This window comes from Cydia fagiglandana, chromosome 13 (genome assembly GCF_963556715.1).
Source record: "Cydia fagiglandana chromosome 13, ilCydFagi1.1, whole genome shotgun sequence".
Taxonomy (NCBI): domain Eukaryota; kingdom Metazoa; phylum Arthropoda; class Insecta; order Lepidoptera; family Tortricidae; genus Cydia; species Cydia fagiglandana.
The window spans coordinates 19,654,306-19,773,051 of NC_085944.1; the positions used below are offsets into that span (position 1 = coordinate 19,654,306).

The 118,746-nt window shown below is 40.2% G+C and overlaps 2 protein-coding genes across 4 annotated transcripts; one reads left to right on the plus strand and one right to left on the minus strand.

Annotated features, from left to right (window-relative positions):
- Positions 1-2,527: 2,527 nt before the first annotated feature.
- On the minus strand, positions 2,528-115,780 carry LOC134669924 (E3 ubiquitin-protein ligase Ubr3). Its single transcript, XM_063527540.1, has 39 exons — positions 115,246-115,780; positions 79,423-79,636; positions 73,577-73,702; positions 71,613-71,763; positions 69,765-69,889; positions 69,310-69,451; positions 68,283-68,691; positions 67,803-68,035; positions 67,254-67,409; positions 37,468-37,649; positions 37,134-37,258; positions 36,550-36,692; positions 35,996-36,159; positions 35,573-35,709; positions 35,014-35,177; positions 34,600-34,786; positions 34,080-34,189; positions 33,898-33,981; positions 33,448-33,595; positions 33,098-33,198; positions 32,654-32,798; positions 32,360-32,495; positions 31,763-32,023; positions 31,449-31,573; positions 31,121-31,304; positions 30,747-31,085; positions 30,373-30,711; positions 29,999-30,337; positions 29,625-29,963; positions 29,197-29,296; positions 28,816-28,942; positions 28,405-28,530; positions 9,539-9,796; positions 9,203-9,435; positions 8,566-8,774; positions 7,983-8,235; positions 5,555-5,694; positions 4,901-5,019; positions 2,528-4,714 (listed from the first exon to the last, which is right to left on the minus strand). Exons 1-38 carry the CDS (start codon positions 115,460-115,462, stop codon positions 4,902-4,904), a joined length of 7,089 nt encoding a protein of 2,362 aa, XP_063383610.1. The 5' UTR covers positions 115,463-115,780; the 3' UTR covers positions 2,528-4,714; position 4,901.
- On the plus strand, positions 49,922-66,755 carry LOC134670393 (uncharacterized). Of its 3 annotated transcripts, none has more exons than XM_063528228.1 (10): positions 49,922-50,508; positions 59,842-59,983; positions 60,547-60,684; positions 60,878-61,095; positions 61,507-61,599; positions 62,088-62,215; positions 63,911-64,147; positions 64,432-64,563; positions 65,086-65,255; positions 65,734-66,755. In XM_063528228.1, exons 1-10 carry the CDS (start codon positions 49,945-49,947, stop codon positions 65,895-65,897), a joined length of 1,986 nt encoding a protein of 661 aa, XP_063384298.1. In that variant the 5' UTR covers positions 49,922-49,944; the 3' UTR covers positions 65,898-66,755. The 3 variants fall into 3 exon arrangements, with proteins under 3 accessions (XP_063384298.1, XP_063384297.1, XP_063384299.1); XM_063528227.1 differs by lacking the exon at positions 62,088-62,215 and adding an exon at positions 62,812-62,939; XM_063528229.1 differs by lacking the exons at positions 49,922-50,508; positions 62,088-62,215 and adding exons at positions 57,635-58,150; positions 62,812-62,939.
- Positions 115,781-118,746: the final 2,966 nt, after the last annotated feature.

Below are 118,746 nucleotides of genomic sequence, written 5' to 3' on the forward strand. Positions count from 1 at the left end.
CTTTGCTTGAACTTGGCTTGACACGCTGCCGCGTGTCTAGATATTTGTAATTGTAATTTTCAAGTCATAATGTTTTTACTAAAATTAATGACCGAAGAGTATATTTCTGCCGCGGTCGAAATGGTAAGATTGGTTTATAAATTATTTTATATGTAATAACGATCACAAATATAAGAGCCAGTGTATCCAGTGTTAAGTAGGTTGGCTGTTTGTACAAGCTATACATACGGTCGAGCTCACAAACATCTTTACAGGCCAACGTTCCAACTATATATACACGACCTTATTGTCAGTGAGCCGTTTAAGAAGAACTGACGAACTAATGTGAATTGAAGCCCGAAGCCGAAGGCGAGGGCTTAGTTAAAACGAGTTTGTAATTCCTGTATCGCCCGTGGCACAATGTTTTTCATCACACTTGTGAGGAAAAAACGGAAATAAATAAAGTTCTGCCTAATTTCGTGCGTACATTACAGCCCTAGGTTGAAATTTAGGATTTATATACCGCATCGCCTACATGTAGTAATAATAACACCATTTATGAGCAAGTGTGATGAAACAATGTTTCTGGAATGTTAGTTTGCAAGTAAAGATGTTTGTGAGCTCGACTGTACTTGGTTAGCGAACATGTTACTTTAAGTCTAATGTCGCTCTAAGCTAAAACTTATTGGTTTTTACTTTGAAATTACATTCCGTATTTATCGTTTATATTTTAAATATCAAATATTTTAATATTATTTTTTTACTATCCGTACAGAACATTATATTTATCTATATTATTTAGATTAATAACTAATTGTAATCATTTGAGCTAAGGCGTATTTTGTTTGGTGCATATATTTGAGTTGCCATCTATTGTTTGATAGTATTAATTATTTTCTGTGATAAAACTTTTTTTTTATGAAAAACTAAATATGGTTCTGTGAAGAAAAATATTTGATTAAACATCACGATCCTATATTACGAGTGATATACAATTCATGAAGGAAAACAAGATAAATATATGCTTTATTTTCACTCATATCTAAATGTTTAATTATATTTGGGTCGTGAAGCAACTTTAGTTTGGCACATCTCACTATAATACTCTATGTATCGCGTGCAATTATTCTATAACACTGCACGGACTTAGCAAATGACAGAGTCTGAAAGTGCCATAAACGTCAAATTCCTATGAAAATATGACTTCGAAGCACCATGTAACCAGTATGACCACCCAAGTATAGTTATAGTCCAGTACTACAACTATGGTTCACAATTTCAACATATCAATAGCGATCTTAGTATGAAAATATTTTACCTCGAGAACTGCGACATTCAAATAATATTCACACTTGAATTAAAGCCCCCTCCAGACTATGCGCGTGAATCGCGGGCGAAGCCGCGAACGTGAGTGTGGAGTCGATTTCGCTGTCTGCGAAAATCGACGCCACACTCACGTTCGCGGCTTCGCGCCGCGATTCGCGCACGAGTGTGGAGGAGGCTTAAGACATTCAAATAGTTAGCGTTGGATCATAGTTGGGATCTCTTGGACTATAGTTGGGTAATTTAACGGTAGCACTATCAGTTATCATACTTAGTCCAAGGTTACCTGCGGAATTAACTCATACAGACATCATCCAGGTCACTCGTAGTAAAGGCTCGTGCATGTGTCGGATAATTGTAGTTTGGATATTTGTCGATCAACTCCGCCTATGTGACTCGGCGCCGTTACTACCGTACCCGTAGCCGTTACTTTAAGCGTAGGATGTTCTACCTCTAAACAAATCATAGTTGATGTACAATATAATATAAACTTTTAACAATTATGAGTTTCTTTTTCAAACAACCTTCCCCAAATCCAAACACAATTAGGTTGCATTGTTTTATCGCAGGTTTCCTATTATTTTATACCACATTGGTGGCAATGGCAAACAAGCATACTAATATATATGTACAGTAACTAATATATATGTACCCACTTCCTGTGTCCATCATCAGATAATCTCGATAATACCATAATATTGCATTGTCAGATTGTGACCCAACTTACATAGGGGTTTTGCACAAATCACGCGAGTTATTTTCGGCTTCTTTTTGACCCTCCCCCTTGGTGATATTTGGTGAGGTTTTTGGCTACCCCTCTCCCCCACATAACTTCCGGTGTATTTTTATGATTTTTTTCCATCCGACCGGTCATGGCTCCGCGCTATTTTGAAGTGCGGAGTGAAGATTTATGTTTAACGAAACCGAGAAAAAGTGTACTCATGTGGTAGGTATTTTTTCTTAGTTTCGTTAACTGTAGAAAAATACACGTGAGGTTTTCTTATACCCCCCTCCCCCAACGTGATCTGTCGTGATTTTTTGTGACCCCCCCCCCCCTATCGTACCGTGCGTGATTTGTGCACAAGCCCATATGTACGTGAACTGTTCAACATACATACATACATTGCAAGTTAAATAAAAGCTTGTGAAAACCAGACCGTCGGGGAAAAAGGGGTTTAAGGTATTTAAATAAATCAGGTTACACTGCGGTTAAATAAAACAGTACTGAAATATCAACAACTTTAATTATTGAATATATACATGAACAATATACATACAAGAGTTAACAATCATTGATTTAGTCGCTGGTGCTAGCACTCTGGTGAGAAACGGACTTTGTCGCTATAGACGTAGGGTTCAACTTAGCAAGTGTTCTAACAATGCCTATGGCTAAGTAACCTCAAGTAGGCGTATATTAAGGAGACTTTTTTCATACCGAAACTGAAGGACATAGGCAGTCAAAAATAAAACATCAACTAAACGTAATTGAAAATAATTTTGAAGATATTCCATACTGTTTACATTAACGCAGTCTTTGACTGTCTACGTCCTATTTTATATGCATGCTAGCTTTTACTAAAATCTATTCAAAGTTCGTAGGATCAGCAATTCGTTGATTACAAAAATACATTAAATTTCTACATAATTGAAACATTAATTAAAATTTCTAAATTATTTATCGCATAAACACGCTTCAGTAACAACATAACGTTTTGACTCCGAACGGTCCGTAACCTATAAATATATAATAATGCCAAAATCCGGATTGCACGAGATATATCAGATCCTAAACACTATTGAATAAAAAATACAGTAACAAATATTAAGATAAGTAACACAATTACGCTGCGCCTCCAGCGATTATTATTTTATACGTGGCACTTGATCGATCGCAGGTACTAGTGTCGAAATAGACAGCATAAACGGCTTTTAAATGCCTATATTGACGTCAAATTCAAAATTGTCTAATTAAAGATGTTACACATCACCAACCGATCCTTGCAAGCACAAAACATTAACTAGTTCCAGAGGCAATGGTTACACTATTTGCATTAACTCTGTATGTAAAACTATTATACAAACTTAATTAACACCAACATGATTAGGTTAGAAGCGATCATAATAATAAACTCGGTACTTTTGTAAAACTGGCGTTGAATATAAATAAGTAAATAATGGTATGAATGGTCTATAATATTATAAGAAACCTTGTCTACTCCAGCGGGTTAAGTTATTTATGTAACAATTTTGAGATATTTAACCAAGCATTTTTAATCAAGAATTGCACAAAACAATGCGATGTGGTCATACCACAGCAAAATGACACGAAGGTGTGGGACATATGAAACCCAGTAAGAATAAAGAACAATAATTTAACATGTTACATCTAAGTTGTCGGAAACCGAGTCAACAGTAATTACATTCACAGCCAGCGAATTGACGGCGGATATACAACAAACAATTGCTGTCATGTCGCCATTTTGTTCGCAAGATACGTCGCCGGACCTAACACACCTCCTTGCGGTACTCCGTCGTGGCCGGGATAAAACGAAATTGATATAATTATAAGAAGGAACGGCAACTTTTGATCAAGAGGATTAAAAAGTAAGTGACATAACAGTCCTATAGATAAAGATGATGCCCGGGTGAGACAACAAAAGGGCAAACAACAAAAACTTTTATAGAGCGCTATAGAGTCTCAGTTTCATTTGCTCGGTTTTATCGAGTATAGAAAGGCCGCCGATTTTAGCGGCCAGAGAAAAAACAGATCTAATCTGACATAATTTATGTCGTTCGTCGAAATCGGGTAAAATATAATATAAAAATCACAAATCAACTCCATCAGCCGTTGACAGTAGGCTATCTAATATATACACCCTAGCTTCATCTAGAAATAAACATTAATCTAACAAAGATGTCGTTGAAGCAATACTCAATGTATAGCGAGCGGCGTGGTTCTAACAATGATAGAATATGCCATTTCACTGGCCCTATATTACAGGGTTCTATGTTACATTTCCAAGATAGTTGAAATTCAACTTAATGTCACTATGACAATGTTCAAAATTCAGTTGGATAAAAGTGAAACATAGAACCTTGTAATGTTGGGCCATCTATTTGTATATTTTATGTTAAATATGACCGATATTTAGATCAGTTTAGTTAGTATTGGCGTAGTTTGCAGGAAGTACAGTTAATTTCTGTGGCACTTCGTACATTGTCACAATGGCAATCAACATAAAATCCGCTAGGATCAAAGCTTGTCATAGTGACAATAATATAATATCTAAATACGAAGTGATAATGAAATCAAATTCCTTGCATGTACGGCTTCCTGCAGGTTCGTTTGGTCGCTAACAAGTGGCGCGGGAGAGATCGGGTCGTCGCGAAGCCGGGCAGCTTCAGAGGGGCTCTGGAACATAACATTTAACATTATACATTTTCTTAACTTCAAGAAAGACTCAAACTACTTCCATAAATGTGGTACTCCTTCAAGCAAAAACGATTGAACCTATATCCTTGAACAGCACCGAAACCCTAGGGTTTGTGGGTTATAAACTGTCTGTGTGTTTCCCACTAGTGTGTGCACGACACGTACCTCACAGCGAGTCGCGGTGCCACACCCAGGTGCGCTTGGTGTGGTCGAAGCGGTGCGCCAGCCACTGCGCCTGCAGTAGCTCCGCGCGGTCGTTGGACAGGTAGAGCGGCTTGCCGCGTCTGGAACAAATACCATTTATTTAATGTGATGTATATGTTGACCGCTGAAGGCCACGGACGGACGAGCGGGCGTACAAGGTCGTTTATACATTGAATTGAACTCGATCAAATATATGAGCTGCTTGGCGTCTAGTCCGAAACTTAAGAAACTACTACTAGTATGCAAGCAGCTGTTTCCCTCGTTAACACCCAACTTTACATGGCGACCCTGCCAAAGCGAAACGGAAATCAGTTCTTAAACATTTTAACTGATAATCTATAAACCAAAGGCATAATATGGTTTACCGATGAAGAAAAAAAGGGAGGAATACTTTTACACGGGGTCGCGGTGATGCACGTGGAAGTCACCATGATCCTCGTCATGTTCAAGAATTTTTTAAGGAACTTCAATATTCTGCCCAATATTCTCAATTAATAACACTTGTTCCTAATCGGGCACGAAACACAAAATAAAGTGTTATTTGTTGAGAACATTGGACATGGACAGTGTGAAATGAGCACTAGATCGTATGTATGAAACTAGAGCTGTTCTCACTTGAGATCGCGGTCCTCCTCGTCGTAGTCGTCCAAGTACAGGGAGCCCCAGAGGCAGGCGCGGCGGCCGCGGATCACGATGATGTACGTGGAGGTCACCACGAGGAAGATGCCCGTGCCGCCTCCGCACTCCATGGCGTGCTGCAATATAATACATGTTATTTACTATCCTACTCCATTTAGAAACCATCACTGAACCAAACGATTTTTTATTTATACAAAATGATATTTTCATATCTTTTGCAAAGTAGAGTTGATTTGGGAAATTGTTCCTATAACCACAGAACAATAATCGAGATAGAAGGAAAGAGTTCGTCGATTTATATCGAAACCAAGCGTGCCGACTTTTTACCACCTACTGTGACGTCACAGCCGCAATTTAGTGATGGGAAGTCCTAACCGATCTAAGACACCGATGCCCCTCTGCCCCGCTACGATTCAACTGTCTTGCTCATACTCATAGATTTTATATCTGCGGTCCCGCTCGCTAAAAATCATCGATTAACGCGAATGTCATCGATTTTCTGACGGACGAATGATAAAGACAGACGAATGATACAGACAGACGAATGATAAAAACAGCCGAATGATATTTAACGGAATCACTAGATTCCTAAAGAATATTTGAATTGAATTTTTAAAATAAATCTTATTACTTATTCTAAAAAAAGATTGTATCTAATACTTTTTTATATGTACATGTATAGGTATAAAATTTAGACAATTTTCAATTTTTTGGATATAACTCACTAAGTATATATGTTGTTGTAGGCTATGGAAACATCAAAATCGCGAAATAAAACCAAGGAAGAAATTTTAGAAGCCAAAAGAAGAGCTAGCCGAATACGTCATGAAAAAATAAAAAAAAGATTCGAAACTAACAAGGAAGAGTACCTAACTGCCCGACTCCGAATTGATTTATTTTGATATATGTTATAGAGTAGTCTAAAATAACGGACACGTATTTTTTTTAGCTGCCCAAACTCAACCTCAACTCAAATATATTTATTTATTTTACATATATAATTTTTTTTATATAAAAAATCGAGTTTGTGGTGAAATGACAAAACACGTCCCCATTCTTTATTCATGTTCTCCAACATATAACGAAACCAATAATTAATTATCATTTTTTTTAACAAATCTCTTCTCAGAAATTAGAAGGTTTGGTCAATGTTCAGTACTTTGAAGGCCATTTTCTCCTAACAGGTTGAGTTTGGGTAGCTACAAAAAAATTCGTGTCCGTTATTTTAGACTACTCTATAACATATATCAAAATAAATCACATCGGAGTCGGACAGTTGGGTACCCTTCCTTGTAAGTGCACTTAGAAAAGAACAACAAATAGAAATCTATGCAAAAAGAAAGAGAGAGAAGCGTGTCGTATTTATAAAAGATAACAGTACAGATTTCATTTTGACTACTACTTTATCACACGGCTACATAAATAGTAGGTTGAAAAAATAATTATCATTTTTTCTGTATTCAAAATCAAAATCAATTAAAAAAAAAATCAAATCAATCGATTAAGAATTCGGCATTGAAAATCGTAGGGTACAACACTATATCTTACTTTTGACAGACGAATGAGAAATCAACCTTGAACGCGTCTCGACAAGTTTGGATTGTTTTATTTTCGTTGCTGGTTTTCAATGCTTGCCAAGTCTGGCGCGTCAAATTAAAGCCGCAATGGAAAAGTAGCATTAGACACAGAGTCGCCTGCTACTGTTTATATGAAATTAATACTGAGCATCAAAATAAATTGTTTTTTTAAATAATAACAGATATTTTAGGGCAAATAGTACTTACCAATGAAAGGAAATGTCTTGATTAATAGCTCCTACATTTTTGGTGGTGTTTGAACAGTTTATTATCGAGCAAGGGGCAATTTTGTTATCACATCCGAACGTCACACACGGAAAGCGGTCGAGAGCGGACTGAGCATCGCGGCAAGCAACGACGATTTATAATCGTCGTTTCGGCACGCGAGGTACATACACTTTTTCCGTCTACTCGATATAGGTCTGTGCCTATAACCAATTAACCATCGTGACGGTTATTCTCTTATTCCTAGCTGTCCCAGTTAACAGTTTTACCGCCATTAAAAGGCTTGTTACTTTGTTCTAGATTGAAACTAGGAGGGCATCTCTCGAATGTATTGTTTACGTCAATAAGAGTAAGCTGTGTATGTTTTTACAGTAATATATTAAATCAAAATGTGCATTAGAAGTAAATTTTACAATTATATAGCAGCGATCCTACCGACTGCGCCAACGATGTATGTTGTGTGTAGTGCAACGATAAGCAAAGTTATTGCTGCTATTTGGAAATGATACTTGATGTAAAGCATATTTTTGAAAAACAGTGCAATGAGCGAGTAATGCTCATCCCGGCGGTATTTGTGTCTCGGTAGCCTTATATGGTCTCACCTGCACGGCCTCGGCCACCTGGTGCTGGCGGCAGCAGGGCTGCTTGAGGCACACCAGGGTCCCGCACAGCAGGCAGACGGAGGCCTCCTTGGGCACGGCTCCGCACTGGAGGCAGACGCGCTCGTGGTAGTAGGAGAAGAGGCGGTCGTAGTCGCGCGGCAGGGCGAGCAGCGCCGGCGGCAGCCACGACACGTGCAAGGAGCGGAGGATGCGACGCACGGCGAGACGACCGCCGCGGGCCGCTTGGCTAAGCCTGCAACATAAAAAATATGTAATTTAGTTTTTTTTAAAGGGAAAATGTTTCTGAAGAAAATGGGAAAATTAAAATATAACAAATTCAAATTTTGCTTCGGTTGCGGAGTCGCGTAATGTGTAACCTCACAGGGTCACACTACCGCCGGCTACGGAACTGCCGAAACTTGCCACCTTATGGAAAAACTTTTCTTTGAAGAACTCCAGACTAAAGGTCCTCCTCGTAGTGACCGCGCGGAGCGGCAACTCGGCGGGTGGAACATCTTCAACGGCCTCGATGTACAGTTGGAGGTAGGGCAGGGGCGGGATCGACCTCGAGCCCGGGACGTACCTCCTGGCGGCCGCCCGCGCCAGCACGGGCGCGTGCTGGGGCAGCGCGGCGGCGGCGACGTCCTCCGCGGCCGCCGTGCACAGCTCCAGGTAGTGCAGCAGCGCCGGGAACTCCGCCTCGGCCGAAGGCACGGCGGGCAGCGCGCCGCCGTACAGGTGGTGCCGCAGCAGCGCCGACACGCGCAGGAACGGCAGCAGCAGCTCCTGGAGCTGGCCGAACAAACGAATGATTTAAATCAGATCGTAATAAAAAATATTTTATGGCCGTCATCGATAGTTTCAAATGGTGTTTACCGAAAGTCCTTGAATATTTAAAAGACGTATCTATCTTAATTATTTGAAGAATTCCTTCCCTTCTCTAAAGTTTCAGATTTTGTCATAATAACAACAAGACCAACTGTGAACCCCATCCCGTCCCCAAATCGGACCTATTGTCATCGAGAAATCAGGGTACTATCGGGAGCATCGACGGTGATCCATCTTAAATTTTTCGAAAGCGAAACACCGGCAATGCTCTCGATAATAAAATGTGCAATTTTCTTTCTAAAGTCAATCAAAGTTTTCTTTGTTTATTTCTGTCTGGCGAGGGGCCATCAGGAGAAAAGATTTCCGTATCGGTTTTGAAATAGAGCATGCACCTGTCGCTCCATGTGCGCGACGTCGACGTCCTCGCTGGCGCCGGGCTCGTCCTCGGTGAAGAGCTCGGAGCCGGCCAGCGCCTGCAGCAGCAGCCGCGCCGCCGCCGCCAGCCCGCCCGCCGCCGCGCCGCCCAGCGCCACGCGCCCCGCCGCCGACGCGCACGCCAGGAACTGGCACACGATCTGGTAGTAGCTCAGCGCGTACAGCGCCCGCACTATGCACGTGAAGTGCTCTGTCGACAGAATAATGCCGGACCGTGTAGTACTGTACTACCGACGTGACACGATAGGTCGGGAGGGGGAGGGGGAGGGGGAGGGTCGGGGCGGGGTACTCACGCGGAGGCATGTAGGGCGGGTCCCTCGGCGCCAGCAGCAGGAAGTGCATGAGCAGCGCCAGCGGGTCGCGCAGCAGCAGCGGCACGGGGCGCTGCGGCGGCGCGGGCGCGGGCACGGGCGGCGCGGCGGGGCCGGCGGGCGCGGGGGGGGCGGGCGCGGGGGGGGCGGGCCACAGCTCCTGCCACGCGGCCGCCGCGCCCGCCCCGCCGCCCGAGCGGAGCATGCGCGCGTGCGCGCCCGCCACCACCATCAGCGGGACTGCACACGAGTGAACACATTCATCGAATAGACTGTTGTGAGAGATACTAACGTTGACGAGTGAGAGACGTACCGTAAAATTATTCAACCGATACTGTTTATACGTTACATGATCATCATCATCTCGGCCATAAGACGTCCACTGCTGGACATAGGCCTCCCGTTTGGACCTTGGACCCGCATCCGGCGTCTTATTTTATTTATTTAGAAACAAACAATCTCGTGTTGATACATTGGATACAATTGCATTTAGTAATATTATGAACTTAGTTTCCCTAATCATATATATAAAACTGAAAAACCAGAACGGGATAAAAAACGAGGGAAGAAGCGAGATGGCGCCTTACAAATTTCTAAAAAAATTTTTGACACGTTTCTCAAATACGACGCACGTATGATAAGAAAAACTATTCCAATCTATTATCTAAGTATGAGAATATAAGTAAAGCATAAAAACTATCGCTTTCGATGCGTATTTAATCTATCTATCTATCTATATATATAAATGCAAGTGTCCTGACTGACTGACTGATTCATCAACACAGAGCCGAAACTACAATAGCCAGAAAGTTGAAATTTGCACACCAGATTGCATTTATAAAGTGTACAAGAGATAAGAAGCGATTTTGAGAAATTCAACCCCTAAAGGGGTTAAAAAGAGGATGAAAGTTTGTATGGGGTTAAAGTTTTCTTTTAAGCTAGGAATTTGAAACTTCGTTAAAAGATATATTATTAAAATACAAGAAAACTAATTTCAGCGTTTTAGAAAATTCATCCCCTAAAGTGGTGAAAAAGGGGTTGAAAGTTTGTATGGATATCAAAAATTTTTTCGAGTGTGGGACTTGAATCTTTGTATTTAGGGATATTATTAGAAGACAAGAAAAGTAATTTCAGCGTTTTGTAAAATTCATCCCCTAACAGGGTTAAAAAGGGGTTGAAAGTTTGAATCCATTACAAAGGCTTTGAATATTCTTAGAAAAACATAATAGCCGATTTCAAAAAAAAGTAATTGCAACGTTCTTAAAAATTCAACCCCTAAGGGGGTTAAAAAGGGGATGAAAGTTCGTCTTGGGGTGTAAATTTAATTTTAAGCTAGGAACTTGAACTTTTTTGCAAAAAAAAAGGTATTAAATTAAAAAACATAAAAACTAATTCAAGCATTTTTGAAAATAATCCCCCAAAGTGATGAGAAAAGGGTTGCAAGTTTGTATGGAGATCAGATATTTTGTGAGTGCGGAACTTGAATCTTTGTATAAGGGCCTATTATGAGAATACAAGAAAAGTAATTTCAGCGACCAACATCAAAATCCACTAAACTTAAAACTTCATACAACTTGCTAAAAAAGAAAAGTACTTAATTTCAACATTGCTTGGATATGAAAATTATAGGTACTAAAGATGTAAAATGTTGAAGATAAGATTCCACGCGGACGAAGTCGCGGGCAACAGCTAGTTTACAATAAGCAAAAGAAATTTTCATAACATTCTTCATTTTACTACTATCGGCTATTTTCGGAAACTCTCGGTTGGTTTCGTTTCGAACTTCAAGTAACCAAAATTATGTTTGTTATGTTGGTATACAGTTAGTTCTACGTGTTTTTATACGAAGTAAAATAAAAAGTGATGTCAACCTCAACCTTAGTCTAGCTAGCCCATACGAGTGAGTGATTTATGCCATATATGACTTATCAATCAAAGTAATATTATCATATTATTAATAATTTGTATTTTGTTGATTTAAATTTCTTTTTGAGTTATATTATTCAGATTGACTTTCACGGCTTCGGCAAACATTGCCATTCGTCCGGGGAACGGGCTGAGAATGCTGAGATGGGCCAAAAATACAAAGTTGATAGTAAGTTATGTAGGTAGATTAAAGTGCATGTACAGATATTATTGAGCGACCTAATGAAAATAAGCAAATGTACAGTCAGCCAAATATCGTAATATAATTTTGTTACCATAGAAATAAGGATGTGGTCCGATATAGTGGCGAAATATTGAGAGACAAAAGCGGCTAAATTCAGTGGTGTCTTGGACACTTAGAGAGAATGGGAGAGGATCGTGCCGTGAAGAGAGCGTACTTGGGACAACAACATGGGAGACGCCTTTTGCAACTAGGCTTATAAGAATAAATAATAATTTTATGTTGAAACAAGTTTAAAAAAATACCTACGTAGATGAAAAAATACAATCTTGCCTTTTATCAAATCACATAATTTTTAGGGTTCCGTACCCAAAGGGTAAAACGGGACCCTATTACTAAGACTTCGCTGTCCGTCCGTCCGTCTGTCTGCCACCAGGCTGTATCTCACGAACCGTGATAGCTAGACAGTTGAAATTTTCACAGATGATGTATTTCTGTTGCCGCTATAACAACAAATACTAAAAACAGAATAAAATTAAGATTTAAGTGGGGCTCCCATACAGCAAACGTGATTTTTGACCAAAGTTAAGCAACGTCGAGCGTGGTCAGTACTTGGATGGGTGACCGTTTTGTTTTTGCATTTTTTTTCGTTTTTTTTTTGCTTTATGGTACGGAACCCTTCGTGCGCGAGTCCAACTCGCACTTGCCCGGTTTTTGAGAAATTTGCGAATTCAGTTATCCAAATAACGGCTACAAATAAGAAATCCTTATTACAGTTTATAAACCCTGGCAGGGTTGAATATACAATGGTCAATTTTGCAACCAGAATTCAAGGTGAGTCTAAAACTTGCCTAGATCATGTGTACAGTGATATTCCTAGGGATTTAATTTCGACTTATCCACTGGACACGGGCCTAAGTGATCACTGTGCCGTTTGCTTTAAAATGTCGATAGTGTCATCATATAACCAGACTAGGCATGTAACTAAGAGAATAACTAATGAAACGCACTTAGCGCGGTTTTTTGAAAATGTAAGGAACACTGACTGGTCTAGTTTCTCGCAACATAATACAGGCGGCTTCGATGCAATGTTTATAGACCGGGAGATAGCGACACATTTTACTGGGTCATTTGTACCAGTATGGCGGTTCGTCAGGGGTCTAAGCACGTAACGAAGGAAAGAAAAATGATGGTCATAGCGCTGGTACCGGCGGCCCAATCGCGTGGGCGTTAGTCGAACGTGTCGGATAAAATACGAGTGTCGAACGATTTGTTCCACAAAAATCCTCGTATTTTCCGATAGTCCATAAAAAAGAAGTAGGCGGTAGCGTAATGCCATACTTCTCCGGTGTGACTTACAGAACGCCATACTGAGGCGAACACATTAATTAAAAAAAAAACAATTCAACCATTTGTGCCAAGCTAATTTTTGCACAGGTGATCATCGTCGAGCAGCCATTCATGGACATCACCATGCCATACTCTTCGGACGGTTCCAAATGGCCGCCATACCGCCGCAAGGGAGTTAATTTTTTTTTTTGGTAAACGATTTGTACCAGTATTGCATTTAAATTTTTGGAAAGTATTTGATAAAATGTGACCGTTATTATAATTGCCATACTTATAGTAGGGGGAAAAAGTGCTGCCATACTTGAAAAACTTAATTAATCGACACGTTTCAAAAATACGACTATGTATACGTAAAATAATTTTTTACAGCATGGCATCATCATATTCTGTTTGTTTGGATACAATTATACCTAAAAAAAAAATATTTCAGATTATAACTAAGGGGCGGACGACTGTGAGACTTAAGCCAAGACTTAAAACAAAAAACAATTTTTTGACGATTTGTACCAGTATGGCATTTGGATTTTTGGAAATTATATGATGCAATGTGACCATTATTATATTTGCCATACTTCTAATAGGGGGAAAAAGGGGCACCATACTTGAAAAAAAAAAAATTTGTACACATTTGCCACCTCCTACAGGTATGGCATTATGAGATTTCCATTTATGATCACACAGAAAGTCTTGAAAAAAAATTACAAGATGGTACAAATCGTTTAGCAATAAAAAAAAAATTAACTCCTTTGCGGCGGTATGGCGGCCATTTGGAACCATCCGAAAAGTATGGCATGGTGATGTCCATGAATGGCTGCTCGACGATGATCACCTGTGCAAAAATTAGCTTGGCACAAATGATTGAATTGTTTATTTTTAATTAATGTGTTCGCCTCAGTATGGCGGGCTGTAAGTCACACCGGAGAAGTATGGCATTACGCTACCGTCTACTTCTTTTTTATGGACTATCGAAAAATACAAGGATTTTTGTGGAACAAATCGTTCGACACTCGTATTTTATCCGACACGTTCGACTAACGACCACGCGATTGGGCCGCCGGTACCAGCGCTATGACCATCATTTTTATTTCGTTCATTACGTACTTAGACCCCTGACGAACCGCCATACTGGTACAAATGACCCAGTAAAATGTGTCACTATCTCCCGGTCTATTACAGGTTTACTTAGTAAATTTGAGATGTTTTGCCCAGTTAAAAAGGTACCCATTAGACCGAAGGATAGGATGTGGTCGAATCCGGAAACTACTAAAAGCAAGGAATTCCTTCTATTATTAGGTATGCTAGTTAGACACTACCCAGATAATCAAAATCTTATACAGTTTACTAAATGCTATACATGCAAACATAATGCTTTATTAAATAGAACAAGAAAAACGTTCATAAATAATAAAATTGAGTGTAGCTCTAATAAGACTCGTGCCCTTTGGGACGTCATTAAGGCTGAGACCAACAAAGGCCGAGTTACTAGGGACGAGTTCTGCGTGCTGCGTCGAGCGGTGTGCGGCGAACATGGCAACCAACATTACCTAAGCGTGGTGCACGACACCCTTCTGCGCCCGTGCATACAGGAAGCGCTTCGCCTACTCCGCGCTACCTACTCATCCACAATGTTCATGGCTCCTTTCACAACGCAGGAAATATTGACAATCATAAAGTCGGTCAAAGCGAAAGGAACTAAGGATATATATGGCTTCCCGACAGCTATACTTCACAGTTTACCGCACAATTTTCTTCACCAACTATGTGAACATTTTAATGACGCAATACTCAGTGGTAATTATCCCGAATCCCTTAAAAAAATCAGAGTAACCCCAGTTTACAAGGGAAAAGGTAGTAGGGATACAATGAAAAATTATCGTCCAATATCACTTGTTCCAGCACTGTCCAAGATATTTGAATCAGGCTTATGCAATAGCCTTGCACATTTTTTCAATACCAAAGGTGTACTCTGCGGTGACCAGTATGCATATCGCGCGGGCCGATCAACCCTAGGCGCGGTGCGCATGCTACTGGAAACCGTATTAGACCATCTAGAGGCAAAAAATTACGTTGCTGCTATATTTTTCGACTTGTCTCGTGCATTCGACCTAGTAGACCATGAGTTAATAGCGGCGAAGCTTGAACATTACGGTGTCCGGGGTAAGGCCCTGGATATATTATTATATTCTTTGGATCAAGTGGACTTATACAGACAAAATGACTTTGTAATATTGAAATTAGTAAAATGCATACCACGCGCAATAATCCTACATGTCAGGAAGAGAACGCCGACATGGCAACATGCCCAACCTGCTCCAAAACGTTCAAAAGCAAAGGTCTACAACGCCACATACGCTCCGCTCACGGCTCTCAAAACTCACCTCAGCCACAACATTCGTCTCAAGTGCCTCCACTACAACAACAGTTACCAAGATCTCCACTTGAAGAAGCCTTTGACTCCCCGTACTTCAATGACAGGGGCGCGAAAAACGGCATCTGGCAAACACGTTGGGACAAAGTATGTACTCTCCGCGGCAAGCTTTACGATCTCCCTTCCTCTAGTACCGTTAGCAGGAAATTTATTCACACTCTTGCCGACGAAATAGAACTGCTAACCAACTCCGTATACCCATCAGAACGGGTACTAATTTTTATAGCAGTCATGTTACAAAGAGACAAGAATGTTAAACAAACGAAAGACATAAACCGGTTGCTTGAGCGCCGCTTAAAGTTATGGACAGATGAACACTACGAGATCTTACTAGCCGAATCAACAAAATCTGACAACTCTCTTCGCAATTCATACAACCGAAAGAAACATAATGACGATGTAACACAAATGTTTACACGCTTAATTTTAAGAGGCAAAATACGCGAAGCCGTAAACTGGTTATTAACGAAAGACTCCAGCAAAATCCTTAACACCGACGATGAAATAGACAACACAGGAAAAACCGTCGGCGATGTCTTGAAAGACAAACACCCACCCTCCATAACGCCCGATCCTCATTTATTTACTCTTCCAGAGGACCTCAAGGAAATGCCGCCACTACTCGAAGTCGACATAACTAACTATCACGTGGAACAAGTTGCCAGAAAGCTACATGGTGGCGGAGGCCCAACCGGTACAACCTCTGAAAACTGGAAGGATTTCCTCCTAAGATTTGGAGAAGCAAGTTTACATCTCAGAAATTCTGTAGCACACTTAACCATGAAACTGAATAACGAATACATTCCTTGGAATCAAATACAAGCACTAATGTCAAGTCGTCTCGTAGCCCTAGATAAATCCCCAGGAGTGAGACCCATCGGCATCGGCGAATGTTTGCGTCGAATCTTATCAAAATGTATGATCTTAGCTACCGGCTCCGAAGTAACGGAAGCATGTGGCCAGTCACAACTCTGTAGTGGCCTCAGTAGCGGCATTGAAGGTGCAATACACGCAATGAATGACATCTTTCAAAATAATTGTCAACCTAACTCAAACTGGGGAATGCTTCTTGTTGATGCAAATAATGCATTTAATGCTGTCAATAGACAACTGGCTCTTTGGCAAGCAAGAATATATTGGCCACACTGCGCCCGGTTTCTGTATAATACATACAATGGTCACGCGGAACTGGTTATTCGCGATTCCGACATGAGACTATACAGCAGAGAAGGGGTAACTCAAGGAGACCCACTGGCCATGCCTCTGTATGCCCTTGCAACTCTGCCCATCATAAACAAAATGAAAGATGAAAATACCATACAATCTTGGTATGCAGACGATTCCTCAGCACAGGGTAGCCTAAAAAATCTACGAAATTGGTGGAACAATATAAATATGACAGGACCATCCTTTGGCTACTTTCCGCAAGCCAAAAAGACATTGCTCATAGTATCTGAATCTGACAAACAAATAGCTCATCAGATCTTCAAGGGTACTAATCTAACTATTGTCACCGGATCTCGCTTCCTGGGAAGCTACATTGGTGAAGGAAAAGAGGATTTCATAAAAAATAATGTAAATAAATTCGTCTCCACCGTTGAAAAAATATCTCTTATCTGCAAGGATTCTCCGCAAGCTGCCTACACTGCCCTCACCAAAGCAATTCAATTCAAATGGTCATACTTACTACGTGTCCTGAAAAACTCCCACGAATTCTTTGAACCACTAACACATGCCCTACGCACTATCTTCCTCCCAACGCTCTTTGGAAGTGACGTCTCCCCTATTGAAGCCGACCTATTCTCCCTACCTATAAATAAAGGCGGTTTGGCTATTAGCGACCCTTTTAATGCTACTAATTTAAATTATGAAATTTCGAAAAAAAGCTGCACAGCTCTCACGGAAGCCCTTATCGAAAATAAAGAGATTGTTCTTTCAGATCACTATACATTCATAAAAGATGCTCGCAAAGATGGCCGCAAAGAAAAAGAAGACCTTGATAATAAACTTCTAGAATCTACCCTAGCAAAATTTACACCTAACAAAAAACGAGCAATCGAGAGATCCATCGCAGCCAAGATGAAAACGAAGGCCTCAAATTGGCTCTCGGTTATTCCAACAAAAAAAGATCACTTCGATCTATCCCCATACGAATTCAGAGATGCGCTGTCAATACGCTACCATAGAACACCAAACGCCATGCCGCAATCATGCGACGGCTGTGGCAACGGCAGCTTCAACATCGACCACGCGCTCTGCTGTAAAACTGGAGGCCTAATCACAAGGCTGCTCCACATTAACGACATGCTGCAACCCAGCATTGTAGGTTATGCAGATGCTGTCATCTGCATAACGGTTGTTGAGAGATATTTGGCTAGTGCAGGGGACAGCAGGGAGGATATACGTTCACAGAGAGAGGCCATGGTTGAGCGAATGAACTTGACCCTTAGTCTCGTTTCCCAGTGGGGTGATGACAATCTGGTCACGTTCAATGCCTCCAAAACGCAGGCGTGTCTATTTTCCGCAAAACGGAGTCCATTCGACCTGACTCCTTCTTTCCGGGGTGCATCTGTACCTATTACCGACAGCCTGGAACTCCTCGGCATGGAGCTGAGTTCAGTCCTCGGCTTCGGCAGCTTCATTGAGTCTAAAGCACAAACTGCGGCCAGAAAGCTGGGCGTCCTAAATAAGGTGAAGCGATACTTCACACCTGGACAGCTTCTAACACTTTACAAAGCTCAAGTCCGGTCGTGTATGGAGTATTGCAGCCACCTGTGGGATGGCTCAGCTAAATACCAACTCGCCGCTTTGGACTCAGTGGAGCGCAGAGCCAGGAGGATGATTGGCGACAAGAAGCTAACGGCTAAGCTTCAGACTTTGGCCCATCGGCGGAAAGTCGCCAGCCTGTCGGTATTCTACAGGTTGCACTTCGGGGAGTGTGCCCAAGAGCTACACGAGCTCATTCCACCGTCCCCATTTTACCATCGGACTTTTAGACGCACGGCCGGTTTCCATCCTTACTTGGTAGATATTCCGCCAATTCGCACGAAGCGCTTTGCTTCTACTTTCCTTATGCGCACTGCCAAGGAGTGGAATTCCTTGCCGGCGTCTATATTTCCGTGCTCTTATAACCCGGCAACCTTCAAATCAAGAGTGAACAGGCACCTTCTGGGCGAGCTCGCTCCATCGTAGGCCACGTCTACGCCTCGGCTAGTCTGTGGCCATGAGTAAACCCATGCATAATAAAAAAAAAAAAGGCGGCACAATGAGATTAGAGATTTATTCTGTGAACTTTGTCAACACGCGTGGGGCAACGTAACAAAAGAACCAATAATCTCGGAAAATGACTGCGGCCTACGTGCAGATCTATCTTGTCGTGGCGTTTGGGATGCGCAGAGGGAGGCGTTGTTTGATATCCGTGTCGTCGACACTGACGCTCCTTCTTACCTCTCACGACCCGTCACATCTGTACTAAAATCAGCTGAAGACGAAAAGCAGAGAAAATATTCCACGGCCTGTGAAATGCGACATGCAACGTTCACCCCACTTGTAACATCTGTTGACAGCGTCTATGCACCCCAAATGTCCTCCTTTATAAAACATATGGCAGAAACCATATCTCAACGGTGGAACCGTTCTCTAAGCACCATACTGGGCTGGCTGAGATGTAGGATCAGTATCGCCGTTATACGCGCCACCAGCATGTGTATCCGAGGCACACGCCACCGTTTTAAGTCGACCGCCAGGTGGCTTGGGTTCGACGACGGTGCTGCCCTTCCACACATCGATTGAAACCACTTTTCTACCCTACCCACATATGTATTACCTAACCCTTTGCCTATGTACTGATGATTGTTTTAATGTAATAAATTTTTGTTGCTATAGTAAGGTCGTTCCTAGCCCACCGCGTTCAAGTCACTGATGTCAACGGGGAGAATTCTGTGTGTGGCTCAGTCGGAGATAGGTCTGTCCCCCAGGGCTCAAATGTCGGAAATAGTATATTCGCGTTACGACTTGCCGTTCCCAAGTCCTATTGCAAAATTCATCATGTATGCGGATGACATATGTGCAATAATCCACGGTCGTAGCCAAGAGGAACTGCAGTCGAATGCTAGGGACATAATTCTAAAATTACTGCACTGGTTTCAAGCTAACGGCATGCAGTTAAATATTGAGAAAACTAATCTTCTCCAATTCTCACTCATAATATGGTACAGTTACGGCTAGATTTGACCGCTAACGGGGTGCAAATAGAACCCGTAGACTATGCTCGTTATGTTGGCTTTTGTTTCGATAGCGGTTTGCAATGGAGCCAACAGATAGACGCGATCTGTAAAAAATTGAATTCTGCCTTCTACGCTATCGGACGTCTAAAGCATACGTTATCGGAACAAGGCCTGCTGACAGCATATTATGTGAGGGGGCAGGTAGAGGAGCCTCACAGGGATGATGGGAATGAAAAGGCAGGATCCAGAGCGATGAGGGGTATTTATTATTTAAATAAAAAGGCACAATATGTGCCTTGGTGATGATGTAGATATATATCTGGAAGGTGTGCAGGGCCACAAAACGAGCACTATACTGAACTGCACGCACTTATGAATTATTACGTTTACTAATAAAAATCACACTTAAACGGTCGTGTTTAGAAACTTGGGAAGTACAGTCCGTTAGATAAAATGGTGTTTATCGATCAAAGTATGTGATCGAACTGAAAATAAAAATCATTGAATGGAATTTGGAATAGGATTTGAATTTCAAAAAGGAATTTAGAATTTGTATGGTGCCAGAAATAGTATGAAGGTCGATAGTGTAACGCTTCGTTACACGCACCGTTACACTACCGGGGTCGCCCTGGAAGGGAAAATCCTGGGGCTTATGGCCAAAGGATTTTTCCGTAATGTAAATATAATGTAATGAATATGGGTATGAGTGATAAATTTAGAAGGTGGGGATGTTATATACAATGTTTATCATACAAGAGAGGCGATTTAAACATGCATACCAAAGGTCATTCATACATCATCTTATAAAATTTTGGTTAATTGTTTAACCAAAATAAGTTTCAATAGAGTACTCCTTTAAGTAGAGGACGTACTCATTAAATCGCTCTCCATTAGTATTAAGGCTTATTAATCAGTAACCACCCGCTGAATATTAATGAATCTAAATATAATATCTACAATAATGTGTACCTACAAAGAGTACGATTGTTGAAATTTATTCAACAAAGTAATGCCGTATGGAATGTAGGATTACTACAAAATATCATAAGATAATTCCTTAATGGAATTAATAAATGTACTGTACGGTACGTATGTACCTAAGTACGTAAATATGAACGTTATGTCAAGGGAAGAAATATATAAACAAGTATTGTTCTAACTCTGGTAGAGTTAGCTTTGAATAACGTTATATGAATGTAATATAACGTTATATAAATTAAATAGTATAAATGAACGTATAAATTCGTACTAAGTAGGTATGTACGAAATGTAATGAGTCCGAAATGTATAATGGGGATGAGATATAATTATAAATGTATAACATTATATACAATATTTTACAAGTTAGGAGCTTAGGAGAAAAGTAGCTAAGTTTGAGCCAAATAAGAATCTAATTAAGGAAAAACAGTATATTATTTATTTTAGAATTTTGGGGAGAGGTTTAAGGTCTCTAATATGCCATCGTCCGAGCATTTTGCCGGACATGTCTTGTAGGACATATACTAAGGGTGATATTTTTTTTAGGATAGAACATTTAATAAACTTGGGTGCAAGTTTAGCAGAATAGTGTTTAGGAGAATTACTAATTGCGTAATTTCGTTTCCAGACGATGTCATTTTCGTTGAATTCGAAATGTTGGTGATGTTTATTATACGATGAAGAATTGGTTTGGTGTGCTCTCCAAAGACGGGCTTGTACTTCGGAGAAGACAGGCTGGAGAAGACCAAGATTATCAGCGTATTCGTCTCTGGGCGCGAATATAATATCATCTGTGAGATCAGATTTATCGTATGCTGATCCACATGTGACTAATTCGCGACCAAATACAAGGAAAGAAGGAGTATAATTTGTTGTTTCATTTACGGAAGTATTAATAGCAAATTGTATCTTATGTAGGTTGATATCCCAATTCCTGTGGTCATCCTGTATGAATGAGGATATTGCTGTGGTAACAACTTTATTATATCTCTCCACGGGATTTGGTTGGGCGCATTTAATTGCGCAATAGTGTATTTTTGGGATCTGATAGGAGTGGAATAAATCCGTTGTCTCTTGACTAACGAATTGAGGACCATGGTCAAGAATTATGGTCTGTGGAATTCCGTACACTAGGAAAACTAGGTTTTCTAGAATATGAACGATTACTGATGACGTAGCACGTTTAATCGCAAAGAGGAGGCAGTATTTTGAAAAACAGCAAGTAACGACAAAGATGAATCTGTTGTGTTTTAGTGTAGTAGGCAAGGGGCCGATCAAATCTATTGAAATGCATTGAAAGGGTCGAGAGCATTGCTTAGGTTTACCCATTAGGCCAAGTTTTAGTTGGGTTTGGTGTTTGCAAGCTAAGCAAGTCTCGCATTTGGCAATAAAATTTGAAATATCTTTGTACATTCCTGGCCAAAAATATTTCAATTTAACTTTATTGTATGTTTTAAATGTTCCGAAATGAGCGCAAGTTGGGGTGGAATGATTTTCTGTGATAATGGGTATTCTGTACTCTAGTGGGATAACTTCTTTCCAATTATACTCAGATTGGAGTAACGAAGGGGTTTTTGAGTATCGGTATAATTTATTATTATGTATTATGTAATCTGGAGTGGTGTTGGGGTTAGAACTGCATTTAGCGTAGATATTATTATACCAGTCGTCATTGGTATTAGAACTATTGTAGTTAATAACGTCTACTGAAGGTAAGCGTGATAAAGCGTCAGGGATTAGATGATCTTTACCACGTTTATGTTTAATTTCGAAGTTAAATGTAGATAGACGAATACTCCAGCGGGCTAGACGTCCGGTTGGATTATCTAGATGGAGAAACCATTGTAATGCGGAATGGTCTGTGTAGATTGTGAACTTTAAGCCGTTGTCAAGATAGCAACGCCAATGTTCTAGGGCTAGTAAGACACTTAAGAGTTCTCTTTCTGTAATTGAGTAATTTCTTTGGGGACCAGTTAGGGATTTGCTCATATAAGCAATGGGTTTCTCAACGCCATCAAATTCTTGGGTCAGCATGGCACCGATGCCGAAGCTGGATGCATCACAGTGGACTGCGAAGGGTTTTGAGAAGTCTGGGCAAGCAAGAACAGGGGTAGAGACTAGAGCTTCTTTAATGGATTTAAAGGCATTGTCTTCTAGTGATGTCCATTTAAATGGTGGTGCTTTTTTGGAAGTGGAGGTAAGTTTAGTTAGTGGTGCAACCTTTGTGCTGAAATCGGGGATAAAGCGTCTATACCAACTTGCTGTACCTAGGAACTTTTTAACTTCTCGAGGAGTTGTGGGAGGTGGGATGTTAAGTATTGCCTTAACCTTGTCGGGATCTGTTTGAAAGCCGTGTTCATTAACTATGTAACCAAGATATTTAAGTTCTTTTTTGAAAAATGAACACTTGGGGAAGTTTATAGTAATGTTGGCTTGTACTAGCCTTTGGTAAACTTTATTAAGTAAAGTGATGTGTTCATCGAAAGTATTACTTATGATGATAATATCATCTAAGTAGGTAAATACTGAGTTATCAAGGTTTTCAGAAGGGAATAACGCATCCATAAAGCGTTGTTGGGTAGCAGGGGCATTAGTCAATCCAAAAGGCATTACGCGAAACATGTACATGCCTTTTGAGGGTACATGGAAACTAGTTTTAGGTCTATCAGAAGGGCGTAGGGGTATTTCCCAAAATGCTTTTGCTATGTCTATCGATGATAGATATTTAGCATTTTTTAGATTGTCTAGAATGTCAGAAATGAGTGGGAGTTTGTAGGCATCTTTGCGCGTAATCGAATTTAGTTTACGGCTGTCGATGCAAAAACGCCACGTTCCATCTTTTTTAGGAGTTATTATGACAGGGTTTAGCCATGGGCTTTCACAGGGTTCGATAACATTAAGCTTTAGCATTTCATCAACTTCTTTGCATAAAGCTTTTTGTTTCTCTGGAGAAAGCCTATAGCATCGCTGTTTGATTGGTGGATGGTCACCGGTATCTATGTGATGTTCAATGAGGTGGGTTCGTCCTAAGGGTTTGGTTTCTGTTGAAATATTTTTAAATTTTTCAATAATAGTATCTGAAATTAACTGTTGAGTTTCAGAAAGGTTGTCATAATTAGTGATGTGTTGGTCGCAGGTGGAAATAACTAGGGTATCTATATGTTTATCAGAATATGACGTTATGTCAGGTAATATGTGGGGAGCTATATTGAATTTTCTCCAAAAATTTGTGCCTAGAATCAAGGGTTGCTTTACAGTAGGGATAACATGAGCGGTAATAATAGCCACAATATTTTTGTACGAAATTGGTAGTTGAATTGTACCAATAGAGTATATAGGGTAGCCGTCGGCTACAGAGCCTACGACTTTATGGTCGTAATTTATGGTAAAATTGTGGGATAAGAGAATTTTATGGGAATTATTTCCGAAAATAGTTAAAGCACTGCCACTGTCTAAGAGGCCACATAAAGTTAAATTATTTGTCTGGATGTTGACATAAGGTCGTTCATCGTATGGATCTTGAGTGAAAAGTGCTGATGTAGTATTGTATGATGACATAAATAATTTAATGGTATCTAACCATTGGTTCCATTCTGTAGCAGTAGTTTTATTTAAGTTACTTTTCTCCTTTATGCGTTTTTTGGAAATTTATGGCAAACTGTACATTTTGCAAAAGTGACATTTTGTTTGCCACAGCGGAAGCATACTATATTTTTACTTGTACAAATATCTAAAGAATGATCGTTTGTTCTGCAACGCGGACAGGAGTAACGTAACGTAGAAGGTGGTGCTGTTACAGTATGGACCGGTTTATTAAATGGGAATGGTGGTATGTACGGTTGGGAAGGGGGGGTATGGTTAGAATCTTGTTGAATGTTGGTATAGTTGCTAGAGCTATAAGTAGAGGTAGTATTACAGCTTTCGTACCATTTGCACGATTGGAATAATGTGTCTATAGACGTAACATCTGTAGGAACTAATCTGGAACTGTAATAAGGGCTCATGTTTCTACGGAGGATATCTATTTTTTGTTTTTCAGAAAGGGGTTCATGTAATTTGGAAAAAAGGGCTTCCATGGCTGAAAAATACATTATTATTCGTTCATGTTGTTTTTGTTTACGGGAATGTATATTTTGTAGTAAGTTGTGGTCATGGTCATGCAATTCGAAATCTTTTAAGAAGTGGGTTTTAAATGATTTCCAATCTGTAAGGGTTGTTTTCTTTGACCTATACCAATCTAAAGGAGTGCCTGATAAAAAATCGTATATGTATTTGTGTAAGCGTTTGTCGTCAATGTTACGCGCAATTGCAAACTCTTCGATGTTTCGAATAAAATCATAAGGGCAACTATCGCCTTTATAGTTGAATTTTTTAAAATCGCTTGGTTTTGCTTCAGAGAGGTTGGTTAATTTTCGAGCAAGTAGGTCTAAATTTGTGGAATCATCTATCAAAGAGGTTGCTGACGCGTAAGTTGACGTTGTTGTTGACGGTTGTGACATGTTAAATTTTGTTTGACATTTTGACAAAAATTCGCATATTTTCGAATAGTTGTCAATAATTTCTGGAGATAATTCAGTGGTAATATGGAGACGTTCTATTCTGTTATATAAATGAAATAAGAAAACCGCTATTCTATCGTGCTTCGCTTGGTTGGTGGTCGCAAGCTGTAGCTGAGAAGAAACTATTGTGAGGCATCTGCTAATTTCGGTGATATCCTGTTCAAGATCATATGGGCTGGAGAGATTCGAACACGGGTCCGCGAATAAATTTGGAGTGAGGAGCTGTCTTAAATCATCAGCCTGCGCGGTGGCTGGGAACTGAATGTTCCTGAGTTTGAGCTCATAGATGAGTTCAGGTTTATTTAATAGTGCTGGATTCATTGTTTATTAAAGTGGATACCTATCACGAAGAGAATAATTGATGTTATCAATATAAATAAAATATGTAGTTATTAAATTTTATTTTTTATTGAATCGAAAGGAGAAGTTTATTGTGATATTAGGCTTAGTTGTGTATATTTATTTAATCGGGTGAAGGATAAGCTATCGGATTATCTCCAACAGTACTGCCGTAAGTCAGGATTGGTTCGCACTTCAGTGACTCCAAGGAGTTTTAAAAACACTTAGGATTGAAACCAATTTGTGAGATTTCAGTGGAAATCTTGGATTGTGTAATTGTATGTGATAGATGTTTTGTGTAATCACTATGTTAAGAGTTTTGTTACGTGGCGCGACAAAAAGCGTAGGACGTTGGCATAATAGGGATTAGAAAATAGATATAGATAAATTGGTATAAGATGATGAATGATGATAGATGTATATGTAATTGGTTATTTAAGGGGGGAATTTTGGTTAAACGGTTGAGGATTAGATAAAAGGTTGGTTGTAAAATAGAAAATTAAATAAAATGATGTTAGGCCGAGAGATATTGCGAAAATTTGAGTTGGGTCGACTATAACCTTTTAGAATTTTGAAAAGATCTTAAAGCTAGCAATTACAAACAATATAAAAAAAAAAATTGTTAGAGAAAGTAAAAATGTAGGACTGGAACAGCTGGTTGCGGTTGTTGGGTAGGAGCAGGTGCTGGCACGGAGGTACTGGAACGGGCTGCTCAGCGTCGTAGGGCGGGTGGGTGTCTTGTCAGGTCCGGGTTTGAGCACGTTGATGGCGCCAGTGTGAGGGGGCAGGTAGAGGAGCCTCACAGGGATGATGGGAATGAAAAGGCAGGATCCAGAGCGATGAGGGGTATTTATTATTTAAATAAAAAGGCACAATATGTGCCTTGGTGATGATGTAGATATATATCTGGAAGGTGTGCAGGGCCACAAAACGAGCACTATACTGAACTGCACGCACTTATGAATTATTACGTTTACTAATAAAAATCACACTTAAACGGTCGTGTTTAGAAACTTGGGAAGTACAGTCCGTTAGATAAAATGGTGTTTATCGATCAAAGTATGTGATCGAACTGAAAATAAAAATCATTGAATGGAATTTGGAATAGGATTTGAATTTCAAAAAGGAATTTAGAATTTGTATGGTGCCAGAAATAGTATGAAGGTCGATAGTGTAACGCTTCGTTACACGCACCGTTACATATTATGCATATTTCCATGCACACCTAACGAGAGGAATTGACCTTTGGGGCCTGGCGGCTGATAGAGACCGACCATTCATCCTACAAAAAAAGGTAATTAGACTGATATCACGAGTCCCTCAGGACGAACCTGCACGGCAGCTATTTGTTAACCTTAAGGTAATGACTGTACCTTCGCTCTTTATATTTGAGATAGGTAAATACGTGAGAAATAACCCTGATGAGTTTCCTATAAGCAAGACCTACTCTGCGAGAAGAAAACCTGCACTGTCCGTACCCACGCATAGACTCCAGAAGTCAGGGAAGTCCTTAAAGGTAGTAGGTGCCAAAATATATAATAAATTACCTGAGGTAATAAAAGACTTGAGTACTGAACGACGCTTCACACGTGAACTCAAAACGTTTTGCACAACAAAAGCATACTACTCGGTGAAAGAATTTTTGGATGAATGACTAAATATGTCGAAAGTCGAAACCATGAATGAATATGTATAGGTATAATTATAACTTTCATGACATGTCATCTTTATTCAATGAAATTGTGTTAAAATTATGTTTAGTATAATTAATTAATCATTATATTTAATCTAACTTGCATTGAAGCGTAATTGACTTGTATACAGGGTGATTCAGGAGACGTGAGCAGGACTAACACTGCGCATTTCGTAAATTATAACCAACTGTTTCGTATCAGTATTAGTGAGTTTAACGTTAATTTTGTAGTCGTGTTGAAAAAAAAAGTTATTAATTTATTTACGACATAGCGATATTCTGTGTCAAATTGAATGTCATCACTGTCATCACGGTCTGGTTACTTTTGAAAACTCGTATCTCACCAAGTTTGACAGTTCATTTTCTTCGTAATCAAAATGCTGTCATTACGGTAAAAGAGGTTTTATGTTTATTAATTAGGTTTTGTAGGGTGACCAAGATTGTAGAGAATTAAATTTGCCCTCACCAAAAAGTTAAAAATTGGGAAAAAGTGTGGTTCTTTCACCTAAATACTACGGTGATCGATCAATTATCAGTAACTGAGTGTGTAGGATTAGTCCTGCTCACGTCTCATGAATCACCCTGTATAAATGTAACATTCATTTAATATTATAATAATATGTTTGTTCCCCTAATTGTAAATAATTTATGAATATGACGATGTACAATTAATACAAATAAAATATATTCTATTCTACACTTAAGAATGTATTTCGGTATTTAACTAAATATTAAGACACACTCTTTATTTCATTTACGCGAGCGGAGCTGCGGGCCCGTCTAGTTTAATTATGTAAACCTAAACATTATAATATGTCACTGGCACTGAAGTATGTCGAACGAAAAGACATGACATAGTTTCCCGAACGCTGCCCAACCGAGTTGGATTCGGTGGTTTATACGTTTGCATTCCCAAAAATCAAAGCTTTCATATACAATACGATATATCGGTATGGCTCATTTCCCTTTACAAAACAAAAGAATAGTCCCGTCCAGAAGAAAACATGAAAACTAGCACGCATATACCTAGCTTACGCGAGTAAAACAGGTTTTTTTTTCTCTAGTAAAAAACTCTGAAAGACAACCACCATTCCTAGTGGACAAGCCAACCACCAACTTCGTTGCTTATGCTAAATTGTTTATGTTATAACTTATATTTCAAACTGACCTATGCAGTCGTTCCGGGGCTTGTACCGCGGCCTCGGTTCCGCCGTGGAAGAAGAAGCCGGCTCGGGCTCCGGTGTCACCAGGGAGCCCCCGCGCTGGACCAACTCGCATTCTAAATTCGTGCGCACTGACAAACAATCACAAAAACTTCAATATCTTAACACTTAAAAAGATAAAAACAACAATAACAGTAAACAGTAAAATAACAGTTAGCTCCTATTCTGCCATATAACGCCCATAACTCCACTTTGAGGGGAAACAATAATATAGATAATCTATGATCGAAATAAATGAATTATTTAATTAAGTAGAAGCGGCAACCATTTAAAATCTTATTAATTAATAACGCATATTTTTCACGAGCGTGTAACATCTTTCGAATAGAAAGCCTTCTTTTGATTTAATAACTTACCCAGTGAAGTGACGAAGGTAAAGATGGCAGCCGGCGAGGAGCCGTACCGTTGCCGCAGCTTCGTGCTGGCGGTGGCCGTCATGTCCTCCATCGCCTTGTTCATCGCGTCCGTCAGCGCGCTAGGAGCCTGCACACACAACAACATGGATAATCTGGATATGGATGAGATCTGCACAGACGTTTTCTCTTGTAACAATAAGGTCGTGTTCAGATCATTTTGGATTCTTCTTCAGCTTAGCAGCTTTAGCTAGGTAGGTAATACACAAATTGTATTTATAATGTGTGTTGCTACTTGTGAATCGCAGGAGCCAATACCTTACACACACTATGACACACACAGAGTGTGTTCATCCAGAGTGGACAACATGTATAGATACTGACGGGTTGTGGGTGCGTGCGCAGCAGCATCTCGCGCACGGCCTCGTGCGGCGGCGCGGCCGGCGCCGGCGGGATGGCAGCGCGCGGCGGCAGCGGCAGCACGCTACAATAAACACAACGTTTCAGCGAATGATAAAACATTAACCCCCTTATTCATAAACGTTTACTAAAGTTGACGAGCCGATAATAATCGTTTGTCCCTTTCCATCACACCGATACGTCGGAAAAGGACAAACGATTATTATAGGCTCGTTAACTTTAGTAAACGTTTATGTTATGAATAAAAGGGTTAACTACACTAATAAGAGTTTGATTAATTTAATAATTATTAATGATTTGTATTAGCCTTTGCAATGTCGAAGTGTCAACATAAACATGAAATTATAATTCGCCCCGCTTCTGCTTGTGCTTCGGTCCACCTTTAGTAATACCTGTTGGCGAGCTGGCGGCAGACGGGGCAGAGGAACTCGCCGCCGGCCACGTGCAGGTTGTGCGGGCGCGCGGGCGCCGCCAGCGAGCGCAGGTAGGCGGCGAGGCAGCGCACGTGCAGGTGGTGCCCGCACGACGCCACGTGCACGCCGCCCTCCAGCCCCACCGACACCGTTAAAGCTGTAATACCTGTTGGCGAGCTGGCGGCAGACGGGGCAGAGGAACTCGCCGCCGGCCACGTGCAGGTTGTGCGGGCGCGCGGGCGCCGCCAGCGAGCGCAGGTAGGCGGCGAGGCAGCGCACGTGCAGGTGGTGCCCGCACGACGCCACGTGCACGCCGCCCTCCAGCCCCACCGACACCGTTAAAGCTGTAATACCTGTTGGCGAGCTGGCGGCAGACGGGGCAGAGGAACTCGCCGCCGGCCACGTGCAGGTTGTGCGGGCGCGCGGGCGCCGCCAGCGAGCGCAGGTAGGCGGCGAGGCAGCGCACGTGCAGGTGGTGCCCGCACGACGCCACGTGCACGCCGCCCTCCAGCCCCACCGACACCGTTAAAGCTGTAATACCTGTTGGCGAGCTGGCGGCAGACGGGGCAGAGGAACTCGCCGCCGGCCACGTGCAGGTTGTGCGGGCGCGCGGGCGCCGCCAGCGAGCGCAGGTAGGCGGCGAGGCAGCGCACGTGCAGGTGGTGCCCGCACGACGCCACGTGCACGCCGCCCTCCAGCCCCACCGACACCGTTAAAGCTGTAATACCTGTTGGCGAGCTGGCGGCAGACGGGGCAGAGGAACTCGCCGCCGGCCACGTGCAGGTTGTGCGGGCGCGCGGGCGCCGCCAGCGAGCGCAGGTAGGCGGCGAGGCAGCGCACGTGCAGGTGGTGCCCGCACGACGCCACGTGCACGCCGCCCTCCAGCCCCACCGACACCGTTAAAGCTGTAATACCTGTTGGCGAGCTGGCGGCAGACGGGGCAGAGGAACTCGCCGCCGGCCACGTGCAGGTTGTGCGGGCGCGCGGGCGCCGCCAGCGAGCGCAGGTAGGCGGCGAGGCAGCGCACGTGCAGGTGGTGCCCGCACGACGCCACGTGCACGCCGCCCTCCAGCCCCACCGACACCGTTAAAGCTGTAATACCTGTTGGCGAGCTGGCGGCAGACGGGGCAGAGGAACTCGCCGCCGGCCACGTGCAGGTTGTGCGGGCGCGCGGGCGCCGCCAGCGAGCGCAGGTAGGCGGCGAGGCAGCGCACGTGCAGGTGGTGCCCGCACGACGCCACGTGCACGCCGCCCTCCAGCCCCACCGACACCGTTAAAGCTGTAATACCTGTTGGCGAGCTGGCGGCAGACGGGGCAGAGGAACTCGCCGCCGGCCACGTGCAGGTTGTGCGGGCGCGCGGGCGCCGCCAGCGAGCGCAGGTAGGCGGCGAGGCAGCGCACGTGCAGGTGGTGCCCGCACGACGCCACGTGCACGCCGCCCTCCAGCCCCACCGACACCGTTAAAGCTGTAATACCTGTTGGCGAGCTGGCGGCAGACGGGGCAGAGGAACTCGCCGCCGGCCACGTGCAGGTTGTGCGGGCGCGCGGGCGCCGCCAGCGAGCGCAGGTAGGCGGCGAGGCAGCGCACGTGCAGGTGGTGCCCGCACGACGCCACGTGCACGCCGCCCTCCAGCCCCACCGACACCGACAGCAGCCACGCTAAAATATCACATACCATCATGTGTCTACACTACTTTTTAAGAGCAACACTGATAACTAATCATCGATGAACTTTATGTCTATTCAATAAGGTTTATGAATAATCAGTTAATATGTAGTGTGACCGGCGGGTCGTTATCCTACCTTCCTGGTCGAAGTGTTGCTGCAGTTCGTCGTGCAGTCGGTAGTGGTGTGCCGCCGCCGTCGTGTCTCGTTGTTCCGCCAGTCTTGCTCGCTCGCGCTCCGATAATGCTAGACGTGCGCCGCCACTGCTCAACAAAAAAAAGAAGTTTAATTTTAATTACCACATTTAAGTTACCAAAATACATTCGACTAAAACGAGTTACAAAAAGAAAACAAAAACAGGTCGGTAGAATGATGTTTATTCGTTCATAGTCGACGTGTGGAGGCCCATGGGTACTGCGGGGTGTTGCAGGTCCAGGTCCACGGTGGCATACCTGTCCTGGCGGCGGCGGTGGCCCAGCACGGAGGTGGACTGCAGCAGCACCACCCTGCCGATGGGGTGCTGCGGGGTGGAGACGGAGCTGGTGTTGCAGATGACGCAGTCGTAGTCGGAGTCGGCGTCCAGGTCCATGGGCTCGGGCTCCATCCGCTGCATGGCGCTGAGGAACTGCTGCTGGCGACGTTGGAACTCCTTCATCATCTGCTGTTGTCGTTCGCGCGCGCGCCGGGAACGTTCTTCTTTTTCGCGTCGTTCCCTGGAGAAAGAGGATCATATAAACCCTGCCCGCACGATTCAAATAGATAAAAATGGTTTAATGGTGGCGATGGTTGAAGTCCAGCAAAAAGGTAATATGTAGTTTGGCAACATGGGTACGCCGTTGACTACTCCATAGTTTGCTGTTACTCTTATAATTTACACCAAAGTAACAATTTTATTACAATATTACTAGATAATAAAAATGGTCCTTCGAGCCGGATCAAGTAATAAAAACAATGAAGAAGAACTGCAAAATCGTCATCAAAACGTGCATCAGTAATCGATCAAAACGCCAAGTTTAATATGTTCTAGAAATGGGGGTTAATCATGTTACCTGGCCCGTTGCTCAGCCTGCCGCTCGCGCTGGTGCGGCCACAGCGAGTGGCGCACGTGAGCGATGGCGCCCGCGCAGCGCGCATCTAGTCGCGCTAACTTTCGCAATACTTGGCCGATGAAGTGCGGCCCGTCACCTGCAATATGATTCACATCAAATACTGTGCTCTTGCGAACCAACAATAACAGTTGACCTATGACTTGGAAGCAATAATTACAAGTGGAGAGTCGATAACGCATTTATGGCCCTAAACGAGGTTATCTAAAGCTGCTAAGTGGTAAACGAGCAGGTTACCGATGGGCTCGTCGACGGGCGGCTCCGGCTCCTCCAGCGAGAAGGAGTCGAGCCGCCCCGACAGCTGCGAGTGCAGCTTCAGCAGCAGCGAGATGATGGACTCGTTCACCGGGATCGACTCATCCGCGCCCAAGTGTACTTGCACCTGCAACATTATACAGTTATTAATTGTTCAAATAATCCTTCTTATTTTATACGATCACAATTGAATTCTATTGATGGTCATAAAAACATGTTTGATCTATGTATATCGCCGTAACTTTGATTTAATTTTAATGACCGATATATGCAACATCACTAGTTATGCTAGTTAAAGTAAATGCGAGAGTAGTGGTCTAACGTAGAATTCTACACTTTTGTGACTGGTGCATAAAACAATACTATCTGCAGAAAACAACAGTATTATACTATACGGGAGCGAGGGTCCCGTGAGTCCACCGTTACCTGTGTGTTGGTGGAGGGCTGCGGGTCGGTGCAGGGCAGCGCGTGGGACAGCGGCGGGGAATCTTCTCGCAGGCTCACGCTCCATTCGGGGGTCGACACGTCTGTAATGTTACCACAGTGTATACTGGTTTAAAAACTATACACTGAAATAGATGTCATGTACTGAAGAAAAAGTGACCAAACCCTTCAGTGCCCGAGGTCGAATTCAAATTGGCGACTAGGCTGGTATGGTAACACCTCGTCTCGATTTCTTGAAAATAATTTGAGTTTTCCCTTACTGCCAAGTAGGTATGTGTGAACAAAAAACCGGAAACTATCGATTATTATGCAATTATTAAAGAATTGAGTACCGTATTCGATGGGTATCGAGGCAGGTGGTGAGGGTTCCCGGTCGTTGAGCGCCAGCGACATGTCGTCCATGTCGGCGTCGGCGCCCGGCAGCGGCATCGGCAGCGCGAGGGCCCGACTGCCCTCCGCGGCCGAGCTGATGCTGCCACTCTGCGCAATACACTGTAACTTAGCAATGTTAGCAAAACATTATCAATCAACTCAAACGTAAAGATTTTCAACAATTCATAACTATGAAAATAAAAGGTTACTAGCTTACGTAAAACCGCAAATTGTCGGACCATGGCCTGCCTACATCGCATTAATCAGGCCACTACTTATTTAAAAACCTTTTCACCCAGGCTTCCTCAAAACAGTCACACCGCAACACATGTATAATCAATGGTGGTGGAGGCAAGGTTTTTGAGGAGCGTCGGCGAAGCCTGCCACCTGGTTGAGAAACGAGTGGTTACCTCTAAGGCTCTGATCTGCGTGGCGTCGCCGCCGCCGTCCGACTGGTCGTCGGTGTCCACTGGCTCCGCTGAGTTTGGCACCATCTACCATCACAACAGTGTGTTTTGTAAATACATATATCCGATTATATTATAGTATTTTACGTTTATACTTAGGCTTTCTCTTATTAAATTCCTCTTACATCTAAATTCGGTGGCACAGCCAACGCGGTGCTCATTGCCGAAAGCAGCGCAGACTTCATCGGTGATATTCGTGCTGATTCCGTTTCTGTCGGCTCCCACTCCGTGTCACCTGCCACGAAAGTTAAAAACGGTTTAAGCATGGGTAGTTATATTTTATTTTATTTAAAAATTTATTAGGTAACATGTCGCAATTCCATATTATACATATAAGCAAGCTCGTATGCGTGTGGTTGCAATCCAAATGGTCATCCCCTTAGCATACGAGTATGTGTTAACACTGTTTTGATGTCAGGAAGTCAAAGGATACGAGCAAATCGGTTTTAGGCTTTGCGATAAGCCGTGCAGAAAGTCTGGGTAGCAAAGAGAGGCACGAAACGCGCCGTGTTCGGCATTAAACTTCAATTGTTAAGTTAGCTCGCCGGGTGGACGCCATTCGATCGCAGGGTATTACTGGACGGCACTAGGTCCCGGAGTCGCGGTGTAGACTACTCGTAGGCTGAAATGGTCTCGGGTACTGACTGTCGGAGTGGCAGTGGTGCGGGTAGACGGGGCCGGGCTGGGGCCGGGTTGGGCGCGGCGGCGGCAGGCGGGCGACCACGGTGCGCGCGTTGTCGGGGAGGGAGCCCGCCAGCGCGGCCAGCAGCGGCCGCCCCGACACCACCGCGCCGCGCGACCCGCCCTCGCCGCCCGCCACCATCACGTCCAGCTGAAACGACGACGACGATACGATCCCCTGTACTACATATACATTTTTAGACTTGTTTTAAACTATATTTTAGAATCGTCTCGATTTTCAAGGACTGAATTTGATCAGGTCTCGAAATTTGGAAAATTACATTTTGGATTAAATATTGTACCGAAGCGATTATTTTCAATATACATCGTAAAATAATAACGAAATAAAGACATAATGTTAGAGGAATAGATACTGACGTCGTGGTCGGTGGCGCGCTCGGCGGCGAGCTGCGCGGCCACGTCGAGCAGGTACACGGCCAGCGCCAGCACGTGGTCGGGCGGCGCGTGCGGCGCGCTCGCGTCCGGCGCGCGCCGGTGCACGCCGCGGTGCAGCACGGCCAGCAGCGCGCCGTGCAGCACCCCTGCACACACACACACACCACACGATCAGATATACAACCAGGGGACTAGAAGCCCGGCGGTCGACCAAAACAAACAACCCTCTAAACATATTTACATAATATTCACATTGAGATAAGAAAACAGAAATAGAACAGTAAATATGAACTGGTTACATTAACTAATGCCTTTGTACTTCTTGCTAATTGTATGTTATTTTTAATATGTCTTTTTGTACAATAAAGAGTTTACTACTACTAATTATCGAAGAAAAGATTTACGAAAAAAGACCACCCGGTCTTGATTCTATGTGTATCTAATACAATACAATCCCCGTAGCCCTTATGATAACCTTCCTCTGATACTAGATGACACTGGAAGAAGAAGATTGCAATAGGAAACAAGTTCCAAAAACTACCTGAGGCGCAGATGACCCTGGGGTCGCCGGCCTCGGGAGGCGGCGCGGCGGCGGGTCGTAGCGGCGGCCACAACGCTGCCCCCTCGCCAGGCTTGCTGGCGCCCGGCTGGCCAGATGCTTTTTGCTTCTCGCGTACACTAAAACAAAAAGGCAATTAGTTAAAATGCTTCACACTTTCATATCTTAAGTCTTCACCATTACAGGTATATTCCACTACTGGGCATATAATATACACAAGGATCAATTACCAGTTTGACGTAGCTCCCATATAACGGTTCCTTACGATCTTGACCAAAACCATCAACTTTTAAAAGCATTCTTTAGCTGCGTACCCGAAATTTCCACTCAAGAACTTTAGCTCCGAGTATGACGATTTGAAGAATCCGTTTCAGGATCTGAACTGTATGTTGACAATAAACTTACTAGGCGGTGAACCTCTCCATGGAGGCGTGGAAGTCCCTCCTGTGGACCGCGCGGCGCAGCACGTGCAGCGGGTCGTAGTACTTCTGCCACACGAGGGGGGTGGGCACGAAGAGACCTTGCTCGAGGTTCTCGGAGCCGCGAGGTGGCGGCCGGTATGTCGATAGCTGCAACAACACACAAGTGAGAACGGAGCGGGAACACCATAATAGGCAGGTCCAGGAGGTTCACTACTGATTACTTTCTTTTGCAACGAGCTGTTTTTCATTAAGGCGGAATTAAGACTTTACATAAAGGATTACCTACATCTGGACAGCTTTACCCTGAATTCTGCCATAACTAGATATGTCCAGCTATTGACTGTTTAGTCTATCCAGTTCAAAATAAGATTTTTAATAGAAAACTAACCAATTACTAAAAACGAACGTATGACCAGCTGGTTTTTCAAAATATGCGGCCCTTTGTAACGCTAAGTTCAGATTTTAAAGGTTAAAACCTGAAACCCTAGCCACAACAAGAATACAGTAGCTAATGGTAATTTGTGAGGCCCGACATACCTCTTTGAGGACAACTTCGAAGTTCCTTGTGTGCGCGTTGCCAGACCGCTCCGGCATCAGCTCGAGCAGCTGCGAGTGTGTCTTGTCGCCGGCGGCCAGCAGGGTGCTCACCTCCAGTCGGGACTGCGTCAGCTCGTCGTTGCCTGCACAAACAAATTGGGGTAAGTGGGAAGACAAAAGCTCAAGGGTTATTTAAATACAGCAGCAAGTTTTATGAAGTGGTAAAGAGCACAAAATGGAGTTGATAGAATTCAAATAATCATGATCTTCTAACATGAATGACCAGAGAAAGAAGTAATTAGGTTCCTGAGTTTATCCTCGTGGATCCAAGTAATATTGTGCCATTGAACTCATACTGGTAGAAACTTGTTTTTACTTATTAAAATGAGTAGGAGTGAGACAGCTTGTAAGCTCAAGGAGTTTAGCCCAAAAACTAGTTCTGAGGTATGGCTAAAAATGATATTAAAGCTAGCATACGAAATGTCGTCTTATTGGAATGGCTCTCTCTTGATTTTGAACTTTAATGGGACTGTCAACCTGATCTTTCCTGGAAAGTTAAGCAAGGTTTTAATTTGTTAGATTACCTAGGTTGGTCCGCGAAGAGACCAGGATGGCGAGGAACGTCAGCAGGCCCTCCACCATGGCGTCCTGCTCAGCCGCCTGGACGGGCGGCATTGGCACCATGCTCAGCCACTCGCGGACGCCAAACCTGCAAATATTCGCACAGTATTAGTTATCATCAAAAGAAGTCCGGTCAGCTACACTTTTTCTCAAAATTACCCAACATGTGCTGCATCGGTCATCTAAACAGCTCTAAGCTCAGCGTATATTTGCAGCCAGTAGATGTCCACGTCTACATGGAGTTGCAGTCTGCCTGGATGTATCCCGGTGACTGCACACGGTCGAGTCGGTACTCACATGTCGATACACATGTCGAGGAACTGGTCGGCGGGGAGGTGCGCGGCGCAGATCTGCAGCCAGTAGATGTCCATGTCCACCATGGAGTTGCAGAAGTTGGCCTGGATGTACGTCATGGCCTGCCCCTTGATCTGCAGCCCGTTGCGCACCCAGATGCCGGCCAGGATCTCGTAGAACAAGCTCTGTCGACAAAATGTGCTTATGAGTTTTGGGCTTTCATGAAATCTTAGTTCAGATCAACATCATCATATTCAAAGAAGGTACTGAAACATTTTGGCAAAATGTAAGTGTTCATAATTCTATGTAGAGGCTTCCCCAAATACGCCTGCGGTAAATATAGGGTAGAATAGACATAGGCAGAGTTACTGCTACAGTAACATTTTTGGTTATACATACTTGATTACACGGTGATTTTACGATGCGGGTCGGAAGCTCGGACCCTCGCATGAAGGGGACATTTACGTGCGTCTTGCATTGTCACGATCGTTCCTGCGTGCTGTGAGGGTAAGTGATGTTTCCTCTTCGCTTAATATACCTAATTCGATTGCCGTCTGCCCTCCATTCGCTGCTCTCCCGAATTTATGATTGTTATTATAATATTGCAAACGACAGGGGCGAGTGGAGGAAACGAGGGGAGGCAAAGGCCCAGCAGTGGGACACTAAATCGGTCGGATGATCGAAGACTGTGTTCGTTTAGGGTGAGAAGCTTTTTAAGTACCTATACAGATATATAGTTCGTTTTTTTTAGCATTAGAAAGAACTTCGCAGAAGTAAGCTTGTGGTTCCAAATCCGGCACTTTTAGCGGTAATAATTTGAAGTAAATTATATGTATTGACCGTGCTTCATTAGATAATTCGATAATTATTAAATTTATTAACAATTAAAGAGCCTGATAAAAACTGTATGCTTACTTCTGTGGAGTTCTTTCTAATGCTAAAAGAAACGAACTATAGTCGATATTTAACGTAAAAGAACTGTGTTTGAAATTTTTAATTATTTAAAAATTAATAATAAAATAAAATTCATTTATTTCGAAAAACAAAATAAATAACATTAACATACATACACTATTCTAAATACTCAACACAACAAAAACTATTTTAATTAAAATATTATAAAAATCTATACTTTACCTAAGTAACTTTACATAGCAGAATTTTCAAATCTAAAATACTTTGGAGGTAGTTTTCTCATGCCTAGTCCGCTACACAATTTACGTGCAGTCTAACGCTTTCACAAAGTGTTTATTCTTTCGCTATAGCGTGTGACAAAGTCGGTATTGAACTATTGAATTTACACAACAGCAATACAAGAAATCGAAGGCCTTAATTTAGCATTTCTGCCAGTAAGGTGAGAAATAAGTGATCTTTCTCCCAAGCGTCCTCTTTAAATTGAGACTACTGCCAAATTGGCCTAATCAAGACATATAATTATACTCGTAGATGTGGTTAACTATATTGCTCAGTTAAAGTTCATCTCGACGTGATAAAATCGAAAACTTAATAGCGATATTTGTTGTAACCAGAGGGATTCCAAGATACTTTTTTTCGTTGTCATTTCTCCCAAACGGAATTATAATGCGCGGTCAGCCCTCTAGTCAATATACTTTTCAGACTTATACTAATTTTGTAAAAACAACAACATAAACAAGAAAGTTTATTTAAATTGCGGCAAGCATTATTTTATTTACCTAGTAGGTACCCATTTTGCAGGATCCATTATCTTAAGCAAATAACTGTAATGAGTGGTCAATTACTCATAAATACGAGGAACATTACGTGTTATATGAATGTGATCAAGGTGTTTTATTATTTGCAATTTTATTAGTCATCTATTGTGGGACAAAGCATGAAATTCTTCCTCTGATCATTTAAATCGAAAGAGACTGGATTATAGCAGTTTTATTTCAAACACCATTCGTTTGGATGCCACTAGCTATTGCAACTAAGCATTCTTGTTATCAATGTTATCTATATAAATAATCGTGAACCGGTTTGACGGTAGACCTAAATGAAATTATGCTCAATCGAAAGAGCTTGAAAAAATATCACTTTTGAATCGAGAACATGTATCCGCAAAATTCGTATTGTCGAGTATTTTGCATTTAAAAGTGAAAAAATTTCGACAAAGAATGCAAATGTTCAATTTGTTGATTGTCATTTGACAGCGTTTGTTGCGTTTAGAAACTGCAAACATGCTTACAAGTTAGGTTGGTCGTTTTTTTTCTTAAATAAAAACCAAGACGAATATTACTGTTTATTTGATGACTCCGGTATGTATAATGGTTATTATTTGCATTAAGTTTCGTTTCATATGGATATGTATACCGGTATAATTATTACATATTTTTTTTTAAGCCAGAACGTGCGATAGTCTGTTACGGCTTTTAAGACGATTGCAACACTGCCTAGACGTCAAACCATTCTTTGGCTTTGGGGTGTTTTGAATTACTAATTTATTCGAAAATACGTGATAAAAACCTGTTAAATAGTGTATTGTGTGTGTTAACAATAAAAAATAGTCACCGAACATAGTGCAAAGTGCAAACGCCATCGTAACGTAACGAGATTTGAACTTCAAAGCGTTCCATGGGAGTATTGTGTTTAGTATTCAAAAATTCGACCTATGCCGCCGTGGCCCGGTGGCAGAATGGCACAGGCACCTGCTGCGATAGCAGAGGACGCTGCTTTGATTCCAGCCTGGGGCACTGGAGGCCTTGGTCACTTTTTAGGGTTCCATACCCAAAGGGTAAAAACGGGACCCTATTAAATACTAAGACTCTGCTGTCCGTCTGTCTATCACCAGGCTGTATCTCAAGATCTCATGAACCATGATAACTAGATTAACTAGACAGTTTAAATTTTCACAAATGATGTATTTCTGTTGCCGCTATAACAACAAAGACTAAAAACAAATTAAAGAAATATTTAAGCGGGGCCAATGCAATGCTAGGCTGGATATGACCGATGAAATGAGTAAATTTTTATTAATATGTTTTAATATGACATGTTGGTGGCAAACAAGCATACAAGCCGATGGTAAGTGGGAGTTTAGACTAGACCTCTGCTTCTCCAAGGGACTCGCATTGCTGACCGGTTACAAATCTATTACACTCTTAAAACATTTAAGCGGGGCCACTGCAATGCTAGGCTGGATATGACCGATGAAATTAGTAAATTTTTATTAATATGTTTTAATATGACATGTTGGTGGCAAACAAGCATGCAAGGCTGTTAATGCCGATGGTAAGTGGGAGTTTAGACTAGACCTCTGCTTCTCCAAGGGACTCACATTGCTGACCGGTTACAAATCTATTACACTCTTAAAATATTTAAGCGGGGCCAATTCAATGGTAGGCTGGATATGACCGATGAAATGAGTAAATTTTTATTAATATGTTTTTATATGACATGTTGGTGGTAAACAAGCATACAAGGCTGTTAATGCCGATGGTAAGTGGGAGTTTAGACGAGACCTCTGCTTCTCCAAGGGACTCACATTGCTGACCGAGTAAATTTTTATTAATATGTTTTAATATGACATGTTGGTGGCAAATAAGCATACAAGGCTGTTAATGCCGATGGTAAGTGGGAGTTTAGACTAGACCTCTGCTTCTCCAAGGGACTCACGTTGCTGACCGGTTACAAATCTATTACACTCTTAAAATATTTAAGCGGGGCCAATGCAATGCTAGGCTGGATATGACCCTATGAACCTATTAGCGAGTCCAACTCGCACTTGGCCGGTTTTTCTTAGTAGGTATATGACATTTATTTCAGATGTACTTCATTGTCCGTCTGTCTGTCTCATGAACCGTGATAGGCCTAGGCAGTTGAAATTTTCACAGATGATGTATTTCTGTTGCCGCTATAACAACAAATACTAAAAAGTATGGAACCCTTCGTGCGCGAGTCCGAACCGCACTTGGCCGGTTTTTCTTACAATAGTAGGTATATGACATTTAAGGCTCCGTCACACAGGCGCGTTTGGCGTCGAGCGTGTAGAAAGCCTATTTAAAAAAAAACGACTATGTTGATGAAGATGACAGATGCATTATTGATGGGAATTAAAACTTTTTTTCAGTTTAAATGTTTGTGACTACAATACTAACGATGACACGGCACCAACGCGTAAAACAAATATATAAACCTATGCCGAAAATCGTGAGTATCTTCAAACCACATAATTGTTTCAACTTTCATTATTGTTTTGTTGTTGATACATAATTTCTCACATAATTTTGTTACTTGGACAAACCTTGCCACAATTGTTGGTTTATGACAATAGTTCCCATTGTATTCCATATGTGAGACCCATTACATGTTACAAAGTTCATAGCTGATAGCGCTGAACGTCTCTTTGGAAGTACTTAAATACATAGAAAACATCCATGACTCGGTAACAAATATCTCGGCTCATCACACAAATAAATGCCCTTACCAGGATTCAAACCCAAGACCTTTGGCTTTATAGGTAAGGTCACCACCCACTAGACCAGACGGGACACAAATTTTATATACAGTATACTCAGTTGTATTTATACATTTCAGAATGGAAGGAAGAACCTTGAAGGAATGTGCTTGACAAACTAAAGCGAGATGAAAGTGAAGTTAAGTCACAAAAGTAATTCAAAGAAACTCTTGAGTTTAAGAACCAGTTGACTCCACTCTGATTATATGATCCAGTGTGAACCAGTGCGAACAACTACAGTGTATGGTGGACATATTTGATATTTGTGTTTTAGACTAACTTCAAAGAATCAAACTTGAGGCTTATCAGTGAATTGAATGAAGCTAATTTTTTAATAATAAGTGATCTGAGTGATGTGAGTGGATGCCGAAGACTGGGCAAAGTGGAGAAGACTGAGCAGGAAAGCAGACCCCGGTGCTAGGCCGGGAAAACACAAGGTTTAAGAAGAAGTAATCTCTGGAGTCAATGTAAGTTGAATATAGGATTAATATATATATATATATATATATATTTATATATATATATATATATATAGTATATATAAAAAGATATATTTTATGCTGATTCAAATAAAAGTGTAAAATAATAACTTCAGAGTTTGACTTAAATAAATCGTCAGGTGACAACTAAAACAAAATTAATTACTGCTACAATTTCAGAGTCATAGTGAAGCTTAGTACATAGTACAAAACAAGGTTGATTTTTAGATTCTGCACCCAAAGGCTAAAAACGGGACCCCTATTACCACATTACTAAGGGTTTAGTCTCATTTCTACAGATTCCTATCACAGATTACCAATTCTACAGATTTTCAATTTTACAGATTCCCAAATCTACATAATTTCAATTTTACAGAAGCTTAATTCTACATAATCCCAATTCTACATAATTTCAATTTTACCTTAGGGGTGGCCAGGTGGAACGCTGGGCCTTCAGTAAGAAGTGCATATACTTGGAAAAATTCGACCTATGCCGCTGGGGTCCGGTGGCCAAATGGCACAGGCACCAGCGGCTATAGCAGAGGATGCTGTTTCGATTCCAGCCTGGGGCACTGGAGCTCTTGGTCACTTTTTAGGGTTCCATACCCAAAGGGTAAAAACGGGACCCTATTACTAAGACTCCGCTGTCCGTCTGTCCGTCCGTCTGTCTGTATTTCATGATCTTATGAACCGTGATAACTAGACAGTTGAAATTTTCACAAATGATGTATTTCTGTTGCCACTATACATACTAAAAAATTAAATAAAAAAAATATTTCAGACCCAATATATATTAAAGCCAATACTAGGCTGTATATGACCGATGAAATGAGTAAGTTTTTATTAATATGTTTTAAATGCCATGTTGGTGGCAAACAAGCATACAAGGCTATTAGTCACTAGAAAGACTAGATCTCTGCTGTGTTACAAATCTATACACTTTATTAGGGTTCCGTACCCGAAGGGTAAAAACAAGACCCTACTATTACTAAGACTCCTCTATCCGTCTGTCTGTAGGTTGTATCTCATGAACCGTGATAGCTAGACAGTTATAACAACAAATAAGTACTAAAAACGGAATAAAATAAATAAAGTGGGGCTCCCATGCAACAAACGTATTTTTTTGCCGTTTTGTGCGTAATGGCACGAAACCTTTCGTGCGCGAGTCCGACTCGCACTTGCCCGGTTTTTTATTACATACATATTTGTTTTAAGATATATCGGAATAGTACGTTTAGAGTTAAACTGGTGTACTGCCATCTCGCCGAAATATTTTTCGCCTAATTTCACTTCCCAACCAACTTATTGCAGTACTTTTAGTTGGCAAACCAATGCTTAGCATATTATTATTTAGCATAATTTTTATTTGACCACAATTTTATTTAGCAGATGTTCATTTTACCACGATTTATTTAGAAAAATAGTCACTAAGCAAATGTTTTATTATACCTAACTATTTATTGTTACATAACGTTTGCCAAAATTGAAACTTCGCATACTTTTTATTTGATCACAATTTTATTTAGTAGATGTTCATTTTACCAAAATTCATTAAGACAAATAGTCACTGAGCAAATGTTTCAACTTAGCTAACTCTTAATTGTCAAAAAACGTTTGCTTTATTTATACTTACTTTTCATAATATATTTTGATGGCTATTTGACCTGTTGGTGGCTTTTTTTTTAACAAACGTATCTACATATTTCCATGGACGGGTGCCACTACGCTCATAGATTTGATGACTGTACCAACATGTTTTAGGTTAGATGACTGCAATCCCCAAGAAATCGAACTGTTGCCAGAAAAGTGGGTTAGGTTAGGTTAGAACTGCGACCCCACGAAAACAAACTGTTGCCTCAAAGGTGGGTTAGGTTAGAACTGCGACCCCCGAGAAAACGAACTGTTGCCAGAAAAGTGGGTTAGGTTACGTTAGAACTGCGATCCCACGAAAACAAACTGTTGCCAGAAAAGTGGGTTAGGTTAGGTTAGAACTGCGACCCCACGAAAACAAACTGTTACCTGAAAGGTGGGTTAGGTTAGGTTAGAACTGCGACCCCCGAGAAAACGAACTGTTGCCAGAAAAGTGGGTTAGGTTAGGTTAGAACTGCGACCCCACGAAAACAAACTGTTGCCTGAAAGGTGGGTTAGGTTAGAACTGCGACCCCCAAGAAAACGAACTGTTGCCAGAAAAGTGGGTTAGGTTAGGTTAGAACTGCAACCCCGAAGAAAACGAACTGTTGCCAGAAAAGTGGCTTAGGTTAGGTTAGAACTGCGTCCCCACGAAAACAAACTGTTGCCTGAAAGGTAGGTTAGGTTAGATTAGAACTGCGACCCCCAAGAAAACGAACTGTTGGCAGAAAAGTGGGTTAGATTAGGTTAGAACTGCGACCCTACGAAAACAAACTGTTGCCTGAAAGGTGGGTTAGGTTAGGTTAGAACTGCCACCCCCAAGAAAACGAACTGTTGCCAGAAAAGTGGGTTAGGTTAGATTAGAACTGCAACCCCCAAGAAAACGAACTGTTGCCAGAAAAGTGGGTTAGGTTAGGTAAGAATTGCGACCCCACGAAAACAAACTGTTGCCAGAAATGTAGTAAACAAAATTACTACCTCCATCATTGAACTGCACATCTCGAAAAAACTACCTACGTAACGAAATAAAATGCTACTGTAATTTGTACCATGAGTAGTTGAGTACTATATTATTAGGGTATTTAGTAGTATGCATCACAATATTAGGCGAAAAATAATGTATGCCTATCAATACATTCGACATAACAATAAAAGACATTTTGAAACATGACCAACTAAATATTTTGCCATACAATAATATTGTAAATAATCATTTGCGACATGTTATATATGCGAAACGCGATATATGTTATATTTGCCAAATGATACTATGGGAAAAATAGTTTGGGAAGTGATAATTTGCCATACAATTTTCGGCCACATATTAGTAAACCAGTTAAACTGTATGTTATGGATTTAAAGTTATCGGAGATGAGATAGGTATGTAACTGCCTTGATGAAGGTTTGAAGTCTTAAAGTAATAATAATAATAATAATGTTTATAATTTTCTTTTTTATTGTTTTGTAAGTGTTTTTATATTTTACTTTTATATGCATATTATAATTAACCTAACTTAAGAAGGAAAATAAATAAAGAAAATAATAATAATATGCCCGCAGGGCAGCTTGTGGCGAGCTGTTGGGGAGTAACGACCCCACGGACCCGAGTGCTCCCGAGAGTCGGTCAGGGTCTCCGTCTCCGGCGTGTCTTCGTCGGTCGGAGTGGACCCAAAGGGGACCCGTAGTACTCTCAGCTCTGGCTTGCCTTCGTTGGCCGTCCAGAGAGGAGTCGCTAGAGCTATATGCTCCAGGGGTGGAAGTGTTAAAGGGCATAACGCCGCGAGTAACTTCGGAGAAAGCGCAGCACCACCTCTCGACACCCCTGAGCCGCTCACGCCGGTGTTGCGCCTGGCCGTCTTTACGATGGCGCATCAGGTGCCCATCTAACGAGTGGCGAGTCACCGCCTGCCTCGATAACACTGTATAACACAATGTTATGGCAGGTGTCCGAAACTTAGCAATAGCCCAGACTTATTTTCCACCCAAATTTAAACCATAGACCAGGACTCTTTCCATTTTTCTATAATAGCTCCCAATGCCTGCTGAAACCGGTTTACGGGTATCTATTTATGCACCCGTGAATGGGTTCCAGCAGGCGTTCTACATGACATCAAAGCTCTCCAAACGGCCTCTACGTGTTGGATCTATATCCCCACGCACGCCTTATAAATGACCGGGCTTAAAAACCCGAGAGTTTGTAACGGAGATACAAATAATAATATAGCCTTTATTTCTCTTTTGAGTTACATATTTACATTAAAAATATATTTAATAATTTTAATTTCGTTTTATTTTTAATGAGGTGCCCAGTGTCGGGCAAAGGCCTCCTCCAGCTCCTTCCAGACTGTCCTGTCCTTAGCTTTGCGGGTCCAAGCATGTTCGGCCACTTTGACAATATCATCGACCCACCTTTGCTTCGGGCGGTGAGCTGCTCGCTTGTTTTCAAGTGGGTACCAATGTAAAATCTTCTCACTCCATCTATTATCGGTTGTTCTTACTATATGGCCAGCCCATCTCCATTTTAGCCTACATGCAAGTTCGGCAGCATCTGTAACTTTTGTTATTTTTCTAATATCACAGTTTCTTTTTCTGTCACGTTTTTTAATATTAAGCATACTTCTCTCTGTTGCTCTCTGGAAAACATTTATTTTTTGTATGATGTCTTTGGTAAGTGTCCAAGTTTGGCATCTATATAGTAATGTTGGGAGTACTATAGAGTCCATGGCTTTCCTTTTTAGGTGTATGGGGAGTTTTGACTTAAATATTGTTTTTAAGGACCAGTACTTGCTCCATGCTAGTTTTATCCTTCGGTCAACTTCATTTGATGTTAGCTGAGTAAATGATATTATTTTTCCTAAATATATATATTGGTCCACATACTCTATTTGGCTCGATTCTGTTATAATAGGTATTTTTGCGCTGTTTGTCATGGCAAAGGTTTTTTGTCTATTCATCTGCAATCCACACAATTTGCTTTCTTTTTCCAATGTATTAAGCATGTAAACCAAATCTTCATGGCTATTTGCAGTCAGAACTATATCATCAGCAAATCGGAGATTGCTTAGGTATTCGCCGTTGATTATCACCCCTTTTGTGTCCCAGTCTAACTTGCGAAATATTGACTCCAGAAGGGCTGTAAATAAATTTGGTGATATAGGGTCTCCCTGTTTTACTCCTCTGTGGATATGAAATGGTTCTCCTTTTTTTTCCAGTTTGACAGCCGCCTTGCTATTTCTATAGATTTCTTTTAATATATTTATGTATGTTGTTTGTACTCCCTGCTCTTCTAGCGCTTCCCATAACGGCTTGTGGTGTATAGAGTCAAACGCCTTGGAATAATCAATGAATGCTATATATAATGGTTTTCTATATTCGATATGCTTTTCAATGAGTTGGGTAAGGGTAAAGATGTGGTCAATAGTGGAGTAGTTTCGCCGAAATCCTGCTTGTTCTCTTGGTTGGTGGCTATCAAGCACTTGTGATATTCTTTTCAGTAATACTGTAGCAAATACCTTGTAAACAGTCTGTTGCAAGCTTATGGGTCTGTAATTTTCTATAGCAGTAGGGTCACCTTTTTTGTAGAGTAGAGTTATAATTGATGTTTCCCATTCTTTAGGAATTCTTTTCTGTGTCATAATTTGATTAAAGAGTTTGGTCAAGACTGGTGTGAGTGGATCTACAATTGCTTTTAGAATATCGTTTGTGATCCCATCGTCTCCGGGGCTTTTGGTGCTTTTAAGTAGCTGTATGACATGTTTTATTTCAGTCTCAAGGAAGAGTGGTATGTTTTCATCGCTATGATGGTCCAAATTTTGATGGCTTAATTCATTATTCTGGTACAGTTTTCTAAAAAACTCTGTTGCCGTATTGATAAGCTCTTCACGGTTTGATATATTTTTGTTATTATGATGTAAAGTCATGAGCCAAGGTTTGGAAGTATTTAATTTGCGTTTTGCTCTTTTTGTTGATGCTCTCTTTTCCAATTCCTCTTCTATTATTTTATAGCGGTGATTTTTCTGATTGCGCTTAATTTGTTTTTTGACAAGTTTATAAAGGGCTTTCAGTTGATTCCTTTCGGAGCGTGTTCTGTTTTCTTTGTTTTTTAGTCTATTTCTCTCATTAATAAGTTTTTCAATATATGGTGTGATTATAGATTCCTCTGATTTTTTGCGCATGGGTAATTTATTCATTGCCTTTTTTATGTTCTCTGTCAATTTCTGATAAGCTAAATCAATATCATCAAACTCCACATCGTTTATGTATTCCTCAATGATGTTTTTTAAAGATTCTTTCTCCAGTGGATTTAAATTTTTGATTGGGTTTCGGTATCCAATTCGCGATTTTCTTTCCACTAGATCCTGATTGATACATGCTCGAACAAGTCGATGGTCTGTGGGAAATGTAGTATTAATTATTTGCACATCATAAATATCTTTAGTATTTTTAGCGAGGATAAAATCAATTTCGTTTTTAACATTTCCTGCTGGCGAGACCCAAGTCCATTTGTATTTAGGCTTCTTTTTAAAAAGTGAGTTGGTGACAAAAAATTGGTTTTCAAAGCAGAACTGTAAAAGTGTGTTTCCTCTTTCATTTCTCTCACCATAGCCCCATGGGCCCATGACTTTTTTGTCTTCTGCTGTTGGTATACCAATCTTAGAGTTGAAGTCTCCCATTACTATTGTATTTTTTGTTGTATTTTCTAAAGCAACTTGAAGTTGTTCATAGAATGCCTCTAGGTCTTCCTCGCTTGAATTTTCTGTCGGGGCATAACATTGTATTAAGTGGTATGTTTTTTGATGTAGGCTTATATCTAGGCGTATAACACGATCTGATATAGTTTTTATATCTATTATATTGGGTTTGAGATGTTTTTTAATGAGGAATCCCACTCCGTTTCTTCCACTTGTCTTGCCATGATAAATCATTATGTAGTCTTCTCTTAAAGTAAATAATTACTCAATTCAAAATTAGTACCTATTATTATAATTTATTTTACCCGAGCGAAGCCGGGTTTTCATCTAGTCATATTATAATTTTAAGTGCCTTAGTTTGTTTCAAAAACATCTTTCGGGGACTCCCACTATTCCTGGAGATGGAGCAATATTTTAACTGTATCATACGCTTATGATACAGTTAAAATGTGCAAATCAACTGATTAATTTATATTCGACTAATGTTCTCCCTAACTTATACCTTTTGATGGATAAAGCTATTGGGTACGTAAAGAGACGTTAAAAATAAACAAATTACAAATACCTCCGTGTGCATGTCAGACTACATCAACAATAGGTACACGTATAGTACACGGAACATTGCACAAGTCCAATCAAACCTATTATTACTACATACATCCCGATCTATCAGATCTAGGTGTATCATTGTCATGGCAGGTAGAACCACATTAGCATATCCCTCATAATTTTTAAGAAAAAAAGCAGCAAAAAAGCGGGTGCGGTTTGGATACAATGTCTTTGTTGACATAAGTGGCGGGAGGGATCCTACTCTGTGTTGCTAGAATCAACGTTTTATATTTTCGAGGTTTAAAAAATCGTGAACAATTTTTTTTCGAGTAAAAATTCTTCCTTCTTCTACATGAGGTAAAACGTAATCTGAAGGATCTTATTGGATGTTTAAATATTACATCGAGAGAAACGATCACGCGTAACGTATTTGAAAGTGAGAAAAACATTTAATCTGTTCTCGTCAAACAAGAACTTGACAGAACGACCTACAAGTGCCGCGCTAACCGTCCGCAGTTATACGGAATCATAACGTAACCGGTTGAACTCCACTAGCGAAAGATAGAAAATTGATATATAGTATTTTAGGTGTCTGCGCTGGCCACCCCACGGCCTCGATCGTCATTCGTCTCGGGCCAGTGCGCTCGCGTTCTCCGCCATGGCCACACTCTCGCGCACGCTTATAGCGCTGCTCGCGCTCGGCGCGTGCGCCGCGCTCATAGACGACGCGCTGGACGTCATACGATTAGGAAAAGAAATCGGCGAAGAAGTGCTAAACTCATGGGATATAGTCGGGAAGTCGTTTAACGCGTCAGGTGGTGTCGAGTTGCCGATAATTAAGAGGAAAGAGAGGGTTATTTTATCGAAGTTAGCTCAGGTTTCGCGCGCGATACAGAGGTTAGAATTGGGGGTGGAGAAGACGGCTGCTGTCGCTGAGCTGTTAGCTAAGAGCGGTGGCAGAGGGGCACGATTAGAACTCCGCTTGCACGAGATGGCAGACCTGTTAAGTAGAGTATCATCAGCTAATAGACAGATGAGGGAGTACGTGAGCATTCAACAGGAGTTGGAGCCGAGTACGCTGCAGGACTTCGCGGAGTGGTGCGTGTCGCACGACCCCGGGGCGCTGCCGGGGTTGCTGGAGCGAGTGCACTCGCTGGTCGTGCCGCCGCACACGCACCTGCTCGGCCGGGGGATCATGCAGCTCGTCTTGGATGATATACAGGTTTGTCATTAAAACATTGTCGATACAATCAACTGGTAAGTAGTAAAAGCTAAATAAGAGATCATGTTAAGATATCAATCGTAGTATTAAAAACGACAATCGAAAAGGAAAAATGTATTGGGATGATATAGATGCTACAAAAAGTTACGTGATCATGTCCATATTTATTAAGTTTAGTTTCACGTTTTCTATCAACAATTGTCGATTGGCCCCTAAGGCCCTAGGTTCGTAAATACGTAATCAAGGCGTCGAGTAAAGTAGCGTTAAAATAAGTGGTGAAATAGATAGGGAGACAATAGAAACCGGTAGGCCGGTGACAGTTAAAGTGTGATAACCTGATAACGTATAATAAATTCAAATTAACGGCTAATGATATTGGAATGCTTCGTGCTATTTATTTATAACTGAGTTTACATAAACTGCTCGTGTTGACATGGCGATCGGATGGTAGGTAAATAGTTATTATTAATTTACATGTCAAGAAATTTAACAGGAATAAATAGTTGTGCATAATGTCCATGTCAATGTAATTTATTTAAAGTCTTTCTATATATATCAATGTTTTTACCAATATGTTGTTTTCGGTGCAAGCACGACATTCCTCGCATTGTGGCGCGACGCCGGATGGCGCGCGACAAACTTCCATTTGTAGGGTAAACAAACAAAATCTCTGCGAAGACAATGCAATGCAAGGTTTTACTTGCATTCCTTTGCACTCGAGAGCAATGCAAGCGGGAAACTTTGTTATTGAGTGAAGTGAGTTTAGTGAACATGGGGTAAACCGTTATCTTGCCATGAATGTACCTTACGCTTAATTAATATGTACAGTCAAAGATATTAATTTCCTACCCACTTTGTACTTTGTCACAGTGACAATAGTATGAGGTTTCTCGCGACTTTCATATTGATTGTCACTGTGACACCTAAACCTCACGTAGAATGAAGTCTAAAAATAGCATGTTCATTCAGGTCTTGAATTTGATATGCTGATATTCTGGTGCAATTATACTAAACATACATTAATTTATTACGGAGTTGAATAATTGTGAGAGGGATTTGCCTACACTCATACACTGTAGGCCTCATGTTATAACTGTCAGGATTTGGAGCGGATTCTTGGAATAAATACACATTGCCCTTTTTGCTTTCAATGTGCAACGTATCAAGACTATCAAGTTATCATACTGTCATTCTTCAAAACATTACAAAAGGTCTTTGTTTGTTACAAGATTTTATCTAAAACAAACTTTAGTTCCCGAGGTGCATTCGGGTTATAACAGGAAATATACGTTGGAAAGGAATATCTTTGAAATGGCAAGAACAATTTAACCGGATACTTAGTATTTAAGTAAGTACTCTCAGTGCGGCGGTTGGCTGCACCGACACGACACCAGATTACATAAGAAAATGTCGCAAACGAAACCAATAACTTGTTCAAGACCTTGACTACCATTCGAACTTAAACAATCACAACTTGATTTGATATTACACGCAAAAATATATTAATGATCGAAACGCACTGCGAGTTGTATCAAGTCAATATCAAATTGGGAATATTGGGATATTTTTATGATATGCGCTGAGCTCACAAGTTGAGCTGAGGGTGTTACTGGTGTTAGTGACACAGCCCAAACATAAAAACTCTCTTAAACATGATAGTAATATTTATTACGGAACTAATGGTCGAAAACAGTTTCTGTTCTATTTATAAGCAATAAAGCTAAAAGGACTGTATGATTTTATGTTACAAACTTATCTGGTACAACACATTACTGATATCTCAATTTTACCGTTACACATACATAATTATGTAAGGTACTGAAAATATGCAGTTAAACACTCTAAAAAATATTTCAAGAATTTTAACAATGACGAGAGAGTTATCATCATTACCCTATTTCCCTTCCCCGCTATCACAGAGTGTTTTGCAATTAACACATTCAAAATCACTTCCTTAAAAAACGCCCCTCACTTCAATTTGTACTTTTAGCTTAGAGGAATATGGTTTAAATTTCCTTATATTTGTGTTGAATGGTGACAAAAGTGACTTCCTTAAAAAGTCAATTACTCTTTACGTAAATTTAAACTCTTTGTCTAATGGAGTATGTATAACATTTCTTTGTTTTTACACTGTAAGATGACATTAGCAGGCTTGAGCGCGAACGGGATCAATGAGTCAATGCGTGTAACTGTGCGCGCGCGTGAGTCACGGGTCAAACAACTTGCTCATTGATTGGATGCTGCGCCTGCGACACTCAATCAGGCTCTGTATCAGTATCAGTATAGCCAATATGAGATTGAGTAACAATCACTTTACATCTGAAACTTGACTGATTTGACAGAACTTGTACTTGTGACTACTCGTAGCAGACTTTAGGAACGGTAAACTATATGTACGAGCCAATGAGTCACCCGTGTCAATACTCATCGCTTTCAACAAACAACGACGTACAGTTTCCCATTAGATGTAGTCCGACACTATTGCTACTGAGAATGCATAAGGGGTCATCAATCATCATTGTCGTCAATACAAATTATATAAGGGCTGGACTCTTTCCTAAATGGGAGTTGGTATCGGCAGTTTTGGCAGTAGATTTCACAATTTGAAGTACTCTCTAGCTAAATATGTACCTATGTACATATTGAGCTAAAGTTTTTTACTCATCAAAATATGTTCAGTAGTTTAACAGTGAAAATGTAATGAGTCTCATTTAAAATATTTCAATGGATTCCTTGATACCATTGAAATGTGACGCCAACGTCTTGAAATGGTTCCAATATTGATTGTTCACGTGAATCATATGCCGACCATTCAATGGCCGTGACCTGCCAATATTATAACTCTAAACAAGAGTACAGTTAGTTGCCAATGACTTATTGAATGGGCGACATGTAGCGGAAGCCAGGGTGTAACGCACTGACGCTGATAGTGATAACGGTTACTCGATTAAATTCGTTCTTATTGACACCAAAAATTACTTACTAGACTTATATCGAGTGTGCTCGAAAACAATATAAGTCTAGTAACACTAACCGTGAATCATTCAAAATTGTTAAAAATTACTTACACTTAAATGTCGACCGACGCTTCTATTGTTTTACTTTGAGAAAATTAACAATGTGCATACCATCGTTTACACACTTAATTAACAACAATCGTATAGCTTATTGTAAAGAGATAATCTACGGATGGTCATTTAACCCTTTGAGCGCCTATCGCGGGCGGCGCGTTATTGTGAACCTTGTTGGCATGCACTAAGGTCGATATTGGGCTGTAGCCGCGCGCGACACTTGACGTCTTTGGAGATCGAATGGTTAAGTGCTGTTGTCAATACCTTTCAGGCCCTGAACTCTGTACTCTACTGTCTTAAAGTCTGTGACTAACAACCAGTCAAGTCCACGCATTGTATTGTATATTTTGCGTGTGAAGGCCATATTAGTGGACATTGTGTACAGCGGGTATGGGTATGATTCTCCGAATTCAATTGTTACGACGGAAATGAGCAAAATAGGTGTCCGTCTGTACGCTATCTGTGTTATCAGAATGCAAATTTGAGAGAGGCCTTGCTTAATAAGCTACTACAACCTATTGTAATGTGGGTGTTTTTACGGGACTAGGAACTTTTGTTGAATAATATTAAATATACCTAAGTAATCTAAGCTTAAAGACTGAACTCCGACCAATCGAGGAATTTGTTTAGTGAACCTTCATAACAGAAAATTTCAGCATTTCGGATGGTAAAATGGAAGTCTTTTTTTTTAGTTTTCATAAATCGATGCCAATCTTTTTATTCGTAAATCATTTCCTTCCTGTAGAAAACGGCCTATCTTGATCTTTTCTGTTTGACGTTTAATAAAGCTAGTATTTATTGGTGCATAAATCGCTACCTAATGACGTGCAACGCCAGGCATAAAAGCTGAAACCTGTTCTGTTTATAATTGCTCCTAGTCGCCAGATACTGACTCATATGCTGAAGGCTAACCTTTTTTTATACAATACAAGTATGCCTTATTACCTACAAAAACCTAGCCTTCAGAAAATGTTGCTCGAAAAAATTATGTTAGTCACTTAGAGAGAGTTATAAGTGTTGAAAATGAAATTCGTACCGTGGTACTGGAAACGAAAAAAAAAGTGATACTAATTTAGCCTTAGCCCAGCAGTGCGACACCTTATAAGCACTTAAAAAAAATAAAGGTAAATTTGTATGAGCAGGTTAAGTAAATGTAATTTTTGTGAAGTTAATCGAACTTGCATGGAACAACACGTAACACTTTTGACAAAATATAGCCAAAGGGTGCATTTTTTTTTATAAGTTTTTTTTAGAATCTACTATTTTTAAAAATATCAATCTATTATAACGAATCGTAACTTTGACGGTACAATCGAACATTCTTCAAGAAGCGGGTATCTAAATACCCGGTTCCCAAGAGTCGGCAATGCTTGTGATGTTGCTTATGTCCATGGGCGATTATGACTAGGGTTGCCAACTTTTTTTTGGTGGAATATACTATTTTCCAATATAAGGCATCAAAAATATAGTACTTTTAGATAAAATACTAAATATAGTCGCACCAAACAAAGTCTGCAGCGGATTTGATAGCTCACGCAGTGTAAGTGTTATGTATACGTCATAATTTCATAGAAGTTTGAAGTTTAAAATTACACTTGCACTGCGTGGGCTATCAAAATCGCTGCAGGATTTTTACGGTCTGACTATATGAGGGTAATATACGTTTAATCGGAAATATAGTATTTTAGCGTACTATATATTTTTCCAAAAGTATATAGTACAGAGAGCCAAAATATAGTACAATACTATATAATATAGTACGGTTGGCAACCCTAACTATGACCGCTTCCCATCAGGCGGTTCGTCTGCTCGTTTGCTGACTATCACATAAAAAATCACATGCACCTATGCACAACCCTTCATTTTACCGTAGTAGGTTAACTAGGAAACAACACGCTTAATTCCAGGAAGCTTGATAAGTGATATCTACGGACCGAAGTCACCATCCCCATGTACAGTAAAAAAATAGATATTTATAGTATTCTTATAACAAAACATGTTCATTATTCCCCATTAATGGACCTTACCTCTTTGCAATAAGGCCTACGAACAGTCGGCCAGCATTGCCATTGATGGTGTAACTAGGTATCGGTTAGCCACGTAAAGTTAATAAAGATGATTATAATAATGGCTAAACGTGGAAACGGGACGATTTCCACCGGTCTCTAATACCCACGTGTTAATTACGAACATGCATGTGGCCTACATTCCTAAGTGCAATTGGTGCAGTTGTGTTATAATTGGCTTAGAATATACAGAATATGAACCCTGGTGCAAGTTCTCTATTAAGACTAGGTTGCACCACACATCGATGGTACCACAACCTCACCGTCAAAGCGATTGATAAATTTTACTTTATGGGAATTTTCATAGTTCACTGCCATTTCAGCCTTCCTGCCCCGTTTACATTATTTTATAGGCGTTCCAAATATTATGTTATTATAAATATAAACTGTAGTTCGTCGAAACGGTACATTTTATTACATTGATACCAAAAGGATTATTTGAACAGATGTTCGACATGTGTGACTTTGACATTCAGAAAAAAATGTCACAACAAAAATAACTTTAACATAAGAACAGAATACAAAAAGCAACAAAACTGAAACGGGATTAGGGATTCATTTCAATTCAATATTCAGCCTACTTTTTAGGGATCCCTGGAAAACCCTTGAAGCGAATTGATTACATTGAATTGGAAAGAGGGATTCTTTAAAACATATTGCCAACCCACCGTCTGGGTCTGTGTTGGGAGTTGAGACAAGTCCCTGCGTTTGCTATTTAGGAAATCATCCCTTGAGGAGGAAGGGGGATGAAATTTACAATGGAATTGATGATTCTGTACAACCGAAGTCTCAGGCAGAAGCTAGTTATATCTCGGGTTAAAAAACAGGGTCAAGAACAATAAACAAATGGATCGCCCATTCGCTGTTCCCAGAAGTTCAATTAAACAAAAACAATAACACCTAAATATCACGACATATTGCGCGGGAGCGTGTCCGCCGTCAGCTGACGAGTTCGTTTATATTACAAATATCTACATACATCTACTACAAATGAAACCCATCTTTATTAAAACTGTATAAGAATATAGATAGCCGCATTATGTCGAGTGCACGTGAAATAATGAAGCACTAACAATAATACGGGTGCTCTTGCAATCGCTCCCCGAGTGCAAGTCACAGGAGAACCATTCTAAATGCATTCTCATATCATACAAGAGTCAATACCAAGCCAAAACTCAAGCTTCCCTGGTTGACCTGAGCGTTCGACTCAATAGCGTTTGGGAATATATGAGCAGTAGGCCGGCGTGGCTTTGCAGATGTAATCGGTGCATTGCAATAAAAGCTGTATTGTTATTGTGATAAATATCAAGGAGGGTGCAAGCTGTGGTTGGTGCGTTAACAGCATTATGCGGGCCAGTGGTGTTGTGTCGAGCGTGTCGATATTGATGTCGATACGGACGGGTGAAGCTGATATCGACATTTTGTAATCGATCGCATGTTTGTAGTCATGTTATAATACAAATAACAAGTTAACACCACATTGTTGTAATTTTTGTTCTTCGGTGCCTAATTTCTAGGTAGGCTTACGCAAAATCATCACACTTACATAATTATCGAATATGTTATTAAAAAAAAATCTAAACTGCACCCTCGTGGCTAAAATATGCAGAGTAAAAAAATACACTCAGCCGCTCATGCAAGCAAACATACATTTAGGTATTAAATATAAAATCTACTAGTAGACATTAAATAAATGCCATTATCCCATTCAAAAAGACGATTCCCGACTTATCTACCGAGTAAATGCTATTTGCAACTATGGCCGTCTGTACTCTAAAAGCCGATAAAAAACGTGACTGACTTTACTTTTAAACTTAAATATACAATAAAATACTATGTTGCCACAATTAACGTATCAAACTCCGATTCTGACGTTTCGACACAGCTGGCTGTTTTACTTGTTTGTAAATTCGCACGTGCATTTAATTGAAACTGGTATATAAAGTCGATAAGTAAACGTCCGTCCCTACCGGCGGTCCCCACTCGCTCGCGCGGTCCCCTCGCTAGTGCTCGCCGGTCTCTCGACGGCGACGGTCGACCATGCGGCTCCTAACTCTGTCGTTGCTCGTAGCCCTCGCGCTGGGGGACCTGTCCCCTGTAGACCACATCCGAGACAATTTCTACAAGCTTGAGAAGGAGCTATGGACGAACGCGACGAATCCTGAATGGATAAACGCGGGTTTGGGAGCAGATATAGAAGTGACAAAGGCGTTCTCGTCGTTCCACGATCGATTCTCGGCTGTGCCGGTGCCGCCGCGGCCGCATGTGGACTCCTGGCCGTGGGTGAAAGCCACGGAGAAGCTGGGAGTAGTCGACAATCTTTATAAGAACTTCATGGAGTTTGTGAAGCGGCAGGCGGTGCCGGGAGCGGTGCCGTCCCCGGTCAGAGAGTGGTTGGACTTGGCGGAGGTGATACTGCGGGACCCAAAGTTGTCAGTAGCTGATGCGGTCCAGCGGCTGGACGAGCTCATCGAGCATGGGGACATGTTCCGGTCCACCTTGCAGGTACAAATGCATCAGGGATCTAATACGTGTTTTTTTCCAGAAACGTGTTAATGTTAATTAAACTTAAGGACAAAGTAGCTCCTTTTAGGGCTTCTAAAGTTCTGAACTGATAGCTTCAAATTCCTATCAGATGATTTATACAAATTTGCCACCAAAAGCAAAAACCACAATAAAGAATAAAGCCTTTTCGGTTAAAAATACAAGTGTACGTGCAAATTCCATTCGATAATTGTTATAATCAGCACAGGAAGACGTAACGCGAGTTCACGTTAGCAATAACATTAGCGACGGAATCTGAAACCATTAAACCACTGACACGACCAACTTATACAATCGTGTTTACGATTATCGGTCGGTCGCTGCGATTTTGGTCTCATCGTTCGTAAACATTGATAAATAAACCTTGGGATTGCTATTACAATGCCAGTGGCTACTTGGTCTGGGAGCTTAAATGGAGTCAATTTGCTCAATTAAAAACGCGTTGGATTTAATTACATTTAGGCTCAGTGAGGACTTTCTTGACATTTCTTTCTTGGTGAAACCTCACAATGGTGAATTAAGAATTAGCAGTCGTAATTTTTCTTACAACGTCAAAATTAAGGAATTTTGAAGAAAATCATTCTTATCAAGGTATCAAATCACAAGATAACCCTCATTAGTAGGTATCCAACTCTCAATACTTATTTCAATTATCTTCTTGGAATGTTATGAATATAAAAACATAATCGATTAACTTCCACAGCGCTATGATAGCTTTATACTCGATATGATTGTTCTGTAATAAAATAAATAACAACCCAGTGAGCCTATAGGAAAAACACCACAGGAAAATAAATCTAGCCGATTCCTTTATCTACATAAATATGAGTAATGAACAAAGAAACATCATCCCGCGCGGCATTTGTTGAAACTGTCTGTACTTACATTTACCTAACTTGAACATTGGTGGACCGTATGTCTGCACAATAAGGTTTACGAATTGTCAACGATGGTAGGAAGAAACGAAAAATTGCGCATAAGAAGAAGACTTCTTCTGCACGTTCTGTACAAGTTGGTCATTCTGATGCGCTCGACGGACAAAGGATTTAACGCCTTATAAAAAGGTCGTTTACTGTGTAAACTAACGCGACAGACTAAACAGTAGGATTGCGCGACACATTTACATAAGATATGCCATACCTACAGCTTACTGTGAGTTATATTTTTGCTAAACATTTTTTTTATTTCCTGCTGGAAAACAGGAAAATATACCTAAGGATTTCTAAAGTGTAACTTCCTCTATAGTAGGAACAGGTCATTCAACTAAATCTAACAATTGGGGCGCACGTAGAAAGTTATACATAACATAAGAATGAATCACAAATGCATCATAGCAATAGCAACATCAATAAGTTGTAAACAAATCACGGAAGTGATTAAGATTTTAATTTCAACTGTCAAAATCTATTTCTAGATAGCGAAAGATTTTTTTGAGACAAAAATGCTTCCCCATAAAGAGTCTTCTATGGATGGTTCAGTAACCCAGCAATTTAAGGCTTAAACCGTCTGAGAACTCACATGCTTACATTATCGGCTACTGAGGTATACCCACTGGGTACACACAATTCAACCGATCGGTCGAATACTGCAATCTAACTAAAATCGCATGCAAGTCGTAAAATTCACCGTCTAAATATAGGTCACGTCCACAGGAACAGAGCCAGGACCTGTGCGAGCTGCAGATGTCGCCGCACCAGCTCATCTACGACATGTACAACACCATCGCCCTCACGGAGATCAAGGGCTACGCCATGATGCAGTTCTCCTGGATCCTGCTCAAGATCTACGGGAAAGGTAATAAAGGCTGCTCAACACAATTTGAGATAGACTGTAGTTTAGGATCTCTCTTTTTTCTCTATCTAAATAAACTTAAGAGTGAAGATAAGAACGAATGCGCGAATGTCATGAGTGAAGTGCTGACACTGTTGACATAACACGTCTTTTTAAATTCTGTCGTGTGATATTCTGACTAAAGTATTACAGGAACCGGGTCATATATCCTTCTGCTCCTCTGCTGCCAATACGCACATCAAGTGTAATAACCGATTATCACTTTGTAGAATCACGTCGTTGATTCCAGTTACATTGTAAACTCGATATACAACTGAGGAGTGACTCATAGAGAACGCATCAACCTTGAACCTCGCGCTTCCCGCGCAGTGTTGCGACATGTCCTCTGACAGTAGCGAACTACACTACATCACTAGCACGCGCAGCGGAAAAGCGGGACGGATAGAGCACTGAACCTACCTCATTGTGAATTATGTTGTCCTGATTATGTGCACTATGGAAAGGAAAAGCGAGGCACTGGCTACGATGCATAGTGAAACTAACGAATTAAAATACAAACGTTACAGGTAACTACACAGAGGAAGCCAGCCTGACGCGACAACGCTACGCCGAACGGACGGAGAAGACAGCAGCCGCCGCCAAAGCTGCACTCGCTATGTCCAAACGAGGGGTCTACCGGTGTGATCCAACGCAGCACAAAGAAGGTAAACAGAATTATCCTCAAGGCTTTACAAAACGGGACACGATCTTCTACTTTAAGATGCATTTTTGAAAGTCCAATTTATCAAAGTAGACGACTCGCGAGTTTCACTAACAGACCGCGAGCAACGAAGGATATATAATGTAATCAATCCCAATACCAACTAAACTCATCAAATGTTCGCATACCTATTCCAGGTGAAACCTTCGCGCAAGTGACTCGCCTACTCCAGGGCTACATCGAGAACGAAGTGGACATGAATACTGACGGAACGTGTCGGGACAACTGCGCGTACTATTCGTTGGCGGAGCGCAAGGGCTGCTTTAAGGAGCTGTATTGCGCGAAGCAGAGGCCGTGCAACGGGAGGATTCTTAACTGCCAGTACATTGACTCGGATATGTGGGTCTGTCCGGCGGTAAGTCACAACTTCTCTTTTTGCAGAAATTTCAAATGACATTTGTCGCGATTCCTTGATTCTTCCATCTTCTTGCATCCGATCATACCTACTATTGCCGCATTAGGTCAACTTATACATATGGCTATATATCATAAGATACGAGTACATGTGTTTATTATGATCTCGCGAACTACTACCGGCATTGTTCCCATCATCAATATAGATGACGAAGGAAGATTTTTCTAAAAAGAATTTCAAAACAACTCATCTAAAAGTCATAACAACAACGATAAGACTTCTTATTTATGTAACTTAACAATTGCAATTCAGCACAACTATTGCGTTAGAAGTAGGAAGGCTCATGTATATTAAAATATTCCGAGAATCGTAGGTACAGCTACAGTAGTGAGCGTTGATTTATGTTTTCAGGGTCGGAACAGCAACCGGCGGTACGAGTGGATCGAGTACGAAAACGGGCGGACCCTCGGCCGAGCCGGCAAGTGCACGCTGGGAACCACCAAGGTTAGATCCATTTAGAGGGGTCAAATATATCTATACATTTATCGCCTTATTAGCAAGTGTGTGAATATATATTTGAACGTGCCTATATATAATTCACACTCAATGATTGGCCAAACGTCTCGCTTATTGGCACGAATGTGTATTCAAATAGGCAAAAAGCGAATAAAGGTTATTGGAGCAAACGTTGGTCACGCGAGTTTATTTGTTTGGCTTATCTACTTGACCCGGGAGTAAAACGGGGTCGACAGATTACAAAACAAACTGCGATGTCGAGTAAATCTGAAGAGTTATATTCAACGCTACTATTATACGCAGTTAATTAGATTTACAGCGAAACTATTTCCTCAACCAGGTACGGTAACTCCGTGAATATAAATGAACCATTAAACATGAACTCAGCCAGCACAAAGTTTAACCAGAAGTAGTCAGGCGAATCGCAACTTTAATGTTTCGGTTTAGAGGCGAGTTTTGACAGCGCAGCCTTCCAGGTGGACTCGTGGTGGCGCTGGCTGTTCTGGCACTGCTCGTACTGCATGTGCCTGTGCGACGAGAACACCCAGGAGTCGGACCGGTACTTCAGCCTCATCGACGCCACCTCCGACGTCAAGAACAACAAGTTAGTCCCGGATGGGACGCCCGCACATCTTTACACCCTAAGTCGATCTTGGCTGCTAAATCATGATTGCGCTCGCATGTTGAAAGTGTTGTTTAGCTGCGTCTATGAGATATGTCGTAAGTCGTAATAACGTGTTAGACTTCATGAACTTCTAAATTTTCATTTGTCGCCAGATACTGCGAATTCTTTTCACGGTCAGAGGCGTGCCAGAAAGTTAGCGTTTTTTCTGTATTTAACATTATGATAAAATTTTAAAAAGTTAGAGAAATGAACACGCCTATAAGGCTCTAGCAAGAAAATTAGTAACAAGTACTAATAACATAAAATTTGTAATAGGTAGTCTTATCCTAAAAAAACTTTTGAGGGTCATGCCTGTTAGCCGTTGAGTACTGTGTTCGCATTATCAGTGTCAAGTGTCAATTGTCCAGGTCAAATAGGGGCATGATTGGGCCGTCTTTAGCGATCGAAATTCAGTAGCGGTATTGCCTGAAGAAAATTTAGGCATAAGCGACCACTGAAGTCTATATGTCGAAAGTTTTCAACTTTTGAGGGGTCTCAAGCCAGTAAGCAGCCTTTAACTGTAATTTTTCTTGAAGGTGGACTCTTGGTGGCGCTGGAACCTCCAGCACTGCTCATACTGCATGTGTCTATGCGAGGAGCCGGCGCCGGAGGCCGAGCGCGTCTTCAGCTTAAGGGAGGCCGTGACGGACTTACAGAAGAACAAGTCAGTCGAGGCTCTGTGACGCTTTCGGTTGCCAGTATTCAAGTATTATTTACGAGATCCGTTTCAGTTATAAACATTGTTCTCATTATTTAGATAACTTATAATAGTATATTTCACCGTGAAGTTCACTTTTTAACACATCACATCAACTACAAAAGTAGACACTTCGAAACTAACTACGGGACCGATGGTCATACATCAGAAAACGCTATAAGACATGAATATGTGTAGATGTGTGCTTCTTGAATAGATAAATTTATAACAGCTGTAATAGTCCATCTAAGCTAACTCTGCCCAGATTTTACCATGACAAAGTGTGTGCTATGAACGTCATACGTTTATGGTAGAACTCCCACACTCTGTTGCTTGATCGAGGAATTAGCTTGGTCTGACTAACTATTGAACCAAGTTTAGTAAACGATCAGCCAGTTTATGTAATACTTGAATACGATGAGGCCCATGTGACAGAAGCCAGATTTTTCCATTGGGGCAGCACACGGCTTCCAGCGCACCAGCCGAGGGTCTATCGCTAGTTCGGGCAGTTACTTGTTGCTTTGGGTTCAGCTTTGGGTCTAATGTTCTTTACTAATGGCATGAGATGTGCGGGTGTCTTATTTTAGATATAATTAAGTTAGAAATTAAGTTCGGTAGCATAAGATTTTTATTGGGTAACATACATTCATACTTATAAGTGGTTTAGTGGTAAAGAGATCATGTTGATCTTACTCATCTGATTATATAAGTGAAATCATACTGAAAAAGGTTCGTAGCTGAATTGAATTATCGTTAACCACTGACTTAAATATATTTTATCGTTTGTTGGGACAAATGCTATTACAACTGTCGCATTTGGTTTTCAGAACAAGCTACTAGAACTTTATTTTGTCTAGGAACAAGTCTAAATATTGCTGAAATCGAATCGCTCGCAGAACCGGCAGAACCAATTGTAATAAGTATTTAAAATGTTCCAGGGTAGTAACAGGACTGCGTATAATGAAGCTCGGCAGAGTGTTCCACCTGCAGATCAGCGAGGGCCTGCTGGGCGAGCGAGGGGCGGTGACTCCCGGCGGCTGGGTGCCGGTGGTCAAGTTCGACCCCGCGGACGTGGGCGTGGCCGAGACGGACTACCACACGCTCACCTACGAGCAGCGAGCCATCGATCTGGACGAACTCGACTCGCCCAAGGGCCACGTGTTGACTGGAGTCAGGTCAGTAACGACGTTGGAACAGTGGGACATTAGATGATAGTGACTTGACATCGGCGACGCAGGATTCAATATAAGGACAATTCAATCTGTAATTAATGCCAATTCTATTAATAGGGATGGACAGGAAAATGGTAAGAAAAGCGCGGCGCAATACGAGAGTATACTCACTAGGCAGCCATACAGATAGTTTCTGAACGTTTATCTAACTTATCTTCACTGGCTTATTTATTTATCTTAACAGTAAAATCTATCAAAAATCTAACTGTCAGTATAAAATATTCCAGGTGGCGAATGATCGGTGCGCATCTACACTTCGAGATCCGATCAACACCTTTCAACTACACCACTGGTCGCCTCGCACCCGATAGAAGCCAGTGGATCAGCAATGACAACACAGAGGGCGCGGAACAACCAAGGTCGGTCACATTAACCTCTGCATAATGTTCACAATATACACTTCTGAAATTATGATAATTATGTATTGGATCGTTCGCCGCGTCAACACGATGATAGCACTAATTATTTTTTTATAGTCACGACTAGCTATCATTACATACTCTATCCCGCGTAATGCGTTAGGCATTTTCAATATAAAATGATAATTCATACTGTGATGATACCGATGATTGGCAATAATACAAGGATCAATCTATACACTTCAGCTTGATAGAGGTCTAACGAGTAAAACGAGAATTTCCAGAAAGCTTTTGAAACTTTACACTGTTCCTATACCGAATAAGTTTCAAGACACTAAAAATAGAACTCCATAGTTGGATGGTGTTAAGCAAAAATATGTCAACCCACATTAATTTTGTAATAAGATGTCGACTCAAAAAACTGATGCTTAAAGTTGAAATTTTATTGAAAAATTAATATGGGTTGACACATTTTTGCTTAATACCATCCAGTTATCGTAACGCATAAAATCTAAATTCCAGGAAACGCCTAGAGTTGTATAAACCCGACGTGCCGACGCGCAGCGCGGCGCCCATGCCAGTGGACTCGACGCACGACCAGTACGTCGAGTTTGTCAACTCGGACTTCGAGGCGGACGCCGCGCAGACCACGGTGCCCTTCCTGGACGTGCAGCCCGTCGAGCCCATGAAGGGTGAGATCACTATCAATTAATATATCCATCAAACTACTGTCAGAAGCTGTCTCTCATCACGTTTAAGCTAAGAAAGCCTGGCGAACACAAATCGTGTTTAGAACACAAATAGTAAGACCATTTCGATGATTAATATTTTTATATACCCATAACATTAGATACGCTCCTCAGCTAAGTTAGGGAACTTTTTCAAATAGGTAATAGTCGTAGGTAATTTAAATAAATAAATAAAATAAATAAATAAATATTATAGGACATTCTTACACAGATTGACTAAGTCCCACAGTAAGCTCAAGAAGGCTTGTGTTTGTGTTGTGTTGTGTTGTTGTTGTGCTTGTCTTGTGTGTGAATATGTTTTCATAATTGGAATTTTGGACTTTAAATTGATCTTTTTCTGTACGATACGATTTCTATTGAAGACGGTACGGTTAAACAAGTATCGCAATAAGAGAACCGATACGAGATATGTGTGTTACAGGAGCGTCCCTGGCGAGCGGGGCGGGCATCGTGCACCGCGGGCAGCGCGGCTCGGGCGGGTTCGTGAGCGTGAAGCTGTTCACGTACGACTACAGCCCGCACGTGCGCGCCGACCCGCCGCCCATGCACGAGCCCGACTTCGTGCCGCTGCCCACAGTCAACTAGCCCGAGCACGGGGCTACCCCGCGACCTACAGAGGACGCGTAACTGTACAACACACAGCCGGACCGACCTAACTTTGCATGCCATTTGCAATGACAAAGTGTAACATGTCATCATTAATTGAATCTAATCTATCTAATCTCAAAACAAATGTGTAATTTCTATGAAAGTAATATGTTAATGATGACACCTCCCAAGTTTGTTGTATTCGAATCGGTGCAAAGTTAGTTTAAACTGACTATATGATGGCTTGAAGTGAGACCGTACGCTTAAGTCCAGTTTAACATGTTGTCACAAATATTTGCGAATTATGTATCCTACCTAACACAAAACGCTATTTTGAGCGCGAAAAAATTGGCGATGAATTTATTTTTTATTTTATTTCGATATCTATGACTGAATGCACTTAGGCGTCCTCTGCTGTGTAAATTGAATTTAGTTTTAATCTAAGTAATTAGGAAGAGTGCGGCCAGGGGCCACGGAAGATACTTGGTCGCTCAGGCACTTAACCTCTAGAGCGATTTAAGACGTTTTCAAGGATTACGATTATTACGAATATATCACTTTTTGTAAGCAATTGTTGTCAGAGCACTTGAGGGGTATAAAGCACGTTTGGAATGTTACATATGGATGTGTAAATGCGATAACAAGATAAAGAATATAACCATAGAAATAGAATAATGAAAAACAGCCGCTTAGTAAAAATCATGGTCACGGCACCAAAGTGTAACCAAGGCGTTTTTTTATAAGTGTAAATGTAGCATCAAGTTATCTTCCGAGAGCTTCTGTGCTGTGGGAACTGTACTCATGATTGTAATGTAAGGTTTTGATAGTAATAAACACTTCTTAATTAAAGTATAAGATTCGTTTCATTTCACGCAAAAATCGATACGGATTCACGGAATAATTTAATGTGATGACTACATAATAGAGTAGATTTATAAGAAAGTATCAGATATTGTTTTCATTTGAAATAAGTCAAATAACAATCTTCCATTAATGTTACGTGTTTATGCAAGCTTCAATATGAATGCCAATTTATTGCCACATACACAATCGATGGTTTCCGAATTTGAATACTCGTTTTTTCATCTAGTCAATATGTAATAACTAAAATTACTTGACACAGCGACCTCTCTCGATCTTGTGAAACACAACGAATGTAACGCTTTACAAAAAGCTGGTTCGAGACGTATTCATCTCGTAAGTAAATAGTATCAGCCGTCCGGAATGATTTTATGAACCCTTCATATTTTTTGACCCGCGGGCTACGGCCTCCGCTTCCGTTTCGCGGGCCGGATTGTATGGAACTTGGCTCTTTTTGATAGCCGCAGTTTGGAGAGTTGTGAAGGCACTGACCTGGACCCGCAGCGGGTGGTGGGCGAGCAGGGCCAGCACGCGCGGCGGCGGCAGCACGTCCGCCGCCGCCACGCCGAGTGTGCGCACGCAGCTGCACAGGAACGCGGCTAGGTAGCGGTGCAGCGGGAAGTGGAACGACGCGTGCATCGTGCCGGCCTAAGGGTACAACATTCACTATTCAAATGTACGTTAATAAACTACTGTAAAATGAAGTGTTTTAAGTAGACGATCTTAACGCGAAGCAACGCGGTGTGGGAGAAACAAACCGTCGATTCTTACGGAGGAGTCTATCTGACCAAATTACGCTCAACGCGTGGGTCACGCGGCGTGAAGGGAAGCGGGCGTGATCAGTTTGACTTTTACGACGAATATAACGCAGCAGGGCAATCTACGCGCACTTACAGAGCCACCGCGCCGCAACGTAACGGGTTGAATTCGCGTGCCATCACGCAGCTTCGTGGTTGCTTCAAGATCTGTCATTGGCGATACATAAAAAAAGCTGCAATATATCTGAATCGGGCAGTAACAAGAGGATAACCATTTACTGACCTGGAGCGCTCGCGGAGTGGTGCACTGCATCTCGTCGAGCCACTCTTGCAGACAGTTGGCCGCCGCGGCGACGATCCTCTTAGCCAGGGGAGCGTGTTCCGGACTGGTGAGGTGAGACAGCACGGACCACATGGGGTACGCGGCCGCTTCTAGCTCGCAGGAGAACGCGGCGTAGTAGGAGGACGGCTCGAACTCGATGTGCCCGTCTGTTTCGCGGACGTTTACGTTCATTCCTGGGGAAAAAACGTGATTAGTTACAGAGCGATATGGCCTGATATAATTATAGCCACTGGCATTTTTCATATCACTTTGAGATAAGGTCTATATATCGTCTATATGTGGCCGCAGCGTAAAGCTAAAGTCTGTAAAATTTGACTTTTAAATTATTCACCCCGCGATATGGATAAAGGAACTAAAGCCATAGTACTGTATATTAGTTTACACGCTCTACGGGTCGTGGAGGGTATTCTGTACTCTCACCTTGCAACATGGACAGGAACTGGAACCACATCTCGACGAGGGCGTCGTTCTGCAGGAACACCAGCGCCACGCTCTTGTGCGACAGCACGTTGTTGAAGTCCGACACGAGCGGCCAGTAGCAGTGCTCCTTCATCACTCTTCGCGTACAGTCTATCACTTTATGCGTGTTCTTCTCCGGATCGTGGAGAGTATTCTGTACGAGAATCTTTCCCATCATTAGCTTCAAAGATAAAACCATGACGTGTAGGAGATGTAGTTGCTGGACGCAGCGCAGGGCGAGGGCCTCGTTGGAGAAGAGCTGGACGGACATGTGCACGACGCGGTTGGAGAGCATGTCGGGGTCGCCGGCCGCCTCCAGCACGAGCGGGATGCGCGCGTAGTGCATCACGAACGTGCGGGTCAGGTGCTCCTGAAACCAATGTCATTGGTTAATAACTACGATTTTTCTACACTACATTTAAGGCTGATTTAGACGGCCACGAACTCGCCTGCGATTTTAGCTACATTACGGACTGTTGGTTACGTCTAATTCAACCGACAGATCAAAACCCGCAATGTAATGAAACTCGCATGCCAATTCTCGCATCGTCTAAATGAACTCTTAGTGAGGCTAGCTAGAATTATGTGTTCAATCTACTAATAAACAAAATAGTAATTAAAAGGGGGAGGGCGCCATGTGAAGCGGTTGACGACAGTTTTATGACTATGGCGCTCCGCCGTCAATCCGCCTATTGTACGGATCTAGTTTTTATAAGTTCAGTGCGTACAATCATGCAACACAAGTACGTATGAGCCAGATTTCTTCTGACTTGGATTTACAAAAAACTATGAAACCGTAGGCTGAAAGTTCAAACTCATCAGGTGGCTTCTGGTGAAGGACAGATGACACTGGTTATATCTCTGTTTGGAAAGCTGTCTGCCAGTTTCATGTATGTGAGGAAAATAGTTAGTTGAACTTAATCATCAGGTGGCAGTGGGTAGTGTTCATCATGTTACTCTTCTGGTAATGTCCCGACAACAAGCTCACCTTGTAGTCCTGGTCGGGCAGCATGTTGAGCAAGAAGCAGACCACGTTCTGCGGGAACTCGTACTTAAACGTCCAGAAGATGAACTCGTCCAGTAACGTGTTGTGGGAGAGCCGCGGTGCGAGCGCGGGGAGGTGCCGGTATCTGCAACACACAACTCATATTAATCAAATGCTCTTCTACATAATACCGCAAATAACTGCTCAGTAATTTTTTTTACGAGGAGCCGTCTAGTGACGAGTAATGCCAGGAAATCAATAGCTAAACGTATTATTTAGTCAGATTTAGATGATTGTATGAGTATGCCATAAAATATAGTATTAATTAATTTAGGCACTTCATGGCAACTCTTAGTGTCGTATTTTGGCGAGGAAATGGAACTGCTGATAGTTGCTATATCCGATATACCTGCTCGTGGAAGTGTGGATATAAGAAAAATACTTGTATAATAACGTACTCGTCTGGAAAATACTCTGGCGCCGGGAAAGAGTCGAGCGCCTTCTCGTAGGTGCGGTTCGACTCGGCCATGTAGCGGCCGTACTCGGTCTCCGGGAACGGCGGCTCCACCAAGTTTCTATACATCTAATAACAAAATGTAACAGTAAGTAAATAGTACATTATTGTCGAGGCTCGGAAGTAGCTACTTGCAGGCTGAGGATTCGTTTTAAACGGACGACCTTGGGAGTCCGTTTAATTGAATCCGAAGCCAGCAAGTAGCCTTCCAGCCGAGTCATATATAGTGCTTTTCTCAAAAATGGTGCAAGAAATATAAATATCATAGAAATATTTTACAAAACCAACGTTCTTACGTATATATTTTCACAGAAAAAAGTCCTTGCCGCCTTTTTATTTTTTTAATAAAAAAATAGAAGTGTATTTTTCTGCCGAAAATACGCCAACCTATTTGAGACAACTAAATAGTCGCGGTACTAATCATCTGTTTGGCTGTTTAATAGGCCTGTGCCTTCATTTAATATGGCCATATCAAATTTAAAAAAGTTTGGAACTCGACAAATAATGGAATTTGTATGCAACATTGCAGTCCCAAAAGCGAGACTGCAATGTTTTTAACTTTTAAATTTTTGAGTGACCATAAACTACGCGCTTCGCGACCTATTTTTTCGTCGTAAGTCGACCTTGCCGTCCATTTTTGAAAAAAGTTCTTTATTTTTCTAATAACAATACATTTTACATGTCAAATTACAAAGAAATTAAGAAGAAAATTATAATAACTAGGGAACATAAATGATTTAAGATTGTCTAGTATACGAAATAAAAACCGGGCAAGTGCGAGTCGGACTCGCGCACGAAGGGTTCCGTACCATAATGCAAAAAAAAACCCAAAAAAAAACATAAAAAAAAAGGTCACCCATCCAAGTACTTACCACTCCCGACGTTGCTTAACTTTGGTCAAAAATCACGTTGGTTGTATGGGAGCCCCATTTAAATCTTTATTTTATTCTGTTTTTAGTATTTGTTGTTATAGCGGCAACAGAAATACATCATCTGTGAAAATTTCAACTGTCTAGCTATCACGGTTCGTGAGATACAGCCTGGTGACAGACGGACGGACGGACGGACGGACAGCGAAGTCTTAGTAATAGGGTCCCGTTTTACCCTTTGGGTACGGAACCCTAAAAAGTGACCAAGGCCTCCAGTACCCAGGGCCGGAGTCAAACCAGCATACTCTGCATTCGTGCCAGATGCCTAAGTAGCTAGACCGCTCGGCCATTCGGGCCACGGCGGCATGGGTAGAATTTTCTCAAGTATGTACATATATGCAATTTCCTAAGGGCTTTTTGATATAAGAAAGTAATTTGTTTCCTATTAGTATTGTCTAGTTTGTTACTAATCAAACAATTATCATCGAAAATATGAACACGATCGGTCTTGAACTGATAGACTTTACCAATGAAACTACGAGTCAAGTAACCAAGACAGTTTTGTCAACCCAACCAGCTTGGTGTCTGTGTTTGTATAAGGCTAGACCGCAACCTGATTCGTAAATAATAAACCTGTGGTTTTCCTCATTCTTCCGCACCACTCAGTTATTATAATCAATGTTATTACGGACTATGACTACTTAATGTACTTTAACTGTAAGTCAGAATATAATAAACTCTTAACGAAACAGTAGCATCAAATGTACTACTAGAAATTACATACCCTGGCAGGGTCGCCATGTGATGCGGAGCTATTAATATGGATATATAATATGAGGTTTTGTATATTATATTGGATTGTATCTATGGGTCCAAGATCCTGAAAATATATTTGATTAGTGATACAATATGAGGGTACATACCTGAGGGTTGATGAGCGCCTTGGTCATGGCGGAGCGCATCAGGTCGCCCATGTTGTTAAACTCCATCAGCATCTGCACGTAGCCCTCGCACTCTTGGACTGCTATGCGGTAGCTGTTCGATGTAGGCTGTGCTTGGCCCGAGGGTTGGTCGCTGGAAAAAAACGATACGCATTAGAAAATGTCTTGGTGGGATTTGAAAGGGTTAAACTAATTATAATTGACGCAGAATATTTTAAACTAAAATACACAAAGAACGAATATGTACTATAACTTTACTCGTATGACCCCGCATTATAAAGTAATACACGCGAGTGGCAGGGGTTAAAACACTTCAACGTCGAATCGAAACCTTAAGCTCATTTGTAGGGCTTCTTCGTAAAGTGCCTTAAACTACTTTTTATTGGGGTTGAGGCTTTTACAATGTGATGAACTTGCTCAATTGATGTTTATAACGCGCCGTCGCGTATCTTTGGCCTATAAGTTATAGTCAGATGATGAGATTATGTCGTTAATAAACCAAATTTAACAAAACCCTATCAAAAATCTTGAATTCTCATTCACGTTACGCTGAAGCGAGAGGATTATCGGTTCATGTAACTGTATCGCGTAACGTTATGGTAATGCCATGACGACCTCGATTGCAAATGCATGCCGCTGCATTTAAATAAAAATCGGAGGCATTTCAATAGGAGAGAAATGTAGCCCTAAGTAAAAATCTAAAATAAAGGAACTTTTCCAGAGGCATATTCAACCCAGAAGTTCAGGTTCCGAATACTAACTCGATATCAGTTTCTTGAGAGCTGGGGTTCACTTACGATCTCTTGTAACCAAACCACTATTAGTCTCTCTATCAAGGAACTCTCCTGGACAAAAACAACATTTAATTACAACTACCAAACTAGAATAAAATTCGAAATAAGTATTATCTAAGTCCACCAACGAAGTAAAGTTTTAAAAGACATGTGTACTACAACACTACATTGTATAAACAACATCTCGCTAAGACTCTCATGTAAACAAGGCATACACTCTACGTCGCTGACAGGCTCTAGCTAGAGAACAATACTGCAATTTGTCTTTTACACGATGCATTATGGCATGACGAGAACAAATCGTGGTCACGCTGCGCCGATAACGATCGATTAGGAGACCGACTGTCATACGGGTATAACTCACAAATAAGTCATATTTAACGCTTTTATCGAAAACAATAAAGCTAAGATATTAGTGGATCTCAAAAGCGACATTTTATTTTTTAGCAAATAGAAAGATTAGCAAGTGTGGTGTCGTAAATACTACACTACTCTACTATAAGACCCTAACTGTACATCGGTGGCTCTTATTAGAAAAGGTATATATAGAGTCCACCGATGTAGTTAAAAGTGTACATAGTTTTTCAAACGTTCTACTTGTCATATTTTTGTTCGGATGTGTGACAAACGTGCCTTGTGTTGTGAAAGAGCAAAGCAGAGATAAGCTGTTTACCTGACCCGTGCTAACCTTATACATAATGTATCTAAACAGCGCACGTGTATCGTTTCGAGAACGAATAGCTATCTCTATGGAATCGGTTTCAAGCTGATACAGTGAGTGTGTTAGAAATGGATCAGAATGCGTTGCGCAAAACACGTAAACAGAATAGAATCCCTTAGAAACCATGTAATGTCGACAGATACGAATCACTTAGGGTTTCCAAACGCTTCTGATATGCAATAACTTGCATACTTTTCTATCTCTAACTTGTAGTCCGAAATACCTCACAATCAAGCACTAGGTATCAGTTCTAGCATTCCCCAATACTGAATAACAAGTAAAATTATAAGTTTTCCGCATACAGTACTTGATATTTGATAAAATTACGTAGTTTATTTGGCCACTTTGGTATCTAGATATTGATAAATGGTGACTTTATGGTCCGGTCCGGTGGAACATGGCTGTTAGTATTAAGTATGTATGCGCGTTACCTGTTCTCTCTAAAGTGCTGGAGTAGCCTGAGTATGAGTCGCGGCATCATGGCTTCCGCCACGCACATGAGCTCGGCGGGCGCGGTTCCCGGTCGCGGGCACTTGTTGCCGTGGTTGCTGCAGAATCTGGAATAACAAACATATCTCATTATACCACTGCATGACATGGACCGCCGGCATCAGCACGGCTTTCGGAATCAGCTCGGAGCGTTTTTTAGTAGCCAAAGCAGATTTGACTCTATGGCCTTTTAAACAGTCACCATCAAATATATTGACGGTCAAAGTGGCCAAATAAATCGGGACAAATGCTTATTTCTTTTCACCTCAGCAGCTCGAACAAGGGTACTTTGCTTCTTAAAAACAGTGAGCAAAATGCGATTTTGCTCACTGAGTTATTTTGTCTCACTCAGTGAGCAAAATCGCATTTTGCTCACTTCGCTGCTGGGTTCTATTATCTCTGTCCCTCTAGGTATGTTCTCCTTCTCACTGCTTAGGGTGAAAAATTTTGTGTACTACACGAGATCAAAGTTATTTACATCTCGTGCGCTTTTGAATACCTTACTACGCTCAAGATTCTAAATTAGATTCACTCGCTACGCTCGTGAATCTATTATAGAATCTTTCGCTTACACGGGACTCAAAATAAGCACTCGAAGAAATATCAAACTTTGATCTCTTGTTGTACAAATAACTATTCTATGGTAAGAAAATTGTATTACGATAGTATAATATCTATTTGGTCACTCTGATGGTCATCACTAGGTATCTATTTGATGCTGACTGTACCATAGTTGATTTACTTTTGACCATCTTCCAGTAAAATTAAAATTTGCGTGGTATGCCTATACAGCCATTCTAAATATAGACATGAGACAAAACTCTTCTTTTTATTAAAACAAATACGAATATCTTTCCTATATGGACCTCTCGGCACGTGTGTCCAAGCGAGACGGACGATAAACGGAAGGCGTTAGACAGAGCCAGCTGCCGGTTGAACTTGACTTGACATTAGACCTTCGCGGCGGCCTTGAGCATTTCTCGCTGTCTGCTAAAGATATCGGCCTATTTGCTAATTCATGTAAATAAAAGTTGTTGTCGCGGAACCAATTTCAGTTTGTCATATTTTTAGTTATTGTAAAAAAAAAACACAATCTGCCGATTTATCTTTGAGCGTAGACTAGGAATCCTCTAGACCGAGTTTAGAGCAATTATTTCATGCAACGGATGATGCCAAAAATGCGGGGGTGCGCGGGACGAGGTGAACGAAGTCCCGTGCCGTGATTGGTCCGTTCAAATTCACGGACGTCACACAAAGACACTTTCGACTCGAACATGGAGTAAAATTACCGTATGCGTAGCAGAGGGTGCACGCTAGAAAGGCGCATTATTACCGGGAGTGTCGACGGACGAAGGAGTAGAGGGCGTGCACCCAGTAGATGGTCAGATGTGGTACAAAATATTACCCAGACTTCGCTCCAGGCAACAATGCAGATGGCCGAAGATCGAGGGGCCTGGAGAGCAGTGGTAGGAAGAATAACCCATAGGAGTCACGTCCCTCAGACATGAGGTCACGACCACGAAGAAGAAGAAGAAGTAGCAGAGGGGGTAGCGCGACTATGCTAAGTCTGGAGGATGTTTTGTCTGTCTTTAAGCCTTTGGATTGTTATAATGATTATGGCCACAACCACAACATTGGCAAATCAGTGGTTATGAGCAACGTTCTAACGCTTCTAAGGCGCTCACCCCATATTTTAATTTGCCAGATCACGTTCAAAAGCATTTTCATATTGAAAGATGTATTTCTTTTTGTTGACGTATCAAATAATTTCGAGTTTTGGCACATAGTCTGATACGCTACTTCTGACGCTGACTGTACAGAGTACGAGGTACTGGTGGAATAGTTGTATGCTAATGATTTAACTTTTAGACAAGCATCGACGACAGACAACGCAATCTCAAGCTCCGCCAAATTAGGCCCGAGTTGGAGGCGAATGCCGCGACCTACGGTTATTCTAGGTCGCAAGTTCGCAACGTTTAACCTTCTTCGGGGCTCGATTCCGAGAACGTCCTAAATCGATATATACGTTATCAGCCTCTCTATTGATCATGCATATCCCAGCGATAGAGATAGAGATAACGACATTTCGATTTCCGACATTTGCGGTAGGCGCTCAGTCTCCGCTCTCTTCTAAGGACATGCCGTAACTTGGTTGATCAAATGATCTTAGCACGTTTACGTGATGTCACCAAGTCAAAATTGGTTTATTCTATACAAGTATTATTAAATACTACAGAAAAAATATCCCTTCCATCATGAAAACATCGAGAGGAAACCGGACTAATCCCAATAAGGCCTAGTTTAAGTTTACCCTCTGGGTTGGAAGATCAAATGGCATGGTAGTCGCGTTCGTAAAAACTAGGGCCTACGCCAATTCTTGGGATTAGTTGCCAAGCGGACCCCAGGCTCCCATGAGCCGTGGCAAAATGCAGAGACAACGCGAGGAGGATGACCATGAGTATCAACTCATGGTCATCATGGGAAAAACCCTTACTGTCCCTTGAAATTATTATGAAATGTTCACCCCCAAAGAACTAGTGCCCACGCCAATTCCCGGGAGTTGTCAAGCGGACCCCAGATGAGCCGTGGCACAATAAACCGGGATAACGCGAGGAAGATGCTGTTCAATCCTAATGAAATTGCATAACTTTTATGATTTACGAAGGCTGTGTGCAAAAGCAATGCAAAATGCAACTAAGGCCCACTTGCACCATTCCACTAACCCGGGGTTAAGCGGTTAAACTATTAACCTAGTGTCAAATTGTATGGCTAACCATGGCAACTCCTGGTTTAACCGGTTAACCCCGGGTTTGTGGAATGGTGCAAGTGAACCTAAGAATAACTCATAAACGTGTGGTGTATTTAGTTGGCATAGACATTGCAAGTTTACATACTTTATCGCCGTATCAGTAACATTGAAATTATCTAAAACTGTAAATACGTTCACATTACTACATAGCTTATTAAATTATTAATTTAAAGCTGTCAAATAACTTTCTAGTAAAGTGGACACGCTCATTAATATTAATTAGATTGATTATGACTTATTAATTACTCCATAAGTAATAAATAATACAATTAATACATTATCAGTTTCACACACTAATTACTAACCAAATGTAGGTATTCGACCTTTCATGTACCGCGTTAAAACATTTTAATATTGAATCTATAATAAGTGGATTACATTATTTATTATAAATTATTTATTCTAATGCAGACCTAAGTTTATGTTTTTAAATCTGTGTGTTCGAAATGCATATACATACCTAGCGATTTATCTTAAATCTCTTTTAACCTGAAGATATTGTATGGTGATGGCCAAACACTGTTTTACTCATATATATTACTAACTAAAACAGCGGTCGGCAACCAGCGGCCCGCGGGCCGCATGCGGCCCGCGAGCCTCCCTGACTATTTTGTATGTAGTATTGACAAAATGACAATGTCTGATAAATTCATAAATATTAGCAAAGTGCGGCCCACGTCCACTTCGTTAACTGCTATAATGGCCCTTGGCTGCTAAAAGGTTGCCGACCGCTGAACTAAAAGATTACTAACTCGATCTTAACATGCTGGCTCAATTCGAAAAGAGCCTATGTGTATATGATAGGTGTACACCGTGCAGAGACTCATTACACTTTGGATTACAAGAGACAAAGTAGCTAATTATCTTTTCATAATATTCATCAGGTTAACCAGCAACAGCAATTGTTTGCTGAATATTGTTAACGTTTATTTGAGCTCGATAAATACTTAAACGTCTGTTTACCGGGGAAGCAAGTAGAGGTACCCTCATCGTCGCATTGCCTGACAATTTATAATCATAATATAGCAAGTTGCTGTTAGCAACAATACCAACAATGTACCTATTTACTTAGCAATGGCACATCGTAATAACGACTTTTTATTACAGTATTTACCGTAGACCGAGATTATGGGGCATGGCGCACTGATGCGTCCGATTATACGCGCATAGCGTTGTCTCGCTCAAACTACCGAATAGATAAACTTTCAATGGGAAGTAATCCACCTGTTTAAATAATTGCATCATAAATGAAGCCATGCTAAAGATACACGATCATATAGGTAAGTATATGTTATGCTTAAAATGACTCATACAATACCTACAAGACTCCTTCATCTTTGCTTGTGAGTGTGACCTACCAACAGAGTAGGAAGTATGCCCAATATGGAAGCACATCAATAGCCAATCCCGATGAGCACAGAGTCAGAGCCATATTAATATCGTGTAGGCGATCCTGTTTGAGCCCGTGGAGTGGGTCACGGCGAACCGATGATAAAGCGATATTGAACAAATAAGTCACATGGACTTTTAAGGCCTACCAACATTAATATAGGTATGTATGTACCTGCAAACATGAATGGAATTTTCAGCATCGCTCGAATATGCAAGAGACAACTCAACGTTATATTGAAGATCCTTTCTTTGAATGGATTTGGAAGGAACCGACGCCTTAACCTTGTGACGCCAATCTTCTTGTCCACGGGATTACCTACGGAAATTACTGAATATGATTTTATTCTCCAGATATTAAATCACATTTCGAGTGCCCAATTGAATACGTTACGAGATCTAAATTCGAGTGAATATCTGCTTATAAATCTCAATCACTTCATCTGTAGTGTCATAAAACTCATAAATTACAATATTTCAATGTTTTGATGCGAGTTTTATAACCACTGAGTCAGTTTTTTGTCATAAGTGTCATCATATGAATGACTAACCGCGCCAAAGTGACTGGATTTTCAAAGATACTTAAGTATATATTATTATGTGCTCATCAGGTGAGGTGATCGTCCATACAGTTAACCATTAACCAATCATTCGTAAACCTTACTGCAAACACTTAGGTCCACCTATGGTCAGTTACTGTTAGTACAGTTTTTTGTGAAGATGCATTTAATAAATTTAGGTAATGACTAGTCACCTTACATATTCACTGCGCATTGTGGCATCGACAGACCGCATTGCGCGGATATTTGCAGTGATGAAGTCACCCACCCGCGCATAAACTAGTATTGGATTAGTGAGAACTATCTGGTCAGCTGGCAGGCGGCCATTTTTGAGACGACGAGAGACTGCTTACGATCAAATGTCCGAAGAAAAATATGCCCAAGCCCTGCGGTACAGTTTTGTGCGGTAATATTACAGAATGTCGATATTTCTCATTGTCTAATAACACCTGACATAATTAATATAGCTAGCCAAGACTGCCTTTCCACTGGGACTGTGACAAGTGCTAATGAGAGGAATGTTGATTCAATAGTATTGGTTCTAATCCACATCTCTTCTCTGCTCTGCTGGATTACAACCTATATGCTATTGGTTGATTGCTTTCTCTCATCTTGGTTCACCTCCACCTCAGTGAAAAAGAAGCCTAACTGAATATTTGAATAAAATGCCACCGATCATTGTAATGCCGCTTCTAGGTATGTAGGTACCTAATGATAATTAGGGGACGATAACAGCAAAGCAGTTGACGTAGCATGGCCAAAATTGATAGAGATGAAGACAGGCTATCTTTAAGTAAGAGTGGTCGCCGCGGTGGAAGCACTCGCGGCAGATGGACATGCAGGGCGAGATGCACTTGTCTAATGTACGCTCACCCGTCCTCCTTCATGACGGAGTTGTCGCCGCAGTCGCACGCGCCGCCGGCCTGCGACAGGAACATGTTGAAGTCGTGCGTGGAGTGGTCGCCGCGGTGGAAGCACTCGCGGCAGATGGACATGCAGGGCGAGATGCACTTGTCTAATGTACGCTCACCCGTCCTCCTTCATGACGGAGTTGTCGCCGCAGTCGCACGCGCCGCCGGCCTGCGACAGGAACATGTTGAAGTCGTGCGTGGAGTGGTCGCCGCGGTGGAAGCACTCGCGGCAGATGGACATGCAGGGCGAGATGCCGCACGTGCGGCAGCGGTACGCGACCACGCGCGGGATCCACACGAGCCCGCATTTGTCGTGCTTGTCGTAGCTGCGAACTGTTGACAAACAAATAAATATTCGGTCACAATTTGTTACAATAACAAATACAGAAAAGAAGTTAATACATTTTTAAAATGAAGCGATACTCATGCGTCAAAGGACCTTGGCAATACAATAGTGGTAAAAATAGTAAACAAAATTATAATTTTTTCTAGACACATAATTTCATAACAGTGATACGGCAGTTTTTAATCACTTTTCGTTAAGTTTTTACAATTATATCTACAATAGTGTGAGTGTTCTTGTTTACAAATCGATTGTTTAGGTATATTCTTTATCACTCCTCGTTAATCTGACTTTAGTTAAGCCTCGTTATGCATATGTACAAAAAACGAAACAATAGATTCAACGCAAATGACGCGGCGAGAACCAACGTGTAATAAATAGTCAACACGGTGTTTTTGGTACAGTCGTATTCAATTTGATATAAGGCAAAAGTGTCTCTAACAAACACTAATGCCAAAATTAGAGATAGGAACATTAGGAACAAACGAACACCCACGGCTTGTTAGAGTTGACAGACGTTTATGCTGAATAACGCTATTATTTAGTCTATCTATATCATGCACAAACAGCAACCGACTAGGATATCACAGTTATCATCATAGTATGTCATCACATCATCTGATGGACTCTATTTCGGACCTTCATGAATACCTTCAAGGTTCATGACTACCCTACCTAATTGCAATTGCTAACCATTACTGCTCTATGCTGTATCTGAATACATAAAAGTGTTGCTTTGAAGGTCCGACAAAGAGAGATCTCTAGGAGGATCAATAGATTCGACTGTACGTTAGTGAGATCTTGATAATCGCTACTCTGTTAGCGGCATACTCCATTAGACACATGTACCGATCGATCACGTACCACAGACAAATTGATGAAAACTAATACGAGCGATGATTGATCGTAATTACTAACAACAACTTCTCTGGCCAATAGTGGACTTTATGTATAGGGAAGGGGAAAACGAAGTATGGCCATGGTACTTCAGATCGACGCCCGAGCGGTCAAACGGTACGGTAAGTACACGATGTTCGACTATATCGCAAATATATGAGACATGACCATGATAAAAGACATCGCGATGATCTCGAGAAGCAGAACACAGATTATTTTTTACAAAAATTACAGATATAAGATGAGCCATAGAGGCTAGCAGTACAGTACAGTACAGTTAAGTTCTAAATATGTATACAATTTTTCACTCGACTGTACCACTACCATCTGGCATCTAATACTATGTCAAAGAAGCTGGTCCATAATGTCGATAACTCTGTTAGGTACCATCACGCTCCGCGATTGTTAATTGTTATGCCATTTAGGGTCCTAGCTTTAATGTTCGTTTTATACTTTGCGTTATGGAACATCCATTTTAGCTAGAACCCCAAATGGCTCAACAAACACGGAGCGTGACGGTACATTAGCGATTTCACAAGATCACGATTGTATTATCGTTGTCGACACTGTTAGTGTGATCTAAGAATTCTAACAAATCATTCGTAAACTTTATTGCATGGATATAAGCTCCACCGAAGGTTAATTAAGAGCGTTGCTATTAGTAACGATAGTAAATTCGGACTGAATCTGCATCAGTTGCTATAGAGCTGATTAAACTCATAAACTGACGGTGACTCGTTGAAGCACATAACACAAACAGCCTTCAAATTAAACCACAATATTTCACGCGTACTCACTGACCTTCAGTGGCCCTTACCTTTAAGGTTTAGAAATTGTCAGTCAACCTGTGCATATGCATAGAACATGTATGTTGTTCCCTAAAGATCCATTTAGAAATGATAAATCAATGGAACGGGCTCATAAGCGGCATACTTTGATCACTAATTTGCAGAAATGTTTCAGTCATGTAAGTTTACAACTGTGCAACACGGCTAGAAGAAAGTGAGAAATGCGTTTCAAGTTAATTATGTCCGCTGCAATTGTGTTGCAGCTATGTTAACAAAATAACATAAGTACAATTGATTTAATGCAGATTGCACATTACCTGTGACTGATTATTAACAAACAAATTTTCATCAGTCACATTACTAATTATAAATAGTTGGTTACGTTCTCAATAAGGTGAGGTGGGTTAATGCCGAACTATTAAATTTTCTATGATACAGAGCGAACTTTATGTAATTGTGTATAGTGCAATAGTTCGTTTCTTAAATTATTGATATTGTTAGAGACGCGCCAAGCATATTAATGAATAATGACAAAGTGTGGTCATGTCAACATTTGTGTCTAATTTCTATGGAAATATTTATAACGATTATGACGCTCCTTCAATTTGTTTTGTTCTAGCCGATGCAAAGTTGGCTTAGATGGACTCTATATCATTACATGGTCATTTTGCCAAGAGTTAAATACACACTGATAAAACTGAAAATTGGATACATCGGTCTCGGTAACATTATTGATCGCGTTTTCCGCATAGATATTTCTGAACCCGGCCGTACCACAAGTATTGCACGACTGCGCCAGATTCGCGGTGGCGATGACCACGAAACCACCGCGTCATCATGTATAATTACTATTTTCATTCAATACCGCTTGAGTCGTTCGATCTCAATCAGAAACTTAATTGAGAGATCACTTGTCCGACCACGCTCATAGAGTCTGATAGGTGGTCGTATTAAAAGTTACATGTACAGTCAGCTTCAAAAGTTGCGTATCAGACTATACGGCTTTTAAGTTTACACACGACATTAAACAGTCAAGAATTTGCTAAACTCTAGCTTAATTATTTAGTCTGCAACAGACCAAAACTTTCAGGCAAATTATTCGGTTTGTTTTAATATCATTATTTATCGATGAAAGTTATAAGATAGACTGGCCATGACCATGACCCTTCTAAAAATCGTTACAAGTTCACTTTAGATCAAGCAAACACAACAATCAATCAGCAGAGTTTACAACGAAATAAGTTCTAAAATTAGTCGCAAACACGCATTTGGCGTAGGATCAAAACGTAAATAAAGAAGATAGTAGAATCAAGTGTTATCTGCATTATCTGGCAAGCTTTCATTTTCATCGATCGCTATTCTATGTAGATATTCTGGATTTTAAAAGCTTGAGACTAGATTTGAATATACATATATATCATTGTCACATTGTTAACTGACAATTTATAACACGTATTACATTTACCGATGGTCAGTTAGGAGTCTTAATGTTAGTAAGTTATACAGAAGTCCAGGAGTCTTATAAAATGTATTGACCGAGTGTTAGAGAATATCTCCGTTTTAGCTTGGCTAAAAATGCTTTCGTATGTCCGGATGGTTTCCTCTGCAGGGCACATTTGTCAACCGGTTCTCGTGAAATTTTGTGAGTAAGTATGAAAATTTTTCTGTCGTTTCATTTTTTGGTAAATGTTTTAAATGGCTGGCATAAAGGGCTTAAACACCAGTAGGATCTATAGCGCTTAAGACCATAGTAAGTTTGCTGTGGTAATGACTCAAAGAAGTATTTTTTTTCGAGGTCTACAGCTCATAGAGACACCTAGTAGTAGTAGGTAGTAGTAGTAATTTATTAATTACCACAAAGAAACACGCAAGCAATTTGGAACTGCATTTATATGTAAGCATTTCTTATCGTTAGTATGTACGGTTATCGTTAGTGAAGAAATCGATCTCGAAAACATTAAGCCCATTGCGGATTCCTCAAGAATTTGGCATAAACGTTATGTTTTCTTCAATGCAAAGTCACGAAATCCAAACTTGGCTATATCGCCTATACTATCGTATGAATTACATATGTATTTCTGTAACAAATACAAGTTCTTCTCTCTTCTCGTGTTAAGACAGACATCGCATGGAGTAACAGCAACACTCTTAACTGACTTCGGTGGACCTTATATTTTTGTAATAAGGTCTACCAAATGTCACTTAAATGTGGTCGATGGCACTCGTTTCGGTGTTTAATTTAATAAGACGCATCGGTTCCGGAGCTGCCATTAATTTTGGCAAGAATTACGAGCGTGCTCTGGTCGTTCCAGTGACAAACATGTCGTTCATATTTTATTCCACTACAGTCTCCAAACATCGTTTCCGTGCGCAGTGACTTTTATTTTTACAAGCTTCTTGTTTTATTTTTTGTTCGCGAATGTTAGATTGAGTTGCAGCGCTGCAAGAAGATATAACAAATTTTGATATTTTGTGGGTAAACGAAGTGAATCCCTATTACCTGAACTTTTAGCTGACTATACGGTTTTTTATGAGTATGTCATAAAAAGTTCCTAACCTAAAGCTAGGGACCTGTAAAAACAAAAAACCTGAAAGTATAAGCGCCCCTGTAGTGTATTTTCAATTCAATAGAGACTTTTGAATGGACGGTAAGTTAATATCGCGAAGTTCAACGATTTAAAAACCGAGAGTTTAAATTTAATCCCTCATAATAAGAGTCACGCCATTACGAACGCATTACGCAACATTAACCGACTGCAACGGCGACAATTAGCGAGGCGCACCGCACGCGCGCACTTCACATAACTACATTGTGTAAATGTGTAGGTATAAATAAATAAAGCATACGAGTAATATATGTAAAGAAAGTGGTACTCGTAACTCCATACATCCGTTTTCTTGCCAAAACACAAGTTATTTCATATTGGATATCTAAATTATCAGTTCCGCTACTTGACACGATGTCACAAGTGTCGCTACTAACAAAAAATGTACTGCTAAAACAATTTACAACTAATGTTAAAGCAGAAGGAGTTGAAAATAGAGTTCCAGTTAAACCGGTTATAATATTACCTGAAAATTGTTGAGCATTAAAGTTTTCGTTCGTTGCGAGTATTGCGACAACTTTTGTCGGCTACCAGTACTGATACATTCCGCTACTTGACGATAGATGTCGACTGCGAAATAACTCGTGTTTTGATAAGAAAATTTATGTATGAAGTTACCACTCTTTCGTTACTTATATTACTCTATGAAATAAAGTAACCTGCACACCTTGCAATCATGTTTGATAGGATAAGTGGAACACTAATATCTGACACAGCCATTTTCTATTTTCTGAGTTATAAGAGGTGTATATTATACGTGTAAAACAAAACTTAGAACTTAAATATCATTGTGGAGCAAAATAATTTGTAACGCACCGTGTTGTCGGTCGACCTACTCTATTATTCTAAAAATAAGTAAACTTATTATTTACAAATACATGTGGTCCACCGAAGGTCAGTTAAAAGTGTGTTACTTTCACGGACAAAAGAATAAGGCTTCTGCAGCAGATTTGTTTACGATTTTGATACGTTTATTCTCTGACCGTTCAATAACTTGTTTCATATAACTGTCGTAAACTCATTTTTCACGAACAGCAACAGCGGTGCACGCCAGGACAATTCAATAAATTAACATTTCTACCAATCGACGCAATACACCAATCAAATGCTTACTCGTATTGTATACGCCACGGTTCGCGTGTGAAGTCACATTTAATGTCGCCAGAGGGAACGAGCGAGCCACTGACATTGCTTTTCGAAAAACGTTACAAATACGCGGAAATAATTATTAGGATTATATTTCCTTAATGAAATAACATTTAGGTGCTTGAAGGCAGCGCAGAATTAATGTTGTGATGTAATGTAACCTGTAAGTTCGTCACACTCTTAGCTAGTGGAAACACTACCATTAAACTATACAAATGACAAACGGTATACGACAAAAGTAGACTCTGACATGAAAATATTGTTATTGTCAAATGTCTGTTCTCATATTTTGGTTGAGCCCCTGTACACTTTGACCCTCCGTGGACTCTTATATGTTTACAATGAGGTTTAGGAGTTGTCAATTAGAGTGTGTGTATACCATAATGTAGTATATCGCTATGTTACTAGAAAGTTCATTATCACGACATTGACGACGCATGTGCAGACGTTTGTATGTACGAGCCTATTGTGGTCGTTCATTGTACTAACAGCGACACTCAACTAACCATAGATAGTCCTTATGTCCTCGCAATATGGTTACGAGTGGTTACTGTGTTGACGAGTGGTCGACAATAGTAAACGCCCGGTGGTTATTGCCCCAGCCGTCACAGCAGCGAGCGTGTTGACATTTCCACACAACGCACCGATCTTACTACCGAGCTGATTAAATATAATAAAAATTAAACCTTGTTTCCATTCCAGAAGTTCTTATTTTAAATTGCATAATTCCATGTGATAAGAGTTTGCAAAAGATAGGGTAAAGGCCAAGTGAGGGATTAAATTTCAACCTTCTTCAGCTCGCTAATAAGGTTAGTTTTTCCTGCGTTGAACGAGGTAAGAGTTAGCTAAAGTAATGTTTGTACTGAACAGGCGACTCTTGACAATAAAGGTTAATTGAGACGCTAGGTGGCTGGGATATAATAGCTGTCCTCTGTCCTGTCGATCTTGGAAGGAATGATAATTGGTTGACCCTGCGGGAAAAACTAGAGTAGGTAATCATTACCCTATTATCTTTCTTTATTTATACAATTCTTCCTTGCTTTCTTGAATTCTTAGCTATTTACCCACAAGCCTGAGGCGTCTCATTAAGTATCCAGTCTATTTGACCAATGAATTTGAGCAGGATTTTTTATGAAAGCGACTGCCATATGACCTTTAAGCTCAGAGGATACTATACTAGGTCTTTTTAGGATCAGTTCGGTTTCTCAGTTAATTCTCCTTTACTGACGAGCTACTGGGTAATTCACACGGAAATTTCATATATTTATTTAGTTTTTTTAATTGTGAACTTTATTTAGATAGAAATTATTGATTAGTATTTTTTATAAATTTGGATGTAAAAGTTGCTAAAATTATGGGTGAATAAATTGGGTGGAAATATTTTCTCAAACTATAGTTCGTTTTTATTTAGCATTAGAAATAAGGTAAACAATCTTGATGGGTATTTTAATTGAAAAACACATTTTAAAAATAAGTTATGGCAAATATGTAACAATTATGAATCTAATACGATCATTTATATTCTTCTGCTTTCATAAGTATGTAATAGTTACTGATTTTTAAAAAGCGTTTTCAATTAATAGACATGTCAAGATCGCTTATATACCTTCTTTCAAGTTCTTTCTAATGCTAAAAAAACCGGGCAAGTGCGAGTCGGACTCGCGCACGAAGGGTTCCGTACCATAAACCAAAAAAAAAAAAACAAATCAAAAACCAAAAAAAAAACGGTCACCCATCCAAGTACTGACCACTCCCGACGTTGCCTAAAAAAAACAAAAATCACGTTTGTTGTATGGAAGCCCCATTTAAATCTTTATGTTATTCTGTTTTTTTAGTATTTGTTATTATAGCGGCAACAGAAATACATCATCTGTGAAAATTTCAACTGTCTAGCTATCACGGTTCATGAGATACAGCCTGGTGACAGACGGACGGACGGACGGACGGATGGACGGACAGCGAAGTCTTAGTAATAGGGTCCCGTTTTACCCTTTGGGTACGGAACCCTAAAAACGAACTATAAATACGGAGGGTATAATTGAGAATTGTTACTTATTGAATAACATCCTATATTAATTGCACTATAATGAACTATTTTTTCTTCTGTATCACCATGAGCGGCATTTTTAAGTTCACAATTGGTCGGACTTTGACATCGCTTCGATAAATTGAGACAAAAATGTATAGATCGAAAGCCGCCACACGGCAGTAAAGTCAACAAAATGTTAAGTTGTGAGACTTGTGAGTTTTCACAAATTCGTGCGGTGGTGCGCTGTCAATTATCACCATAAAACCCCATGAGCCAAAAATATAACACACTTCTATGAGAAGTTTAAATGACAACGAACCATGAATGAATACCTAAAATAAAAAATAAAAACATTAACTACCACGGTAGAAACAATGAGCGCGCCGCGCTATAACTACATATTTTAATCCAAGATTAGACGAACAATTCAGATGTTTCTTCTGAGATCAAAATCTTTATTTCAGCCAGGTAACACTCGGCCTAAGCCACATAATATGGTCAGGGGGGTGTCACTACGCAGTTTAGGTACATTTGGCCGGCGCGCCGCGTTGCGCGGCGTATGGCAGTGGGCTGCCGCGTGCCGCTCGGCTCGCAAGATAGTCGTGTTAAGGCCCATTTACATGGTGCGGGTTTCTCGCCTCGAACGCACGATTATCGTAGCACGAGAAAAAATATAGTATCATGTAAACTAAACATACGATATCGTACTAGAAGGAGCGATAATCGCCTCGCCTTTGCTGATTGGATGTCTCCGTGTAAACAGAATTTTAATGCGAGAATCCCAATGGAGTCCCAATTTTATGCATTTTTTGGGACATTTAAAATGGTTTATTAATAGGCAAAACGCACAACAATATTTTTGTTTTCATACAGTGTCTTTTGTGATGTTTGACCATAGGTACACTGAGGGGTGAATTATGTAGGTCATACTGAACAGCTTTTACTGTGGAGTGTGGAGCCAACCCCGAAATCGCGAAAAACAAATTTGCTTTTTCCATAGAAAACATTGACATATTATGATTATGACTCTTCGAAATTTATGACAACCTACCATGGAGTAGGGAAAAGTTTGTTTTGTATGACCTACAGATGTATTCGCCTTCCGATACTCTGAGGGTATCGCCAGATATCAGATATCACAGAAACACCTTGTAGGTATATTTATATGTTGTTGTTTCCCGGTAACTTATTTTTTCTTAAAAGCAACATCACGTTATTTCAGCCAAGAGCCAATATTAAAATACTCATAAATACAACTTAAAATATATTAAAATTAACAATAATGAGTGAAACAAGAAATATTTACTAAGAATATTGACAATATAGTGAAAAGATTAGTAACAAATCACGTAGATTGACAGATAAAACTCGTATAAAAATCGGTTCGCACCGATTCGTGCGATACTCGCACGTACGTGAAAAAATGTCATACGAGAACCAGTTTAGACGAGTCGAGAAATCGTATGCAAATATCTCCCTAGAACGCAGCTCCCCGTGTAAACTATTTCGCCTGGCGATAATCTCCATTCGAGTATCGCATGACATAATCGTAGGCGAGTTTTTATTTCTCGCATGAGTGTAAACATTTTTATACGATAATCGCCTGACGATTATTGCTTACGATAATGTCATACGATTTCTCGCCCCAGAGCATGCGAGAAACTCGCACCATGTAAATGGGCCTTAAACGTGGCGCTCGCGCAAATTTGAAAATACACAATGGCTTCGAAACCTATATCTCGATCTAATCCCTATAAAAGATATTGTTCTGTTTACGGATGTCTATAGAACAAGGTTGCAGAAATAACATTTTATTAAATTCCGGACGATATTGAAAGGTGAATTTAAACTTTAAAACATGACATAAATACTAAGTAATCAAATTCGACAACTAATTCATTTTGTTTGCATAAAACTTAAGCGCTTTAGACCAATTTAAAATGATTATTGGTCGCCCAGAAACAATATTAGGAACTGACCGACATATTTTCAAAGGAATACGGCTGTGGCATATCTACCTACTTCCGTAATAATCAGACATACTATCTCCGGATAAAAAAATATGTTTACAGAATCAACGTTTGTAATTCCTACATATTAATCTTAAAAATAATAAATCGGTAGGTATAGGTACAAAAACTTGTCAAGTTTCAACCCTGTGCCGACGCTCACAGCTCGGTCATAAAACTGTGGCGCGCAAGGAAGATTCACGGTTCGTGCGCGGTTACGTAGGTTTATAAGTTTCAATTTTGCGTGCAGGTGGCGAGTATAGGTATAATTTTATACCTAAATGTGACTTTTGTGAACGAGTGAATTTTCTGTACGGTAGTACTATTAGTTATTCTGTGATATGGTACTTACAGCGACAATCTTAACTGACCTTCGGTGGACGTTATGCCTTCGCAATAAGGTTTACGATTTATCAGTTAGAGTAGGTAGAGTAGGTAGACGATAATATTACTAAAGCATGTCTCGCCCGCATGGGTGCCGGTCAGAGCGACATGCTCCATGATTGTCGTAAAAGATGGTTAAGGAAAGGATTAAGTATAAGTTAAACCATAAGGCCATAACTCTAACAGGAGAAACAAAGCTACCAGGTATAATAACGTTCAGACATGTACATTCAATTTAATCCCCTAAAAGTTTATTAACTAATTTAAACAGTTACTATCTGCCAGACAAAGGAAAGTCTATAGCTATAATGAAAATTCTTCGGATTAAGTAGTTGCCAAGAGGACCCCAGGCTCCCATGAGCCGTGGCAAAAAGCCGGGATAACGCGAGGAAGATGATGATACTAATGTTCAGATATTTTTGAGCACGCAGCTTAAAAAAGTGCACACCCACTTAACCCAGTTTATGGGGTGTTCTGTAAAAAGGCGCAATGGTTTCATTTTCTATGAGTACGGAATATGCTATTCATATTTCTATAAATAATCAGTACCCGTAGGTGTAGGTGATATAAATGTTTGCCAACGCGGTGATGGAACAACTTATGTCCAAAATAGATGTATTGACTCACTAAGAGTCTTACTCTTACTTATGTAAGCTGGAGTCATCTCTGGTATGTGGTAAACAGGCCAATTATAAATACATGTTAGGACTCGGCAGGTATATTAATGGTATGTATGTTTGGTTTATTTAAATATTTGAAAATGCCGGTGATTTTTTTGTGAAAAATAAATATTTGTTAATAATTATATGGTATCTACTTGCTGTCCGCAGGGAGAATAAGAATTGCGTACATAACATGACACGCGATATTGTACAATAAATAAAGTAATTCAATTCAGTGTTTTAATAGCATAATTCGCACTTATTTAAGTCAATATAACTATTATAATAGTACTGTAAACTATAAGCAATAAATTAAAACGTTTTTTCAACGTCTTGATGTTTTGTATTGACTTTAAAGTATAGACCTTATATCTTTGCAATAAAGTTTATGAGAGGTCAGATAACCTATAGCTCTACTATGAGTTCCGTGAATGACAGTGAGAAGTGAAGATAGTGAGAAAGTTAAGGAAAATGTATGAAGTAATTGTACAGTGCCTCTACCGGTCACGTAAAGAACTAAAAATTTTAATTTGTACCATGAGTTACAAACGTTTTTACGCGAGTTTTCCATACTTGCCTAACTTCACACCTAAAACGCTCTCTTTCTAATTATATAATGAAAACTGAGCCAGAATTATTCTGCGTAAATACTTTACGCGAGTAAACGTGACAGATGTTATGGAAAAATACGTGCGTTTCCAACGTGACATTTCTGTCAACTTGTAAACACAACAAATACGCAGATTTTTCACGAATATTAATGCAATTTTCAACGTAATATGTACAAATTTATAACTTCAAGCAAAACTTTAAGGGATAAATCAATTAATAGTTCGATAAAAGGCTGATTTAGTACAAAGGTAATGAGTTATACTTGACATCATATTTTCCTATTTCTACTGCTACATTTGCGAAAATCACATTGCTTACGAGCAGTTTTTGGTTTTAGGCAAGAAGCTGATTGAAAACAACATTTCCCTGAAAACCCGGATTGCATCATGTATGCATGCGTATGCATGTAGAAGTTACATATGTATTAAATTAAGGCTCAATACAAGGAGCGGTACATAGACATGTTGCTGTTTTTGTTGCTGGGTGCACATAACACATAGTAAGAACATACACATAGTAAGAATATTTACACAAGAATTGCTACGTATTTTATTAAGCATTATTATCTTAAATAAAATAAAACATACAAATGTTCTGTGAGTTTATTTATTTTTCTTTACTAAGTAAGTATTATTTTATTTTCCGTTGTTCAAATTATTGTGTTTGGTAGGTACTCGTTTTTCATGTCAACTTGGTAACAGGAAATATAAAACTTTCTTCAAAAACTTTTGCTGGTGGTTCAGAATCTGAAAATTTAAAACACATTTATTGCCAAAAACCCGCTGCGTGGGTTCATTTTGTATTGGAAATGGGGCGCTTGGCACTGAAATATACTCGAGATCATATAGGTAGTATAAAATTAAGATCGCTATTAAGGTCATACGTAGGGTCTGTGCGGAAAGAGAAGAGTCGTAAGTATAATGTATGGGCTCCCCTAAATTTCACGACTCTTCTCTTTCCGCACACTCTATTAGATAATGTTACTTAGCAGTAGGAGACGGCCGCTGTCATGATGCGGACCATTATAATACATACCTATTTTAATATTTTAAGATTTCTTCTCATGTGTGTACTATTTTCATCATAGGTAATAAATATGTAGCCATTCCTATTTTTTAACACGCAAAGTCATAATTTTAACTCGATTATTAATGATGTTTACGTAATGATAATTTATTTATTCAATTTTACATATTATGTATGTATGTATAAAACTTAACAAACTAAAACCCGTTCTGAGCCATGCCGGGTCCAAAGGTCCCCATCACACTAGCAGCGTTACCCCGCTGTATGGCGATGGAGACCTGTTGGACAAGCCATGACTCAGAACGGGGGTCATTCCCCTTTTCTCTGAGGCGCTTTCCAAGTTCCCTGAAAAGCTCTCGTGCCTCCCGTCCCCAGGGCCCAGCTGTCTCGACAGCGACGGGCACGAAGTCGTACGTGGCTCCCAGGGCAGAGTATTTCTGTCGCTTATTTTTGGCGGCAGTCTCTGCCGCCGAACCTGCCGACTTGGCGGTGTGTCCTACATGGGATGCAGCAAATGTACTCACACAAGTTGCATCCCATATAAGACACCGCCCTCTCTGCCAGGGAACCAGCGTCAGCCCGTCGGGTCGTTTGCCATCTGTTCGAGGCAGCCCCGGTGGTTCGAGGAGGCACGGGACGCCCACCGACAGCATCGCTCGACGGACTATTTCATTCAAAGAATGGTGCCTGGGGAAACGACCGGCGCATCTCTGACAGCTGAGCCCATGGTGGCCGTTCTCTTCTACCATCACTCCACAGATGCAGCGGTGCGCGTTGCACACCTTGCACCCCAACCTTAAGGCCACTGCGATCCTTAGGGAATCGTTGTCTAGCAGTGTGCCTAATTGAGGGGATGGCAAGGCGTGCAACCATGCACCCGACTCAGATTTGGAGGCGGCTTTGAGACACGCCAGATCGGTTATCGAGGCACCAGCCTGTAAATTCGCGTGGCGAAGCCTACAAAGGATGTCATCCCAGCCCCTCTGAACGGCCGGGTTTTCTGGATGCTCATTAGATGGGCACAATGTGGCCCATTTTGATAAGGCATCCGATGCAAAGGGCAAGCAGATATTGGTGCTCTCTATTGTAAGTATGCGACCGACTAGATCAGCTGATCCGTGTATCGAGGCCAAAAACGCTACCAAGCCGATGTCTTGGACTCGACGGATGCCAAGACCGCCATAGCGAACAGGTAAGGACGCCTGACGCCACTGATCTCCGTTCAAACTTACGTTCAATACTGTTTCTAGGATGAGTTTTAATGTGTCGTCGAGGGTTTGTAGGTCCTGTTTACGTAATTATCATATTTTGCAATTTTTGTCTTGAATACAATATATTTTAATTTATACATTGTTTACTGACTTCCCTACTTTAAAGTAGGGTAAAGGATGACTCGCGCTAGACCGGGTCGTGCCCAGGCCGGAGCGTCCGACATGTCATTTTCTATGACGGCTGATAGGTGATTACGATTGTTTACTAACATTGATGTGTTTATTATTTTCGTAACTATGGCAACGTCAAATCTTTAAAAAATTGTAGAATGAAGGTTGAGTCAGTAACAAAGTGACAAAATTGGTCTTAGAGCATTTAATAACTGGAGTGGCCATTGAGTGCTTACTGTTAGGATTTAGGATTAGGGTTCCAAGCAGGAAAGAAAAGCTTGTTTTAACACCATATAGGTAATGTTTATTAATCTCAAGCAAGACTACATAGTAATGGCGTCTCATACGGGAAGAAAGAACACCTACATTTGTTTTATATTGACAACCGAATAAATCAAATATCATAGTCGTAGTAGTCTCGTAGGTATACTCTTTATTTTTTTGTTGACATTATTACTTACCCCTCTGCCGAAAAACACAATTGTGCAAACTTTTGTATGGACTGACATGGCTATTTGTACGTTACGTACAAATCATGTAGAAATAGCAATACATTTGACGTCCCCTCCCCCGCAAAAATCGGCAGACTGTTTTGTAAAGAAAATGACAGCGATGACATCTCCCTTCTAAATGCTCTTAGTGGATGGTAGAGGTAAGGAATACAATCTCCATGTAATTAATAATGAAAAAGTGTCCGTCAAAAACCTTAAGAGGGAAGTATACTACGTAATCGTCCATACAAAAAGAGAAAACGTTTTTCCACTTGTAAATACGAGTATCTTCCATTCTCCATGATTTTTAGTACGGTATTGATACAATGAAAAACTAGGTTTATGGGTTTTCTTTTTTTCGCTACTCTGGAGAGATTTAGAAAAATTATAATAGCTGACAGCGTGCCCACTTTTTGCAAATATTCTCCCATAAAGGAGTTTTCTCATAAAGTCATAAAGGATTCTCCTTACCTCTACCCTCCATATTCACGGCTACCATCAGTATATGTAACATTACTTTCTGTGCATCTCACTTGCACTAATATGCGAGAGCGAGATGCATAGATAGTAAATTACGTAGACGTGAGAAAATGTGTCAATTTTGTTATTTAGTTCTATAGGTGAATCCTAGAGGCGCTGTATAAAACTCCGATATAACTCTTGCTCTGTTTTATAGTATACTTAGAAAGGGACAACATCGTTTGGAGTGGAGTGAAGTTAGGTACATAAGACCGTAAAGAAACGTAAAACGTGACACTCGGCACGTTTATTCACTGAAAGTAAGTGAAAAATACTCTGCCAACTGATAGTAGAGGCACTAGTCGGCGATACGTTAACAGTGAGCTGAGAAATTGCGTGGATAACTTTTAATGAATTCATGATACATACTAGAAGCTCGAATCGAACTTACCGGCGAATCTGTAAAAACTAAACTGAATAAAGTTGACGCACTTGGTGACGAAGAGGTATTTTAAAAACACAGGGCAGTTTTTCACAAAGGTAAATTCACTTTGGTGCAGTACAAACAACTCAGTTATGTATTACTTCGTATTATAAAACAAATAGGTTTTCTATAGAAATGTGATATTATTTCACAAAAATCTCAGATCAGCATACTTAAGTCAAGAATTCATAGAAATCAGCCTCTCTAACACACTTGCAAATTTTTTGCAGTACCTAGTGAGGTAGATAATGTCTAGAATGTAGATGTTAGACAGACCCTCAGAGGATACCATGTTGTGTTGACAGGTAGACAACCCGTGTTGCGTCTTGCGAGGGTGCACCGCACGTGCTCGATCAGCTGGCCGGGTCGACGCCCGCCGGGAGCAACGCTCGGAGAAACTCATTGACATCACACCATTACATTCGGCGCAACATATTCTAAGTACATATTAGCTTTTAATAAGGATCGATGCCGGGACGTTTATATATTGATTAGGGTTTTGTACGATACTTGTGCTACTAATCGTGGCCTGATTTACACATTGATTAGTGTTATGTTAAGTGCGGGTTCATACATTTGCTCCTTGCGTATAGTAGCAATAAATGTTTGAACTCGCACTTAACACTAATCAATGTGTAAATCGGCCCTTTGTGGCAGTTGTATAACTTCGTACTAAACACTAATCAACGTGTAAACAGACTTGTACATTAAAACATAGTACTCTTAATTACTGAAGTGACCTTCGATGGAAAAATTTTTGTCAGTTGACAATGTGAACGATGTATCGAGTAAAGTCCACATAAGTGCTTTGGTTGGTGTTATACTGTTAAGGTGGTTCTCCTTGCTCGATTTTCATACAACTTTCTTGGCACCCTAGCTCCTATTATATAGGGTTTCTTCACTTGTATATGTAATGTTTGGGTAGTATATATATTTCTGTCTTCGCTTAACGTAAAAAAATACTAGATTTTGATTAAAATTATTAAGAAAAAAGCCTTTGAATATTGGTAAAATTTTGCCTCATTGCTTGTTTGTGTGAGTGATGCTTATAGTATCGGTGTAATTCTAACATGGCGACTTCATTTGACAAGTAATCATTTTTAATTTGTCAAAGGTGTAACAGATGGCACTTTAAAACCGCAACACAGATTACCTGTGTATTTTGTTTTATTTTCACTCAATAGAGGGAGGTATATTTAATGCACAAAGCATGTTACGAGTATACCTACTCATTTAAGAATCTCCTTTCTGATATAATTTCATTCCCAGATTTAATATAACTTAATAATTATTATGATTATTACACAATAAAATACATTTATATATTTATAGAAAGGTCAGTCCAAACAATCATTCGCGTTACGGTCGTCCACCGAAAACCCTTGTGAATTCTGCTTTCGTTTCGGTAAATGTTCTCTGGAAAAGCCTATATTTATTGTAACAATGATTTTTAAACTAAAATACCTAGCTATATTTTTCTCAAAAATATATAGGTATGTGGAGAAAAATGTCATCTTCTTGTAAATAAACAAGATTCTATAATATCTTCTGCTTGTGCATAACAATAACATTAGTAGATGATATTTTTAGGGTTCCGCACCCAAAGGGTAAAACGGGACCCTATTACTAAGACTTCGCTGTCCGTCCGTCTGTCTGTCACCAGGCTGTATCTCACGAACCGTGTTAGCTAGACAGTTGAAATTTTCACAGATGATGTATTTCTGTTGCCGCTATAACAACAAATACTAAAAACAGAATAAAATAAAGATTTAAATGGGGCTACAACAAACGTGATTTTTGACCAAAGTTAAGCAACGTCGGGAGTGGTCAGTACTTGGATGGGTGACCGTTTTTTTTTGCTTTTTTTTTTTTTTTTGCATTATGGTACGGAACCCTTCGTGCGCGAGTCCGACTCGCACTTGCCTGGTTTTTTTTCAAAAATGCTGCCTTTCACCCGAGTTAAAACACTCTACTTTTCATTTCGCATACGAGGAAAGTAAAATGCATGTGTTTTTTTAAATACATTTTTATAGTAGGTATTTTTGAGACTTGAGAGTAGGTATTTTCAATTAACAATTTGGCCAAAAGTAATTTATGGAATGGGGAGTTAAATATCAGAATGGAAATTGTATAACAAATCCATTTATACCCAAATTTCAATTGCTTATTGTAAAAAGAATAATAAAATCGTACTTGGAATTGGAACCTAAACTGCTCTAGTGCAGAAACGTATCATTTCCTGCACACCTTTTACAACAACAATGACACTCTTTCATATATTCGGTCAAATTGTGCTTTTTGAAAAACTAATTATAGCCAGCCTTTTATGAATGTAGTATGATACCTTAGGGTATGGTGCTTTACGCACACTAGCGTCCCTTCCCCTCCCCCTGACGCAACCCCCCCTTTTTGCATGAAATATGTCCCGGTTCACAGTTTTTTACATTTTTTGAGGAAAGTATACATTTTAGGAAAAAAGTGTCGATGAAAGAAATAATCCTTAATAAGTTCTTAATAAAAAAGGTCATATTCATTTTTTTTATATGATGCACCTAATTCATGTATTAGCTTGTCAAAATTCGAAATAACATAGTTTTTACTTAGGGTTCGAAACTCATTTATTATACACGGTGTAACATGAGGAAACCGAATAATTTTAACAGCGTATTCCTGATCACATTTAGAGACAAAAATGTCCTATAAACTTTTTTGAAATTCGCCTAGTTTCAGAGTTAATACCAATAAAAAAAAACAAGTTTCTATTGTTACATAGTTCAAAACGCCTTTTTGATGGCGATGTTGCTACTATGGGATTTAGTCTAAATATCCTTATTGATATGTCAAAAAGTGACAAATAACACTTTGCAAAAACTAAGTTTTACGAAAAAAAAACCATTTTAACTGACAAGTTTACCAATAGCATTTAATTTTTATATACAAATTCATTCATAAAATTAAAAAAAAACCAAACAAAATTTTTTTTTTGGCGAAATTGACCTAAACACATATTACATCTTTTCCTTTTTTTTGACCTCATGTATACATTTTAGGATAAAAGTGTCAATGAAAGAAATAGTTCCTTATTAAATTCTTAGTAAAAAAGGTTATATTCATTTTATAACACTTATTATACAAGGTGTCCTCAAGAAATGCGACCGATTTTATTTCTGAGGTAACATTAAAAGAAGGAAAAAATGTTTGTATGAGTTTAGGTCAATTTCGCCGAAAACATTTTTTTTTATTGTTTTTAGGGTTCCGTACCTCAAAAGGAAAAAACGGAACCCTTATAGGATCACTCGTGCGTCTGTCTGTCTGTCCGTCTGTCACAGCCGATTTTCTCCGGAACTACTGGACCAATCAAGTTGAAATCTGGTACACATATGTAAGTTTGTAAACAAATGAATTTTAAACATGGGGGCCACTTTTGGGGGGTAAATGAAAAAATAAAAAAATAAAAATTTTCAAACTATATCATGTTACATATCAAATGAAAGAGCTTATTGTAAGGATCTCAAATATATATATTTTATAATTTTCGAATAAACAGTTTAGAAGTTATTCAAGAAAATAGGCAAAAAATGACTATTCCCCCCTCCCCCTTTATCTCCGAAACTACTAGGTTTAAAATTTTGAAAAAATACATAAAATAGGTCTATACCTATAGATGACAGGAAAACCTATTAGAAATGTACAGTCAAGCGTGAGTCGGACTTAATTACAGTTTTTGATCCGACTCCTACGGATTTTTTAAAGATTTCACTCACGTTTCGCATAAATAATGTTTAGTTTTAAGTTTATAAAATACGTAATACATATGTATGTATGTTAGTCTGTAATGTATTTGTAATATGGGCCTTGTTCCCTGAATTAAATATCTAAATAAATAAATAAATAAAATAAAAAATACATTGTTAAAAATTGTGTAATATACGGAATCCTTGGAACGCGAGTCCGACTCGCACTTGGCCGCCATTTTTTAATTTTTTGAATATATATGTATGTACATAAAAAGTAAATGTTATTGGTAAACTTGTCAGTTAACATGGATTTTTACTTTTTTTTCGTAAAACATAGTTTTTGCAACGTGTTACTTAATTGTCACTTTTTGACATATCAATAAGGATATTTAGACTAAATCCCATAGTAACAACATCGCCATCAAAAAGGCGTTTTGAACTATGTAACAATAAAAACTTGTTTTATTTTTTTAAATTGGTATTAACTCTGAAACTAGCCGCATTTCAAAAAAGTTTATAGTACATTTTTGGGTGTACCCTTGTTTTGCCGACAAACTTTTCATCGAATATTATTTCATCGACAACGATTCATCGAAACGTTAGTACTAGTAATATTGTTTGGCGTTATTATGTTTCATATACTATTTATTTCAATTTTTCTTATTGCGTAGAAATACTATTCTACGAATATTAATTGATCGCTGATTCGTTTCAAATTATTTCAATTGGCATAACTACTAAACAATGTAATTCATTTGTTCGACGTATTACTTTAATACATTTTTATATGTCGTACTACACTTTTATATACATATTTTTCTGTTGTAAAAATTTTAAATTTACGTTAGGTTAGAACTGCGACCCCACACAGAATTGAACGGCTATCAAAGTCGGTTTAGGTTAGGTTAGAACTGCGGCCCCACACAGAAACGAACGGCTTTCAAAGTGGGTTTAGGTTAGGTTAGAACTGTGACCCCAAACAGAAACGAACGGCTTTCAAAGTCGGTTTAGGTTAGGTTAGAACTGTGACCCAACACAAAAACGAACGGTTTACAAAGTAGGTTTAAGTTAGGTTAGAACTGCGACCCACACAGAAACGAACGGCTATCAAAGTCGATTTAGGTTAGGTTAGAACTGCGACCTCACACAGAAACAAACGGCTTTCAAAGTAGGTTTAGGTTAGGTTGGAACTGCGACCCCACACAGAAACAAACGGCTTTCAAAGTAGGTTTAGGTTAGGTTAGAACTGTGACTCCACACAGAAACGAACGGCTATCAAAGTAGGTTTAGGTTAGGTTAGAACTGCGACCCCACACAGACACGAACGGGTTTCAAAGTAGGTTTAGATTATTTTAAAACCCTACCCGCGACCTGCCACCCTATACAGTAATAAACGGCTATAATCGCACAGAGTGAGTCGACTGACGTGACTGCTTTTAGTTTAGTTCCGATAACGAAATATTACAAATTGAAATAATTTTACGCGTGACAAATTTTATTAAATACAAACCAAAATGAAATAAGAAAACCCGTAAAGAAATCCCACGATATAAACTATATTTAAAATAACTCAAGTACCAATTAAAAGTCCCCGATTTAAATTTACTAGTATCGATTCTTGGACGCAATAACTTGTCGATGAAATGAAAATACTTGAAGCGTTGTCTTCGAAATAAAATTCGATGAAATGTCTGTCGGCAATTCAAGGGTAAACCAAATGAGTTTCGAATCCTAAGTAAAAACTATGTTATTTCGAATTTTAACAAGCTAATACATGAATGTGCATCATGTTAAAAAATCAATATGACCTTTTTTATTAAGAATTTATTAAGGATTATTTCTTTCATTGACACTTTTTTCCTAAAATATATTCTTTCCTCAAAAAATGTAAAAAACTGTGAACCGGGACATATTTCATGCAAAAAGGGGGGGTTGCGTCAGGGGGAGGGGAAGGGAAGCTAGTGTGCGTAAAGCACCATACCCTATGGTATCATACTACATTCATAAAAGGCTGGCTATAATTAGTTTGTCTTCCCCATACATTAGAACACAATTTAACCGAATCAATAGCATGAGAAATGAAACGGATATTTCTTGTTTTCTTTGCATTAGCATTTTTCTCTCGATAATTTAATCAATTTGCAACATAAGTAGAAGAATCCTGTCGCAGTCGGATCGTATAATCCGCCGTATTACATTACGGCTAGTCGTTTTCAAAAACAGGGGCGTTTTGAAATGCGGCGGTTTAACGATTAGCCGTATTGAATGCGGCTGAATGAGAATCCGCCGGAATGTATTCGGCGCCATACGTTCTTCAACACGGCTAGCCGTAATGTAATACAGCGAGTCATTAGCCGCCGCTTTGACAGTTTTTAGTTCCCATTTTTAACACTCGTGGCGCTGCCTGACAAACGCTGGGGTGTCCATCAAATCTGGAGTTTGTCGGACTGTTTCTTTTCAAAAAAAAATTTCCTTCGCAACTTAACTAGACGGAGCCCCGCGAACGCGGGGCTCCTATTTCTGAGCGGTTTGCCCTTCGGGCATCTGAAGCTACCTAACGAACCTAACCTACCTACCTATTGAATAAGTGAGACGTCCGTGAAAACATTACACTTTGGGGAAAAAAGCGTAGGTAGGTAATTAGGTTAGGTTCGTTAGGTAACTTCAGATGCCCGAAGGGCAAACCGCCCAGAAATAGGAGCCCCGCTTGCGGGGCTCCGTCTATTTAAGTTGTGAAGGAAATGTTTTGGAAAAGAAACACATGTAGTGCGGTGGGACCATGGTAGAAATAAATTAAATTGCAAACATTGTCAAACTCCGGTTACGTAGGCGACCGAAAGAACTGGTCACTCTACAATGTACGATGTGGCTAAACGTGGGCCGCCTTATTGAAGAACGTATCGCAGTGACAATCCGGCTAATCGTCGAACCGCCGCATTTCAAAACGCCCCTGTTTTTGAAAACGGCTAGCCGTAATGTAATATGGCGGATTATACGATCTGACTACGACATATCCATAAATATCAAAATATAAAAGGACATACATTTTCAGAAGAATTCCCCGTGCGACGTTGCCATATGGTTTAAAGTACAACATGCTCGCAACGTTTGGATGTCAATAAGTCGACAATGAAAAATTATATTTCAAATCAATTCAAACTTGATATTTTTGACAGTAATGGGTTACTTAAATAAGAAGGCATTTTTCGCCCGGGTCTACTATGGTCAAATGGTCTAGTGGCTTTTAGCTACTGAGTATAAGTCTAACAAGTTGAACAGCATGACAGGGTTCAAACCACGAACAAAGACTCATTTCTTTTTGTATTTATTTATTTATTTTGTTTCATCTTTTTGGTAATTTTATATGCCTTATTTTAAAAGTTATTTTAAGTAAATGTGTTGTATTTGATTATTTCATGTAGGTATATCATTTCAATAAAATTTTGGAAACTTTTATTTTATACCTGGTCAAGCAAATCTTGTCAGTAAAAAAACCGGGCAAGTGCGAGTCGGACTCGCGCACGAAGGGTTCCGTACCATAATGCAAAAAAAAAACGGTCACCCATCCAAGTACTGACCACTCCCGACGTTGCTTAACTTTGGTCAAAAATCACGTTTGTTGTATGGGAGCCCCATTTAAATCTTTATTTTATTCTGTTTTTAGTATTTGTTGTTATAGCGGCAACAGAAATACATCATCTGTGAAAATTTCAACTGTCTAGCTATCACGGTTCGTGAGATACAGCCTGGTGACAGACGGACGGACGGACGGACAGCGAAGTCTTAGTAATAGGGTCTCGTTTTACCCTTTGGGTACGGAAAAAGGCATGAAATCCAAATGTTCTATGAACGATATCCCTTCGCGCCTACATTTTTCAAATTTGCCGCCTTTTTCTACTGACAAGATCTGCTTGACCAGCTATACTTCGTCGATAGTTGACTTCTTATGTACCTATTCTGCGATCCTAATTAGCCTCATGCATGACTTTTTTTTAATTATTTTAACCATTATTTATATCCTTTGAAAACCGGAAAATAAAAATACTTTTATAAATCTTCCCATAATATTATTAAAAAATAATTAAAATACTGAAAATATTTTACTCACGTAAGTTTAGTTTCGAAGAATAACATACGCTTAAAATAATTCAAAAGAGAATGCTAAAATTATAAAATAAAAAAAAACTGGCATTGTCGGGGTTTGAACCATGTATCTTACCTACAATCAGATTTTTTTCAAAATAGAGGCTACGGGTGCCACGAGCACATGACAGTTGATGGTCGAAAACATTAGTTGCTTCTGAATGCCTTGTAATTCTTAATCGTTGCTCAAACAAGAATTTATTATTTAATTTCCAATCTTTTTTCAACAATAAACATTTCATCCGCTGCGCCCTCTAGGTTACTTTACTGTAACATTACGAATCTGCTGACATTTGACACTGACTTTAAGGTGACTTTAAGTACGTAAGTGTGCGTGAATGCAAGAAATTGCAATATTTTGCAGTTGGATTCCGGTAATAACGAAATGAGACAATGTTGAGTTGAACATGTCTCGATTTGGATGTAGTATTTTTTATAGTTTTCGCACATATCAACACATCTTATGAAACTTTGTATTTTGGGAGAAATAGTGAAAATCCACAATTCGTGCACAGTGACGCCATCTTTTGGCTGATAATCGGCATCCCATCCCTAGACATCCACCTTAACTTATGCGAAAAGTTTAATAAATAAAATATAAGAAAAAAATATGAAATTATGAATGTAGTAAAGAGTGTTGTGATGTTAACAGATTAAGTTTCGGAAATTGAAAACAGTTTTCATAGAAAATCAAACCACTACTCTTAACGTAAATCACCTGAATAAGTAAATCCAAAATATCTTTTTGAAGGTTTTTTGACGGACCATCGAACGTGATACTCATGACACTTGTGACATGATCCGATCAGTGTAGCCGCTGATATACGTATGTAACTACGAGTATTTATTAAATATACTTTTCACCTCAGCAGCTCGAACTTGCAGCCCTTGGTACTTTGCTTCTTAAAAACAGTGAGCAAAATCGCATTTTGCTCACTGAATGTGTCTCACTCAGTGAGCAAAATGCGATTTTGCTCACTGAGTGAGACAAAATGACATTCAAGTGACCTTTATAGTCAAATGTCATTTCAACATGCGGGGTCTAATACAAGTTCGATATACTTGGGTTCTATTATCTCTGTCCCTCTAGGTATGTTCTCACTGCTTAGGGTGAAAAAACTACACGAGATCAAAGTTATTTACATCTCGTGCGCTTTTGAATCCCTTACTACGCTCAAGATTCTAAATTAGATATCTTTCCCTTATTATAGAATCTTTCGCTTGCACGGGACTCAAAATAAGCACTCGAAGAAATATTAAACTTTGATCTCTTGTTGTACAAATAACTATTGTTATTGTTTCTCTGTTTCAAGCATTAGGATTTACGATTCTGGATTGTCCGATCAACTGTGTTCTGTGAGGCAAATGGGAATGACCTATCCTCAGTAGCCCTTCGTAAGCATGCGTCACGCTCAAAGCGTGCACTATGGCGGATTAATGAAGCATAGTCCACGAAAAAACCAGCACCGAGCTAATCGTGAAGCGCAAAAAGTACGAGTTTTATGATGTGCGCGTGATTTTGGGCCTGAGAAGATCAACCATTGGAATATAATCGGCTGACGGATGACGTCACAGTTCTGTAGGGCAAATGGGAATGACCTAACCTCAGTAGCCCTTCGTTAGCACATCGCGTCACGCTACGAGCGTGCACTATGGCGGATCAATCAAGTTTAGTAGGAGAGTGCAAAACTTTGAAGGTATACCTATAGGTATTACAGTGAGACGCCTCATTCTGTTCTCGTATGTTTCTTTTCTCTTAATGAATGTATTAATTATACAGGATATTGACTCTTGGAGACCCTATACATCTCTAAGGATAACTTGATAAACTATATAATCTTATAGTTCTGACACCTAGAGACATTTACACCTCTAAATATTATAGATTTTTTTGTGTGTTTTTTTATCTGTATTTTGTATGTAATTCGACATTAAGAGACCATATACATCTCTTAGTAATTGTAATTGTTAGTTTTATTTTATAAAATTGTTGATGTTATTATTTTTGCTTTTATGTAAATTCAATGTTGACGTGTAAAAGTGCCCTTGTGGCCTATTTGCTGAATAAATGTTGATATTTGATATTTGGTACCTAGTAGACTGCAAAACGTGCGACTTTTGCAAGTTTGCTTCTGTTGTTTTGTTACGATGATATAATTATCGGAACGAAACGATACACTTGACTTGAAATCTGTTCTTCGCCATAACAATGTGTTACGGCAGTCAGTGACATGCAGATCAACAAACGCTGACTCAGCCCGAGTGGCCCGAGCGAACGTTGCTCCGGGCTCCGGGACGGTAACAAATCCCATTTCATGTTTCAAGGAGGATGTGACTGACATCTGTCATTCTGGTATCATGTCATTAATTGTATTGTGGTGTTGTTGTAGCCACCGTTAAAACGGAAATGGCATATAGCTATACATTAAGGGGGCGGGCGTCCATTTATTACGCGAGGCCTTTGGGAGGGGGAGGGGGTCAAAGCGCATCTCACTAAATCTTAAGTGGGGGAGAGGGGGTTTTGGCAAATATACTCATGAAGAAATTTAGAGAGACCCGCGAATCACCCACTTCACCCAGTAGCCCTGGTTGTAATGTAATCCAGCAGAGCGGTAAGACAACCAATAGGTACATTGGTTGATTTCCGCACGTCTACACTCATCTCCGCCTTAGTGGAAAGGCAGCCTTCTCATCACATCTTAATTATTGTACTGAAATGAAATGACACATCGGTTAAACAAATTAGGGCAATCGAACCATATTAGTTTCTGGGATAAAAACGAGGTTTAATTCTGAATGCAAGTATAATACTTCCTTGTACTGCATCGCGTGGCTCGCGTGCGTCCTTGATGACTATAAACGTCCAACTCGTTTGTCGCAACTTTGTTTGTCGGGGCGTTCCATCCAATACTTCCAATCGCTCGCCGAGAATCGTCAGTCCAAATTATATTATATCCCAGTTGATGCAGAGTTAGATAAAACCGGCAATACTGCCATATGGGCGTGATTAGAAACGGGAAATCGCCCTTGTCGATAATACCTGCGTATTGTATAATCTCAGAAAATATTTAAATGCTATTAAATCTGTTAATAAGCAATACGGTAGGCAAACCCGTAAAAGAATAAAATAATAGGCAGCTATAAAATGTACAAGTCTAAGTCAAAAGCCATTAACAAACTTACAGCTTACCTATACTAATACCTAAACACTAACATCTTAGCAATTTCCTAGAATAGGTACTCAACAATAGATTGAATTAGACATTCTTTGAAATCACGATCTGGGTATAGCCAGTTCACAGACATCTTTTCAAGCTAACGATCGAAAAAAATATTAAGGCTCCGTCACACAGGTATTATAGGGACCACATAACAGTTTAGTTTAGGCATATTACTTAGGGCCCCCCCACATCTGGCGTCTTTCGAGCGTCGGCGTCTGTCGGCGTCGGTCCAGCGCTATGGAAAATGACGTCGCTGCGCAGTTGCGTCGACGCTGCGTCGACGTTGCGTCGACGTCGGCCATACAATTGTTGACGCCGACGCTCGAAAGACGCCAGATGTGGGGGGGGCCTTAGAATCCTAGTGGTACATTTGTTTTATTAACTGTTTTTACAATTAATACCATAATTATTATTAAATAAATGTACAGAATAAGATAAACATACACACTATAACACACACAGGCACACGGCACACCTCAGTAAAAGATACAGATGTAATGTAATGAATGTTATTTTGGAATCTTTGAATGTTGGAATTACACAGACTTTCAAATTAAGTATTAAAGCAACACGTGAGGTCGTAAGCAAATTCTCTCCTTTCATTTATTATATCTAAATTCTAAACGACCTAAAACATCCTTAAACGACGTCACCAAATCAAATCCAGATCGATTATGTGGCACATAATAATCTGGCATGATCACACCTAAATTACCATGTGCAAAAAGGCGCAAGTCATTTTAAAGACAACACTCAACTGACCATTATCAGTAGATCCTATGTATTTGTAATAAGGTTTAAGATTGTAGTCAAATAAAAATGTGGACGTTGTAGAAGGCGGTTTGGTTTTGGCACAGTGTCATTGACCCCTGCGCTTGACCCACATGGCGTACACGGCCGTGCGGACTGACACGGATAGGCGCAGCATCCGCGGTTGACCATTTGAGGAAAAGGCCGTTGGGCGGTGAAGCGAAGGCTTGAAGGTGTTAGGGCACGTTTACACTGGTTACTGGCATATTCGACAGTCTATTCTGCTAGTCTCTTGAAGGTATTAGGGCGCGTTTACACTGGTTACTGGCGTATTCGACAGTCTATTCTGCTAGTCTCTTGAAGGTGTTAGGGCGCGTTTACACTGGTTACTGGCGTATTCGACAGTCTATTCTGCTAGTCTCTTGAAGGTGTTAGGGCGCGTTTACACTGGTTACTGGCGTATTCGACAGTCTATTCTGCTAGTCTCTTGAAGGTGTTAGGGCGCGTTTACACTGGTTACTGGCGTATTCGACAGTCAATTCTAGCTAGTCTCTTGAAGGTGTTAGCGCGCGTTTACACTGGTTACTGGCGTATTCGACAGTCTATTCTGCTAGTCTCTTGAAGGTGTTAGGGCGCGTTTACACTGGTTACTGATGTATTCGACAGTCCATTCTCTAGTCTCTTGAGTCCATCTGCTAACTTTGCACTGACTTGAACATAATAAAATGAGGTCTTGTCATTATAAACTTCATGTTGTCATAAAACTTTCACATTAATGATGACATATCTACACTTTGTCATTGCAAAATAAATGCCATGTTTGCATCTTTTTCAACTTTTGCAACCCCCTACGCCCCTGATGAACCGTCACACACCTAGTTAGCAATGTCTTTAAAAAAACCCGTAAGGGTCGGATCAAAAACTAAGTTTCCTTTTGAGGTCTGGAACCCTAAAAGCCATATTTTATTTTGTTGTACTATTTTTGATAAAAGCTTAATTATAAAAAAACAACAACACAAAAGCCGATTAAAAATAAGTAGTTTTCTCAATAATGGCTTGATTCTGGCAAAATCTGGCAAAATGGACAAGAGGCCCAGAGCGGATACTCAAGGGTGTGGTAGACCACCGGAGTGCTGGGTGGTCGACATCCGACGACATGGACTGGACAGGACTGTATGAATTGGGTACAAGATCAACAGGAGTGGAAGAAGAGAGAAGAGGCCTACATCCACCAAAAGGCCATGATGATGATGATGATGATGATGATGGGCTTGATTCAATTACATTCTCATGAATAGGTACAGTCAGCAGCAGAAGTTGCTAAGCGAGCCAGGTGATCAGAATGACAAATCTTGACGCCACTTTAATGTTAAGAGAATATGAGTGTGTCAAAGTAATTTTAAACACCTCACCCGCTTAGCAACTTCTGCTGCTGACTGTATTCAATACAAGATAGTAACCTACTTTACAAGTTTACTCCATTGAAAATATTAAGCACAATTTTTAAACAATACAGGCAACTTACATTCAGTAACAAACACGAGTTTAGTTCCCAGTGTTGCAATCAAATATGAACTCTATTTTTCAAGCCATGAAGTTTTATTTCTTTTCACCACATCAGCTCGGAAAGGCTTACTTTGCACTTCAAAAACTGATAGCAAAGTTGCATTTTATTCACATGTGAGGCAAAGTAATCAAATGCAAATTTTGAGTTGTTTTCTTATGGTTGCTTGTAGAATTGACTTTTAAATGATGATTTTGGATGATAAATATTTAATAACATTTATTTGGATTTGATTTGGTTTGATTTTGGATGATATTTTACATTTAATATTTGCTTCGGGTTGGTGTGGTGAAAAATTTTGTGTTTCACTCGGGGGCAAATTTTGTTTAACCCTCGTGCTTTGAAACCCTCGGAACGTTAAGATTCCATTTTTTTAAACACTCGCTATCCTCGTGGTTCAATTTTGCAATCTTTCACTTGCTCGGGTATCAATATTAGCATGAGCGGTTAAACTTTTTTTTTTTTTTTTATTATTATTATGCATGGGTTTACTCATGGCCACAGACTAGCCGAGGCGTAGACGTGGCCTACGATGGAGCGAGCTCGCCCAGAAGGTGCCTGTTCACTCTTGATTTGAAGGTTGCCGGGTTATAAGAGCACGGAAATATAGACGCCGGCAAGGAATTCCATTCCTTGGCAGTGCGCATAAGGAAAGTAGAAGCAAAGCGCTTAGTGCGAATTGGCGGAATATCTACCAAGTAAGGATGGAAACCGGCCGTGCGTCTAAAAGTCCGATGGTAGAATGGGGACGGTGGAATGAGCTCGTGTAGCTCTTGGGCACACTCCCCGAAGTGCAACCTGTAGAATACCGACAGGCTGGCGACTTTCCGCCGATGGGCCAAAGTCTGAAGCTTAGCCGTTAGCTTCTTGTCGCCAATCATCCTCCTGGCTCTGCGCTCCACTGAGTCCAAAGCGGCGAGTTGGTATTTAGCTGAGCCATCCCACAGGTGGCTGCAATACTCCATACACGACCGGACTTGAGCTTTGTAAAGTGTTAGAAGCTGTCCAGGTGTGAAGTATCGCTTCACCTTATTTAGGACGCCCAGCTTTCTGGCCGCAGTTTGTGCTTTAGACTCAATGAAGCTGCCGAAGCCGAGGACTGAACTCAGCTCCATGCCGAGGAGTTCCAGGCTGTCGGCAATAGGTACAGATGCACCCCGGAAAGAAGGAGTCAGGTCGAATGGACTCCGTTTAGCGGAAAATAGACACGCCTGCGTTTTGGAGGCATTGAACGTGACCAGATTGTCATCACCCCACTGGGAAACGAGACTAAGGGTCAAGTTCATTCGCTCAACCATGGCCTCTCTCTGTGAACGTATATCCTCCCTGCTGTCCCCTGCACTAGCCAAATATCTCTCAACAACCGTACAACAATTTTGCCCTCATGTAAAACAAATAACTATTTTGCAACTGTAGATGTTTACTCAAACTCAAAATCAAATTATAAATAAAATAAAAATAAAAAGCCTTTTATTTCCTTTCATTTTACATAAAGTTTGTTAATATAATTTTGTTAATTTGATTTGTAGGAACCCATTAGGTGAAGGTTCAAAATCAAATTATTCATGTGTTAAATATTCAATAATCATATGACATCTTGGGGTGAGTCACTACAGTATATTTTATTTATTTATTTAAGCCTTATTTTTCCTTAAATAGTATTTCATTAAGAAGTTTTCTATTAATATTGTTGTTTATTTTACTATATTAAGGACCCCTTTCAGGTATAGGCCTCCTCCATATCTTTCCACCTTTCTCGGTCTTTTGCCTTGATTAGCCAATTTTCTCCAGCTGTGGCTTATGATATCCCTGGACAATCTTGTTATGGGTTTTCCGCCTTACAGTACATACAATCATACATGGGTACATCTGTGATCTGTTTAATGAACTGCAATTACTGGTGTTTTCATACCTCACTAGCCTCTGCCTGCGGCTTTGTCTTTGTGGGATGATAATGATGATTGATAAAAATTATCTCAGCATCCAGAGACCCGTATGGAATCCTCAATCTGTTCTGAACTTTTATACAGTTACTAAGGGGTTCAAATGAAAACAATAGAATAAGTCACAAAGCTACAAACTCTTCTAAAAAAAAGAGTGTGTTCAAACCTCAACTTCATCTAAGAGTAAATAGCAGGAGAGGAATAGAGTACTGGCCCAAAATATAAGGTTCAGCTTTTCAGCTTCACGTTTTTACGGCAAACCTTTTTAGATTTCCATAATCAAGTAGGAACCTAGGAACGCAATACATTTTTAGCCGGTACTGTATATACATTTTCTATGAAAAAAAAGCAGGTAAAAAGTTATGTATTAAGATATATGGTGGCAAATAGAGTTAGGGTTTCAAAAAGTTTGAATAAACTAAGTTAGATGACTGCATTAATGATGCTCATTAGTGCCTAATTCTTTAAACAGCAGGTGTTCCAGACATCGTGATAAAACCATTAGTTAATCATTGTTCATGACCTAATCTAACTTTGTAACTAATGATTAATTTATACTAGATGAAAACCCGGCTTCGCTCGGGTAAAATAAATAATAGTAATAGGTAATACTCATTATGAATTAAGTAATTATTTACTTTTAGACTTCAAACCTTCATCAAGGCGGTTACAAACCTATCTCATCTCAGAAAACTTTAAATCCATAACATTAACTCGAAAAATTTGCTATTCCGATATATCTAAAAACAAATATGTAATTAAAAAAATCTCATCTGCTTTTCTGGTAGCAGTTCGGTTCTGTAAGGGTCGCAGTTCTAACCTAACCTAACCCACTTCTGGTTGCAGTTTGGTTCTATAAGGATCACAGTTCTAACCTGACCCACTTTTCTGGTCGCAGATCGGTTCTGTGAAGGCCGCATTTATAACCTAGCCCACTTTCCAATCTCAAAAGAGGGAACCCTTTTGTACCTACCCTTCATGGCACTAAAGTGAAAGTATGGAAATTATGACTACTATTTCATTCTTTAATATTAATGCCTATCCGTTAATATTAAATTCGTTAAAAAAAAAAACTGGATAAGTGCGAGTCGGACTCACCCATCAAGAACGGAACACTTTTAAGTATTTGTTTTTATAGCGGCAACAGAAATACATCATGTGTGAAAATTTCAACTGTCTAGCTATCACGGTTCATGAGATACAGCCTGGTGACAGACGGACAGTGGAGTAAACTGAAATAAAGGTTCCGTCACACCGGCGCGTTTTCAGAGCCGGGCCTGAGCGTTTTATATGAAAAAGCGGCGCGCCCCGCTCACGCGCCGCACGCGAAACGCGCCTGTGTGACGGAGCCTGAAATATCAAACCGGTCAAGTGCGATTTGGACTCGCGCACGAAGGGTTCCATACTTTTTAGTATTTGTTGTTATAGCGGCAACAGAAATACATCATCTGTGAAAATTTCAACTGCCTATCACGGTTCATGAGATACAGCCTGGTGACAGACAGACAGACGGACAATGACGTCTACGCCTCGGCTAGTCTGTGGCCATGAGTAAGCCCATTCATAATAAAAAAAAAAATGAAGTAAAACTGAAACAAATGTCATATACCTACTAAGAAAAACCGGCCAAGTGCGAGTCGGAATCGCTAATAGGTTCCCGTTTTTAGTTACCCTTCAGGTACGGTACCCTAGTATGGTACGGTACCCTAGTCAGGTACGGTACCCTAGTATGAGTGTAATAGATTTGTAACCGGTCAGCAATGTGAGTCCCTTGGAGAAGCAGAGGTCTAGTCTAAACTCCCACTTACCATCGGCATTAACAGCCTTGTATGCTTGTTTGCCACCAACATGTCATATTAAAACATTTTAATAAAAATTTACTCGATCAGCAATGTGAGTCCCTTGGAGAAGCAGAGGTCTAGTCTAAACTCCCACTTACCATCGGCATTAACAGCCTTGTATGCTTGTTTGCCACCAACATGTCATTAAAACATATTAATAAAAATTTACTCGGTCAGCAATGTGAGTCCCTTGGAGAAGCAGAGGTCTAGTCTAAACTCCCACTTACCATCGGCATTAACAGCCTTGTATCTTGTTTGCCACCAACATGTCATATTAAAACATATTAATAAAAATTTACTCATTTCATTGGCCCCGCTTAAATATTTCTTTAATTTGTTTTTAGTATTTGTTGTTATAGCGGCAATAGAAATACATCATTTGTGAAAATGTAAACTGTCTAGTTAATCTAGTTATCACGGTTCATGAGATCTTGAGATACAGCCTGGTGACAGACAGACGGACAGCAGTCTTAGTATTTAATAGGGTCCCGTTTTTACCCTTTGGGTATGGAACCCTAAAAAGTGACCAAGGCCTCCAGTGCCCCAGGCTGGAATCAAAGCAGCGTCCTCTGCTATTGCAGCAGGTGCCTGTGCCATTCTGCCACCGGGCCATCCACGGCGGCATAGGTCGGATTTTTCCAAGTATACTTATGCACTACTTACTGAAGGCTTATGGAGCCTCGCCATCCCTAAGCCTAAATTAAATATTTTCTGAAAATAATTTGTTTTGTTCTAATAATATATTGGAGTCCTAGTAATAGGGGTCCCGTTTTTACCCTTTGGCTACAGAACCCTAAAAATCAACCTTGTTTTGGTACTACGCTCAACTATGACTCTGAAATTTTAGCAGGAATTAATGTTTTTTTTTGTTGTCACCTGTCAAATTAGAATAGAATAGGATAGAATAGCCTTTATTGCCCAAAAAATTAAATTTCAGTACATATTACATTTAAATAAATTCACATTTCATTTATATCAATTAGTTTTTCAATATTTTTTCCTTAGTAACTTTATTAAATAATTTTTATGTCATTGCTTTTTAATAATTATTTCAGTCTGCCTTCTTGGCATAGGTCTCCCCCAGCTCTCTATCCCTTGCCGTCCCTATCCAATTCGGCTCCGCATGCTTCTTTATGTCATCCGACCACCTCATTATTGGTTTCCTTCTCTCCTTTCTCCATCTCTAGGATACCATTCCGCTACCTCTCTATCCCACTTATCTTTACCTTCCCTTGCCATATGTCCAGCCCAACCTTTTGCAGTCAAAAGTGTGAACTGGTCAAAAGAACTTTTAACCGACAAAAACAGGCAAAACTGCTTTTGACTGAGCATGTTGGTCAAAAGTAGTTTTACCTGAAAATCATACCTATTTCTGGCAGCAGTTTCGTTTTTAGGGCGTAGCAAAAAAAAAATAACCCTAACCTACCAAACTCTGGGAACAGTTTCATTTTTTGAGCGTAGCAAAAAAAATAACCCTAACCTACCTATCTCTGAGAGTACTTTTGACTGATAGTAACAGTCACAATTACTATTAACCAATGATTTTCAGGTAAAACTACTTTTGACCAACACGCTCAGTCAAAAGCAGTTTTGCCTGTTTTTGTCGGTTAAAAGTTCTTTTGACCAGATGACACTTTTGACTGCGACATATATACTATCTATATATCTTATTATATTTAATCTTATATTCAACTTACATTGACTCCGGAGATAACTTATTAGCTTTTATTCACTTTCCAATTCACCGATACACCTCAAATTTGATTCATAGTCTAAACTAAAGCACAGTTATTAAATATGTCCACAATACACTGTAGCTTTTTCACTGTTTCACACTGTTTACAGTCAGCTGGCACTTAAACTCAAAGTTTCTTTGAACAACGTCATTTTCATCTCGCTCGCTTATTAGTTTATCACAGCTGCTTCAAGGTTGCTTTCACTTGCATTTCCAGGTAGCTAGTAGTGCCTTGACATGTAAGAATATTTGGAACCATTCTGAAATATTAAAATACAACTGAGAGACCGATGTTTATACTAAACACAATACTCCCATGGAACGCTTTGAAGTTCAAATCTCGTTATGTTACGATGGCGTTTGTACTTTGCACTATGTTCGGTGACTATTTTTTTATTGTTAACACACACAATACACTATTTAACAGGTTTTTATCACGTCTGGAGAACCGGATAAAGTATTTTCGAATAACAGCCGTCGTTGACGTCTAGGCAGTGTTGCTATCGTCTTAAAAGCCGTAACAGACTATCGCACGTTCTGGCTTAAAAAAAAAATATGTAATAATTATACCGGTATACATATCCATATGAAACGAAACTTAATGCAAATAATAACCATTATACATACCGGAGTCATCAAATAAACAGTAATATTCGTCTTGCTTTTTATTTAAAAAAAAAACGACCAACCTAACTTGTAAGCATGTTTGCAGTTTCTAAACGCAACAAACGCTGTCAAATGACAACCAACAAATTGAACATTTGCATTCTTTGTCGAAATTTTTTCACTTTTAAATGCAAAATACTCGACAATACGAATTTTGCGGATACATGTTCTCGATTCAAAAGTGATATTTTTTCAAGCTCTTTCGATTGAGCATAATTTCTTTTGGTTTTTCCGTCAAAGCGGCTCGCGATTATTTATATAGATAACCACCAAACAATAATAAAGAAATATGTTAACTCTCTTATCAGTATAGTAAACATGTGTTGTTAACATTGCATAAGATGGCATATAATATTATTATTACATCAAATTTGCATAGAAAGATTTCTAAATAGAGAAATTAGTTCTATACCAAGTATGATCTGGTGGCCAACTGAGTTAACAATATTTATGGACACTAGTGCCAGTAATATCAGGTTTTAGAAAGCATAGTCACTATGACTGGCAATGATTTCTCAGTACATTACGATTACTTAGCCTTACAATCACCTGAATTACCAATCAAATTGGTTAGATTTAATCAGATCCGCAAAATACGGATGTCTTTTGAATATTTTATGCCAATTATATTAGTAGATAGTATACATTTTTCCTGGTCATATCAGTCAAACTGTATTTGTTTACTTTTATATACATTATATTATTAAATATTAACTATACAAATTAACGATTGCATTTGCATCAATTGATTAGTAAGGACATACATGGATTCAGCGAAAACCAAAGAATTTTCCATAAAACGAGACAATGAATACATGTCAATTAACAGTTAACCTGTCCAACTGTCAAACTAATTCTAATTGAGCACAATGTTTAATTATATGACCTAAAACGGCCCAGTCATCACGTGTACAGCTTCGTGGGTCACAAATATAGCAGGTACTGCACAAATCTACGCAATAAAGCAGTTATAACCTAGAAAGAATGGAATGGTTGTGGAGTACAGTTAGGTAGACGAACTCACCGACAGCCGCGAACTCGTCGGGCGTGCGGCCGCCCGCCAGCAGCCAGCGGCACCAGTCGATCGTCTCCCACTCGTCGATGGCCTTGCTGGGGTTCAGCAGCACGTCCAGCAGCGGCCCGAGGTGCTGAGGGGACCCGCTCGCGCAATCCGCGCTGATGTAGGCGGCTGCACCTCTCTTCCCCTTCTTCATCAACACTTGTGCCGTCGAAATCGACATTGTAACACTTTAAATTCACTCTCACACAATGTACACATAAACCACCGTATAATTTCGGTCACTCACGGAAGAAACACCATTTCAAGTTTTACATAAGGCAATGAACTGTGGCCCGTAACGCTCCCGCGGTCAAACATCGTGTGGGCACGTCGGGGGTACACTATCCGTCGAAACTCGCGAACGCGATTATCCAATGATTAATTAAATATATTAGATCCCGATAAAAATAACTTTTATTTCGCAGAGAAAAAAGCATTACAGAAACAACTCGATCCTTCGTGTTTTTTTTTTAATTGTTGGAGGATGGCAATAATTGTCATTGTGTGAGTGTGACTGTAGTTAAAAAATTACATTGAAGTAAAGTATCCCATTCATTATCCATCATATAGTGGTATATCGATAGAGACGAATTATTTAACGGAGACCTTGCTTTTTATGGTTATGCTCCAACTCAAAGAATATAATACTCACTAGGAGAAGAACGATAACTCCATACAACAAAATGTCCCCAAACGTTTACACGTTTATACTAGTAGCGCCTTCGTTGTGTACCAATCACTAAAGTTGACAACCGGTTTAGCCTGGCGGGTATTGGTATTATAGGTAGGTATATAGTAATTCTGTTGATAAACATATTTGTTATATTCATATCACGAAATATATAAAAGATGCAAATAAACCCTTGTTTGTGGTATTATCAATTGATTTAAATAAAAGGCATGTTTATGTTTATAACATTATATATAATATTTATTAAAAAATGTTTTACATATAAAAATATACACTGAAAACTGGCAACTGGCAACTTAATAAAAAAATAGACATTAATAAAGCGCATTCACAAAGTTTTCAGTACCTTTTATTTATACAAATAACATTAGGCATGCCTACCAATTACACTTTACACACAGATACACCACACTTTACACACGGCATTTTACACAGATTTCCAACTTGTATTCATACCAAGGGCCCAACGTTTTCTGTTCTCTTTCACGACGCAGCAACTAGTATCATTTCTCTCTCCTCGCTCTTTTAAAATGCCGTTTGTCAAAAAAGGACAACCATATATACTGTTGACAAGGTGGACTTCAAATCAAGTGTTGCCTTTCTTGATGCGCCCAGGCTGTGTATGTGTGCGTAAAAGCGTATATGTGTGCTCTTTTAGGGATGTGAAAAGTCGATTTTAATCATGTTATATATCGATAAACGCTACACAGCGGAACGAAATAGCGATTAATTGAAGCTTCAATATCTTCGTTAAACATAAACATAATTGAAATGCTAATGGATAATGAATATATTATAATATAATAATATAATTCAATTATTGCGGAACACCTATTTTAGGAGGTATTTATGTATTTTAATTAAATATCTGAACTTTCCCTTGGTTCCCTGCTGGGGACCCCCCATTTAAGCCCCCATTCGCACGACAGCTTAAAAAGCGTTGCGTTAAAACCCGACGATGGCGCTTTTTAACCGTTTCTAATAATTGTGTTCATACGAACGCTTAAATTAAAAATCACTTGTGAGTCGTACTGCCACGTACGCATCTCAGCAAAGCCATACTTTATTTGCTATTACGACGTATTACTTGAATATTTCAGGAATTAGTAAGCATAAGTTGACATTTTTAAGGTGAAACCAATAATAATCTTGTCGAGTAACACCAAAAATTGACACTTGACAGCCAACTGACAGCAGCGCCGGCGCTTTTTTAACGCTTGTGTGAACTTCGTTTCTTACAAGTGTCGGTCTACTTACTCTTGAAAATGTTATGTGCAATTATAAAAAAGAAAATAGCTCTTCTGCTATATATTTTCTTGTTATTGGATAAAAATAAAAGAGAGTATGGGAAAGGAACTGCTAAAAATTCGCCAGAGAGCGTCATAATTTCTTAAGCATTGGTAATAATTGTTGCAATGCCTATTCCTCCATTGTTTGTTGGAGTGATTGGGTGATTTTTGGTCTATATTATAAATTTCAAAAAAATGGCGCGCACTCTTGTCATACGTCAAACACGGTAGTCCGCAACGTAGGACGACAACCGACAACCCACATACAATCCTACGCGGCGGACTACAGCGGTGGGCGGGGCTTGCAGGATTTGTTGTTTACAAGAGGCATCCTACTTGGGTGTTGTAGGACGGCACGTAGTCCGCGATCCATACACAATCCTACCATTCCTACCCAATGAGGCTGACTACGAGGCGGACTACAAGGTAGGAGTGTGAATGGGCGGCTTAATCATGAATAATATACTGGGTCAAGCAAATCTTGTCAGTGCTACTGACAAATTTGCAAGAACGGCGGCAAATTTGAAAAATCGCGGGTTAGCGACACTGTGCACTGTGTTCGAATAATTCGAAAATGGCGTGTCATCTGTGGAATGTGGATCGTGAATGACAGCCATCATCTTGTTTGTTAGTCAAAGAGAATATAACCACTACGTTTTATTGTTAGTTAGTTTATTGGAGAAGTGGCAGCCTCATGGGCCGGCCTTTGCCAAAATACAGTAATATATCACAAGTTAAATATTTCATAATACAAAGTATTAACGCATGATGTACGGTGATAGGCCTTCACGATGCACTGGAGGATAGCTGTTTACTTTCTTGTTTGTTTACTTTCTGAATCGTTTCTATTTCAAGAGATATTTCTGCCGTCACCATTAAATACCAATATATTAAATAAGACTGTGTCCTAAGCAAAGCTAACGCTACGTCTTACGTAGGCGAACAACGCGCGAACGCGGCGCGACGCGGCGCGACGCGGCGCGGCGCGGCGCGGCGAAAGCGGCCGCCGCCGCGCCGCGCCGCGCCGCGCCGCCTGACATTCGCGTGCAAATCGCGCCGCACCGCGTTCGCAACGAGATCGCTTACGTAGGACACTTCTATGGGCATCAAGGGATTGATTTCGCCGCGCCGCGCCGCGCCGCGTTCGCGCGTTGTTCGCCTACGTAAGACGTAGCGTAAGGTTCCTACAATGCCTACAGTGCCAACTGAGAAATCTAATAAAATATTAAAATCCAGTAGGACGTCCCTACCTGCGGAAGCAAATATTTTATTCATACATTCTTGTTTAACGGCATAGTCTGCTTTTAATTTTATTTTATGATCTTCAAATTTGTTAATAATTTTGATTAACATCGTTTTTACACCGCTTTTAAATTTGTTCGTCCATATTAATAACAATTTCAAAAAAATTCAATAAACTGCGAGTGACAATTTGAATTGACGTTACTATGACGTTACGTAGGGCGCGCGGAAAAAAGTTTTGGT

What these genes read in the sequence shown, in the direction of transcription:
- LOC134670393 (XM_063528228.1), top strand. Translation starts at nt 49,945, where the DNA reads ATGGCCACACTCTCGCGCACGCTTATAGCGCTGCTCGCGCTCGGCGCG. An exon ending in TCCAACGCAGCACAAAGAAG is followed by an intron (nt 60,685 to 60,877) that starts GTAAACAGAATT and finishes TACCTATTCCAG; the next exon opens with GTGAAACCTTCGCGCAAGTG. An exon ending in GCACGCTGGGAACCACCAAG is followed by an intron (nt 61,600 to 62,087) that starts GTTAGATCCATT and finishes GCAGCCTTCCAG; the next exon opens with GTGGACTCGTGGTGGCGCTG.
- LOC134669924 (XM_063527540.1), bottom strand. Translation starts at nt 115,462, where the DNA reads ATGTCGATTTCGACGGCACAAGTGTTGATGAAGAAGGGGAAGAGAGGT. An exon ending in CGACGAGTTCGCGGCTGTCG is followed by an intron (nt 79,637 to 115,245) that starts GTGAGTTCGTCT and finishes GTTTGTCAACAG; the next exon opens with TTCGCAGCTACGACAAGCAC. An exon ending in CAGGGTCATCTGCGCCTCAG is followed by an intron (nt 35,178 to 35,572) that starts GTAGTTTTTGGA and finishes GTGTGTGTGCAG; the next exon opens with GGGTGCTGCACGGCGCGCTG.